At 45.7% G+C, this 144179-nt stretch overlaps 3 protein-coding genes across 6 annotated transcripts; 1 reads left to right on the top strand and 2 right to left on the bottom strand.

Moving 5' to 3' along the window:
* The first annotated feature begins 39210 nt into the window (after positions 1-39210).
* LOC119453676 (probable cytochrome P450 6a13) lies at positions 39211-78341 on the top strand. 4 transcript variants are annotated; one of them, XM_037715723.2, is made up of 15 exons: positions 39211-39307; positions 39984-40079; positions 46427-46526; positions 47103-47155; positions 51351-51447; positions 58558-58683; positions 59545-59782; positions 68122-68252; positions 71465-71561; positions 72516-72579; positions 72653-72761; positions 73792-73883; positions 74558-74698; positions 77608-77770; positions 78229-78341. In XM_037715723.2, exons 1-15 carry the CDS (start codon positions 39303-39305, stop codon positions 78316-78318), a joined length of 1602 nt encoding a protein of 533 aa, XP_037571651.1. In that variant the 5' UTR covers positions 39211-39302; the 3' UTR covers positions 78319-78341. The 4 variants fall into 4 exon arrangements, with proteins under 4 accessions (XP_037571651.1, XP_049524283.1, XP_049524284.1 ...); XM_049668326.1 differs by having other exon boundaries at positions 39288-39307; positions 39993-40079; XM_049668327.1 differs by lacking the exon at positions 39211-39307 and adding an exon at positions 39610-39811.
* A 14286-nt stretch (positions 78342-92627) lies between these two features.
* LOC119452526 (keratin-associated protein 19-2-like) lies at positions 92628-100458 on the bottom strand. Its single transcript, XM_037714619.2, has 4 exons — positions 100374-100458; positions 97166-97351; positions 94169-94496; positions 92628-92803 (listed from the first exon to the last, which is right to left on the bottom strand). Exons 1-3 carry the CDS (start codon positions 100408-100410, stop codon positions 94234-94236), a joined length of 486 nt encoding a protein of 161 aa, XP_037570547.1. The 5' UTR covers positions 100411-100458; the 3' UTR covers positions 92628-92803; positions 94169-94233.
* Positions 100459-125458: 25000 nt separating this feature from the next.
* On the bottom strand, positions 125459-131258 carry LOC119454290 (keratin-associated protein 19-2-like). Its single transcript, XM_037716259.1, has 3 exons — positions 131222-131258; positions 129182-129367; positions 125459-125721 (listed from the first exon to the last, which is right to left on the bottom strand). Exons 1-3 carry the CDS (start codon positions 131256-131258, stop codon positions 125459-125461), a joined length of 486 nt encoding a protein of 161 aa, XP_037572187.1.
* Positions 131259-144179: the final 12921 nt, after the last annotated feature.

Here is a 144179-nt window from a genome sequence, read left to right as displayed (position 1 = left end):
CGTCTTGGCTGTATTTGCAACTTAAACTGGGGACAGCTTCTTATGTTCACTATCGAATGGGCCAGTTACGGAGAACAGAGTGATATATATATATATATATGTTGTAACGATGTTGAGGAACACAGGTTAAGAAAACAACGATATTTAATACGGGCGAACCTGTGCACACGACTTAAAGTCACTGCGGTTGTGAAGAATGCCCGGCAGTCGCGTTCTAAAACTGACGTCCAATCGTCTTCTTCTTTCTTCTCGAGTCCTGCCTCGTGCGCGTGGCGCATGCGAGCCGGGTCCAACCGGTTGCTCGTGCCACGAAGATCGCTGCCTGTTAACTGCTGCTCAACAACACCACGGAACGGCGTGCACATTGTCCAATACGAAGGGCGCGCAACTTGAATGTGGCCAAGTTGTCGCGGCATTATCCCCCTCCTTAACGCATCGGCCCGATGCGTGAGAAAACGTAGTGGTTCCTGTGAGTTCTCGCGTTTTTTTTTTTCATCATCTCTCGTGGTAGGGTTTCATGCGGACGATATGTACAACTTCCGTGGCGTTGCGCCATCTTGAGCGCTCGTGTCCAGCGGATTTCACTTCGTAAGTGACGTCGCTTATACGACGAAGTATTTCGTAAGGGCCGAAGTAACGGCAGAGAAGCTTTTCCGACAGTCCACGGCGTCGCACTGGGGACCATACCCACACCTTGTCACCGGGCTGATAATGCGCTTCACTACGTCGCTGGTTGTACCGGCAGGAGTCTATGCGTTGTTGGCGGCGTATTTGGTACCTTGCCATCTGTCGTGCCTCCTCGGCTCTTTGCAAGAAATCATCTAGGTCAGATGAGTTATTGCTTTCTTCGTCTAACGGCAACATAGCATCCAAAGTTGTGGTTACTGCTCGGCCGACAACAAGTTCAAATGGGGCAACTCGTGTTGTTTCTTGAACTGCCGTATTATATGCGAAGGTGATGTACGGCAAAATTTCGTCCCACAGCCTATGTTCAACATCGACATACATCGAAAGCATGTCAGCCAGTGTTCTGTTGAGGCGTTCAGTTAAACCGTTTGTCTGCGGGTGGTACGCCGTAGTTCTCCTGTGATCAGTATGTGTCATTTGCAACAAGCATTTCATTAGATCCGATGTAAAGGCTGTTACACGATCGGTAATAACAACTGTGGGAGCGCCATGCCTGAGCACGATATTGTTGACAAAGAATTTTTCAACTTCGAGAGCCGTTGCACTGTACAGGGAATCAGTTTCTGCGTAACGGGTCAGATAGTCCGTGGCCACAACTATCCACTTTTTTGCCTAAAGATGATGTTGGGAAGGGTCCAATAAGGTCCATACCGACTTGTTGGAATGGGGCTTTTGGTGGCTCTATTGGCTGGAGAAGGCCTGCCGGTTTTACGGACGGAGTCTTGCGCCTTTGACACTCGCGACAAGTCTTCACATAGTGCTGTACGGATGCTAATAACTTAGGCCAGTAGTACTTGAGACGAATCCTGGCGAATGTACGGCTCACGCCCATGTGTCCAGATGAAGGTTCATCGTGACATGCATGCAAAATTTCTTCTCGCATTGCTGTGGGTACGCCAAGTAAAAACTTTGTCTCGCTGTTCTCGAAGTTTCTCTTGTAGAGGACACTTCCTCGTAGACAGAACGAGGATAGCCCTCTAGAGAAAACACGCGGGAGTTGAACGTCGAGTTCATCCAGGCGCTGTATAAGTCGTAGCAATTCCGGGTCATCTCGTTGTTGTTGAGCGATTTGTGACGCGTCAACAATACCAAGGAACGGGAAATCCTCCTCTTCTGACACAGTTGTCTCGACTGGTGCGCGTGACAAACAGTCGGCATCGCTGTGTTTCCTCCCGGAACGGTATACGACAGTAATATCGTACTCTTGCAGCCCAAGGCTCCATCTTGCTAGTCGTCCGGATGGATCCTTGAGATTCGCCAGCCAGCAAAGCGAATGGTGATCACTGACTGCTCTGAATGGTCTACCATAGAGGTAGGGTCGAAATTTACATATTGCCCAAATGACTGCAAGACACTCTTTCTCGGTTGCCGAGTAGTTTGCCTCTACTTTCGAGAGCTTACGGCTGGCATAAGCAATTACTTTCTCCTGGCCGTTCTTCCACTGCACTAGTATGGCACCGAGGCCGACGTTACTTGCATCGGTATGAACTTCAGTGTCGGCTGTCTCATCAAAATGGGCAAGGATTGGAGAAGCTTGCAGGCGTTTCCTTAACTCGTCAAAGGCGTCTTGTTGTTCGCTTTTCCAAGTGAAAGGTACATCTTCTCTTGTTAGTATTGTAAGGGGCTCAGCAATCTTTGAAAAGGTTTCCACAAATCTTCTGTAGTATGCGCATAAACCCAAAAAACGTCGCACTGACTTTTTGTCTTTGGGTTTCGGGAACCTCGCAACGGCTGCTGTCTTTTCCGGATTTGGCCGAACGCCTTCAGCACTGATGACGTGTCCGAGAAACCGAAGTTCATCGAAGCCGAATTGGCATTTTTCCGGCTTAATTGTCAAGTCTGCTGCGCGAATAGCTTCTAATACTAGTCGCAGTCGCTCTAGATGTTGGTCAAATGTTGCGGAAAATACAACCACATCATCCAAATACACTAAGCACGACTGCCATTTCAATCCAGCGAGCACAGTGTCCATCATTCGCTGGAACGTTGCATGCGCGGAACAGAGGCCGAATTGGAGCGCTTTAAATTCGTAGAGGCCGTCAGGGGTTACGAATGCTGTCTTTTCACGGTCGCGCTCATCCACCTCTATTTGCCAATAACCACTCTTGAGATCCAAGGAGGAGAAAAACTTTGCACATCTGAGCCGATCTAACGTATCGTCGATACGAGGAAGGGGGTATACATCCCGCTTAGTTACGCTGTTCAATTTACGGTAGTCGACGCAGAATCGAAATGTGCTATCTTTTTTCTTAACGAGCACTACGGGAGACGCCCATGGACTGCTGGAAGGCTGAATAACTTCATCTGAAAGCATCTCTTCTACTTGCTTCTTGATGATCTCCCTTTCGTTTGGTGAAACTCGATACGGGTGCTGGCAGACCGGTCTTGTGGCATCCTCTGTTATGATTCGATGCTTTGCAACAGAGGTGCGCCGTACCTTCGATGAAGTAGAGAAGCAGTCAGAAACATCATTTATCAGGGCATGTATCTGTCTCTTTTGGGCTTCCGGGAGTCTTGGGTTGACGGTAATTGATCTGTCGGCACTGCAGGTTCCTGGCAAAGCAGTTGACGTTGTCGTTAGGCTGCATAATTCGGTCGCTACACAGAACTCGTAGAAAAAGGCAATAGCTGTTCCTTGTGCGATGTGTTGGAATTCAGTTCCAAAATTCGTAAGTGCGACATTTGCACGGCCATTGCTTAAGTGCACAAGACCCCGAGCCACGCAAATACTTTTGTTCAAAAAGAGCTCTATGTTTCCATCCGATATGCCTTCACGGTCGCAAAATGTTTCATTCTCCACAAGAACCATTATACTGCAACGTGGCGGCACAGTTACATCATCATCAACGACGCGTAGTGCAGCAAGACGTCGCTCCTCCGATTCTTCCACAGGTATAGCTTGTTTTGTCGAGAAAGACACACTGGGCCGACGTAGGTTAATTATGGCGCCGTTAGCCTGTAGAAAATCCATTCCCAATATAAGTTCCCGTGAACATTCTGGCAGTACAATAAAGTCAGAAACATAGGTGAAGCCTTTTATCGTAAGTCTTGCGGTGCATCGGCCAAGGGGCGTAATAAGATGACCACCTGCCGTGCGTATCTGCGGTCCAGTCCACTGCGTCACAACTTTTTTCAGGTTCTTCGCCATCTTGAAGCTTATTACTGAATAATCAGCGCCGGTGTCGACTAACGCATTCAGCTCGCATCCGTCTATTATCAACCGCAAATCTGATGTAATCGTTTCGTTCCTGCATCTGTTTACTGGAATTATCTCGTCGTCGCAATGGAACCGTGTTGGAGGATCTTCGAAACTCTGGTTATCAGCGGCCTCACCTCCACAGGTCGCTTGCTTCAGTTTTCCTGGTGTGGGCTTGGTGAACGACGCCTAGACAATCTTGGAGACGCGCGTGGGCTAGGCGATCGGTAGCGCATGGGCGACGGTGACTGTGATTGATGTTGGCGAGGAGCAATGGGGCTTTGGCGCGTGGACAAGTATTCTTCTATCTCTGCTGGCTGTTCACCGTTTCGGGGACATGGTGCACTTAAGGGAAAACCTCTTAATCCAGCTTGACGGTATGGGCAGAACCTATACAGGTGACCCGCTTCTCCGCAGTGAAAACACAGAGGTCTGCGCTCGTGGTCACGCCAGACGTCGCTTTTCCGGGGCCTTTGTTCCACAAAACGAGGTGCACTACGTGCTGGAGGTGGATAGGCAGCCGGTGGTTCCAACAGACGAGGTGCACTGCGTACTGTCGACGGGTAGGGAATGGTCGTGGCAACTGCTCCACTACTGTGTACCGCGGGTTGCCTGAGTACGTCGGCGTACGTAGGGCCGCGCCGCATCGGCTGTGGCTCACGCTCTGGATCCCTTATGACCTGCCTCAGTTCGTCCCGGACAACGTCGACGATAGATAGTGCAGTTGGAGTCTGAGGTGTCTGCAACTTGTTGAGCTCTTCCTTGATCACTGACCGGATGAGCTCCCGCAGGGCTTCAAGGTCGTTCGGCATGCCTCCAGAGAAGACATGGGAAGGTGCACAGCTTGCCTCCCGGTTTTATTGCCGAGCCCGCTGTTCCAGCGTCTTTTCGATGGTTGTTGCTTCGGTTCGGAACTCTGCGACCGTGCGCGGTGGGTTGCGGACGAGAACTGCGAAGAGTTCTTCCTTAACCCCCCACATGAGATGGTGCAGCTTCTTATCTTCACTCATGGTGGGATCAGCACGCTTGAACAGGCGGGACATGTCCTCGATGTACATCGCCACGTTCTCGTTTGTGAGCTGGTTCCTAGCTTGAAGGGCAATTTCCGCCTTTTCTTTACGATCCGTGCTGGCGTATGTTGCTAGCAGTTGTCGTCGAAATTCCTCCCAAGAGGACAAAGAGGGTTCGTGGTTCTCATACGACGTTCTTGCGAAGTCCTCCAAAGCGAAATATACGTTACGGAGCTTCTGTCTCTCATTCCATTCATTAAAGCTTGCCACTCTCTCGAACAGTTCCAACCAGTCTTCCACGTATTCGAACGAGTCGCCATGGAATGTTGGCGGCTTGCGAGGTTGGCTTACGACCAGCTGTGCAGGTGTTACCTGGCTAGTCATTGTGGCGGCGTCCGTTGTCCGAGTTTCCCTTGGCGTGAAGAGAAGAGAGCCGAATTCGGGCGAGTCACCTCGAAGACGGCGGCTGGTCCGCTGGTGCACAGGTGTCAGCTCCACGGGATGGACTCGCTGGTGGTCGGGGCTACGCTGACTTTCGTTCGTGGGGCTTCGACTCATACCCCGCACCTCCACCAGAAATGTAACGATGTTGAGGAACACAGGTTAAGAAAACAACGATATTTAATAAGGGCGAACCTGTGCCCACGACTTAAAGTCACTGCGGTTGTGAAGAATGCCCGGCAGTCGCGTTCTAAAACAGGCGTCCAACCGTCTTCTTCTTTCTTCGCGAGTCCTGCCTCGTGCGCGTGGCGCATGCGAGCCGGGTCCAACCGGTTGCTCGTGCCACGAAGATCGCTGCCTGTTGCTGCTGAACAACACCATGGAACGGCGTGCACATTGTCCAATACGAAGGGCGCGCAACTTAAATGTGGCGAAGTTGTCGCGGCAATATATATATATATATATATATATATATATGTAGAATAAAAAATCGGCAGGAGAGGTAGCAGACAAACAAAAGCGACACATAAATACAGTAGTGTTTTTCTGATGTTGTGCTAGTCTTCATTGAACACAATCTTTCTCACTGTATTGGCGGCATTAACAATTATTTCGATTACACGACCTCATATCCATAGAGCATATTGTGCGCGTTTACTACAATGCCCTGATATTCAGCGCCATAGTGAAGTGGGACCCTACCATCTATTGAGTGAGGAGAGTTGAGCTACAGAAATGTCAAGGAAATGTCGGTAACTAAAAATTGAAGTCCGCCGAACAGAAATGAAGAATTTCGAAACACGGTGCGTCGCTGGATGGCTTGAACATTATTCGCGCAAACGTGGACAGCCATCGTGAGATGGATTGTGCAGAAATTTATTTAAATTCCGAAGGAGCCTGTGCGCACGCTTGCAATAGTTATACTTGCGTTATCTACACATTTTTCTCTTAAATAAATGAATATATGTGAGCAACGCCATGTACCTAGTGCTGTGAAAAAGAATGAAATATTCGTAACATTTATTACTTGGAATATTGCCGAGTTTAGTCGTGGCCGTGTACACTGGTGCTGTAACAAAAGCAGCCCATCAATCCGTCACTTGGTGCTCCTCCGATTTTCTTAAAGTTTGCGAACGTCTCCACTGACACCCTCAAGGACAACTTTGTGGCTCGTTGGACTGTCGTTTGCGAAATTAGAGCACGTCAAATTACTTTTCAGGGTTCCCTCTATGACGTATTCGTACTAGAGAGATACAAGAGAAATGAGACGCACTGCAGTGGACAGCTCTGCACAAATTCAGGGCACCTTTGATTATTCAGCGCATAATAAAATCTGGCGAACGTATGAATATATAGCATTGTGCCAACGCTATTAGCACTGCTGCAGTCGACAAACCCATAATATTGTGCTTAGCCGCTGAAGACATCGCATCTTAGTGAGGTGTGTTTAGCAATTGCATGGACACTCCAAGGAGATTTCTGCCTTCAGCGTCGTCGACGCCGTCGACGTCGCCGTGAGGATCCGTATAATGTCCAATGGGCGATAAAATCGTCGCCGCGCACCGTATGCTGTATGTGCGACTGAAAGCGGGCGAGGGACGCGCGCTTTCGCGGAGAGCAAACGCGACGTCTTCCGTCGTGCGAAAGGCCATGGGGAATGGGAGGGAAAGAGGGGGAGGCGACGTTTAGCTGCAGTACCAAATGCGTATCTTGCGACACGGCGCAAGGGGAACTGGCGACTCAACCTCCCGTGTGAAAGGAGGAAAGCGGGAAGGCAGCGCGGGAGGGAGGGGTTACGGTTTCTACGCTGCCAGCAACTGCGTACTTGTCCTTTGCGCGGCTGCGGTCTGTCGCGCGCACCGTATCTTGAAAGCGATGTCCACACGGCTCTTTCCTTTGTATGCGCTGTGATTTCACCGCTCAGTTTCCGTTGAAGCGATAGACCGCACGAACCTTCGCTAGCTTCTTCTGTTGCGCTTGATCACGCCAGCGTTTTGACAGTGGTTGTCTACGGTAATCGAGTGTGATCTATTCATGTTTGCTTGTTCGCGCTGACACCATGCTTCGTAATTCAGTTAGTAAGCAAATGTGTCCAAGTTTATGCAGCCAATAAAACTATCCTTACTCCGTATAGCTCTCTACTAATTTGCTATCGCAATTGATGCTTTTCCTTTCAGGCGAAACTGCGACTTTTTTAAATCACCGATGGTTTATAGTTTTTGCTGAAACGATTCTCGCACAGTTTTCAAGGGCTGTGGTATCCTGGCGCAGTTTTAAACAGCAAAGAGCGAGGCACAGACTTCCCTTAAAAGCAGCCGCCTGCTTCATATCACTGTCATTTCGGCAGTTGGCGTGTTGGATCACCGCCCACGCATTCTAACAGTATAGACACGCAAAGTTTAATCTAATTGTAATGCTTGATAGGAAATATTGATCGCAGCGAACTGATTATAGTATTAATAATGTAGCTGTATGTAGCGGTAGTATTATTCTAGGCGCGCTGCTCTGCATGTCATGTTTCCTGCATTTATGGGTGACCTTATTGCAAGTGGCAGAATAGTAAATTTCACAGACGTGTTTTGTTTAATTTTATCGTGTATGTGTCGTATTTACTCATCCACCGTGTCTAGCATCACACGACATAGGTTGCTGTGAACTTACTTTTGACATGCCTCGTGAGCTGCATTTGTACGGTATCTGCATGTGCCTGACTGTCGTAGATCCCTAAGTACACTGGCAAGCTCGCTGCAAACTACAGCGACGGGCCCTACAAGCATTTGCATCAGCTGTTTTCCCAAGTCATGGAGCGTGTGCATACACTCTGTATTTGCGCACTAATTTCAGAAACGAAAACTAAGTAAATAGATATCACGAACCCAGCTTTCATTGCGAGGCGTCATTAAACATTGCCGGTACACGTTGCGGTCCATGTTTTCTGTTTCGGGAGAGAAGACGTCATTGGTAGAAGCACTTATCTGCCAAATAGTGCACTCCTTACGTCTTAGACCATTCATCTACGTACTCCTATTACGAGAGCTCGCCACTTGGTAAGCACATGTTAGATTCTCTGACGGTAGCGCAAATGCCCCAGTGAGAGGCGGTAAGTTTATTATAACTCCATAAGTGCTTAACCCGTTGGGTCTTGCGCAAAGAATTCTTTCTACTGCTTTACCGGAAGCAGGATTTCATGTGTCATCATCATCATCAGCCTATATTTTATGTCCACTGCAGGACGAAGGCCTCTCCCTGCGATCTCCAATTACCCCTGTCTTGGGCTGGCGTATTCCAACTTGCGCCGGCAAATTTCCTAACTTCATCATCCCATCTGGTTTTCTGCCGACGTCGACTGCGCTTCCCTTCTCTTGGTATCCACTCTGTAACCCTAATGGTCCACCGGTTATTCATCCTACACATTACATGGCCTGCCCAGCTCCATTTCTTCCGCTTAATGTCAACTAGAATACCGGCTATCCCCGTTTGTTCTCTGATCCATACCACTCTCTTCCTGTCTCTTAACGTTAGACCTAAGATTTTTCGTTCCATCGCTCTTTGTGGGGTCTTTAACTTGTTCTCCAGCTTCTTCGTTAACCTCCAAGTTTCTGCCCCAAACGTTAGCACCGGTGGACTGCAATGGTTGTACACTTTTCTTTTCAACGACAGTGGTAAGCTCCCAGTCAGGATTTGGCAATCCCTGCCGTATACACTGCAACGCAATTCTATTCTTCTGTAAATTTCTTTCTCCTGATCAGGGTCCCCTGTGAGTAATTCACCTAGATAAACGTGCTCCTTTACAGACTCTAGAGGCTGACTGGCGATCCTGAATTCTTGTTCCCTTGCCAGGCTATTGAACATTATCTTTGTCTTCTGCACGAGTCATCTTCAACCCAATTATTACACTTTCTCGGTTAAGGTCCTCAATCTTTCGCTGTATTTCGTCCCCATTGTTGCTTAATAGGACGATGTCATCTGCAAACTCAACGTTGTTGAGATATTCGCCGTTGATCCTCACTCCTAATCCTTCGCAGTCTAAGAGTCTGAATACTTCTAAGCATGCAGTGAATAGAAGTGGGGAGATTATGTCACCTTGCCTTAGCGCTTTCTTGATAGGTATCTTTCTACTTTTCTTGTGGAGTACTAAGGTTGCTGTGCAATCCTCGAAGATATTTGCCAAGATATTCACGTATGCCTCCTGCGCTCTTTGATTTCGCAGTGCCTCTATGACTGCTAGTATCTCTACTGAATCAAATGCTTTTTTATATTCTATGAAAGCCATATAGAGAGGTTGATTGTACTCTGCAGATTTATCTATTACCTGATTGATGACATGGATATGATCCATCGTAGGATATGCCTTCCTGAAGCCAGCCTGCTCTCTTCGTTGGCTGAAGTCAAGTGTTGCCGTGAGTCTATTGGAAATTATCTTGGTGAATATTTTATACAATACTGAAAGCAAGGTAATGGGTCTATAATTGTTCAATGCTCTAACGACCCCCTTCTTATGGATGAGTATAATGTTTGCGTTCTTCCAGCTTTCTGGTACACTTGAAGTCGTGAGGCATTGCGTATAAAGCGCCGCACTGATGATATTACCCTACTTATCTTTCAGTGCATACATTTTGCCTTGTCCTATCTGAAGGTTTCTTATGACTGATTTCATGCTGCGTCCATATTTTACTGCTTTCTATATCTTTCCCATGTTATAATTTCGGATATCCCTTAATTTCTTCTTGTTGATCAGTTTCGACAGCTCAGCGCATTCTATCTGATCTCTCCAGTTTGACACTTTCATGTTTTGCCGTTTCTTTATAAGGTCCTTTGTTACTTGGGAGAGAGAGAGAGTTAACCTTATTAAAGTCCTGAAGGGGCCTGGGCAACCATTGCGGGGGGCCGGCCCGGTGGCTCCGCTTGTGTGGGGACTGGGAGTCGGAGCTCGCCAGCCACCTGTTGGGCCTTCAGTACGGCCTGGTGTTGAAGGGCCCTGTAGGGGCTACGGAGGTGGTTGATCCAGTCGTCCTCGGTGGCAGGATACCCGAAGCTAGCGTTTAGCGTGGTACACTGCCGCAATATGTGATATAAATCGCACTTTGGATTTTGGCATTTAATGCATCCTGCCTTAGCGCTTTCTTGATAGGTATCTTTCTACTTTTCTGCATATTTGGGAGGTATTTGCTGCATATATAGTTGGGGTAACTGTGCGTTTGCAGTAGTCTAAGCGTTAATTTTTGTGCTTTATTTAGTGTTGGGTGAGGTGAGGGAATTCCTTTCTAAATAATTTATAGTGCGAGCAAATTTCTTGATAGGAGAGGAGTGGCTCCCGGTGCGTGCTGGGGCTGCCGGCCGGTGAGCCGGTCCGCGTCCCCGCGCAAGATCTCGCACTAGGTTATGGGCCAGCTCATTACCGTTGGGGACCCCTGGTGAGCGTTGAGGTCTTCATGCCCCGGGAACCAGTGGATGTGCATGTCTACGTTTATTTGAGCGGATGCTAGAATGGTTAAGGCCGCCTGGCATAGTGTACCACGGCGGCCACGGCCTGTGCAGCGGGTTTGGAGTCGTAAATATTGTGTCGCGCTGAGAGAGGGCTAGAGCAAGGGCAATGGCGACTTGCTCGGCCTGGCAGGCTTTCTTTGTTTGTATGGTAAGAGCATTGAGGACTTTCCTGTCAGTGGCGACCGCCGCAGCCACAAAGTAGGGTTTGTCTACGTATTTAGGGGCATCTACGAAAGCCATGTCTGTCGCGTGTAGGGTGGCCGCTTTTAGTAAGGCTTGAGCGCGTGCCCTTCTTCGAGTCTGATTATGCACCGGGTGCATATTCCTGGGGAAGGGTAGTGCGTTGAGTTTAGCGCGAAGGTGTTGCGGTAATGGTGTTGGATCGTAGACTTTAGTTGGGATAGGAAAACTAAGGTGTGAGAGGCTTTCCCGGCCCTCAGCTGTCGAGTACAAACGTATGAGCTGGGACATTCTTTGTGCTTCTGTGATTTCTTTGAACGTATTATGCACTCCAAGGCTAGCAGGCGCTGCGTGCTTGCCGTCATGGGTAGACCAAGTATTTGTTTTGTGCATTTTCGGATGAGGTTGTTCACTTTAGTTTCATCGCCTTTGCTCCACGGGTGAGCGCAGGCAACGTAGTGAACGTGGAGCAAGGACCCCTAAACACCTCAGATATTTTTTGAACATTTCAAGGAAACACACGCATCGAGTTCAGAATGCAATCACGATCAAGGATGCCAAACGCTGCAGCGCTACGCGCCGCGGGCGCGCCACAAAACCAAAAAAACAATGCCGTCCTCCTCCCCTCGCCTTTCCGGAACCCCAGCGGTCGTCACGACGTCAGCAGGGGAAATCTGGTGATGTCAACGGTGGAAACGATGTCCATTGGTCGAACAAGAACCTACGACTTCCGGTTTGTCTGCTAGCAGGTACGCGCGCTCCCTGCTCGTCCTCGCCGTGTTGCTCGCTTGTGCGCGCTTGCGCATCGGAAATTACAGCCCGCAACGCAAGTGCGAAGTCGCTCGTGTTCCAACACAGTCATGCTTAGCAGTCTGATTAGCTGCGCGAATAGAGTGCGACAGTGTTGGCCTTTCCAGACGTGCGCGCAACACTTGGGTCTATAGCGGCACGCTTCGCATAACACGCGCCGGCACCGCAGCAACATCGGGTAGCCGAGAAGCGCCGAGTCCACGTCCACGTTACCGGCACGCTAACTCGCCGCACGCCGTTTGCCATTCGCGGGCCGCCGTTCGACAGCGGTTTTGCTCGTGAGCGGCGAGATTTCCTTGCCGTACGTAGAGAGGATGAGACCGCGAATCATTTGTGCGGCAGCCTCACCGCCGCTGATCGCTCGACGGCGCCGATATCGTCACTAGGCCTTTTCCGGTTCCCTTCAAAGCAAAGCGGACGGCGCTTCGAAATGAATTACCGACGCTCACAAGCCGCAATATTTTCTTACCGTTGTTATTGCTCTTCGCAATAATTGTACACAAAGAAGAAAAATACGCTGATATTAGCGGCGCCGTCGGCTGCGATGCGAGCACAGCCGAGCCGGTCGTCTCCCATCGGTAGCCGTGCACTCGGCAGCAGCCGATGTTTTCGTTGCCGGTGGCGGAGGCGCGCAGCTCCGCGGTCGTCGATTGGCCCGTTGATGGTGCAGCGGGCGGGGCGCCGGCGGAACTGCCGTCTACATTGGACACCTCTCGCGCGGCAGACAGGAGGCCGGTTCGTCGTCCGTATATGTGCCGCTAGCATGGCTAGCGTGGACGTGCCTTAACCGAAAGTAGGAGTGTTTTGAGAAGCGCGTTGGCGATGACGTTTGTCACGTGACATTTCGAGAAGCACTCGGCGAGGAGGGGAGACCAGCCGACGAGAGAAGTGAAGGAAAGAGCGAAACGAGCGAGGGCCGTTTTTCGATCATCAAACGCGTGTAACTCCGCTATTACGGCACCATTTCGAAAAATTCTCGCGGCTACGTGTTCGTTGTAGACTCATGCACAACTGCAACACTACAACTAAATTTCGACCTCTGGGTGGTTTAGGGGCCCTTTAAGAACGTGTGAAAGATGCGTAGTAAGCTATCTTCTATGAGTCCCGCGTGTCTGTTTGCGACGCGTCGGATGAGGTGAATGACTGCCTCAGCTTTTTTGGTGGGATGTGTGATTGTTAAGTTGTTTTCGCCATTCTCATACAGGGTAACACCCAGAATTCGAACCGACGACACTATCCGGATATCCTAGCCGTCAGTTGTGGAGTGGTGTATAGTTGGTTCGCCGTTGTTGCGGCCTTGTTGCGGTGGCACAAGCAGCAACTCGGACTTAGCTGCCGAGAGTCTGAGGCCCGTGGGCTTTAAAATGTTTTGTACTGTATTGATTGCTTCCTACAGGCTTGCTTCTATTTGTCCATCGCTGTCTCCATTACGCCGAATAGTAAGATCGCCGGCGTAGAACGCGTGCTCTACGCCTTCGATGTGTTTCAGCTTTTGCGAAAGTTGTCTGAGGACTAAACTGAAAAGAAACGGTGAGAGCGCTGACCCTTGCGGGGTGCCGCGCGGGCCTAGGTTGTATAGACCTTTTCACAAACCGACGTTTGAGCAGCGCCATTTGCCGACGCGGGCGACGTCTAGCGTCAGAATATGCCGCCGGTTTGAACTGTGCGCCTTACGAGAGAGCAGGCCGGCCGCACTTCGGTTGTGTGATCTTCGCCGCGCATTATTTCGATTGTTTTCTTCCGTTTCGCTTGTCTTGTGCGGCTTGACTTGTTACATGTTTCACGTGCTCGCGTGAGCGCTCAGTGTGGTGTGCCATGCAACAGCAAGCCCAGCCAGTGCCAGTGGATGTGGTGTTTCGTCGTCGGTAGCGGCGGTAGCCGCGTCTGCTTCGTCGAGACCTGAAGTGATAATCAGTGGTATATTTCATTGTTATTGCTGGGCACATGTGACTGTATCGTCGATTGAATCTGATCACCATTAGGTTTCGCGGTTGAGGGTTGCCTCATTTAGCGAAAGCAGGCGCGTACGTAGCAGCCGGGCAATGCTTAGAACCAGGCGCCGGCGGCCCGACGACGCGTGTCAGTGGTTGGTAGATATGCGGTGGTTACTCCATACGCTTCCGACGCAACTGAACAGCTCAATCATGCAAAATTTATTGGATCTGGTGCGGTGCAGTGTGCTTATAACCAAATGTCAAAACATAAGCGTGGCGATCGAGCAGCGCGGTACCTGCAGCGAACCGACGCGCGACAGTGATCACAGATGCCAGCGCAACTGATACAGCCCAGGTGCTAGATTTTTATTTTTAGTATTTAGTAGTTATTTATTTATACATACTGTCAATCCCAATAGGGATTATAACAGGTCTTGTTATAAAGAGATATTTGTTTACCTATTTTTTACGTTTGTTTACCTGAAATGGCTTTTCTTTCGAATGTCTAAATTTGGAACAAGCTTCGCTCACGGTGAACCTTAACGTAGATCGTGCGCGAAGTTTGTATTGAAGATACGGCGTACGGAAGGAATTGTTCATGTGCGCTATCTCTGAACCGAAATAAGCCAATAATATTGCAGCGTTAGGGACATCTCTGCTCTTTCTCTAGTTTCTGTGCAATGTTCATAATAAAGTAATGTCGAGTCTCAACAATTGTCGAATAAATACATATGCATATGAGTGTAAACCACTACTGACCGTGAGTGAAAAGCGCTTAGTGGTCAGCGAAGCGGTCACTGCACGCACGTAAGTATTTCACTTGATCGACTGTGCGAATAATTAATTTTTTTCGTTACTGTTATTCTTGCAAGCTTGATGCTATTGTCCGCGCGTACCCATGCGAATACCATTTTTTACGTTCTAACTTGCGCGGGCTCATTTAGCGCATTTCTACGCCATGCACAGTTAGCGCATTACGGTTCCCGAACTCTAGCACTGGTGCTAGGCCGCGCTGATGAGGTTGACACGTTCGTTTTTGCATTCTCTTGCTGCCCAAGCACATAGACAACGCTCAAAGATGGGTGAGCTCGATGCAGCACCACACTGTTGAAGTTATTAACTTTATGGGCAGGGCCGCGCAGGGTGCGTGTGAACGCAGAGACAATGTTTTGGTAGACACAGGGTCTGCATACATCTTCCATAGGACACGATTTTTCCAGATAGTTGCGAAGTGTATTTACCGACTAGTTCTCTCGCAGAGTGCTTCAATTTGTCTTATACCGGTGTCACACTGCCACTTTTGATAGCGATCGAGAACGATCTGGATCGGAATGTTCGACCGCGACTGGCTCCCTTCCGCAGATTGAGCAAAGAAGCCAATCGCGACCAAGAAATTTGACCCAGATCGGCCTCGATCACGATCAAAAGTGCGCCGCGTGGCCCCCGTCTTAGGCACTGGAATGAAGTCGTGTTTGAAAGAATAACAAATGTAGCCTTTGCCACTACATACGAGAAAATATTGCATCGAAGAGCTGACAATTCTCGCAACCTATTGGGAAATGTGCCGAAAAAGGTTTACCAAAATGCGTTATTTTACTGATGTGTGCATTGGTTCACATTAGACTGGAATGCGAAGTCCTCAGGTGATGCAGGAAACCGGCGAAACGTGATGAACATATCACATCGGCAGTGGTCTCGCGGAGTGCTGTGTTGTGGACACACTTAGTCCCCAAAATCGTTATTTTCCGCTGGTTGTTTGTGCACCCATAAACTGCACAGTGCTGGCCTGTAGCCTTTTGATGAGTATATATGTCATTATTTACGAGCGTAAGTCATTCGTGACAAAAATAAACGGAAACATCGAAGGAAAGCTACCACTCCACAATGCAAGCGCAAGGCAAGCTCACAGTCCAGACCAAACAGGCAACACTGACACATACTCTCCACGCCAGACCGTCGGAAGCGCCCTCGTGAAAACGTCTATAGGTGTGTGAGCTAAGATCAACTTTAAGTGTAGCCGTTCTGGCTCTTAGGAAAGAGCGGACGTATTCGTAGAAGTGGCGGCCTAGGCCTGCCTCCTGAATCTCGTGTAGTATATGGGCGTGGCTTATGGTATCGAAAGATTTCTCTAAGTCGAGAGCTAGAATTGATTTGAGGTCTTTGCTCCTTACTCTAAGTAGCGTCTCCTGCAGCACGACGAGTATGTCCTGCGTGGCCATAGCCGGCCTGAACCCGACTTGATTGAATGGGAAGAGGTGCTTTTGCTCTCCATGTTTTGTGACTCGGAGTAGAATGACGGGCTCCATGACGTTGACCACACAGGATCAATACCAGGAATTAGGGACATTTCGTACAGTTTCCTTTTTTTCGCCACCACATGGCGTATCGACCTTAAAGAATTCGAAATTCCCGCTATGACGTATGCTATGACGCTCAACTAAAGAAAGCGCAATTAATAAAAAACACCCTGAAGCTGTCGCTTCACCTCAGTGCTTGGAAACGAGCGCGCTTGTGTATCAGCGTTATCGCGAAAACGGCCAGCTACTTGCTCTACTGACAATGAATCGACGGTTTTCCTAGACACCTGGCCAGAAAGCTCGTCCGCATTCTGGAGAGATGTCTGGCCAAGATAAAGGCTCCCGCGAAGATTCCGTTGAATATATATTTTTTTCCTTGAGCAGACTTTATTTGTGCACCACTGCGGCCACGGTCTTGCATGTACGTCAGGGTTCTGTTTCATGGGTTTCCTATAGAACTGGCGTGATCCATTAAGAGGAAGCTTTAGCTCGGGCCTATCTTTGATGCCGGATACAAATAAAATGCAGGAATGCTTTTATGAGAAAACCGCTGAACCGATTTGAATGAAATGTGTTGCATTAAGAGGGAAAGTTAAATTGCAGAGACTGCAGCAAATAGAATGTTCGTTTATATAGTGTAATGTTTTCAAAGAATCGCAGGATGTTCGTAAATTTGATAAAAAAATAGAAGCATGAAGTTTCCAAATCCGCAACTCAACCATTAAAAACAAATATGGCATTTCTATAAACTGCACCCGTTGGAGCATCAAAAGCGAAGATTTTTTTTGCTATACCTTAAAACTTACGTGAATTTGTTATAATGTTTGGAAGGGTTTTGCAAATGCAACATTCACAACATAGTGGTATATTTCAGGATGGTGTATGATATATGATTGCTATCCGCTTTGGATGTATTATTAGGTGCAGTTTACAGAATTACCGAAGAATTGTACCAGTAATTATATCATGGTGCTGCGATCTGATTCAGCAATAGAGTTAGTTAAGAACAGAACAGCAGAATGCCATAGCAACTTTGGTGATTCTAGCCGAAAACAATGTCTTCTTGCAACGCTTTGTGGGCATAACTCAAAAAAGGTGTGGTCTGTGATTGGAATCGTTCTCTATTTTTACAGGACAAACTACATTAACACGTCCCGGTGTCTTTTCGCATAATTTCCAATACTCCTCAGCGCACGTTGTGGTAAAAGGATATGAAGGCCTTTAGTATTTCTGGAATTTCGTGAAGGTATATGGGAATGGCTCAAATGATAAGACACGTGCGCTGCATATTGAGGATAGAATGTTTATGTTTCAAGGTATCGGTTTGTACTAAACAAAAAAGCTTGTGAAATAATTCGGACAGCCTTCATTTGCACCGAAGATCCGGTACGGAAAAATTCTGCTTTGACATAATGCAAATATACTCAGTCAATTAGCTTCTGTATTCCTTTGTAAGAATACTACGTCTGGGCTGCAGCCAAGTTTTCTACTTCTGTGTCTTTTAATTGCACACACTGGACACAATTTTTTTTGTGTGGTACGTTTGAAGCTGCAAAATAATCGCACAAACACGCCTTTTCCATGACATAACTGAAGACGCCAAAAATATTTCTTAGTAATGTCTTCATAAAAGTTTGCCTTAAGAAAGAAATTAACTTTCAAAACACGTAACCTGGGTTTATTGTCTCAAATACATTACACCTAATGTGCCAAAGAAGTTTGGAAGCACGTTTGCATGTTCACGAAACCAGCCAGCAATTTTTTTAGGTAGACGTTGGTACAGTAGAAAGAAACGAAACAAGAACCGTAACTAAATGACCTGCATTTGGGAATATGCCATCTGGCGGGAAATCGCCAAACTAAGCAGCGACAAAGGCATAAAAAATAGCGGTGCGCTGGCTTCGAACATGCGAACTCACAATTGTGGTCCTAATCTGTGGTCACGCAGAACGCTCGGCTATCGGTTCGACGCGCTGCGGAGGCAAAAACTAGGTTTATATACGTACCACAATATATTCTGCGACCTTGTTATGAAAAATGCGATTTTGGAACGCCTTTTTTGCCATTTCAAGAGCTGCTGCTGAAAATAGCTGAAAGCTGAGTCATTTATAATTAAGTTGATAAATCCCCGGTAATACGTCGATCGATGCAACAGGCTCATCGCAAATTGCTTTTTACTGGCCAAAAAAACCTCCAAAATTTGGCCTTTTCCATAGACTCCCATACTTCGAACTTCGCCCGCAATTTGGAACGGGTTTTCTGTCGTAAGTAATGGTACCGCTTGCATGAGATGTCGGGCTAAGCTTCTAGAGCCTATTTCCACGGTAATATTTTGAAAGATGGCTTCTATAATTAGTTATTTGGGAAAAACGACGCTCTCCCATAGAAAATGCGCATGTTTTCAGAGGTGGCCACTAGAGGCGCTGTTCGACGATGTCCCAGATTCCTGGTATTGGTGAGGGCAATGGGTCGTAGAGAGTAAAGATCCGGGGGTTTGTTTGGTTTGGGAATGAGAATGACGGTCGCGGCCCTCCATTCTGGCGGGACGCTCCCTTGCTCCCAAACCTCATTCATGTGGGTGGCTAGTGATTCAATGTCATTGTCAGCCAGGTTGCGGAATAGCTTGTTGGTGACTCCGTCAGGACCTGGGGCTAGAGCACTGCACGGGCCTGATTTTTCGGCCCGAGCCCGGCCCGGGCCCGCTTTACGAGGCCCGAGCCCAGCCCGGGCCCGTAATACAAAGCCCGAGCCCGGCCCGGGCCCGGGCCCGTGGTTCGAAGCCCGGGCCCGACCCGGGCCCGTGTTACTGAGCCCGGGCCCGGCCCGGGCCCGGGCGTTCATTACTAAGCTTAGCTAGGGCCCGCGTGTGCATGACCAGGCCGGGCCTGTAAGAAAAAAATTCCTATTTTTTACTTACAGATTGTACCGTATCTGTCAGCCTCATCTTCTCGAGGTTTAATCAGCTGCAGTATATAAGCAATAAAAGGCCGAAATCTTTGTTTCTCTCACGGGAACATCAGTAAGCAGGCCCATTGCCTGTGTTACTATTTTTCTGGTGGTGCGCATGTACTTACCTTGATTTGTACGATATGGTTCTATGATGTCATTTAGCATGCAAATATACAGGGCATTTCATTTTAGCTGAACCAAATTTTTAAAGATTGCCTGTGACAGATTGCACAGTTACAATCCTTGATCTAAACTACTCGGTGAGGCGGCCGTTACTTCCCCGAGAAATCAAAACGCCTAATTGAAGAATTAACATAATTACGCTAATTAGCGTTTTAATTAATTATTCCATGGCACATCTTTCAATCCACTAATTATATCCGCCGAGTTCGCAAGGCGTATCCACTTGGAACGAATTCTCAGGACTAAACTAGTTTCGAGATAATAATTTTCAAAGTGTCCGACGAAATCAATCAATCAAATCAATTTATCGTCCAGTTTACATGCTGGACGGTCATTTCGAATGAAAAGCTACATATGTAGCTTGACATGACCCGAAAGACCACACATGCAAAATAATTCACATATATTTCCAGCTATCACTGGAATTCCTCATAGACGAAATAGCTATGAATGGAAAGGCAAAAAATATTTGCGTAACGGCGAGTTAACAGAATTGGAAAAGTTTTAACAGAATGCATTTTAAACTACACTACAATAACAATACTAGCTATACAAAACAACGCAGCACCAGCTATACAACATAGCATGAGACTGAATTTTGCAAGATCAACATTTGCTAAGAAAACGAAACAGGCTTTACATTATATACTCAGAACCATACAGAGAGGCAGAATAATAATCACATCAGATACATTACAAGTGACCAAAGTGTCAGCTGATTTCCTTCTTACTGAAAATACCGCCATTTTTGTATCTGTTGTAAGTGAATGGTAGGTCATGTATTAACGACTGATGCTTATAGAGTGTTCTGAAGTATGGAATTGACTATATCTCAGGATTTCTTGTGTTCGCATTAATGCGACGACGCTCTAAGGAGGCTAATTGTTTTTTGTAGTTACAAGCTAATTCTGACATGGATGGCCTAATGGATGGTAAAAACGCCTACTTGAATATTTAACATAATTACGCGAATTAATTTTTTAATTATTTTACTGCACATCTTTCAATCTACGAATTATAGCCGCTGAGTTCGCAAGGCGTATCCACTTGGAACGAATTCTCACGACTGAACCAGTTTCGAGATATTAATTTTCAATATGTCCGACAAAATTCATGGGCATTCCAATTAACTTTTTGAGGAAAACGCTGTTTTATGCATTGAAGCAAAAAGTAACTGGCCTTAGCGCTAAAATAATGCCACATTATCGACACTGGTAATAGAGAGTAATAGTTGAGCGGCTCAGTGGGCCAGCGGGCCCAGCGAATGAGCGGAGACGCCAACTGCGCATGCGCGGCCCGCTGGGACATCCAGCGTGTTCACGGAGCGCGCCGCTCGCCCGCTCATTTCGTCTCTTCAGCGGAGCGTGCGCAGCGGACGAGCGTGCGAGCGTTTTCAAGAAGCGGCAGCGAACGCGAACGTTCTTTTCGCATAATATTTCTTTTCTTTTTTTAATATTTCAAATAATATTCTTTTCGCAGTAACTTCAATTTTATTCGGCAGGTAACGCAGCAAAGTCTCTGCTTGATCGAGAGTAATTCAACCTTGTTCAACAGATGGCGCAGCAGTACTATCCGCTGAAACGAGCGGGGCGTCGCTCAGCTATTACTCTTCTTTTCATCTTGCGCTCCGCTGTCCCCTCCGCTCCATCGCTGGGCCCGCTGGCCCGCTGAGCCGCTCAACTATTACTCTCTAATAGTGCGATCGCAAAAGCGGTAACATGGAAATGGCTTGAGGAGTGGTTCTTTGTATAATTTATTTTTCCTTACGCGGAAACAATGTTCGTTTTTGCGGAAAAGGAAAAAACAAATTAGCGTAGCTTGCACTGGCTGCGCAATGCTAAAGAGACAGCGGAGATGATGGGCACCTAGCTAGTCCTGGCTTTTGGACTAGACTAAGCACTACCAAGTCATCCCCAGCATTTCCCGGAATTTATTTATTATTGATTATTGATTAGCTATTGATTCGCTATTGATTGTCTATTGCAAGATATTGGTCACGTATTTGGGATAGGCTAAGCACTGCCAAGTTATCGGAATTTATTTATTATTGATCCATTATCGATTAGCTATTGATTGGCTGCCGATTGGCTATCGTAAGGTATTGGCCACGTATTTGGGCTAGGCTAAGCACTACCAAGTCATCCCTAGCATTTTCAGGAATTTATTGATTATTGATCGATTATCAACTAGCTATTGATTGGCTATCAATTGCCTATCGATAGGCAATTAGTCCCCACTATTCTTAGCTAGACTTATCCAGGCTCAGCTTCGCTAGTTCACAGGTGTATGTGCCATTGCGCTTGGACCCTTTCTGCACTGCTGCCAGGATCGGCCCACATTTTTGGATTCAGCGGACACATTTGGCCCGGCTGAAACAGCTCCGCTATTAAAAATGAGAACTTAATCTGTTTTACTATTTTCTTTGATAAGATATAGTCATCTGATAAGATATACAGTCAAAAGAGCGGTGTGGATCTGAGAACAAACGGGGATAACCGATAATTCTAATTGACATTGAGCGGAAAAAATGGAGCTGGGCAGGCCATGTAATGCGTAGGATGGATAACCGATGGACCATTAGAGCTACAGAATGGATACCAAGAAAAGGGAAGCGCAGTCCAGGACGACAGAAAACTAGGTGGGGTGATGAAGTAAGGAAATTCGCAGGCGCAAATTGGAATCAGCTAGCGCAAGACAAGGTTAATTGGAGATCGCATGGAGAGGCCTTCGTCCTGCAGTGGACATAAATATAGACTGATGATGATGATGATAGTCATCTTGCACGTGTCACTTCAGCTTGGCACAGAATGCATTGAACCATGCAATGCATAACGATCGCGTGTGCTCGAAGGCCTACTTAGGCCCTTCAATGAGCGAGCCCGAGCCCGGCCCGGGCCCGTGGCTTTAAGCCCGGGCCCGGCCCGAGCCCGCCGACAAAACGATTCGGACGGCCCGGCCCAGCCCGCGGGCCGGGCCGGGCCCGGGCTTTCGGGCCGGCCCGGGCCCGTGCAGTGCTCTACCTGGGGCTGACTTAGTGTTGAGCGCGCGTGTTTCAGCCCTGCTTATAGCCTCTTGAAATGGGTCGTGAGTGGCCCCCGCGTAAGGTGGGTAGTCTTCATGCGAGCTAGGTTCTCTGCATAGATACCGGGCTGCTGTAGCTTTTAAAATCTGCGCATCTGTAAGTTGCTGCCCTCGCGCTTTGTGTAACAGCCTATCTAGGATTAGTCGTTGCTCTGACTTGGTGGGCTTGTCTCCGAGCAGGTGCTTGAGAAGGTCCCATTTTAGACATTTTCTCATGCGTGCGTCGAGCGAATTGCACACCTCATTCCACTGTTGGCATGCTAGTGTCTGACTGTACTCTTCGATTTGTCGGTTGATCAATGCAATTCTTTTTCGTAGCCAACGATTGTGCTTTTGCGTTCTGCATCTTTCTTGAAGACTTTTGTGAGCTATCAGGAGATGTGCGAGGTGGCTGTCCATGTGGTCGATGTTACGTGGTGTACAGATATTTTTGGTAGCTTGTTTTACGTCCCGCTGTAGTCACCTAAAGTGTTCAGCGAGGGAAGAGTAATGGTTCGTGTCTTTTTTGCGAATTTGTCTATAGAAGTCCCAGTCTACTACTTTAAAGTGTCTGGGCTCGGGGCTGCTTATGTTGAATGTAGTGCTACAGATAAAGTGATTGCTACCGAGGTTAGCTTGTAGGTTAACCCATGTGTCGATACGTAGCGTACTAGGGTCAGGTCAGGGGATGAGTCCCGTGACACTGAGTTACCTATGTGTGTGGGGTAGAGAGGTCGTTAAGTAGCACTAGATTGTGTTGAGTGATGTGCGTTTGTAAGTGGCGTCCTTTCTGTGTTGTGCGATTGTATCCCCAGTCTACGTGGGGGCGTTGAAGTCCCCCGCGATGATGAGGGGATGGTTGCCCGCTATCTGCATCGCTTCAGTTACTAGAGTAGTGAATGTTTTTGTACTGTGTGAAGGTGAACTGTACACGTTAAGGAGAAATATACATTGCTTAATGTGAGCGTTGGGGATGATTTCTATCATCTGATGCTCTATTTTGAGGTATGGGCGTATTGCATGTGTCGTGTAAGCGTAAGGCTTAGCCACACAGGTGGCTATGCCTCGAGCTTTGTTGCCACAGACGACCCCGACTCTGTATGCATGAAGAGCGAATCGGTCGATACGCGTTTCCTGCAGGAGAATGACGGCCGGTCGTTGAGTTAGAGAGCCGATGAATTGTTGTAATGTTTCTCTCCGCTTACGGAGGGTACTAGTGTTCCATTGCCAAATTGTGAATGATTGCGACGACGCCATTTTAAGGCCTAGTATTAGCCCAGCGCTCTTTCCGCGTACCAGGTCCTCCTCCAACACCTTATTCCTCGCGTCCATTTGTGCAAGCCATGTAGCCAGCTCGGTAATTTGTTTCTGCGTGCTCTCAAGTTTAGCGTTGAAAGCGCCATACTCGGCCATGGTCTCCGCGCGGTACTTTTCTAGTATCGCGTATATGTTAGCTGTAAACCGTTCAAACTCGGACGACTCTTCGGCTTGAGGCGTCAGGCCTGCTCGTTTCTTAGCCCCGCGTATCGAGACGGGGCCGCTGCTAACGCTACCCTCGCGCGATGAGGGGGCCTGTTGTTTTCCAAGCTCTTCTTTACGCGATTGCATTTCTTTAGCCTGCTCCGCATACATGCGTTTTAGCTGTGCTAGTTCTGGGTCAGGTTGCTGTAGCAAGTGTCGCTGACGCTACGCTGCGCGGGTATCACCTTTGCCTGTCAGCTTGTCGGCCCAGGTAGGCTTGTCAGTGGGGGTAGGAGTTCGTGGGTCTGGGAGAGGTCCTTGGGGTTCGGTAGTCTTGGAAGGAACCGGACTGGGTCCTGGGGTGGGTGTTTGATACTGGTCTTGCTTTCATCAGCGACGGCGCTGACGACGGCGGCGCACCAGGTAAGGCAGCTGGTAGCGAGTTCGGCATTCGCGAACGCCCGTGCGGTGTGCTTCGCCGTGTAAGGCACACACTGGTTGGTTGCACACGTGTGGGTTGTCCGTTGGTAAGTGTCCGCATTGGTCGCATACCTTGGTTGAAGAAGTGGGGCACACGTCCTGTTGGTGGCCCACTTGGCCGCAGTTGCGGCAGGTGTCGATTTGACACTTGTACAGCGTGCAGCGGTGGATGACCTGGCCGCAGTAGACGTAGTTGGGAACTTTGAGCGCGTCGAAGGTCAGAATCACCGTTGCAGTGTTCTTGATGCGGCGCGCTCCCAGTAGGCTTGGGTTGCGTGGTTGGATTAGCATGCGGTTGAGTGCGGCGTCGTCGAAGTCAGTGTCAACGCCGCGAATCACACCTCGGCTCGTGATACCGGCAGGTGAGAGGTAGGCCGTGACCGGGTGTTTCTGGTCGGTGAGGATGATCTCGGTTACTCGACTGTACGCTGCTGCTTTAGTAGCGCTAGGCGTACTGACGACAAAAATGTTCTGCATCGAGTTGGTACAAATAATGTCCTCCTCCGTTACCGACGGCGCTAGCTGAGCTGCCATGGTTAGTGCGGCGAGAATCCTGTGCGGGCTGCAGGCTTGCACGTTGAGGCCGCCGCCCGGACGTGCGATGACTCGATTGTGACTGCGTGGCATCGTCGGCAGCCGGCTCGCAGCTGCGACGTGTCGTAGAGTAGCGTTAGGCTTCGCTTTCGCGCCTCATTGCGTTCCCGGCTGGCCGGCTGCGTGTGATTTCTCTCGCGATTCTTGTCGTCTTTTGAGAACGGAGAACCATCCGTTTCCTTGTAATTCTCAGGGGTGACGTCATCCCCTTCCATGGCAATCTGCTGCGGCATCTCGCAGCTGTCGTGCGAGCGCCGTAGGCGGGACGACTAGGCATAACCTTGCCTATGCTGAGCTCGCCGGTGCAGCGAAAACGCCTCTAAAGTTATGAAAACTTGCCCACCTTGGTCAACCAGGTGTCGAAATGTTCAGAGGAACTTCGCGGATGAGAATCCGTGCCGCTCAGGAAGATTCGAGGCCGTTGACCGGTCAAAAGTGGCATTCGCAGCGGAGCGCGATGTGAGATGCGTCCGCTCGCTCAGCCGGTAACTTCTTTTCTACTTGGGAGAGCTTACCTCCTGGTTGCCTTGGTGCCTTTCCTCCCACTTCAATTGCTGCTTCTGAGATCAGCCTAGATACGGTTTCATTCATTACCTCTATGTTGTCTTGATCTTCCTGTTATAAAGCTGCATATTTCTTTGCGAGCACCAGCCTGAATTGGTCTGCTTTTACCCTTACTGCGTCTAGGTAGGCTTGTTTCTTCTTGACTAATTTTATTCTTTCTCTGTTCAAATTGAGAGAAACCCTAGACTTCACTAACCTATGGTCACTGCACTTTATCCTAGCTAACACTTCTACATCCTACACTATGCTGGGATCGGCAGACAGTATGAAATATATTTCATTTCTTGTCTCTCCATTAGGGCTTTTCAAGGTCCACTTCGTGTTGCTGCGCTTCCTGAAGAAGGTATTCATTATTCGGAGCCTATTGCCTTCCGCGAATTCTACCAACATCTCTCCCCTAGTGTTCCCAGAATCTATACCGTAGTTGCCAATTGCTTGCTCACCAGCCTGCTTTTTGCCGACTTTTGCATTGAAGTCGCCCATTGCTACAGTATACTGAGTTTGCACCTTCCTCGTTGCTAATTCTACATCTTCATAAAACTGTTCTATTTCTTCATCATCGTGACTGGAGGTTAGGACGCGCGTAGGCTTGTACTACCTTCATTCTATACCTCCTATTAAGCTTTATTACGACGACTGCTACCCTCTCATTAATGCTGTAGAATTCATCAATGTTGCCCTCTATGTGTTTATGAACTAGAAATCCTATCCCGAATTCTCTCTTATCTGGAAGACCTCTGTAGCAGAGGACGTGGCCGTTAGTAAGTACTGTATAAGCCTCACCAGTTCTTCTCACCTCACTAAGGCCAATAATACCCCAGGCAATACCTGATAATTCTTCAAATAGCCTGCTAAGGTAGCCTCACTCGACAGGGTGCGCGTGTTGAACGCTTCCAGTGTTTTCGTTTTCAGTTTCCAGTGGCGGCCTGTCCGAACCCAGAGATTCTTAGCACCCTCTGCCGCGTCGCTGGTCTGACCGCCGCCTTGGTCAGGTGCTCCGCAGCCGCAGGGGACAGGGCCATGGGTAAATTGCAGGAGTCATGAGGGAGGTAGTGGCCGAATACTGCACCAGGGAGGCCAATTCCTGTTCTGGTGAGGGAGTGACTTTGTTGAAGCTTAGTTGGGCTTCCTAATTTGGTTGCACCTTGACTGGTATAGCCCCACTAGCTCTCGGCGATATCTTTTTTTTTGCCGTTTCAGGCGCCACTCCATGTCTGAAAATGTAGTGGACTGGAAAGAAAAATCGAACAGAACACTACACGTCTATTCATACAACACCAAAATCCTCCAACTTAACTGCAGAATGACCCTAAATCATTGAGAATTGAAATGTCATATGTTCGTACTTTACATCCGTTATTAACGCACGTAATAATGTCACTGTGAGCCTCGTTGATTTCACGGATGTACTATCAGACTCGCTCTCATTTTGCGTTAAAAAAACTTGCGTGCGACTCACGCATTAAAAAACACAAAAGCAAAAGTCGCACAAATTACGCGTTCGAGACTACGCACTAAATGAAACTTAAATGCGGCCATCTTCTGGATACACGTGCGAGACACGCACAGCCTTAGACATAGCCTTACATAATACGTCGAAGAGAAAAGAAAATGTAGAGTATGCCATACTAAAGGCGATCCCCGCAGCACATTTCTAAGGCGCGGTACTCTCTACGTGCGTGCGGGAACAACCATCCGGCAATTTCTAAAATCAGCTGAAGTAGTCTGCAGAATAACCAGTATCTAACCTCTTGGTTTAATGGAAGCTCACGCGAACTATCTACATATCTGTGCGAAAAAACCACTGACGCTATCCTTTCTCGAGCGTTCAGCTGTCACGTTTTCCTGAAAGGAAACATCAAATTAATCCGAAAATTTATCAGCCTCTACCACGATCAGAAGAGACCAACACTTCCGTCTGCCTAACGGAACGCTCCTAAAACTCAAAGTAGTTCCAAATTATCCTCAGAGAAATGAATATTAGTAAATTCAGCTTGCCTAACGTGCCTCGAAAGAAAGGCACTACTGTCAAACAAAACACGACTTGTCACGAACTCGCACAGAAGCATCGCTCATCAACTGGCGCCACTTGCGCGTGACCTTCCAAACTATATGCCATTGATCAGCACACAAGCAGCAGCGGCCGCCGGCCATACGGCTCCCGTTAATCGGCGTGTCGCTGTTTCGAAACAATGCCGCACTGTGAGGCCACGACTTTTTTGGCGCCCGTTAATCGGCGTGTCGCTATCTCGAAACGATATGCCACACCGTGAGACCACGACGTTATTGACGCCCGGTTATCGGCGTGCCGCTGTCTCGAAACTATATGCCACACAGTGAGACCACGACGTTTTTGGCACCCGTTAATCAGCGTGTTGCTATCTCGAAACAATATGCCACACCGTTAGACCACGAAGTTTTTGGCACCCGTTAGTCGGCGTGTTGCTATCTCGAAACTATATGCCACACCGTGAGACCACGAGAAGAAAGGGAACCGAGCGGCCCAATTTCTATTATCATATCATAAGAAGCCAACAAACAATGACACCAAGGACATCATTGGGGAAATTACTTGTACCCACTAATTGAATTAAAGAAATGATAAATTAATGTAAATTAAAACGGATGAAAAAACAACTGTCCGCAGGTGGGGAACGAACCCACGTCTTCGCATTACGCTTGCGATGCTCTCACCATTGAGCTACCGCGGAGCCGTTTTCCCATCCACTTTCTGGGGTATGAATGTTTTAGAACTAGAATTAACCCTGGGAGTGTTAGCCAGCGCCACCACTTACAAAGCTAGGAGCGGATGTGGAACATCCTTTCTGCTGCAGGCGTCACGAGCACGTGATCTTTTTGGGTGATGGCAACTGGTCAATAAACCCACATATGCTACCTGAAGGCATCAATGTTGCCGGATTCGAACCCTCGTAAGTAATGAACGAGAAGAAAGAGAACCGAGGGGCCCAATTTTTATTATTATAGCATAAGAAGCCAACAAACAATGACACCAAGGACAACATGACAGTTTATTGACCAGTTGCCAGCACCCAAAAAGATCACGTGCTCGTGACGCCTGCGGCAGAAAGGATGTTCCACATCCGCCCCTAGGTTTGTGAGTGGTGGCGCTGACAAACACTCCCAGGGTTAATTATAGTTGTAAAACATAAATACCCCAGAAAGCGGATGGGAAAACGGGTCCACTGTAGCTCATTGGTGAGAGCATCACACGCGTAATGCGGAGACCTGGGTTCGTTCCCCACCTGCGGACAGTTGTTTTTTCATCCATTTTCATTTCCATTAATTTATCATTCTTTAATTCAATTAGTAAGTACAAGTAATTTCCCCTATGTTGTCTTTGTTGGCAGATCTGCTGTTTGTTTGCTGGCCAACAAGTTATCAGGCTAAAGAATGCAGGTTTTGAAAAACATGTGCTTTGTAGATCAGCCTATAAGTCGACTCGTTATGTGCGCAATGGCTTTCAGAAGGAGCCCAGTAGAAAATTGAATGAAAGTAGAAAAGTTGTGTCAATTCCTTATGCGCACAAGATTGCGCAACACCTAAAAAAATGTCACAGTTTCGCCCTAAGGGCGAAGCAATGAATGCGATAGCAACACAGCAATGTCATACGAAGTAAGGTGAGCGGCTTTGGTAGCAATATGAATTGTAGTAAACATGAGCTGATTAAGTAAGCAGGTGTGCTGCGGCGTAAGTAGACCGACATGAAGAGAGACTCGATGACCACGAGAAGGCGCGTGTGAAACGGTGGTGTTGATGAGAAGCGCTTCCCGTGGGCAGCGCGCGTGCGAAGGGACACACCTGTAGCGCTGCACTGCCGATCCGGGCAGCATTACATGTGTAGCGTGCGTTGGAAATTGTGACCCGACTATTAGACAGTTTTAGTTACACGTACGTGGAGACTTCACGTACGCAACCGTGAACAGTCTACGTACCTTACGTGCACGCCATCTGAAACGCTTTTAGCTACACGTACGCGACGCACCACGTAGCTACATCTATCGGTAAATATGAGCAATTCAATTCAAGATGAGTATTTCAGCGAAGCCAGTGATGTGCATTGATGCGTGCCGGTCATCGTCTCCGCATTGCCCGAAAGTGTGTTGTGCAAGCGTTATCTGCTGTCATCGTTGACATGGAATGAAATAGATGACCAGTCATCCTGTCGCCGTGTTTCCATGCAAGCCATCAGCGCGCGCTCAGCACGCTATCGTTTGTTCGTGATCTCGCGAAACCCCCGCGCGAAGCTGTCTACGTGCGCAAGAAACGCACGTAAAAAATCGAATCTCACGTACGTCCGTGAGACCAGAGCGCGGCCGCTACGTTCTGCGCATGCGCACTGCTTACACGTAGGAGCTCTACGTACGCAATGCCTCTACGTACGTGTAACTAAAACTGTCTATTACTAACTGAATGAACAAGCGTGGTGTCAGCGCGCACAAACAAACATGAATAGATCGCACTGAATGACTGCAGACAACGACTGTGAAAACGCTGGCAGCAAGCGCTTATATACGCCGCAGCAGCGGGCGAAGGTATGTACGTGCGGTCTATCGCTTCAACAGAAACTGAGCGCGAACGCACAGTGCATAAAGGTCAGAGCCGTGTGGAGATAAGAGACGGTGCGGCGAGCGACGAGCGCGGTTGTTGGCAGAGGAAAAGTGCGCCCCCCCCCCCCCCCCCCCCCCCCCCCCCCCCCCCCCGCTCCCTCCGGCGCTGGCTTCCCGCTTCCTTGCTTGCGCGTGGGAGAGATAAGAGACCGTGCGGTCGAGCGACGAGTGCGGTTGTTGGCACAGTAGAAGTGCCCCCCCCCCCCCCCCCCCGCTGCCTCCGGCGCGGGCTTCCCGCTTCGTCGCTTGCGCGTGGGAGATTGAGTGCGGTCGCTCTCCGTGATAGCGCGCGTCCCAGCACGCTTCCGCTCGGGCATACGGCGCGCGGTGAAGATTTTATCTATACGGAACCTCACGGCGACGGCGACGACGACGGCTACGGCGACGGCGACGCCGACGGCAGAAATCCGGTTGAAGTGTCCATATCATTGCTATCGCAATAAAAAGTAGATAGTAGGTGTGCTCTACAAGTAGTTTTCTCAGCTCCTAACAAACTCGGTAAAATTTGTGCCGGACTGGATCGTAAAGTTTCAACAAATGTAAAAAGAAATAGATATAGGTGCACGATTAAGCATACAAAGGAATTTGTCAAGTGCAGATCGTCCGTTGTATATTGTTTACCCATATCTTGTGGAAAAGTGTATATCGGCCAAACGGGACGGTGTGTGAACACAAGACTTATGGAACACAATAGGTCGATGAAGGGCAACATTCATTCCCACATTAAAGGACATTGTGCACAGCATGGGTGCTCACCGTTGTACAATGACACTACAATTCCTTTCGCACCATAAGGATCAGCTGACCAGGGAATTAGTAGAAGCCTTTCACATTTACAAGAGAAAAGACGGCTGTATAAGTCAACCATCTGTATCTCTCAGCCATAGTGAGGTCGCCTTTTCGGAAAGTCACTAGATTAAATTTGTAAAAACAAATCTGTTAGGGGTACAATGATTAGGATAGGAGTGCACAGCGTGTGAGATATGTTGCCTATCTTTGACACCCGAGTGTGCGCGGCGATATGTTTTGTAAAGGTGCTGTTACTCTTGCCTTGCACATCTTTGAAGTTGGAGGGTGCGCGGGTATATAAAGATGAAGTGTTCGTTCTAAAATAAAATAGTTGCGAGTGCAGCGAGTGTCGTGTATTCTTGTGTCTCTCCACTTTGTCCTTGTCAGTGCGCTGCTACACCAATACGGTACGATGACTAGTAACATAGTGTTGGACTGAGTCTTACATGTCACACTTTCAACTTATCTACTTCAACTTCTACTTCAACAGGATCTCCAAGCTTTCACCTGTAAATAAGAAGACTTGCGCGAACTCTATGACCACAAACGATAAACTTTATGTCCCAGAAGAAGAAATGCCTAGAAGGAACTCCTAAAGTACTGCTCAGCACGCACTAAACTAGTGAAAAGTGAAAGTGAAAATGCCAAGCCATGAATAGCAGCAACCTTGACAGGATCACATGCCCACCTGATGGAATTCAGTGCCGAGGCGCAGATCACGAAACCTAAGAAAATTAGAGTAGCTAATAAGTACAAGTTTGGATATTCGTTAAACATTTGAAAGTGGTATGTGCCAGTACTCATCCCAACACTATGGTCTCCATGCGTAAAAAGAAGGAAATGGTGTTGTACATTCATGGTCCTCTCTAATTATTTGAAGATAGTCGTCACAAGGTACCGAAGGGATTTTATGTTCTTAGCAAGAACAAATATTGTTCTTAGCAAGCACGAAACCATTGCCCAACGAGGCAGGCCACCATGTTCTTTACATGCACATGCGACTTTGTCAGTTGGGTTCCTTTCGGCTGCAGGTTTGTTTCCATTGGGCAGACCGGAAGGTATTTTAACAAGTGCCGCAATGAATACCCATGCATTATTAGCGCAACAATGCACTCGCATTTGGCAGTGCACTGATGTAGCTGGAGATGATGCATGCGCTTTAGCCTGCATCGAGACCAAGTAGCAAATGAAATTATGGAAGAATTCATCAGAAAAAAAAAACAAAGCAAGATATATCAGCCAGCCTCCATTGTCGTCACTGATACCAAAATGATGTTGCTAGAATGAAGATAAATGTGTGAAGTGGTGTTCTTTGCTGGTGTTGCTCTTACTTTTTTTGCTTCCTTGTATTGCTCCTTTGTGTTTTACGAACATGTGCCATGAATTAGCATGTCAGCTATAAAAAGGGGCAGCATCACAAATATGTTTGCCTGTTGATAATCGGCACCATGTTCCTCTTACTTCTGTCATTCTCAATCCCTCTTTTTGCGCTGTTATGAAAATAAGCATCAGGCATTTAAAAATACAAGAGAGCTTCTAGTTTAGGTAATATTCAAAAGAACAAGAGAATGTGAAATTAATGCTACTTCATCAGTATATTACATGCCAATGGCAAAATGAAGCAGGGAAACAACTTAAATTGTGGCAAAAGTTCACGGAAGGTAGGTCGAATCATGGTATATGCGAGAAAGTAATGAAACGGAAAAGATTATTGTCTTAGAAGCAATAATCCCCACTTCCCAGATCATATCATTATAATATGTGTCTGTACGAAATGAACAAACTATAATCCGATGTCTTATGAGAAAAAATCTATACAATATACAACAAGAATAATACAACAGCTGTGAAATGCTTCAGCGCGCTGAGGCAATAGCTGTCTACGAAATACAGTGCGTGAGAAAGCGCGATGGCACGATCCCGACAGCACCAGGAAATTAGTTTCATGAGGACGCTAACAGTGAAGTCGAGCTTTCTGTCAAAATACTATCAGCTTTGTATCCAACCGAATAGGAGCTATGATACGCCACTGTACCGCGTTGACACCGAGCGGAGATAGTGCTGGACCACCACGGCAAGATGCGCGTTTAGAAAAAAAAAATGTCGTCGTTTCCCCCGAAAGGCGAAGCATCAATTGCGATAGCGAATTAGTAGAGAGCTATACGGAGTAAGGATAGTAGTTTTATCAGTTGTATAAACTTGGACATGCAGCAGCACCAGCAACGCGCACAGATGCTGTCCGACGCTGTCGGCGTTTTGCCCGCGTTCTCTCCGAACGCGCGCGGCGTTGATGAATGTTGCCGGTGCCTCTGGGGGCGGCTCGGAGGTTTTCGACGAGATCAGAACGGGACACTCGACGAGCAGCGTCGGAAGTCTTTGCCACCTTCTCGCCTAGCAACGTTTTTACATAAATACGCATTTGGTTCCGCAACTAAACGTCGCCTCCCCTCCCTCCCTCCCGTCCCCCCACGGCTTTTGCGCGATGGAAGAAGTAACGTTTGCTCTATATATATGGTGATTGTAAAGGACGAAAAAAAATGTGGTTGATCCCTCTTATATAGGAATCGGTATAGAACACGAAAGTGAAACGTGTCTTCACAGAAGTAGTGTAATGTTTATTGCACATTGATATATAATGTCTATTGGTGTTTTGTGGCTAAAGCGCCCTTAGGCGTTGATGCACCTACGCTGACGCCTGGTGGCACGTCTCCTCCATCACGACTACCAACGTCGATGACCATGAGCAACCGTCGTGCATATGGAAGCTGCACTACGCTGCACACGCTAGCACAACGCGAAAGACGAAGCACGTAACTGACACACTAATACAACGCGCAAGACAAAGCACGTAACTGAATCGTCACCGAGTCAAATCAGCGCGTACAGCGCGTCGTAATTGCAGCCTCCGCGATCAACTTCAGAAACATTTTCAGAGCTAATTGCGGAGGCCACGCTCCGCTGTGCTGAGTACGGTGAACGCCACCTAAGTGGCGTTGGTGGTGCTTCTTGATGCCAGCGTCCCTTCGAATGCTGGCATCGAGGCGTCGTAGTGCTGAGACCACCGAAGCGTTCACTGTCGGTGCGCGTTAGTGTCATAATGCAGTACTTCTCTTTTCTGCTCGTAGGCGGCGGCACCGCCCCGAGCAAGAGCGCGGGTACACGGAGGAGTGTTAGATATATAAGGCGCGTCTGTGTAGCTCTCTGCAAATGCGTTTGTGGCGCAATGGGTTAAACGCTCGGCGATGTATCGTCGCGGACCGAGAGGTCGTGGGTTCGATTTCCAAATTTTGCATGTTTGTGGAACTTTTTCTTCTGGTTTCTTTCTTTGTATTATGTTCTATGACGTATTTCCGTGACGGAAATACGTCAGTGAAGTCTTGGTGGACCCCGGCATAAAACACTTTCGTGTTAAAAATCACAGCATATCCACGGGGTGAATGATGATGAGTGGGCGAATCTCCGGAGGGAATCATCGGATCTCCCGCTTAAGGGGACGCTAGCACAAACGCGTTAGAAACGTGCAGTATTCTCTAGTAAGGGGGAGCGGCCACAGCGTCTTACGCATCCATTTACACATGCCGGAACGTGCACCGCGTTTGCCGACGCCATCACATGACTGCTGAGAGAGTATACCCCCCGTATTCATAAACGCTCCTCGACTTGAACTTGACTTGCCACCGCTTTGGGCAGCGCGTTCGAAACGCGTTGAAGGTAAGGCGGAGAGGCCACAGCGTCTTACACCAGCTTCTTACACGGGCCGTAACGCGCTAGAAACGCGGCCTTTCGTTAATGTTGGGTATTTATTGCCATCGTGGTGCGTGTGTCCATGTCCGCTTCGTGGCGTAGTGGGCTAACGCCGCGCGCTCGGAAGCTAGGGGTCCCTGGTTAGATTCCGCACTACGGACACAACTTCGGAATTTTTTTCTCATTTTTCTCAGACTGGTTACACACTACTGGTTACACACTACTACTACGACGACGGGGACGGAACGGGTGCCGCTATAAGGAGCTTCACCCCTAAAAGACGCCTAATTCTGCAGCCCTTCAGGGAGCACGGCGCAGAACGCGCGTTTGCTGTGCAAATTGCGAATGCGAAGCCTGGCTACCCCTGATGGTCAAGGACTGTGTAATCTATCAACCTTCACCTTCTTTTCTTTCTTCTTTACATCCCTCGCGCCTTCCACAAGGCGCTGAGTCGTGCTCCCTAAAGGACTGCAGAAATTAGCGCCCCTTCCTCTTCACAACCACAATCTCTCTCGCCGTGCGTTCGCTCCCAGTGAAAGCGCGCGTCCCTGGCGCGCTTTGACTCGGACATACAGCATACAGCGCGCTGCGCTGAAATAGCAGCACAATCACGTGTTTGTTTTTATATTTCGCGGGCTTTCTTTAAAGGCAATTACAAGAAGCTCCATCAATGGTATTTATTTGGAAACACTTAAGTCGGTCATTTGTAAATGTGAGCTACACCTTTCGTATTGACACTTTCTTGGTGAAGCCAATATTTAAAAAGTTTTCAATTAGTGTTTACTAAATAAATGACTTCCCAAAACGAAAAAAATACCGCAGACTAGGACACGCGACCCTCAACACCACTAGTTGCTTTGAACCTCCTAGCACACTCCGGTGTTTTAAAAACATTGGCAACTTTTAGCGGACGCCGTATATATATATATATATATATATATATATATATATATATCATAAGAAGCCAACAAACAGTGACACTAAGGACAACATAGGGGAAAATACGTGTACTTACGAATTGAATGAAAGAAATGTTAAATAACTGAAAATGAAAATGGATGAAAAAACAACTGGCTGCAGGGGGGGAACGTTCACACGTCTTCGCATTACGCGTGCAATGCTCTTACCATTGAACTACCGCGGTGCCGTTTCCCTATCCCCTTTCTTAGGTATTTATGTCTTACATATACTACAGCTAGAATTAACTCTGGGAGTGTTAGCCAGTGCGGCCACTCACAAACCTAGCCGGCGGATGTTGAACATGCTTTCTGCCGCCAGCGCCACGAGTACGTGATCTTTTTGGGTGAAAGCAACTGGTCAATAAACCCACATGTGCTACCTGAAGGCATCAATGTTGCCAGATTCGAGCCCTCGTTATGCAATGATTGGGAAGAAAGGGAACCGAGGGGCCCGATTTTTATTAATCATATCATAAGAAGCCAACAAACTGTGAGACCAAGGGCAACATAGGGGAAATTCCGTGTGCTCATTAATTGAATGAAAGCAATGATAAATTAACGAAAATGAAAATGGATGAAAGAACAACTTGCCGCAGGTGGGGAACAAACCCACGTCGTCGCATTACGCGCGCGATGCTCTCACCATTGAGCTACGGCGGCGCCGTTTTCCCATACACTTTCTGGAGACATGTGTATATACATACACACATATATATATATATATATATATATATATATATATATATATATATATATACCTTACAAAGAAGAACCGCACATACGAAAATACATGTTCAGTTATTATCGTTGCGGTAGTGGCTCGGCCTTGGACGAAGGCCGTGTCGCAGCCGACATTTTAATAACAAACATGCTTTTTTAATATGTGTACGCTTACTTGCAGAACTGCGGGCATACAGGACCGACAGCACATTCTGTCTCAAATTATATATATATATATATATATATATATATACATATATATATATTGTACTGAAGGCGAATGACCGCGCTTCGATGTCTGGGAAAAGACGACGACGATGAGTGGTGGTTGTTGTTGACGCTCCAGCTCGCGCTCGCCAGTAACCACACCTGCCTTTCGAATAGCCTTCTACAACGCCACGTCTAGGCCTGCTTGAAGACCAACACCCCCATTTTAAGTGGTGGAGGTGCTGGGTACTGTTTATCCTGGAACTTCGCAGCCGGACGCTACCACCAGTTTTCGCCATGACTGATCCTGGCCCATCGCAAGCTGCTCCCGTGCCAACAACAATCCACTGTGCTGGCGTGCCCCGAGAACGCGACCCACCTATATTTAGCGGCACCGACGACCAGGACGTCGAGGATTGGATCGTCGAGTACGAACGAGTGAGCTCTTGTAACAAATGGGATGACCGCGCCAAACTCACTAACGTTCACTTTTACGTCACTAATGTAGCCGGCCTCTGGTTCAAAAACCATGAAACCGAAATCACGAACTGGTCGACCTTCGCGGCAGCCGTCGCGGAGGTCCTCGGTCGTCCCGCCGTGCGCCGACTTCGCGCGGAACAGCGCTTGCGCAGTCGAGTCCAACGCAGGGAGGAGACGTTTACAAGCTACATCGAAGATGTTCTCTCCCTGTGCAAGCGCATCGACCCATCTCTCGCCGAAGGGGAAAAAATCAAGCACATCATGAAAGGAGTCGACGACGATGCATTTCAGATGCTTGTCGCTAGGAACCCCCAGACGGTAGCCGACGTGATTCAACTCTGCCAGACTTACGACGAGCTGCGAAAGCAGCGTGCGTCGACGTGCCGTGCTGCTCAAGATACAGCAGACATTTCCAGCCTTGCCAACGACGCCACTTCTTATCACACCGTTTTGCTACAGCACATAAAGCAGTTCATCCGCGAGGAAGTTGCACGCCAACTTTCACTTGTCGCCCACACACCTGAGCCTGCGCCGTCATCTTTAGACCCACTTCTTCGTCACGTCATTGAGACGCAAGTCGCTCAGGCACTACCAGCTGCCCCTCCGGCGTTACCTGTCACTACGCCACTAACTTACGCTGCTGTTCTTGCCAGACCACAGGCCCCATCTCTTTCTGGCGCCTACCGGGCCACCGGGTCCTTCTACACGTCGCCGCCACCCTCACGCACGGTGCCGCATCCTTCTTCGCCCACCGGACCATCTACCGTGAACCCGTGGCGTACCTGTGATAACCGGCCCATATGCTTCGCATGTGGTCTTGCGGGCCATATAGCCCGCCACTGTCACCGTCACAGCTTCCGGTCTCAAAACGTGTCGATTCACCTACCTATCAAGGTGCTCAGGATTCACCACGTGTTTCTTCTCCTGTCGCCGACCCGTTTTCTACACGCCACCCGTACGACTCACGCCGGTCATCTTCTCCCCGTCGCCGATTAATCTCCCCGATGCTTCGCCGACCTAGCCCCGCACGGGAGGAAAACTAACAGCCGCAGTTCCCGAGGCAAGAAATGCGCCATCATCGAACTCTCCAAGACCTCCAAGACCAGGGTCCATATCGTGTACTTAACCAAACATCTCCGGTGAACTACCTCATCGAGCCGTTAGAACCGTCTTCTGACCATCGTCGTCGCGGCCAAGAAATTGTCCACGTGTCCCGACTCAAGCAGTGCTACGATTCCCCTGTGTTTTCTTGCCCCTAGGTCGCCAGGATGGCTCCTTATTCCGTGGGGGGTAATTGTACTGAAGGCGAATGACCACGCTTCGATGTCTGGGAAAAGACGACGACGATGAGTGGTGGTTGTTGTTGACGCTCCAGCTCGCGCTCGCCAGTAACCAGACCTGCCTTTCGAATAGCCTTCTACTACAGACACTTGCCTTCACCCAAAAAGATCACGCACTCGTGACGCCTGCGGCAGAAAAGATGTTCCACATCCGCCGCCTAGGTTTGTGAGTGGTGGCGCTTGCTAACACTCCCAGGGCTCGTTCTAGTTGTAAGACATAAATACCCCAGAACGTGGATGGGAAAACGGCGCCGCGGTAGCGCAATAGTGAGAGCATCGCAAGCGTAATGCGAATACGTGGGTTCGTTCCCCACCTGCGGCCAGTTGTGTTTTCATCCATTTTCATTTCCATTATTTTTTCATTGCTTTAAATCAATGAGTAAGTACAAAGCAATGTCCCCTATGTTGTCCTTGGTGTCATTGTTTGTTGGCTTCTTCTGATATGACATATATATATATATATATATATATATATATGTTTGTGCACATAAGGTGAATCTGTAATAGGTTCTTACGCGGCTCGTGCCTCAGTGGCTGCACTGGAACCCCGTGGAATGTCTGGTAATACACACAACAAAGTAATCTCTCTGGTAGCATCCGGGTGATGCATCTCTACTATTTACATGCTTCAACGAAGCCTAATTTATCACGCCGTAAAGTCAAGCAAAATAAACTTACTTCCGCTGCGTGCAGGTTATAAGGGTGCATACAAGCCTACAACTGACGCAAGCACCCCAATAGGATGTGCTGGAAAAACACGAGCTTTCTTCACTTCGCTTTTCGCCGCAGTTTCGGCGGTGCGACGTCCGCTATTATGGCGTCAAGGAAAACGTATCGAGGATAAGCGAGGGTCTCCTCGTACCGCAGGTCGAGGTGGTGTCAACAATAGCAAAGGTTGTCTCTATCGGCTCTGTCGATATACCGCCTCCTTCGCTCAGCTAACTACGGCGATAGCGCGAACAATAACACCAGCGTCATCATCTCTATTCATCGGAATACTGACCCGAATACGAAGTTCACGAAAGGTGCTGGCGATAACGGATACCTGCACTCTTCTTGACGGGTTGCTTACATATTTTCTCCGGTGAGGGCATCTCCCAGAATGAGGTATTGTTTATTACTGCTATTTGCCCTTGGTTATACTCGCACTAGCAATACCCGATATATTTTGACGGATGCGTCTTGTTGTTCTCCGTGCTCGTCGTAGCATCGTAAGAAATGACCATGCGAGAAAGCTGTTGTTCCTTTCTGACATAGCAAGGTATTTAGTAAGGAGAAATGTATTCTTCCCACAATAAATGGATTGAGTCGTCGTAAATTGTGTTATCAATTTTCTTACCTTGAGTAAGCATAAGCGACTGACCGGTGGTGCTGAGCGCGCATTCTAGGCCGCATCATCTCTACATGGGGCAAAGAAAACGACTCAGACCGAGTCAGCTGGCCGAGAAGCAGTGATATATCAGCGATAACAATAGCAGGGACATTCTTTCCAACCAGATATTGTAGTGCGACCGCTAAACGAAAGAAGGCGAGCACTGTTTTGCAGCAAGTACACTCGCCGTAGCAGTCGGACTTGAATACGCCACGTGCCGAAGGTGCTCGCGATAACAGGTATGTCCGATGTGATTGACTCGTTGTTGGAATGTTTTCTCCGGTGAGGGTACCTTGAAGACGGGGGTATTGCTTATCACTGCTATCCTTTTCTAATTCTACGCACCCGTGTCTTGTCATCGCCCCGATGTTTCAACAGAGCTTTCTTTCTTTCTCGTCTGGGCTCGTTGAGGCAACTCAGTACAGAGGCTATGTGGAGCATTGGCTGCACCCTGCTTGTCGCACTGGTCGTCTTTGTTTGTCACCGCCTAAGCCGCTGGTTTATCAGGTGAGGAATATGTCCTCGTTTTGTTGTGTCGTTACAAAAGTTTATGCATGCGAGCTTTTGTAAACCTCACTGTTATTTACACTGTACCCATCAGTGCACGCGGCTTGTTCTTCCCGTTAACGTCAAGTGCTGTTAGGAAAAAAAAAGCGCGCATGCATATATTGGGGTATATGGAACCCCTTGTGGAGTCAATGCGACTTCACCGGAAATATTCTCAGTACGGTGACGCGGACCAGTCTCCTAAATGCGGCAGCACGTCTGGCGGGATGTTCAATGCAGTGAACCTAGAGAATATGTTTATTTTTCTTTCTCGCGATGCTTCCAGCCACCACTTGTGCATACCTTCGGAGCCACTGATTCATTTCTTTTTGTGAAACTATACTAGCCGATTGACTGTTTAATGATTTAGCGTTTATTACGAGCATTCTTCATAAAATGCACTAAGCATCGCCCGGCCAGTTTCGCTGTTGCATTACCACGGAAGAAACCTCTGCAACATTTATCTGCAATAAAATAACACCAAACTTCTGCAACAGACAAACGTAATTCGCCCCTGAAGGGTATATGAATGGCAGGTGTTGTTGCGACGATCAGAAGACCGAGTGCGGTGAACGCGAATAGCAGTTGCGGCCGGGAAAGCAGTTTCTGTACTTTGACCGGCAATGGCGCATGGTGAAGCGTGCTTGGAAGAGCGATAAAACAGAATGATTTCACGAAAGCGAAAGAAAAGATATACTCTGTTTTCCTCTTGCGCCTATTTGTCTCAGAATAACTCTGACGGCACATTTTCATTTTTATTCACAGCCGTTCACGGTAAGTCAACACATTCTAGATGTACGCAAGGAGCACGCCTTAATGAATCGGATCACCTTTACTGTGAAGCTGCAAATACTATTGTAATTGCGTTTCGCGTAGAGAAAGTGTGAGCGATAAGTGCCCCGCCAGTTGTAAGAGAGAACTTAACTAAAACACGGATCTTATACGGAAACACTATAACAGTAAGGCTATTATCATCATCAGCCTATTCTTGTGTCCACTGCAGGACGAAGGCCTCTCCATGCGATCTCAAATTACCCCTTTCTTGCGCTAGCAGATCATAACTTGTGCCTGCAAATTTCCTAACTTCATCACTCCACCTAGTTTATTGGCGTCCTCGACTGCGCTTCCCTCCTTTTGGTGTACATTCTGTAACTCTAATGGTCCACCGGTTATACATTCTACGCATTAGATGGCCTTGCCAGAGTCATTTAAAAAATTTAATGTCGATTAGAATATCGGCTATCCCGGTTTGCTCTCTGATCTACACCGCTCCCTTCCTGTCTCTTAACGTTAGGCCTAACATTTTTCGTTCCATCGCTCTTTGTACGGTCCTCAACTTGTTCTCGGGCTTCTCTGTTAACCTCCAAGTTTCCCCCATCTGTTAGCACCGGTAGCACATAAGGCAGCACCGTATGTTCGACCGGTAAGGCTACAGTACTGCCCAACCATGGCAAATTGCCGCAGAACACGAGTTCTCACCCGAATGCTGACAATGGCAAGGGACTTTTATTAAGTGCGTAATCGCTAATTTTTATTAGCTTCATGCGTTTTGTCAAAGCTCTACGTACCACCTACTGCGTTTAATAAAAAATCAGGCGCTCGTCTATTAGCTAACCTGTCTGAGCCATGCCTGTGTGGTGACTGCATATTTGTGTGTATCAGGTCGTGATTTAGTGTTCCATTGGCAAGAACGAGGGTTCCCTTGTAAGCGTTCGGCTTATGCATGCCGAACGCTCACAAAAGCCGAGAGTAATTACACCGTGACCGAAAAATAATGTCTCACTATAATCTGGGCTCCTACTAAGTTCCGGCCATATTTGTATGGCCGCCTATTTGATGTCGTCATGTACCGCCACGCACTATGTTGGCTGTCACCATTGAAAGATCCGTCTGGCTGTCTTGCACGTTGGGCGCTTCGCCTGCGAGACTACAATATCCGCGGGCTCTGCCACAGCGGACGGCAGCACTCGGACGCCGACGCCCTCTCGCGCTCTTCCTTGGCTGATAACAATGCTCGTTGCCCTGTTTCTCGTTTTACTGTGTTTTCTAACGACCTTCGCACCATCGCTTAGCGAGCGGCGCAAGGACCTCTGGATTGCCTCGATAACACGCTTGCTCTCTGATCCATCGACCAGATCAACCCCTCGCGCGTTGCGCCATCAAGCTCACCATTTCGCCATTCGCGACAACCAGCTTCACAGACGCAATTACAACTCCGACGGCCGCCAGTAGTGGTTGTAGTGCCTCGCAGCCTGCCTTCCAAAATATGCACAGGTTTCCATGCCGATACACAGTGCGCACACTGTGGTGTTTTCGAGACTTACCAGCGCCCTCAACAGCGGTACTACTGGCGAGGAATGTACAGCTACGTTCAGTTCGTACGTTCCGGTCCCGATTGACAGCGTCGGAAATTGTCACCATGGCTCTCGCCAGCCGGTCTGCAACTTTTACCTTGCCCTACCCAGCCCTTTGGGCGCATCGGCATCGATGTGTGCGGGCCCCTTCCGATGACATCTGCTGGAAACCGCTGGGCCATTGTGGCTGTTGACCACCTCACGCGATGCAAACTTTTTTTATTCTTTCCTCCACTCCTGCGTTTGGTTGTGGGAATTTCATCGCCGGCACAATGGCGCCGAAGCAAAAAGCGCTTGCCCTCGCACAACAGAGTTCCGGGGCGTGTTCTTAGCCGGACTCCTACTAGCTCAGAACATTCTGGTTGTCTTTTAGGTGCTGTCGTAGAGCGATCGGGGAGGACATTCCTCCTCGACACTCGCCACCATCTCGCCCCTGCGGTGTCGGCAGGAGAGGGATTTTCAGCGGAAAAGAGGATGGTAGTCAACTATTACACCGGCGCTTGTAGTTTAGTGCTGTCCACGCTGACGTATTTCATGGTACTAGTTATATTTGTGGTGGATTATTCTGTGCGTCAATGGTATCAAGCCTGGTAGGTTCTTCTGCAGCAAATAACACGTCCTCGCCAAGCAATACTGTTCCAACTCGGGCACTTAACATTGAAACTTATATCCACAATAGGAAAGCCTATGTTTCTGTCAATTTTATAATGTGAGGTGAAACATATTGGTGGATACACGCATATGTGGGAATATCGTTCACTATGTTTATCAGTGCTTTTTGCTCAATGCTCGCAAGGGTACCATTTTTAAAGGGAACTGCTTTATTTGGCTCTTCGCCTGTTTGTTGGTTGTTGATTGGCTATCAGTCGTTGGTAGTCGGGGGTTATGATTGAACTTTGACTGCTGATTCAAAGCGTGCGTGCTCTCGCAGCTCAGAGCTGCCGGGTGTGGGCCAAACGCAAACACTAAATATATTAGTCTAGAAAACCAGTGAACGGGAAGGTGTTCTCGCAAACTTAATAACTCTAAGTATGACATTTGCAACGACAAAATAAAGAGTTCGTCATATTTAATTAAACATGGTTCTTAAGAGAGGCAACGCGTGACAATGCGAACGTAGAACTTGGCCCCGTTAAACACATTCGTTTGTACCATCATCTAGAGATGAGCGTGTTAGCGAAAAGACGGGCCTGTCAGCACATGCCATCGTGTGAGGGCTTTTGTGGCGTTTGAGGAGACAGAGAGCGAAAAAAAATATTGCAGCAGAACCTATTCCACGATTAATGTCAAAGGAAATTCCTTAGCATATGCAACCAATAGAGCGACACAACATATTGCCACCGTCGAAAATAGTTATGTATGAGGCGGCTACTGCAGCGGGACGCATCTTTCGCACTTCCCAAAGAAGTCAGCACCAACTAACGCCACCGCCACGAAGCCTGCGCATGGCATCCAACATGCATGGCGTGCCTGTGCGTGCGAACGCTGACAAAAACGTCATGCGTCAACCGGACTCCGCTCGCGCGCGTCCTTCCGGACGTGGTGCGACATCTAGTGACACTTCCGAGAAGTCCACGCGTGGTCTCTGAGACGAGAACCGTGGAGCCCCGGTGCATGCCTGCGAACGCTGAGAATCGTTCCCTCCCTTGCACACACGCAGTGGCACATACTCAGTGATCCAAGTTGGGGAGAGGTTCACTGAAGACCAGCTTAGACCGAGTGGCACATACCCAGCGTTCCAAGTCGGTGTCGAAGAGTTTCTTGGAACAGTGGTGCCAACCAACGACACATTTGTAGAGTAACCGATGTCGACGTGAAAGCGGCTCGTTGAAGAGCGGCACGTATGTACGCCCCTGGAATACATTCAGTGACCCAAGTTGTTCCAATGGTGGGATTGAAGCCTGTTCCCTCCGCACATCAGCATGATGCGCTAACCATTTGGGCACGGACTACCCATGACACAGGTAGGCGGCAAAATGGTTAGAGACAAACATACATAGATACGCAGACCTAAGGCGTAAGAACGTAGATAGATAGATAGATAGATAGATAGATATTGTTTGGGCGCAATCAAGACTGGCGCAAGAGTCAGAACATATATACCGGGTGTCCCAGTTAACTGAGGAGTATTCCAGTCACTCAACGTGATGGAACGCGCGACATTGCGAAGCTCTCTTACAGCGTCTACTCTCGACAAAGGTAATCCTTTGTCGAGATCTGTCTTCGTTGTCATAAATTTCTAAGTGATCTATACTCTTCCAAGTGCAGACACTCTGCGAACAGGAACAATCGCTGCTAATTGCAGCGGCTCAACCTGTCGAGGTGGTGAAATTGAAAGGCGCCAAGCGTCTTAACACGCGGACTTGCCCGCAAGAAATTCATAAGGGCGTTCTATACCGCTTGTTGATTCATGCTTCCGTGGCGTAATGGTTTCAATATCCGGCTTCTGTGCTAGATGTCCTGGGCTCGAATCTTCCTGTTGAACAGTTTTAATAATGTTTTTTTTAATTGTCCAATACACAGTGCTTTGCTGAAAATGAAAATTTTACGAAGTCGCGGAGCCGTTTGGAGCCAGATGGACGAAGTTTACGCAAATCCAGGTACTTAACATAATTATCACGCTGGATGAACCGCCCCAATTGCAGCTCTCGTAGACACAGGCACCCGAGTTCCCTCGAGTAATTGTTGGACGAAAAAAAAAATATGGGGTTTTACGTGCCAAAACCACGATCTGATAATGAGGCACGCCGTAGTGGGGGACTCCGGAAATTTGGACCACCTGGGGTTCTTTAACGTGCACCTAAATCTAAGTACACGGGTGTTTTCGCATTTCGCCCCCATCGAAGCCATTTGGTATAAGGAGTGTCGGTGCTCCAGCCGGACCACGTCGGTCAGTGTCATTGGCGAGGCGATTACGAACGATGCCACAGTGTCCCGGCAGCAACTGGTATCATGCCCTAGTTCAGAAACACAATGGCAAATTTTGTTGATTGCGGACAGCAGTTGCTCGTAATTACCACGTCGTAACTTCGCGTCCTTTGGAGAGGTGCTTTCGGGTCACAAAACACTGTCCAACTGAGGTAGGAAACAGCTGTCATTCCCTTGTCAAGTTCTTGTCATTACCCTGCGTCAAAGTAGCATGTGACAGTGTCCGGTGGGGAAAGGATCTTGGAAAAGAGCGCGGGCTTGTCGCCATCCGTCATGAAGATGTGGGGTCATGTGCGAGGGAAAACGCTCCCAGCGGAGATTGCTCCTTGGTCGTTGAGTGCTGCGCAGATGAAAGTAAATGGCGCAGGGCACCGCGCCTCGGCCGAGCTGAATAGACGCCCCATTTGTCACTCAAATGTGAATCGTCCTGGCGCTGCCTGCTTTAAGCGGGTAGGAACCTCGTCAAGCGCTTTTGTTTTTTCCCCACTTCCTCCATCTTCATGTACTGATGTAAATAAATTGTATTGTATTGTATTGCATTGCATGACATGAAATAACTTATTTTGATCTAAAGCCTAGTTGACTACTACAGCGTTCGTCGAGGTCCCCGCGGCTCTTGACAACTCGTCTGACCGAGTTATTTGGTGGCATGTGGTGATCATAGACTGCGTGACTCTGGTAAAAGAGTGGTGTTTTTTTGCAGGAGAAAGAAAGGTTGTCTTTTGTCTTTTGTCCCCGTTCATGCAGGGTGTCTAAGAAATTTGAGTGTCACTTGTGTGCATATGTATATATATTTATGTATTGGCGTCCTATTTACAAATGAATAATGTGTTGAATTTGGCGCATAGTTGTACCCTGCATCTGTCCTTGGGCTTCGCGCTTCCCTTGCATTATGTAGTACCAACAACGCCGAATTTCTAACCTACACAGTTTACTTTTGTTTCATATAGGCACTACCCCCATTCTGATTTACTTGGGAATGCAGCGAGCAGGCCGTGATTGCCGCACCCCGCTAACTTTTTACAGGCAGCGTCGTAAATGCTTCGACGCTTTCGATGGCACGGGAGTACCAACTGTGCCGCTCCGGAGCCTAATCAGCGGCAATTCGCATGATTTCTGGAAACCCGTAAGTACAAGATTCATTCATAGCTTGGAGAACAGAAGTACCGGTGCAGGTATAATTTTTACACAAACAATAAAATATGACAGATGTCTTAGACGGGTCTGAATAAGTTTTAGTCGGCTATTGCTCTATTCACACCGATGTGTTTATTTCTCCATATTTCAATGCCCGCTGGGCGCAAAATGTGTTGCAGACTGTATGACCATCAGTGAATTCTTATAGAAATACACAAGTAAAGAATAGCAATATTACAATGTATATGAAACAGTTTTACGGAGAACTCAAGATGCATTAACAAACATTTTTCTTGAAAGTTATGCACTTGAAAAATGCCTGTATTTAATTCGTCTTACAGAAAATCCAACTATTATCATGCACATAGCAACTCATTCGGTAGATATATAACTACCACGACATCGACATTTACTTAATGATAACATAAATTCATATGGCTAACAATCTTGGCGATTACGAAACGCAGACAAGGCTAAACAGCCTGCATAGCTCATTTGTTGAGTGAATCAAGTCGCGTTTAGTTAGACCAGCGGTGAGCAGTCTGTTGAACGCTGCCTATTCCAGACTACAATCAAGAGGCTCGACGAATGGATAAAAGAATACGGCAACGTCTTTGGGTGAGTAAACGGTACACGCCGTTCTCGCCGTTTCGCTGTGGCCGGTGGCAGCACCGCGAGCTGAGCCGTTGCCTAGCAACCGCCGCAGCTGGCAGCGTTTCTTTCTTTATGGTCTGACCACCCCGCAGCGTCTTACCGGCGTCTGACTACGCCGCAAGCGGCATCTGACACGCGTCTTTCCCCGTTGGACTGCTTCACTGGAGAGGGTCGGGAATGCCAAGCACGCTAAGCTAGCGTCGGAGACTGAGGAAGAGCTAGCCGTTCGGCTCGCAAAACGCTTGGACTTGGCTTATAATTTATACCTGGCTTATATCGATGAGTGTATACCTAAGTATAACAATTACAACTGAATGAAAGGCTAACCAAATGAAACCAAGACTTAATCATTCTAAACCAAGCTTTCGCTTTGCATATCCTGGGTTAGCTGAGCTAAGCCGAAGCCACGTTTTTTAGAGTAAGATACGGTTCCTGTAAGTGTTCTTGGCAGTAATCTAAAGTCATGCTTAATTATTGCTACTTATGTGTTATTCAAAGGGCAGGGAAATGGTCAGAGCAGTACTGCAAATGCCCGATATCACAATGTCTCAGCAGCAGAGGTGGGCAAGCTCACTCATGAGTCAACTCACTCTGACCAGCACGTGAGTCAGTCTGAGTCCATCTGAGTAGAATTCTGGGGAATGTGAGCCCGACTGAGCCCGTCTCAGTACAATTCTGGTGATTCTAATCTGAATGAGCCCGGCTGAGTAAAATTATAGTTAGTCTGAGCCCGAGCGAGCCCGGCTGAGTAGAATGCTGGTGATTCTGAGCACAAGTGAGCTCTGCTCCGTCTAGTTTGATGAGTTAGAATATGGGTGAGCCCGGCTGAGTATGGTGAGTTCAACTTAGCCAGGCGGAGCCTGGCTTATCAGAATTTTGGTAAGCCTTAGTCCAAGTGAGCATGGTTGAGTAGAAGACTCGTGAGTCTGAATCCGAGCAAGTCCAGCTGAGTAGAGCACCTGTGAGTCTGAGCACGTGTGAGCCTGGGTCAGTTCTAGTCTGGCGAGTCAGAGTACAGGTGAGCCTGACGGATTTGGGGCTTGGCGAGTCTCAGTGCCAGTCAGCCTGGTTAAGTAGAATTTTCGCGGGCCTTAGTCCACATGAGCAATATGAATAGAATTCTGCTGAATCAGAGACCGAGTGAGCCCGGCTGATTTGAATGCTGACGAGTCTAAACAAGAGTGAGCCCAGCTGAGCCGAATGCTAGTGAGTCTGAGTCCATGTGAGCTATAGGCAAAAAAATTGCAGAAGAACTCATCTCACGATGACAATCGGCAGTAGTGGGATTCAAGTTAGGTTAAAGTGTAAAGTGAGCTAGGTAGCGACACATCGTATTTCTGAAGTCAGGCTTATTTAACATCACTGGTGTTCATTGTGAGGCTTCCGGAAGTTTCTGTATATGTGAGATACTCCGGTATCGTCCCACTTTACTATGGTATTCGCTTGCGAAGAAAGCGCAAGAGTATGGCGGGATGACGACAACTGTATGACGCCGATGCATTGACGACGAACCGCGAGCACATAGCTGGGGGCCCAAGCTACTAGGCAACTTGGGCCAGCGGGCCTGGCGTAGAATGCCTGTCCACAACGACATGCGGATAGTCTGATCATGACTAGGAACGATGATGATGGAACGACCATGGCGGACGGCAGCCCGACGGCGATGAAATACGTATTGGTCCGAGCTGGTAGACAACTTCGGCCACTGTGTCGGCGCAAGAAGATAGATAAAAAACATTGATGCATAGATTAGTAGATAGAAAATTACGGCAGAATTTGTCTCACGTCAATCGAGGATGCAATTAAAATTCTAGCAATGTATTAACATACCGTATTTCTGAAGTGACATATAGCACGTGTAGTTGTAATACTCAGATATCGTCCATACTGTGGCATCATCCCGCTTTACTATGACACTCGCTTGCCACGGTAAACCGTGGCAAGCGAGCGAGTGAAAGGCAGGGAGGTAAACTGCCCTTGTCACACTTGTGACACTGTTGTGATGCGGGCTTTATGGTGCATTCGTTGTCATACCATCGTCGAGATCCCATCGCACTTTCTACCTTCGTCATTTGGCTCTGGGCAAGCCATTGCCGCCAAGCCGTAATTGTCACAGAATCGTCGTCATATCATTGCCGTCTTGCGTCTCGTCATCACGCGGTTGATTTGTCATCATGGTCACTTCAGTAGCGTCATCCAATTGTCGCCATGCGTTTGTCGACATAACACCCTCGTAGATGCATCGAGGTCATTCCTTCACCATTCTATCGTAATCATGCTGCCGTTCAATCGCGATTGTGCGGGGTTGTCATACCGTCGTTGTTTTCCAGGTGTCTCATGCGCATGCCGTCGTACCGTCTTCGTCAAGGCGTCCTCGTCATGCACTCGTCTTTAACCCGTTGTCCTTTCATGTAGTCGACACGCTGCCGTAGCAATACCATCATCAATTAGGAATCGTCATCTAATTGCCATCATATCGTCCCAATCACAGCACTTTTGTCGTTCCATCAACGCCATTCCTTCTTCGCCATTTTGTCGTAGCCCTTGCGTCTACGTAATACATTCGTCGTCATGCCTAGTGGCCAAAGCCACTATACAACATGGGCCACTGGTTCTGCGTAAAAGGATAGATAGATAGATAGATAGATAGATAGATAGATAGATAGATAGATAGATAGATAGATAGATAGATAGATAGGCTAAACACACCTGATGTAAGGCAAAAATGCCAATTGCAATAAAACAAGTAACCTGGGACAGTCGCTGAATTTCGCGTGGAGACTCACGGCATTGGTTCAGTGGCTATAGCGTTCATCCACCGAGTGCGAATCCGTGGTGGTGAATCCCAGCTGCAGCGGCCGGGTGCCAATGAGGCGGAATGTAAAAAAAAAAAAACACGAAAAAATCCGTGCGGCCAAGCCGTCATTAGCATTATTTTAGATGATGTCTTTTACCATGAAGTATTAGCAAAACCACGATTGTTTTCTTTACCTCCGTCAGCAATTCGGCCATTGTGGACGCCTTTCTTACTGTTTTAATTTTATTAGTTATTACAGTTAGCACGAGTTAAGTCGTAGGCTCGGTTTGAGCGGTGAATTCAATTTTACGCATAAGTGCCAAATGACCCATTGAGTGAAATGCAGCTCCACTAAAGTAAAACCTGGGGAGGTGCGACGCATGCAGTGATGCACCGCGAATGGGCTCATACTGCCTTAAGCAATGGCTTATAACCCCGTAAACGTGGCCTCCCCATTACGACAACCAAAGAGAAGTGAAATTCTACACTGGAATGATGAGCGGCAACGCAGCCAGCTGTGGTGGACGACGACGACGACGAACGCGGGAGCACTGGCACGAGTGGGTGCCCAGCGCGAGCACGAGCCGCTTGCTTACCGTGACTACGACAGGAGACGCCGACCGCCCGGGCGCATAAGGTGCTTCGCAAATAAAAGGTTCATGTACCGGGCTCTGTGTAGAAATTCAACGAGCTCCGTTGCTCAAACGTAGTTGGCAGCTCTGCACTCTGACGCCCCTAAATAGTCGCTGTGCAGATTCCTCCCATTGCAGTCACAAAAACTACATAACACATAAATTCTGAGGCTTAATGGTACACTACTGTTTCATTTAAAGCGTAAAACGAGAAATTCATTTATGTAAAGTGATTCGTATTGTTCAACGTTCAAAGACATTGTATAGGGTACGATGAGCGCCTAATTAAGGTGCTCCAGAATAAATTTGATCGTTTGGGTCCTGCAAAGTGCAACTTAAAAACGGTACGCAAGAGAGAATGGTAGAATTTGCCCAGCAACGGTGGGAAACGAGCACAACGGACATCATACCAAATTTTTTTACATATCTAAGAACACTCGAAGCTACAGATAACACTTGTTTTTGCTAATAAAAGGGACGTTTCTATAATTTATATTCATATTTCGAATAAGACTAAGGTGAAGGAAAATTATTATTGACGTATATTGCTAATGATAAATATACAGAGAATTGTTGTCCTTCGCTTGCTTTCAAGACCATGTTACGCGTCTTGTGGCTTCAAGCGTGCGCACCGTCTTGAATACCATTCGAAAATTTGCACTCCGTACTTAATAAACGGCTTACGTGCCTTCCACATTTACTCACCATTTTTCCTGAATGTTTTCCCTAGCTTCTTTATAGGCGATACGCCGTTCATGGTGGTCAAGGATCTGGACATGATAAATGAAATATTCATCAAGGAGTCAAACAAGTTTTCAGGGCGTGGCGTAAGTACAAAGTCAACTAACGTCGCGACACTTCGTCTTACGAGGTGTCATCATTTTTATATCACACGGTGCAGCGCTAGAGAAGCTTACCCACCTGTCCTGCTGGCTTTTTCAATGCACTCACTAAGCAGCCCCCACCCTTTTTTACTTCTGCTACCGCGAAGCGCAGAATGTACGAAATGCAATAGTCTGGAAACAGGAAGTGCGATTCTGGCACGTAGGAAAAATATATCTCTTAATCGTTCCCTATGAAACATTCCTTACGCCTTGCACCGAATAATTCAACATAAAACCAATATATGTTCCATCTAAGTACTCCTACGTCCCTAGATCTCTGTCATATGGAGCAGGTTTCATATGGTTATATTAACGTATGGGATCACGTGTAAAAACCTGTATGTTACCATAACTCATAAGGTGCATGTCCCACGTGAGGCATGTGCTATACGATCATAAAAAAAGTTTGCACCCTTTGGGGCTGATCTTGTCCCCATCGCTATATTCGTAATCGATCTTGGCCGCATTTTCCTTCTTTAACGCTGCGCGCGAAGGACTTCAAGGTCATGAGCGACGTGGTCGTTGTTAATCTTGAAATCCAAAACTTTTGGAGTTCAAGAATGGTGACATTTCTCAAAATTTCTCGGCTCTGTCTTTATATATTCTTCAATTAGCTAAAAGAAACAAAGTGTTTTCATAAGTGAAGCTGTGCCGATACTCTTGGGATAAATAACAAATGGTTCTGCGTGTTGCCGAAAACACCAGTAGATGCTCAATTAAGAAAAACATTCACAAACTCCACTTACGATTGTTATGATAACAATCGCGTAACATTTTTGTTGATGGGTTTTTCAATAAAAATAACTGAAAATAAGCCTTCAACTAGAAAATCGGGCAAGTTTTCACTCCGTCGCGCAAAGCTTAGACACAGCGAAGCTTACTGGCTGCTACTGCTAGGTATGAACTTGGCTGCCTGCTAGGTCTTAACTTGGTTTAACTTAACTACGTGTGTAGGAAAGTATTCTCAAGCGATCATTTTCGGAGGTACCTTCCCTTTCGCGACATTCCCCGTGACTAGCGCTGGACGCGTCGGCGCCTACGAGCGACAGCGTTCCTGGCATGCCACAAACTCAGGCAGGCTAACCAAGGTTGGCACAGTGCCAAGAACGCTGCTGCTTGCCGACGCCGAATGCGTTGGAGGCTAGCCGCTCGATATCAATCGGCCACCTTCGCTGTGTCTTGAGCTTTGCGCGGCCTAGTGCAAGTTTTCGCCTTTTTTTTTTCTCCTGGCTCAGCGCGCCGCGGAGAGAAGAGAGAAAGGGGTCGGGGAGGCAGGGAGCTTGCGAGGAGGAGACCGCGCGCGCATGCACGTGGTCTCCTCCTCCTTCTCTGGGTTGCCATGGCTACCACGGCTACGCACCACAAATTACGGCTGGCTTAAGCAGCTTCGCTGTTAAAAATTTCTCTATGCACTTCTCTCTGAGAAGTAAAAACTAAACTGGCTAAATGCGGAACATGAGCAAATTATTTTACTCCCTCAAGCATGCTTTTGGTTTGTCCAACTGCTAGCACCCTTAGGAGTGCAATATAATAAATGGTTCATCCACGCGTCGCACTAGCTACATTTTAGTGCGCATTACTACCTATAGTATTTAAGAATAACTTATAATAAGCGTAATTAATGGTAATCTATAAAATTAAGAATAACGAAAAAATAAATTACTGGCGCAGTCAACTGCAGTACTTACGTGCAGTGACAGCTTCTCTCACCGCTACGAGCTTATCAGTCACGGTCGCCAGTGGTTTACAGCCATATCCACATGTCTTCGTTCGATAATTTGTTAGCCTCGACTAGTACTTTGTTATGCAAACAATTCAGAAAGACGGAGTAAGGGAAATGAGAGAAAGTGTAGAGACGGCCGAAGCACCGTAATGATGTTAGCTTATTTCGCTTCAGCAACCACGTTCGCCATGCTTAGATGAAGCTTACGTTCAATGCAGACATTAGTGAGAAGAGCGGTGCCAGGTAAACAAACTTTATTCCACAAGTTTTACACAAAAGGTATCCCTCGGACAGAGGCTTTACAGAGGTCCAGATAAAATTAAAGGCAGAAATACCAGCATTGTTGCTGTATAAAGTAACTGCCGAATAAAAAATACGGTACGCATTTTACAAACGTAAAGGTGTTATTTCAATCACTTAAAAAAATTGTTCAGGAATAAAATCATGATCCATGTAAATAATAAATATAATCAACAAATACAGAGATCAGAGATCTCTTATGTACCGTGCCTGGCAAAAATATAACATGAGACAACAAATATGCATTATAAACAAGTACAGATTTGCTCTTCTTCATGGATGGGGAACAGCCGCAGCCGAGCACCAATAAAACCTTTGAAGATTACATGCGGTTCGAGCAAGCAGGAGTGCAACTTCGAACAAAAACAAACTGAAAAGCTAGCGGCACAGCGAGCCTTAAAGTCGCTGTTTCGCCCGAAAGATGATGCATCGATTGCGATAGGAAATTAGTTGAGAGCTATACGAGCCAAAGCTAGTAGTTTAATGGGCCGTATAAAGTTTTGAGCATTCGCTTACTAACTAAATAGACAAGCATGGTATCACGCACGCAAAGGTAAACAACACATCTCGCTCAGTGACCGGGGAAACTCGCTGTGAAAACGCCGAAGTGAGAAAGCGCGCCAGCAGCAGCGAGCAAAGTGACCTTCCCGCTGTCTCTCGTCTCGCTTCAACGCGAACGTCGAAAGCACAGCGCATACGAAGCTACCGGCACTCGGTGTATCCACCTTGCTCCCATCGCAGATCGCTTTGAAAATGAGGCCCGCGCGTGCGCGCACTTCGGCCACATCGCAGATGGCTTTCAAGATACGGCGCCTGCGCGGCCGCTCTGTGAGCAACAGCCGACGGAGCTGTACGCACTCACTCCTTGTCTGTCGCCCCCGTGCCTTGCGCGCGAAAGAACGCTTCCTTCCGGCCGGCCTTCCGCCGTCGCTTGCGCTACATTGAGCTGCGATTGCCGGCCCACCCTCTTATGCTTTCACTCGCTCACACAGTGTACGGCGCGCAGCGACGATTTTATCGCCGTTGGACTTTATACGGAACCTCACGGCGACTACGACGGCAACGGCAGAAATGCGCTTGGAGTGTCCACATAATTGTTATCGCAATAGAATAAGTTCAGTTCGTGAGATAGGGAACGGAGAGCAAGATGGTTGGCGATGACGCAAAGCCTAGCATTGCGGCGGAGGCGCGTAACCACGGAATGAGCGAAGAGAGAAAGTAAAGGAACATTGGGAGCGGTGCTTCGATGTGGGAACGACATTACTAGGATTACGCCGTATGCTTAAAAAGGTGTAGGGGCTTTACATTCCGTATAATAGGTCAATGAGAAGAGAGAAAGGAGCGGGGTTTGGAGGTGATATGATGCGGAGAGATCCAGTCATAGCGCCAGAAGCACTGAATCTTACATCGGCATTTGCCCGGCCCTTCCTCCTTTTCGGAAATTTTCCATTTATACACAAATTAATTTTTTTCTAGATGGAAATGAATAGATAGCTATTACGGGCCCAGCCGTTTACTCATTTGTTATGTGAAAGTTTAACAGTTACAATAGCCTTGTTGTGTAATCCGTGAATCCTCTCTTATATAATCATGTTACTTCTCTCATGCTATCATATCCAAATGGCCCGCCGGTAGGATAGTTGTAGGCGTAATTTATTGCCTAACGTATGATTGTTACGCAAACTAGGAAGCATTTGCGGCACATGGCGATGTTATGTGTGTTAGCATTATATTGACATAGTTGTATAAATTACCACCTTTGATGCACTACAAATATTTCTATAAACTTTAAATATCAGTACTGCTAATAAAGACAATAACAGTAAAACATGAAAAGTATACGCCCTTTTAATAAGTCGTATCTTTTCATTATGTAATTACAACTACGTATTAATTGATCAGCAAGTATATTTGCTATGTATGAACTGGCCAACATACGGAATAAATTGTTAAATTTACTTACATGTTAAGAAGGAAACAGCAGAGCACGGGAGGCAGTCTTGTAAAGCAAATCGAACGCATGATAATAAAAGAAAGTAAATTAAGCGCGCAAAGCGTTAGTATGGGCACGCCGTTTATATCTGCTTCGTGCTCCTGACTACGCGCGCCATCTCGTGCTTATTCTATTTGGCAGCACGTTTACGTTCGTCATGCCACGCTTAACTAAATTAAAATACCTCTGCTCAGGCTGAAGAGCAAACAGAATGTGTGCCTGAACAGCCGCGTAAGTGCGCACCATTGCGGGGACAAATCTGCCAGCATAGAAGGAAATATGTAAAATGCGACCCTACATCTGAGCTGACGTCTGTGCGGGCCGCTGTATCTTCAAAGCCATCTGTGTCGGAGACACAGTCCGCCGTGCGCTGTGTTTTCGCGGCTGCCAGGATTAGAACGCCCCCCTCTCCTCCGTAACTTCCCCCCGGAGCGTAGGGCGTGAAAGAAGACGGCGCGCTTTCTTCCCGTTTGCCTTCCTTGCGTGCACGTGATAGAGCCGCCGGTTCACCCTCGCACGCTTTCAGTCGCACACACAGCATACGGCACGGCGACGATTTTACCGATGTTGAACTTTATACGGAACCTCACGGCGACGGCGACGAGACAACGGCGGCAGAAATGCGCCTGGAGTGTCCATATAATTGCTCTCGCAATAAAATAAGTCTACAACGAAAAAAATTAAAGTCAAAAAGGACTTACACTTTGATGGTCTGCAGGGGAGCTAGGTGATGAAATAGAGCTGCTGACGAAGGCGGCGCTCGCAGTGTAGTAGCGGTGGCGACGCTAGAAACCATCGAAGAAAAATCCTGGTCCCCTCCAGAAGAACACGAGGCATTCAATCCAGCACGAAGAAGTATGGTTGTAACGTTGAGAACATAGGCAAGTATTCTTGGCACGGTAGAGGTCTCGACGACCAAGCTCAATGGCTTTACCTCTGCTCCATTGCACGGGCTTCATTTCTCCCACGTCGATCGGCACCTACCTGCGTGGGATCAGGAGAACAAAGTCACCATTCCTCTGAAATCTTGCCCTGGACCAGTAGGAGGCTGGAAGCATGGGCCTGACACCTGACGGCTTGCCCCTGCACCCGGAGCACTGGCGAACTCCTTGGTTCGTGCCAAGGAGGTTTTAAAAAAAATGTCTGGAGTGGCAGAGCTCGCTACTGTTTACCTGCAGGGGTGAAGCCAGCGCTTGCCCTTACTTCACCTCTGAAAGAGTTCCGCGCAGGCTGCAGTCTGCGCACACCTTAAGTGCTTTTGTTTTGCGAATGTAAACGCTAGGGTAACCAGAAAATAAAAAGTTGTTTCTAGCTAAAATATTATATTTGGCTAGGTGCTAAAGAACTCTAAAAAAATGTACCACGGCATTCAGGTTTCCTCCTAAAACCACTGAAGCAAAGATATATATCCAAAAAATCTTTACAGCGAAATTTACATGAAGGAGGCAGAAAGAAGACGTTTGCTATATTCCACTATTCTTTTATGCCTCTACGCGCCCTGAGTAAGATGGCGGCGGTCTGACTTCACTTACTAAGCAGCATTGTCACTCCGGAATTTTCTTAAACCTCCTTGGTTTTCGCTTTCATGCTCTTCTCCGTCTCCGCCTGATTCCTTTTTCTCTGTTTCTCCTTTGGCACTGGCGTGTAGGTCACTCATTGGCGGAAGCCTTCATGAAGCCAACGACACTCGCCTCGTGCGAACGTCGTTGACGTCGTCTTCAAATTATATATTTGACGTGCTCGTGCAGCCCCTGCAGCGCCTCGTCGTCGTCTTCACGGGCTGACTCATTCCGGTCGCCGCATTCGCTACTTTACATATCACAGCCTCGTTTTAGCTGCAAATATAGATATAAATATATATGTGAACATTCTACTCGGTGTAGGAACGTCGTTTCTATATCATGCACATACGTGTATATATGTGAACTATATACAGACTGTCCTGGATATAGTGCAGGCAAGCAACCTACATGTGGATTTCATCACAGGTGTGGATTTGATAAACACCCATTCAGCACACTTATCGATGTTTTCATTGTTTCGTTTCTCTGTTCTCCCGCACGTTTCTCTGTTCTCCCACATTGGGAATACAATACATTGGCGTTAAATAAGTGCAGTTGACGAGGAAAGCATAAAAGACGTCCTCTTCAGCACATGTAAAGGTCGAAGAATTTTTACCACATATGTTTGTTGATGTTGCATCGTCCAAACTAAGTATGTGAACGTTTACTGTGAATTTGAAGAGTGACAGCACCATTTGCCTATTTATATAGGACTGTTGAGAGGCCATTGAAATCAGGTGTTTGGCTCGCACCAGCCTCGCAGAAATAGCCCCATAAGTGCTTATTTTTTAGATGCACAGCACCGTATTACCTCTTTTTTGTCAGAAAGTATTTTTCAGTATTTAATTGTAAAAATAAAAATGTAACTGCCAGGGTAACTCAAATGAAAACAATTATCATAGAAGGTATATGTAGTGTCATCTTCGTCGTCAAATATAAGAGAAAAACCGCTTAATATAGCCTACACGCACGAGACAACTGAGAAAGTGACAAAATATCGATGGCAATGTGGGGTTGTCAAATGCAAAGTTTACCATCTCTCATGACAAGCTGAAACCGGGAAGATAAGGTGAATAATGTTACCCATTGCTGCTTAGGAGAGCAGCGTGACTTGCCGAGCCCCACCTGAAGCTTTTGAGGTTTTCGGCAATGTAGACGGCGCTACTCAAAACGTCTTGCGTTGCGAAAAGTTAGGAGGTTACAGCTGTTCTTTGAGTTAAACAGCCATTGGTCTTGCATATTGGTCGTGTAGCTATTGTTCGTGTAACAGACGTCGTGTGAACTAGCGCAACGTGGTACAGTTAATTAGCGCGCCACTCGTCATAGATATTATACGCGTCAGTATGACGTCTACCATCGCATAAGTGCTTGCGAAACTGCATTCTACCCTCATTTTTCTTTTAACGTTTCTTCGAGTTGCACCCCGCATGAAGGTGCCTCACGCTGCTTTTTCAACTGTTTATTTTTTTTCTCAGCACATGTTTAACATCTTCGAGAAGGATCCACTCTTCGCTAAGTACATCATACTTTCGAAGGGTCCCACGTGGAAGAGTTCTCGAAACTGCATGTCGCAGTTCTTCACGTCCTCCAAGCTAAGAGCGGTAAGTGAAAGCAGCGTACAAATGCTGCTGAGAGTTTGTGTGATGACGTCACGTTGACAGCTTAGTGCGAAAAAGGCTAATAGAAAAATTACACAGAGTCCTGCATGAACGGGCAACAATGGGACGCCGCTGACGGTTTATTATCAAGCTACCAATACGTCGTCATATTGTCTACAACTTCACACGTTTCACATTGTTAAACTATCCTCATTATACATAAATTATTTCCTGATCATGTATGGTATCGTGTAGTAGTATTTTGTGTTGTAGTATTTCGTCAGCAGGAAACGCGAGTCCGTCACATCTTTTATTGTACGTAATTACACCTATTTAATTACATATGCATCATCGTGTGCGCTTGAGTTTAATGGAACAAGTGAATAAGTGAAATAAGGATTTAGGTAGCGATAGGTTGTGCGGGCATGTGCTTGAATGCAGAGGCGAATGCAGGTTCGGGATATGCGTTCACGTAATGTGCTCGTACAGTTTTGCGTAAAGCAGTGCACATGGGAACATGCTAGCGAAGGTTACGTTGGCGGTATTACGTCATACGTAACTGTAAAATGTCAATTGCATGGACACTAGCTGAGCCTCTGCAGTTAGCGGTATTTTCTGTGGACATCACATGTAATAAATTTAGGAAGGATAAATACGACGTCACGTTTGCCTACTAATTGGCACTAGCGATAAACTCATATCTGCATCTGTGTAGAAGTACGCACGTATATGCACAGGTAGGCACATAGGGGCTCCCATATTTGAAAAAGAATGAAATCTGTTACAGTTATTAAAGAATGAATTGCAACAAACTCCTGCTGAGTTGCCTAAACAACTGCAAGTACCCGCTTATTCACGCCACAGGTGATGCCGTCTCTGCTGCACGCCCAACAGCAGTTCATCGATGTCTTGGGCGAGCATGCTGACCGCGGCGTGGAGGTGGACATCAACAGCCTCTGCGAACGCTTCACTTTCGACGTGATTGGCAAGGCGGCGTACGGCATCGACACGAACGTGCAACGGAACCCTGAGTACCCGTTGTTCAAGGATGCACTCGCCGTCCTTCCGAACGTCAATTCGGGCCTTCTTTACCATCTTGCCCGTGAGTGATAACAAAGCAGGCCACCAAGGGGCTTAACTTGCGTCAAGTATCCAGAACAAAGTGATGCCAAGCGACAAGGGGTGTGCGAATAGCGACTTTTGAGACTGAATCGAATACGAATCAAATAGTGCCTGAAGCAAATGAAATCGAATTGAAAATCGAATGCTTCTCCAATTGTTTTCGAATCACAATTATTGTAAAACGATGCTCACATACCAGTATTCTCACAGTTGGCAAGTTTCTGTCACAACATACTACGTTGTAGATTGTGGTTTATTGAAACCACAACTGGAGGATTAGAAGCGAACAAGTATAGTTTGTTGACATGCACAGTGCTCTTCAGAGAGTGCGATTGATCGCACTACAGCCTGGAAAGTATGGCTACCTAAGCCGTGTAGCCGTCTTCATTACGCAAGTTCTGAAGTCTGATGTCTATACTATGCCCACGGGGGTGCCAATTTGCGGTAGCTTTGCTCCAATTTTGTGGTTATTAGGGCGCAGATGACATTTGGAACTATTTGAAAAGCATTCGCATTTACGAATAGTGACAATTTGATACGAAGAGCGCATCCAATAGGACGCTATTCGATTCGTTATTCGAAAGTTTCCAATATTCGCACATCCACAGAAGCAACATTTGGCGAAATTAACACTTTTAATTTTCGAAGCGACAGCTTTTCTTAGCTACTCTCCTAGGTGTCTGCGGTAGACGGACAGTGATCTACCACCGTTGGCTGTGCGAGCATGAGGGAGCACGAGGAGGAGGAGGAGTGTTAAGAATGGGAAAGGAAGCATGCGCAGAGAAGCAATGAAGAGTAAGGCGCTTAATTTGTTGAAGCAGGCGATCACGTAACAGACTTGAGACAATATTAACCAGCGTAAAAATGACATCGGACGACAGCGAGAAGCACACAGGACAACAGGACAGAACAAATGATGATGTAACGCACAGAGGATGGGGGAGAGGTGAGGAGGGCGAGCACTAGGCCGCATCCTCTCCACATGAACGCAGCTCGGGAAACTGAACAAGATACACGGAAAGCTATCGGTCACTTTGTCTATCACCTTATTTCTGGTGAATTTCTTTTTCGCTTGATGTTATATTCTAGGAAAAAAACTAAATGCTATGAAGGGAAGCTGTAATGAAGTCAAGCAGTCAACGGCGATAATTGTATCCACTAGTAATGTTGCGACGGGGGCTAGTTGGTGAAGCGCACTTCACCTAGTCTGTCTTCTTTAAACGGCGCGTCAAGCCATGATGTATCTACGCCGTAGATGTCGCGCGTGTAGTTCCCTATTTGGGTTGCAGCTGGCAGCCCTTTGAAGTCACCTTTCTTTAAAATCTAATTTGTAGTACAATGCGCAGTGATCTGTAAGGCCAAGAGTTGCAGGAAGGTGGAACACTGTATGGATAAACACTTGGCGAGATCGTGAAGCCTGAGCGGAGAGCGAAAGCTGCTTTCTTTCTTTTTCTTTTTTGTTGTTGTGGTGTACATTGTGACGGAAGCGAGATGGAGGCGAAGGATGTATTTACAAAATATATACAGAGGAGGCTAGGGCAAGGGACATCCGATCCGGGCCAAGAGCTAGCGTCTTCATCGTCGTCCTTGGCGCGCTGCCAAGCATCGCGTTGATCCATGTATGGATTGCTCCGTAACATCACTCTCCGGCGGCTGAAGCGCCGTCCTGGCGCTTGCTATGAAGGCGAGGAGCTGGAAGAGCAGTATGGCTTCAACCGGGAAACATGAACGACTTCAGTTGGCAGCGATGAGGTCGAAGAAGCAGGATCCAGGAGTACAATTTCGTAATTTACGTCACCGAGTTGACGAAGGACCTTGTAGGGCCCGGTGTAACGTGAGAGGAGCTTCTCTGATAGGCCAATGCGGCGGCATGGCGACCATAGGAGCACCAGAGAGCCAGGCGTGAAGTGCACGCTTCTGTGTCGGCTATCGTAACGGGACTTCTGGGCTGCTTGCGAAGCAGAAAGTCGATCGTGGGCAAGTTGACGAGCTGCACGGGCTCTAGCTGCGACGTCAATGGCGTATTCAGTAGGCGAGTGAGGAGCCGAAGGAAGGAGAGTCTCGAAGGGCAACGCAGGATGTCGGCCAAACAGCAGATAAAACGGTGAATATCCGGCGGTGTCATGCCGCGAGGAATTGTACGCAAAGGTAACAAAGGGTAACGTGCAGTCCCAGTCACGGTGATCTGGTGAAACATACATGGCCAGCATCTCGGTTAGCGTTCGGTTCAGGCGCTCGGTCAATCCATTCGTCTGCGGATGATAAGCGGTGGTGAGCTTATGTTCAGTGGAGCAAGCACGAAGGATGTCATCTACCACTCTTGATAGGAAGTACCTCCCGCGATCGGTGAGGAGCTGCCGAGGGGCGCCATGATGTAGAATTACCTCGTGTAGGAGAAAGTCAGCGACGTGTGTAGAACAGCTTGTCGGTAAAGCCCTGGTGATTGCGAAGCGCGTGGCGTAGTCTTTGGCGACCGCAACCCATTTGTTTCTCGAGATGGACGTAGGGAAAGGGCCTAGAAGGTCAAGGCCGACGCGGAAGAATGGCTCTGCAGGGATGTCAATAGGTTGTAGCTGGCCTGCAGGCAGCGCTGAAGGGCGCTTGCGGCGTTGGCAGCGTTCACAAGCAGCGACGTAGCGGAGCACAGAACGGTACATGCTAGGCCAGAAAAACCGGCGTCGGATGCGGGCGTAAGTACGCGAGACACCTAGGTGAGCGGCAGTTGGTACGTCATGAAGCTGATGAAGAACACTGGAGCGAAGATGGCGAGGTAGGACAAGCAGAGGCTCTGGGCCATCTGAGCTGAGATTACGACGATACAGAACGTTGTCGTGTAGCTCAAACAGGCGAACAGAATGGTCTGGTGATGGAGAGGTAAGACGGTCGATGATAAGCCTTAAGGGCGCCTCTCGTCGCTGTTCGGTGGGGATATCATCCAAAGCAAGGATGGACAGTACGCAGGCGTCGGAGTCAGGTTCAATAAGGTCGGTATCATCGACAGGGTGACGGGACAAGCAATCAGCGTCCTGGTGCAATCGTCCAGATTTGTAGTGCACATCAAACGAGTATTCTTGAAACCGTAATGCCCAGCGGCCGAGACGTCCAGCCGGATCCTTCAGCGACGAAAGCCAGCATAGAGCACGATGGTCCGTAATTACAGAAAAAGTTTGGCCAAACAAGTAAGTTCTGAAGTTGGTGACAGCCCACACTAAAGCCAGGCACTCGCGTTCAGTGATGGAAAAGTATCGTTCAGACGAGGACAGAAGGCGACTGGCGTAGGCGATGACACGTTCCTTGCCGTGCTGTGTTTGGCCAAGGACAGCCCCAATTCCATGACCACTGGCATCAGTGCCAAGTTCCGTAGGCGACGAGGGGTCGAAATGGGCCAGTATTGGTGGTGTAGTGAGTAGGCGGACGAGGGCAGAAAACAAAGCTGCTTGTTCGTTTCCCCACACGAAAGGAACGTCCTTCTTCAAGAGTTCCGTAAGAGCGCGGGCGATGTCCGCGAAGTTCCGGACAAAGCGACGAAAGTATGAACATAATCCTACAAAACTGCGGACGTCTTTGGCTGAACGCGGCACGGGAAATTGTTGCACTGCTCGCACCTTGTCGGGGTCTGGTTGAACACCGGCAGCACTGGCAAGGTGACCGAGCATAGTTATCTCGCGCCGCCCGAAACGGCACTTGGCGGAGTTCAGCTTAAGGGTGGCTCTTCGGAAGACGGCAAGAGCGGCCGATAAATGGGTGAGGTGGCTCTCAAATGTAGGCGAGTAGACAATCACATCGTCTAAATAGCATAGACAGATGGACCACTTATATCCCCGTAGCGGCGAGTCCATCATACGTTGGAAAGTTGCTGGGGCATTACACTGTCCGAACGGCATGACCTTGAATTGGTATAGGCCATCGGGCGTAATAAAGGCAGTTTTTTCGCGGTCCATAGGGTCGACTGAAATCTGCCAATAGCCAGACCGAAGGTCGATGGAAGAAAAATATTGGGCTCCATGAAGGCAGTCGAGGGCGTCATCGATACTAGGCAAAGGGTAGACGTCTTTATGAGTGACTTTGTTCAAATTCCGATAATCAACGCAGAAACGCCAGCTGCCGTCCTTCTTTTTCACGAGAACGACAGGGGAGGCCCACGGGCTAGATGAAGGTTGTATGATGTCTTTTGTAATCATTTTGTCGACCTCGTTCTGGATGACTGGACGTTCGTGATGCGATACGCGATATGGATGTCGGCGTATAGGCGTGGCGTCACCAGTGTTGATTAGATGTGATTAGATGAGCCACGACAGATGTTTGGCCTAGAGGACGGCCGTCAAAATCAAAGATGTCACGATAGGACGCCAGGACATGGTAGAGATCTTGGGCTTGCGCCTGGGTCAGGTCGGGAGCAATCATCTTGTTAATGTCGTCGAGAGACGAAGGCGCGAAGTAAGCCGAGCAAGAAGGCGGCAAAACATCGGCATCCAAAGTGGCAATCTTGCAGGGGTCAAGCGCGGAAATGGTGGCCAGCGACATGCCTTGCGGGATAACCTGAGTCAACAGGCTCACGTTGAGAAGCGGCATGACCACCGTATTGTCAGCAACGGAAACAATGGTGTGAGCCAGGGCGACATCGCGGGCTAACAGGACGTCGATAATCGGAGACAAGACGTAGTCACCATCGGGAATGTCATGTGAAGACGTCAAAGTAACCTATGTAGCAGCTTGCGGCGGCAAACGAACGTGGTGGCGAGAGCATAAGCGTGGCGTTATGTCAGCTGGACTGTCGGGAGGATGGGGCAGCTCAAGCTGAAGAGCACCGGTCGCACAATCAATGAGGGCAGAATGAACGGACAAAAAATCTAAGCCGAGAATAAGGTCATGGGGGCACTTCTCGATGACGGAAAATTCGACGGAAGTGGGATGACCAGCAATGCAGACGCGGGCGGTGCACATCCCAAGAACGGGAGGAGTCCCTCCATCAGCGACGCGGAGGATACGGGAGGCGGCTGGCGTGAGCACTTTATGAAGGCGTCGACGAAAATCTGCACTCATTACAGAGATGTGCGCGTCAGTATCTATGAGTGCAGAAATAGTTACGCCATCAACATCAACGTCTAACAAGCTTCGTCTTGTCGGCAGCGTCAGAAGAGGATTTGTGGTGGTAGTCGTCAATGCAGCGTCACCTCCGGGCGCTGCATTGTTTAGTCTTCCTGATAGGCACGAGCAGGGTTGAAGGGGGACGACGGTCGGCGAGTCTGTGGTGAGCGCGACGACGGGTGACGGCTTGGAGGCGAGCCTGACTGGTGGCCACGCGGCGACGGGGAGCGGCTACTTATCCTGGGGGAAACACCGTCGTTGGGGAAATAGGTCTGGGTTGAAGGCGGAATGCGGGTTCTCTCGGGACGGCGGTAAGGGGTAGACAGCGTTCGAGGCGCCGAGGACCAGCGGGTGGCGCAATAACGGGCGACGTGGCCGATACGGTGACAAGTAAAACACATCGGTCGATCGTCAGGGGTTCGCCACGCAGCAGGGTCGCGATATCGAGTAGCGTATCGCTGCTCTTGATAAGAAGAGGGCGGACGCCACGAAGTTTGTCTTGCGCTGGCAACGGTGCACACAGAGTGAATGCCCATGTTGGCGAGCTCCTGCCGGACAATGGCTTGAACGAATGAAGCCGTAATGAGGTCGAGTCACAGGCGTGAACTGGAGCAGGGGTCATGGCCTCAAGTTCGCGGCGTACAATACGTGTCAGCAGATCTGGTGGAACCGACGGTTGTGCAGCCGTGCAGTCTTCGCAAGAGGACGTTGCCGCCGTGTTGGGAAGCCGGGCAAACGAGTGGCCAATGCGCCGGCTTTTAGCCTGCTCAAAGCACCGGCACTCCTTTATAATGGTGTCGACTGTAGAACAATTTCTACACATTAAGAGGTTGAAGGCGTCGTCGCCAATCCCTTTCAAGATATGCCCAACCTAGTCGTCCTCCGGCATCTCGGCGTCGGTCTTTCGGCATAGCGCTAATACGTCTTCTATGTACGCGACGTAAGATTCAGTAGCCGTCTTTGCACGTGACGCGAGCGTCTTCGTCGCGGCGATCTTCCGGCCAAGGGACTTCCCAAACAATTCTCGGAGTTTTTCTTTGCAGGTGTCCCAGCTCCCAATCTCAGCTTCGTGATTATCAAACCATACCTTCGCAGTGCCTGTCAGGTAGAAGATTATATTTGCCAACATCATGGTAGGGTCCCATCGGTTGTTTTTACTGACGCATTCGTACTGCGCCAGCCAGTCTTCAACGTACGCGTCACCGGAACCGGAGAACGTGCAGGATCCCGGGGTTGCACAAGCACGACCATTGAAGTGGCGGGCGCTGATGTAGACGCTGTGTCTTCCGCTATTGCAGACAGATGTCCGAAACGACGGCCGCTGAGAAGTTCCGTTGTGAGGCGAGACGTACCCCGCACCTCCACCAAAGTGTCACGGAAGCGAGATGGAGGCGAAGGATGTATTTACAAAATATATACAGAGGAGGCTAGGGCAAGGGACGTCCAATCCGGGCCAAGAGCTAGCTTCTTCATCGTCGTGTTTGGCGCGCTGCCAAGCATCGCGATGATCCATGGATGGATTGTTCCGTAACAATATATATTTATTATATACAGAGAGAGAATCGGGGTCGGCCTTCAGGGCCGGTCCCTTACAAGATGCAGGAGGGGTCCCTAGTTGGGGACCCCTGTGGCTTCCGCAGCAGCTTGGGCCCTAGCCACGAGGGCTCTTTCGCCATCTGAGGTAGAGCAGCCGAGCAGCGCAGCCTCCCAGCTCTCTCGGGTAGGTGGGTATGTGTCCTTTTCCGCAATGGCGAGGAGGCTGAGCAGCTAGGGACCACGGATGTACAGGTCGAACATGTTCCTCGCAGAAATTTTGAACAATACTTAATTGCTACAGAAAGCGCTAGCGCGTCATTTCTTCTGCCTGATGTTCTTCATAAGACCGCACGCAAAAACGACTTAAAAGACTACTATAATATGTGCCCTTTTTAGCTATTCCTTTTTAGCTATTCCAACATGCGTCAAGTAGCAGGGAGGTCTTTGAGATGCGTGGTCATACCTTGGGTTCGAAGTTTTTATCGCTGTCGACGTAGACTGTTTCTGATACAGACCAGAATTGGAACATAGGCAGTATAAATTTTAAAAAAAGTTATACAGCAAACAGCTACGGCTGATTGCTACAAGGAGGCAGAATGTTCGGTTGGGGCGTTCTACTTCGATACATTCATTTATGCTTTCATATTCTAGTTCTGAACTGTATAACATGTTAGTTATGAACACACAATAAGAAGGCGTTAAATTGGGGAAATAGATCAGTTTTCGTCACCCTAGCCCCGTAGTGAAAAAAGCATCGCTTCCACGAGACCATCTGCACATTTGCCGGCCGTCAGGCGTCCATGAATCGGTACCACGATCGGTAGTATAACACGATGATCGCCTCAACAATCACCAATGGTAACCGCACTCTTGCGTATATAAATTTTGTGGATACTGGTTCAGTGACCATGCTCACAAGACTTGTCTTACGTGAGTCCGCTTCCTGAATGGGTAGAATTCTGGGCCCGGCCAGTGGTGCTAACGTTCGACGTCATAACGAACCAGTGGCAGCGGAAACGGTCATTCGAACAAGGTACTTGCGAAATCGAGTTTTTGTCAATGCGGGGGGCTTTGATGCTTGTGATTCTATGAGTTGATAAATGACACGAGAGTACCATGATGAGTCGAACATTGCAGTAATTTGATCCTATGAATTTGTTAGTTGATGGCTTCTGTTTGTGTTTTTACCTTCCCAAAAGGAAAATGCCGTCTAACTGACTGTTTTTTGAAGCCGCACTAGCTTTTGGTCTCGAACTAAATGAAGCGTCCCTTTAAAAAATACAGACATTTCGCTCCATGTTCGAAGGGTAATAAGCTCCAGCCAAATTTTGTTCCAGAAAAATTGGAAAGGAAAATGCTCACAGCAATGCCTTACTCAGTAATTTTACACTTGTAGAAACGCAGCTATTCTTTTGGTAAGCACGAGCACACACATTCAAAGCGCAACGATATTTTACTTTTAATGATTCTGCTTTAATAAAAACAGTCCACTTAAGTATTCCCAAAGCAAAGAGCTCAGGAAACACAAATATACGCACCTAAACGCCATAGTCATCTACTGTTCTCAGCATTGTCGTGTTCGGGTACGCCTGTGTGTTTTTCAGGTGAAGGAACGCCTCAGTGTGGTGTAATAACCCCTAATATGCTGCAGTGGATAATAAAACCGAAAACATTTTGAAATATATTCCGTTTCAGAGAGCCTCTACCACTGGCCATGGCTCCTTAACTTACCTGCCAAGGTTCTAGGTGTGTTCTACGCCAATCCTCTGGCTGACATGACTAGGAAGTCCACAGAAATTATTCAATATCGGAGAAAAAATCCTCAGGTTTGTGTATGTTACCTTACCACCACGCACTGGAGCCTCGCTCGGGTTAATAATTCAGTATAATTTCTAAAGCGACGCCTCTGGCGAGCAAAAAATTATTGCCGGTCCTCTTGTTCGACGATTTTGCCCCCATTTGCAGGACCCAGCTGTAGTGTGCACTGCACTACACCACAGAGTATGCAGACAAAGAAAAGACTGTGATATGCATGTCCCCCAGCAGCCTGTTTCCTCTTACTCTCATTTATTTGTGCCGTGAATTTATATAGACTCCTCCCGTCGAATAACTTGGCAATGTGAAACACACAGGTTGTTTGCAACTCCAGTGGTGCAAAGTAGCATTGAAATATTATAAACGCCACGGCACGCATGTTATTGCTGCCGTTATACCTTCCCAACGTCTACTTATTTTCGTCTAGTGCTTAAAGAATACAGTACTAACATAACAACTGGGAACAACTGACTTCTGGACGCTCGCCCCCATCATGTACTCTTCCGGAAATCAGACAACGTTATTTAAAGAGAGGGCTGCTATTAAGCCGTTGAAAGGCAGCACTAATGGTGGTTTTACTTCTTTCATTGCAGAGAAGGCAGGAAACGGATGTGACAGGAGTCATTAGACGCCTAGGTAACATATCAAGAAAAGTAGAGATAGGAAAATTGCTTGACTGAGATAAATGAAACTTGTTAGCTAACGCTGGGCTTATTTGATGCCATTGGAAACCTGCATAATCATGAAATTGAGCTCAGAGAGTTGGAATGCAAACCAATTCGCACAGCCAGAACCAAATGATGCGTGGTTCAAAGCTGATGGGAGTGTTCACTTCTCAGCGATCGAGATAAGCAAGCTACAGTTAGACTGGTGTTGGAAGAAAGAATAGAGATAAGAACATGATATTCAGAAGCATATATAACATTATGACATAAGGAAGAGGCAGGTTGAATTCAAGATTACGATACGCTAACGCGCAAGTAACTCATAGAGGCTCGGTGAATTTTAATTCCCGGAATAATAATTCCCGAACTTTGCGGAGAAATGCATTGGCGTTCCAGTTACTTGCTTAACAAAACGTCGCTTTATGCTTTGAAGTACAAAATTAACTGGAACGCCAATGCATTTCTCCGCAAAGTTTGGGAATTAATATATCTCAAAACTGGTGCCATCCTGAGAATTCATTCTAAGTGGATCCGCCTTGCGAACTCCACGGCTACAATTTGTAAATTGCAATATGGGCCATCAGCTAATTCGTTGAAAGTTAATTAGTGCATTTTTGTTAATTATACGATTATGCATTTCAATTTTTTGTGCAAGTAATGCCTGCCTCTTCGGTTAGACCAACTCATTAACTAGAATTGTGCTATCTGCCACAGGCAACCTTAAATAAATTTTGAAAGTGTTCGCTGAAACACCCTGTATATCTACCACTTATCAAAGCGAAAAACCCACAAGCTAAACGCAACAAGTAACAAGTAAACGCACAAAGTATATGTGTAACAACGCGTCCACCTACACATACCACAACACGTTTTCCACTTGTCGAGAATCTATACACTGTTATCCATTGAAGCGGTTGACGGATGGCTGATGCATAATGTTTTTTTTTTCTGGATTTGGTACGCTTCAATGACCTAGGAAAGTACACTATCTTTATGCAGCGCCGTAATAATACTATTCGCTGAGTCCGGCTCACACGCACTGGTGCAGCAGAGCTGGAGTATGCTTTTGTTGATTCGTCCGTGTGAAATGGGGCGTTTTACCCCTCGTGCATCTATACCAAATAACCCAGTGCCAGCTCTCCTGAATGCAATTCTCGTACAAGATTCGTATAAGGCCTCTCGGCCCGTGTAGTTAGAAACTACAACATAACTATTACCGGTCATCTTGTGGACTGAATAAAATTCGTCCATTATCTAACGTCCATCACTCTTTAACATCGTTCGATCGTACTGACTCATGCAGCGCCGTTTCCGGATGCCAGGGAATTCGCCAGCTTCAAGGGACGTTTACTTCTTGATCATGAAAATACACAACAGCCACATATGGAAAGTGGTATTGTAGCTCGCATCAATGCATACTGGCTTATAGGTATAATAATTCTCACTAACTGCTCAAGCGCCCGCCACTTATGTAGCAATCAGAGTGACGAGGAGACGATCGCGACTGTGACTTCCACTCCGTTATATATATTCTTGCAAGGTTAGTTTTCATAATACGGTTCTTAGTGTATTATCAAGAGAACACGAACAAAATTACAAGTATACCAGCTACCTGAAGCGGCATTTACTGCATTGGTAGCCTTTGTCCGCGTTCTCTAGAACGTGATGGCTCTGTCATTGTAAATCATCTTTAGCTTTAAAGCATTTAGCTTTAACAAGTTTGCTACTATAAGCGAGTACGCTTGCAGTATGAGAATGTGACGTAGTCTGCTGTGTCGCATTGACAGTTGTAGTAATGTTTAGGTTGAACTGTCGCCTAACGCTGCTGCCTCACTTGAAAGCGAGACGTTTCTCTCAACGTTATGGGTACAGTACCACGCTATTAACATGCTACATTGTTTTCTTTTTAAAATGTGCATTTTACCCACTCAATTGTGGACAATAACTTAGCTGGGTATCTTTATGAGAGGTTCCTGGTGGTCCGCTAGGCAGGCCCATTGACATGCGTTGAACGCCACCATTATAAAAACAGCACACCACCAGAGGCTAGTCCAAGGCATCACTCTAGCTTCATATCAACGACGATATGAGGAAAATTATGGAGCGTGTCACAAGCACCGGTCGCCCATTGGCTATGACAATGCGTTATTGAGCTCGAGGGGGTGGATTCGATTCAGGCTGTATTTTGATGGGATATAAATGAAAAAAAACATACGTCTACTTGGATTTAGGTGGACGTTTATGAATCTCTAGTTGTGAAAATTATTCACGAGTCCCCAATTGCGGCGTGGGACATAATAATAGGGTGCTTTGGCACGTAAAACCTGAGAAATTATTTTCTGTAGCGTGTCAGAAGAAATGATGTTCCAGGAACTTTTTTCCCGGAAACGCAATATAGTTAGGAAATCAACATGACGTTTTGTTTTCAGTCAGACGGAACGCTTAGCCCACTCACCTGACGATTGGTATTGAATTCAAAGATTAAACCTTATTTTTTAAAGAAAGATTTACTAGATGTATGTTTACTGCATTAAAAGCATTGTTATTATTTTCGGCAGGTGAGAGTACCAGATATGGCTCAAATTCTCCTCGACGGTCTGCTCAATACGGAAGAATCTGAAGTCGGGAAACGTGATGTCACCGCAGAAAGGAAAGGTACTGCGTAAATTCTCAACTTCAAATACCAACCTAAACCCATGTAACAAGTCAGGCAAAAAACAACCAAATCTGGTAGAAAAAGAGTCGAACGTCGTCATGTGTGGAGACGAATTATATTGCGATAACCCAAGGCTTGTTGATATACCTGATAAATTTGGGTCGGTGAGCCGAGTTTCAAATAAGCCCATTACCGTGCTACTTTTGCAAAGCTGCAGTACATTTGACGTAGCCGCAAGAAGTCCTTAGGTTTGTATGTGACGTTTTAAGGATATCGAATAGGTCGGCAAGAAGATTTTTACCTCAGAAACACCTACTGCTGACGCATTGTGTCTCCTAAAGTTGAAAGCATGCGGCGCTTATCACTGGCGAATATTCTACATCACGTGACGAATTTTCCGGCCTTATACAAGCATCGCCAGTAGATAGCGTAGCTTGTTCAGGGAAAAGTACCAAAGTGTAACCCGGATGCAGTACGCGCCTCAAACGTGACGTCACTCCATGTACCTCGTTGAGTTCGTCAACTTTCGCTTGTGTGGCAAGTGTCGACGATCCCTGTGCACTGCTAGGGTGCCGCCTGATGGCTACTTGCAACTTAATTCTTCAATATACAACAAACATGCAACAGCTTCTGTGGAGACACGTTTCACTTCCGTGTTCTACCGATTCCTATATAACAGAGGGATCAACCATGCATATACACACACATCATATATATATATATATATATATATATATATATATATATATATGTGTGTGTGTGTGTGTGTGTGTGTGTGTGTGCGTGTGTGTGTGTGTGTGTGTGAACGGATGCCATTGCTTTCATGAAAGCAAAGCAAGCCAACAGCGAGTAGGACCCAGTGATCATGCAGTTGACATCGCGCCGTATTACTGCTGTGATTGCCAGAAATATAATGATGCATTTCAGTAATCTTGTTCGTGTTTTATTCAAAGCCCCACTACCAAATGAGATACTGAACCAGCTTTCATCCAACTGCATGACGGTATTCCTTGGAGGGTGAGTGTAATTTACAGCCAACGATGGATCCTGATACATGAAATAATATATTTGTCGTGTCTGGCAATCGCAGATACGACACCACGAGGCTGGTTTTGACTTGCTGGTTTTACCTGATGGGAAGACATCCGGAGGTGCAGGAGAAAATGCGTCAAGAGGTGCTCGAAGCATTTGAAAAAGAGGTAGGCGTCCATTTAAGTAACTTAATTTTCGAAATATAAGTACTACGTACTTTCTTTGTCGCAACGGCATACACTAGCCGTGTTTAATTAAGAAACAAGAAGAGTGTGCTTGCTTCTTTTTAGGATTAGGTCACACTACTGCCATTGTTTTGTCGACTTCTCAAACATTCCGCGTTAGCGCTAGTCTCGAGTGAACCTATAAACATCTTGTAACTTAGGAAGCATAATACACAGTTGATATTTATCTGTTTATGAGTCGGATTTTTTTCCAGAGGAACGCGCCATCAGTGTGGATTTTTCTCTGAGATATTGTAAAACGAGCACAACGGCTAATTTTCGGGTGTTCAGAAGGAAAAAATGACACAGATTATGACCAATGCACTATTAGTTTCGTCCGCACTAAACAGTGAAAAAGTAAGGGCACGTCAGTGGCACGGTGGGACACAAATGCACAAACGTACAGGCACGCCAGTGACGCTGAAAGGGTATATCAGCCCCCAACATCACCTAACGGATCTATTGCTTCAATGAAAGGACATCCCTTCAGCATGTTCACAAATATATTGCTTTGATTTATTGCGCTATGAATTACCGTGCTACTGTCAGTACCCGCTCAAATTGTACCTTTGCTCTCGCTGCAAGAAAAATAGTAGAAATAGAAAAACAACGCGCAGTGCAAATCGGCAATTATTTACGCGAATACTAATTATTCAGAGGGTTACTGTGAACTATGAACCGGTAGACTTGATATAGCCGCGCTGTGTCATTTCTTTGCAAACAATTTGCCAGTAAGCTGCTTTAACGATACAAGCACGATGACACAACATCTGCCTTCGCTTAAATTTGACTAATTACCTTGTATGGTATTGAGTTCAGGGGCACATGTAACAAAGCCTTTAGGTTTTAAAATGTTGTTTTAAGAATGGCAACCGTTGTTCCTTGAAGTTACCGCAGAGACCAGCAAGTTACTGTTTGTAGTGACTTAATCGTTGCTGTTCTATTAACGCGTCTCTTTGACTTGGTGCCTTAGGGAGACCAGCTGTCTTTGCTGACTCTGACGACCCTTCCTTACTCAAACCAAGTCATTTCTGAGACGATGCGGCTATACCCTCCTCTCATCACGTGAGAATTTTGCATTTACTATCTGCGAGCCACTGTCCGTTATACATTGTCGCAATGCTGGGCTAAACTGTGATTTTTGGAAATTGTGGAAGTTAAAAAGCCAGGAGTTCAGCTTGAAGCTATGAAAAAGAAGAAGGCAATTGTTAAAATGTGCTGTAGACATGCGAGTAGGCTTTTTTCAGTGAGTAATGTTTAAAAATATACCTAAAGAAATAAGTATATTGCTTAATATAGAAATATATAGCTAGTTGCTGGTAGCTCTCAAGCGATGTTGCAATATGGTGCCAACCATGAAAAGTATGTTACAAGATCAACAAGCTCGAACATTTTCAAGACTATATCGTCAACAAGTTTGGTTTCACAGAGTAATGAAAATCCGTGTTGGTTACCACAATCCAGCGACAAGATCTATAACTTCTTGACGGCTCATAATGCCAAAACGAATCCTGAAACAGGGGGAGGACTAGGCAAGCAGAGGTTCCAGTAAAACGGGCGATACTTTTTTTTTGCAAGAAATCACAACTCATAGATAATTCAGGCGCAAGGAAGGTTTTGCTTTCAAACGGCGATTCTGTGGTACAAAAACAGTGACCTAGTGAATGACTGAAACGCTTATTCAATCTGGATTTTGACTGCATATTCATGTCTATGACTTCGAAATCTATCGTCGCCAGATTTACCACACGGTGTGCGGATGAAGATTATCGTTACGGAAAGTATGTCATCAAACAAGGAACCTCGGTTATGGTGCCTACGTACCAGCTGCACCATGATCCAGAATACTGGAACGAGCCGGAAAAATTTGACCCAGAAAGGTGAGTGCACGGTGATTACCGTGAAGGACGATCTATTAGGATCGATTACCATTTGTCAGTTTGCAGTGAGCCTTAATAAAAGAACCAGTCAAACAGCACATGAGATGCGTAAATCAGGGCCCAAATTTGGCCGTCTCTACAGAGATTAACGTGTTCGTGCCGTACACCGTAGTGTTCATAGCAGTCTTGATAAATTTTGTACTCAGAGAAGGTGAATTTTCAGGACACTATGCTTTTTTTGTACAAGTTATATACAGATAACGGGAAGTAAACTTTCTTCTTTTATGCTCTGAAGATGTATCGGGCGTTTCTCTTTCCTTGGCTTTAAATGTAGATAATCTATTTTCTCAGCTGGCTGTTCTATAGCTGGAAGCACACCATCACATCTTCTTGTGTCGAATGCCACGATGACAGCGGTGCGATCTTCTACAGAGCCGAATACCGTGAAAGGAACGTAGTGACTATTTGGAGAAGTATAATAAATGTCATGGAATGGCGGCAGTAAAACATGCCCACCACCGCCCACAAACTGTTCTAAAACAGCAATTTTCAAGCAACAACCCTATTTTTTGTCTCACTGGCTGTAATTGTCTTAATAATGCAAACGAAGCGCCACTCCGGCCGGGCCAAGCTGGTAGGCGAACATCTAGATCGATATTGAATGGAACTGGGCGACAGTATTAGAGAACATGGCAAATTCTTCACCTTGTGTATTTCCGAAAAGCTCATCTGCCACATCTCTGCGCATTTAGTTGTCGAATAACTCGGCCTAGTCTTGGCAATATGCTAGCTTCCTGGCTAACGGAGATGTGAGGGCGAAGGCGTTGTTCCCGCATTCGATCTCCGGACCAAAACAAATGTTTCAATTAGGAAGCTTCTTTTCTGAAAAACCCATATTATTTTTTTATTTAGCTTCGTGCGGCTACCCAGTGAATGACATTTTTTTTTCTTTTTGCGAATGCGCTGCTCTTATGTTCATCTTAACGATTCCGGCTGGTGAATGTGGGTTCCTTGTGACGGCTTTCCCTCCAATAAACTGCTTCAGAAGAACAAGGACTGAGTAAGGGACGCAGTGATTCTTGTCGAGGTATTTCGACGGCGTATCATGTTTTTTTTTTTTTTTTTTGGGGGGGGCGGGGGGTTCTTTAGCGACCGATGCACCGTCTGAAACTGAAGTACACTGTATAAGCTACCACTACTGTGATATTTGTGGCGTTCTTGGCGCAGTATTCTTGCAAACTACAACATATCTATTGCACATGCGCCTCTGTCAGGAGCACATCAGGAGCACATCGCACAGTCAGCAAATCCTGTATAAATGAAGCGCTGTAAGCGACCGCATGTCTAATTGTATGATGGCAAATACAATCAAATCGAGACCGCAGCACCGGAACGCTCGTCAACACGTACGGTGACAGTAATGCACTTTGGTGTCACGTTTTATCCTAAACTGCACTTTGGCTACGCCGTCCCTGAGCCGAGTAGCGTGTATCAAAGAAGCGAAATACAAGATATTTGATGTTCGTGCGCAGTACCACCGTCTGAAGCTCAAAATAACATATTGATGGCATCACAAATTGTTTCCTGGAAAAGCCCTAAGCAGTAGGGGCCTGGGTTGCTGCGCTACTTAACGAGAGCAATTTTCTACGCGAGCAATGCATCCCATGAAATACGAGGCATGAGGCTCGATAGATCCCTTGAGCCCTGCCTCAGTGGTTGTTCGTTCGGCACTTCTAAACTCATTGGGCATCGGACATAAAAAACATGTAATCTGCCCAAGTAGGAAAGCTATCAATTACAATTTTGTTGTTATTTCGTAATGACCTATTCGGGAATGACTTCGTCAAATTCTGGCGTTGGATTAATAGATGCATAGGTTATCAGGAGGACTAAATGAATAACCTGTTGAAATATTAGAACTACCCAGCATTCGAGAGATTCATTACCACATTGCTGACACGCGCCCCAGATATTCCAGAATGACTCACTACTAGTTGGCATTAAAAGTGGTAATTTATAAGTGTATTTCTTGGATAGATTTTTTTTATCTCAGATGCCTATTCAGATGCGTGGCGTCAAGCGGATAACCACCGTTACAGGCCGCAAGAGCTCTCGCGCATCTCGTGTCTCGTTTTCGTGGCCATGTTTTAGACTATGCAGCCACTGTCACCGCTCTAAATAGGACTACCATGTTTAAGGTTGTCCACCACAAAACACAAGTTCCTCAAACGCAACTTACTTCGACAATATTTTCGCTCCCTAAAATAGTTCAGTGGCAGTTAAATTCAGGCGGTTGAATCAGAGCTCAACTGTTCAATAGCAGCAGTCGGATCAATAGCTGAGTCTTTAGTTAATCAATGGCCGTCACACATTTACGTATCTGCCACGTCTAGTAGTGTGGTGCCAGACGAAGGAGATTGTAGTTTGCATAAGAAGGGGTCATCACGCATTTACACTGCTGCCGCATCTACATTGCGGTGCCAATCAAAGGATATTAGAACCTCCACTGCATTGTCGCCAAAATGTTCGTGCTTTCTATTTGGCACAGTTAGTATATATCGTTAAGTTCTCTTATTCGCAAATAATAATTCCAAATATACTAAGAGTAGTGATACGGCTCTGGCGCCATTAAAAGGTAAATAATATTTTTAAATGACTGCAATGCTAGCTGATTCATACAAGCTAGTGTTTCCCGCTAAAAACTGTTGAACACTAGAGATCTAGAAGAAAATCCGCGAAAATGGGACAGTTGTGCGCCCATCTTCCCTGCGGCGGTGGTAATGAAGCAGAACTAGTAGAATCGCATCTTATTTTCTGCCGCTTTAAATTCTCGTATACATTCTCTGCGCTGAGATTGAAGCAGCGCAAGTCCTTAAGTTAGTCACTGTTTGAATCGCTCTTAATTGCAGGTTCAGTCCGGAAAACAACAGACTCATTAACCCAACTGCCTACCAGCCTTTCGGCCTGGGGCCGCGTATATGCATCGGTCAACGTCTCGCGCGTGCCGAGTTGGTCTCAGCTGCCGCGCAAACGCTGCGTCACTATCGGATCACCCTGGGCAGGAGTCAGAAGGTATTGGAGCATTGTCCACTGGACCCAGATCACGAAGATCATTTTCTTTTACACAGATAAAAGTAGCTTTTATGAATAATGCTTTCTTTAGAATTGCAAATTATAATGTATTTTCCTTCCCTCGTCAAAAGTATTTAATTTGACGGAGCTACCATGCGTTCATGCCAGCATGTTTCAGAATTAACGATTGTTAACCGTAGTCGTTTCCGATCATTTGAGTTACCCGAATTGATTTTTATTTACCCTTAAAAATGATCTCGCATAAAGAATCTTTTCTTGTTCTTGTTAAACGCTTCACTTGTGCAGTTCAATCGTACTACTATACAAACGGCAGAAAGCTTCTTTCTCTGATGTATGTAATTCTGCAGGAATACTCCAATATAGACTGCTTGTAAACCTTCTTTAACAGCGCATTTCTCTTTCTTTCGTTTATTTTTACTTTCAATTTTTTTTTGCAGCGAGACCTGGATATATGCACCTACTCTATTATGGCGGCACCTAAAGAGAAAGTGTTCATCCGACTGCGTAAGCTGCATGGTGTGACGTGAGCTCACCACTAACCCAACTAAGGAGGATTCCTGTACTTCAGAACAGCAGAAAACCGCAGAAAAAAATTGTTACACAACGTCATTAAATATAAAAGTGAAATGCCACTGGTATTTTTGTGTTAGACAAATGCCTTGAAGGGGTCAATATTATATTTAGAATGAACATCTGGATGAACGTTGGTTGCCTATAAAGAACTACTACCGGCCTTGATCCCGTATATTGTGAGTAAACGGGTCTAATAAAGAAGAGATAACAACTTTGGTCGCAAAGTGGATCCTTCACGTCTCTCTTCCACTACTAAGGTAGTCACTTTAGAATGAATGTTGCGAAGGAATTCCTTTACGTAACAAAAGATTGCGGTTGAAAAATCAGTGCAGAAAAATTTACCTTAGAAATTAGCTATTTTGTGAGCAACATTTATGCGGCAATTAAAATGTGAAATATCAAGTGTGGATGTACAGTATTTTGTTAGGAGCGTATCTTAGTGCAAGCTTCGAGTTATTTAATTGTAAATACAGAGGAAAATACGACACAAATGGAGGGGAGGAGGGCTAAGAGATCAGCGCATTAGTCATCATCCTCTCCATCTTGTCTGTTTCTTTTTTTTTTCTCGCAAACATTCTTCCACGTCGTAAGACCAACTTATGGCTCAGCGAGCTCTTTTCCCAGGAAATCTATGTGAAAACATTGCTAGGAAAGGTTAAATTGTAAAAATTGCTCGCTCTCCCGTAATTAAGAGTCGATGTAGGCATGAAGTGGCTACCGGCAAAGCAGATTGGTGCCGCGACCAAGGCGAAGAAGCTTGCTGAGCCGAAATGAACCTGTTTTGAACTGAATCTCGTTGCAAGTCTCGTCTTGAGCCAAACAACCGTCCGTGGCGCGCCGGCGCGCCCACGCACACAGCGTGGCGCCATATCTCTCGAAGGAGGCGGCTAATCGTTTTGAATTTCCATCTCCAGCCTTCCCCGTGTTTTCTCTACTCAGCTTGTTGTTAGACTGGTGGTGACATTTGCTGTATAGCACAACTTGCGGCAGACCTAAAGAAATATCGATTCTAGAAATTGCATTCAGGCGAATGTCGCAATCGTTGTTTAGTTTCCGTGCCGTCTACTGACTGTGGCAGCTGATAGCTGTTCCGGGAATCGTGTAGGCAACGTCAAAAGTACCTACAATTTGCTGGCCTTTAGCTACTACAGATGGCGCCAACTACAACCTGGTTCAATATCTGCAAATATCCGCAAAAGGATGAGGTATGTGTCAACGGCAGCAAAAGCCTGGAAACGACTCGGCGCGTCGTGATGCGCCAGGAAATTCACTCAGAAATACACGCAGGGCATGTCCAGTTTTCGGAAGTGTAGGGATTCAAAATGGATGGAAGCATTAACTGGACAGCAGGAGATGCGCAAGAGACGTTTCGATTACTGCTGCAAAGAAAGCAGGGAAGAGATTAATTGAATCGGCTTTGTTACCGTCATAGATAACCGTACAATACAGGATAGAGGTTTTAATGAAGTGAGAAGAAGAGGAGAGATAAACAAATGCTAGACGGCTATATATGTATATAATACTAATTATCTCAAATAAGCTAGGTGAGTATTTGTCGCCGCGGAGTATTTGTCAAAGGGCATGACAGTAAAAATCACCAGTCATTCTGTGGTGGGATGCGCGTTTCAAACAAGTGCATAGTAAGGCTAAAGGCCCTGGTCTTAAAAGCTTCTTGGGCTAGTTTCAATTGCAACTAGCCCAAGAAGCACCACCAATCACCGTCATTTAAGCAGGCTAGGTGGTTATTAGTCTAAGTGGCATTAAAAGCCATCAGAATTATCTTCTTCACGATAACGTGGCGCTCACAAGTACCACCCTTTCGTGAATATTTACTTCTGCTGCAAGTCATCCAGTACTCTGCATGAGAATTAGGAACGAAGTGCGTAAGTGTACGATCGATGAATTTCGTGAGGCAGAACGAAGTTTTCCTACGCGAGAGGGTCCCTATGAAGACAGCAGAGTGAGTCACGGGGAGATAAGCAGCACTGCTCTGAAGACCCATTGTTAACGCCGACTCAACGCACGTTCTTGTGAGCTGTGACTACGCCATGGACAGGTACAACTCGCTTCTGCACCATGAGATGCTTTGAAAAATAATGTCAGGCAGTCCAGGGCCACTCAGGAACAATTATTCTGGCATGAAGATTACAACGCGCCTATGTAAAATTCATGCAACAGATGTACTTTGTTTAAAAAAAACATTATCACGATAAATTCAGACGTCATCCTGCCGACGTCATTGGTAATGTCAACGTTATTACCGTCGGCCCATCCCACGATGAATCTCACCATGGGCTACGCTGTGACCCAAATTTACCTGAAAGAAATTAGGCACGGAGAAATGCACAGACATGCGTTCCAAAACCTGGATGAAGTTTCCAAATAATGGTAATCGCATTTTACCGTGTGATCTGCAGCATTGACACACGTCATGTTTTTAATGAATATATGACCATACTTCAGTAAAAAACAAACACTGCACATTCTGGGGTTCATTGCTTTGAAGCTGTCACTGACACCTAGGTTCTATACCGACGTAGCACGACAGCGCCTGCTACTTCAGACATCGTCATTAGTGAAGCACGCAGACACCTAGGTAGTGTTGTTATCATTTTTAAAATTTTATTTCGCATCATATTCTACTTTGTGTGGCCTGAAGCAGGTACACCCCGTCCAATTGGCAATTAACATTTTCTCTCTGGTTACTTCAAACTTAACATCTAGCGAGACCGTGACATTCGTTCTGTGCAAGCTTCATTGACATGGGCCAGATGTACCATACAGTGCAGATCACGTGAAGAATAAATGTGAGTGTTGTAGATGCGACTGTGCAATAATTCGTCTATTTGTGGATCCATGTGTTGCTGTGAAATTCCGAAGTTCCAACATAGCTGTAAATAAAGGGATTGATGGGCCAATTTAGTGTTTCAACTTCTCAAATTGAATAGACATTGAAATATTTAAAGCGTGGCTTCAAAACAAATATTGGCGCAGCACTCATTTTAACAAGAAACAGCAGTGTAAACGAGCTACCAAAACTAGATACTGAACTATGTTCCAGATCAATAATCGATGGCACCTACTAAACATTTATTTCATGACAGAAATTCATCATACAAAATAAAATTGTTGGCTTTTGTACACAGAATGGCATTGCTGTGGCTCCCTAGGTCTTAGGGGTCTTCGTGGAAGTAGTGTCATTAGAATATTACAGCCAAAGTTAGTTAAAAAGAAATACTAACATTTACCAATCAGGACTATAGTAGCACGCGAGAACTCATTTGCTCTATGATTATATTCACGTCTTCAACGTCGTTGATATGAATGCAAAACATTTTGCATGATGAAGCTATGAATTTTCATATTCACACAATTCCGATACCAGTTCGTTCAAAGAATTTCTCAAGATGGATTCTGGTGGTTGTTACGCATTTTCTATTAATTTTTGAGGGCCAGAACGCAATAAAGCTTTAAATTATTGAGAGCCAGATTTATTTTAGGCGATCAACAGCTTTCAGCCGGAATAGGTGACTGTGCTGCGAAACTTCACCACGGAGTGATGGAACACCTGTAAAATGTCATATAGCTACTACGACGTTTGCGCATAAAACATACGCAGAGCCAGCAACTGCCCAGCATGTCTGCCGGAGTATTCATAACAGTAACGATCTGCGCCTTACTGAGGAATAAGCTTCTAGATTTTATCATGTTTTTTTTTTCACACCTCACTTTCTTCGATCTAAGGAGAGACAGAAAGGGAAGGAAAGGCTAGAAGCTTAGCTATTCGATGTAAGGACTTCAACAAACCTAGATGTGAACAAGCTGTTTATGAATGGTTCTAAGGTAATCACATTTGGTATTTACGATAGTTATTTCCGAGAAAAGATAAAGGCGACAACTATAATTGGCGCTATTCGTGCATGTGATATGACTTCTGACTTTATTCTTTTATACGCTTGAAATTTATGTATGTAACACTGTATATAAAAATTATTCTCCTTGATTATACGTTGAAATCGTATTTCTTACCACTCAGAATGGCAGGAGGTGGTAAAGCAGTTACTCTTCTGGTGACTAAGCTCTTTTAAACGGTCTGTAAGCCAGATAACTGTTTTGGGCTGTTAGCGAGTGAAAATAAACATAAAAACAAATCTCTCACCTAGTTCAGTAAAACAAACAGGTACGGTGGCAGAACGAAGAGTAGCTGCGTCAGAAGCATCACTCAGTAACCTTGAGGCAGTCCACCAAATGGGTAGTAGTGATTTTCTCCGTGGAAAAAACTGTAATCGTTGTCACCGTACCCACCGTATGGACTAGGAGGTGCGTAATAGTCGTGGTATCCGCCATAGTACGGAGCTTCATAACCGTCATAGTCGCCTTGTGCAGCAAATGGGTAACCTCCGTAGTTGCTAACCCCGGGCGCTTGATGGTCAACTTCTCGATAAAATCCAGGGCCATGCGGAAGGTAGGCATCGCTCGGTGGGCCGTGCTCACTCATGTCACTTCCTGCACGTGAGAAGAGAGCTTTAGCTTGTCAGGAATTGCCCTAAACGCTTGCCGATCGCCAGGAATCCCGTGTGAGCGGGGGCGCAAACATAAGTGGCATGCACGGTGCAGCCACCAGGTGGTGCAGAGCTCAACCTGACAATCACAGAGCTATTACGGCATTTACCAGGTGTATCCTGCTTCGCTGCTGGTGTAACTTTTCTGATAGTGAACACTACTACGCCACAGCTGAAAGTTTACACCACCAGTGAAGTAGAAAGCACCTGTCTGCTTTTTTGGGTATGGGTTTATGTGAAGGAGACCTACCCCTGGGAGTGGCAGCCAGAGCCACGACTCACAGCAATGGCGCCCGACGTAGCACATCATTTAAATCGCAGGTGCCGCTTAGTGAGGAAACCTTGGAGAAAGCAAGCTGCCCGTAAACCCCCGCAGGCTATCTAAACCGCGCAAGCAACAAAGCTGCCAAAATCGAGACTTGCGTTATGCATTGAGCCAGAACAAGGAGAATCGAGGGTTGTGTGTTCAGCTTCCAAATTCGGCAAGTATTTTTTTCATTCACTTTCTTTTCCTTTAAGCTCATAATTTCTACACTTTAATTCCAAACAAAAAACAATCCCATAGGTATTCCTTGGCATCATTGTATGTGGGCTTTATATGGTTGTATAGCAGAAAAAGCTAGCCCTACGATTCTCTTTATTCTTCCCTTCTAGGGGACATGATGCTCGAATACCACTACGCGTGGTATAATGCAGCTCACATAAATGATTTCCCTCGATTGATAGGGTTCAACTTCCGAAAGGAACACATGAGCTGTTAGACACGGGGTAGAAGTGATGGGGGAGACCGGTGTTTTAGAGTAATAGAGCAACTTTTATATTTTTACCGTGCACTCAAAGGGTCCGACGTGAGCGTTTTTCTAGCCTGCTTCCCTTGAAATACAGCTTCACCAGTCCGAAATAAAGCTCTGAGATCCATGCTAACCAGCCGTAGCATAATGCGATAGCCTGTGAGCTGCTACGGCATCTAATTTCAGCGCTGCTCCATTTGCGCTCCATCTTTGACTGTGCTCCTTTCTGAAGTATGAGATGTGCAGCCCAATTATTCTAGATATTTTGCATATATGTATACACGTTTGTTTTCTTTATTCTCATGCAACGAGAATTTTTGCTAAAGCAGGGGAAAAATTATGAAATAATTAAAGGGCACTGAGGCCGATATTCACGCCGAAGGCGGACCTCAGCAAAACAGTGGCACTTGCAACATTTGGAGCCCTAAGTGAGTCAGGGAATTTCATAAGAGGGAAATAAAACTGTGCAGGCTGGACGCTGCCTTCGCGCTAACCTATAAAAAATACGACCGTATACTTCAACATTTGGGTGCTACGCTTGTGTGACACATGTACATGTCTTCACACGTGCGCCGTGAATTGAGCCCTTTCCTCTGTTGCCAGCTCAATTTCTTAGCAGCGAAATCAGTTGAGGCCAGCCATCTTCATTACCTGTCGTCTTTTCTTCACCTAAAGCGGTTCAATTGTGGGACGCTTGATATAGGAAAGGTGGGCGCCTGCTTCTCACCCACGTAGTCGGGAAGCGTTACTACAGCGCTTTCATGAAATAATTTCATGAATCGCTTTATGGCCGCGTATAATAAAACAAGCAAGGGAACCCGAAATTAGATTCCAGAGTGCCATGAAAGCGGATAATTGGTGGCCCTTCATGTTTGTTTATGCGCTAGCACGTTAACGCCAATACCATTACCCTACACGCAAATCATACAACCCTACCGCCTTTCACAAAGAGCACTACCGCCGCCTCATAATGCTCTGACGTGAGAGGAAGGCCTAATAAGGCGAAAACTCCATGCAAACACTTATGCAGACTTCTGTCTCTTCCACGCAATACAGCCTGCGCTGAATTTATATGAATGCCCACATTGGGATCAATGTGCAACGCTTTACCACATGGTAAGTGTGAAACTGCGCATCAACAGTATGTTAGTGTTTCGTGTCTGTGCTTTTGGTAACGTGCTAGCGCATATGCGGACATGAATGTGAACCCGGTTAGCAATTTTCTCAGGGAAGGGACACCACGCCGACCTGCTTATAGAGAAAACAAAAAAGGGGAATATAGACGAGGATCGCACAGCATAGCAGATATCTACTGTGTACGTCAACATAATAAATAGAGTATAGCATTTTGTAAAATGACCTATGCAGTGCAAACGCAGAAGATTCCAGAGCTAATACATTTTTGTGTTATCAATAAAATGTGCAAGAGAATGTTTAGCAAGAAATGTCGCATTCATGTTCAGAGAAATCACTGCGAATAAGCACATATTTTTGGTTATTTGCTCCTTATGGCATTTTTACGAACGTTTACGTTCTTTCACTCTTATAAGCCCATGACGTGCTGCACTGTATGGAATTTTACAGACTGCTAAGAGCAATGTACTTTTATTTGGATAAGAAGGAGCAAGTCAAGCTTGTGCTTCTGTTCTTGTGCCTTCCCCGTCATAATAGGATGAAAATACAGGTAATAATATCACTAGTATTATTTCAGGTGTTGCCAAAAACATGGGCTACTGAAGTTCCGACATCATCTAATGTTCACAGTTTGGGCTGTCAACATTATTCGACAAGAAAATGTTCAATTTTTAATACTCCGAATGAAAGTAAGTACCATTACTACGCAAGTGCGTTAGTGACATACGAGACAGAACAATTGGCGCCTTCTCGACATTTCTGGCGTGTTGTTCTGTGTTAATAGCCATAATCACTTTCACTAAGCGCATTTCATTATGAAGGCATATAAACTAGCCGAATTTCTCTTTTTACTGAAGAAAACGTTTATTAAAAAGTCCAAAGAGTGTGCACCAACCGGTGCACCAAGTTTGTGCACCGGTTGCCTCATTTAAGCGAGATTAATACGTCTGAATAGGAGAAGCACATGTATAACCATTTTTACATGTCATCTAGCAGTGCAGCAACGCACGGACATTACACTGAACTACGGTTGATGTGAACAGCGCGAGGCAAAATCAAACCCATTTCGAAACTATGTAAGAGCAGCTCAGAACAAGTGTTTTGCTTTAAGGATTACCGTAACCAAATGCTTCTTGATCATCGTCATCATCATCGCTCTCAATGTCGACAGTGACGCCTGGGCCTCCCCTTGGACCAAACGGGAAGACTCCACCTCGCACCTTGTGCGCGACTAATCCAATGGAAACCTTGCTTTCTCCAAACCCTTGCACATGGGACAGGGTGACTGGAACAAAAACATTTACGACACAAAGGCTCGGGTAAACTCAGTGACCTAACACTTCGTCCTGAGAAGCTGCGTACATACTGTTTCATTTTATGTGCACCAAAAAGGCCCTTCATTCGGGCCGGGCGGAAACTTTCGCTCTGCACTGGAAACACTAAATCGACATCTATGTAGTGTTGTACTGCAAGAATTTTTCAAGATGGTTCAACATTACAGGAGGTAGGAAATATTGAAATCCCGCTTCCCCAAGTTGTCAGAAAGCAATCTTCACTTCCAACCTAGACAATCACTCTGTCAGCGTAGACTAGCGTACCTTAAGACCCTTATTCCCTGCTTTCTCCATATCAGAGCCAAGGGTCTAAGCCACGTTTGCGTCAGGAGGCACATCTTTTTTCTCTATCTATCTTCCCTGTCGGCTTCGTGTCGCACTTGTTTCGTGTTTCTTTTATGTTTCGCTTCGTGTAGCACGTGTCGCATTGGATTATTTACCGAGTTCGCGTGCCATAATTGGTTACAATGTGGGTAGTGCGTCAATCGCGGATGCGTTTATGCGCATGACTTGTATTATCCCGCTAAAACGCGGCTGAACGCGAGGAAGGGCGCACGGACTTAAGTTTGAAACTTCAAGTGTTTTGGCGCTGGTAACGCGCTTTGATACATTGAAGGCTTGATGATCACCATGTGATCTACGCAACCGCTTATCGGCTTGCAGTGTCACGTCGTAGTGAGGCAACTGTAGTGAGGAGCGTTTCATTCGAAACCTGTCGAAATAGTAAGCACTCCCCTGATCAAAAATACAGACAAGTCATTCTGTGATAACGCTGATTTTCTTCTCCGCCTATGAATGGGTACTGACAATGAGAACTGCTGTAGTACAACTGTATCACTGAAAACTGTCAGCGCACTTGTCAATTTCAATTTCTGTGTCTGGATTACGAACTATTTCAGTTTATTCAGTGAGTCTGTACCGCGTATACTTTTGCTCAAGGATGTACATACTGAGATTACTGTTCAAAATGGGGGTGAGGCTTTGCTACAAAATATACATATTTGAACTCATCTCGAGGAAAATGTTTACTCGCAGACTGGCCATTGCAAATAAAATTCGAAATTTCCTGTCCGAGGAAAGCAGAATGTGTGCCAGCACCCAACACAACTTAATTTATGTAGAACACAACTTCATTTATATAGTGGCTCGGGACTTCTTACTTCTATACAAAACAACCCTATGCAAATTTTTTGTCGGCTTATAAACTATTCAAACCTTACACTAGGCTTGAGCAAATTGCTATCCGCCTTTAAGTAGCGGAAGCTGCAGACGAAATCCGCGCTAGCTGTGATGTTTTATGAAACTCGTAAAGACGGAAACATCGAACCCTTTTGCGTGTTATATTGCTACTGACGTGACACTGATGGGAATGTTTGGTACTACGGGAGATACTGCAGGTGTTCTTGCAAAGATCACGAAATGTGTTCAGTTTGGAAGGCTGTGCACTGAACGCGAAAACTATTGCTGGTATAGAAGCTCATACAGAAGTGCGGCTATGGTAATACATGCAAGAAGATTTAAATTAAAGTGGTAATAACTACCAACGTCACATGAGTATATATTTTCCCATAGAGACAGTGCCCCATGGATGGGCACATGGAATAATAATAAAAGGGCTCTACAAAACGGGGTCAGTGCAAAGGCGTCTTACCTGTGGAGAGAAAGATAATGGCAAGGAAAGATTTCATTGTCGCGTCTGTGTTCGCACTACTGCCCTTAGGAAACTGTCAGGTGAATAGCAAGACCAGGTTGTCCACAAGTGCTTTTGTTTGCCTTATACATGAAAAAAAAAAAAAACAGTTGCGAAGTTATCGTTTCTATTCGGCGTTCTCGCGGAGCATTGGCAGGTGTGGGATAACTTGGAGCCACGTACGAATAATGGTGACATCAATTTTCTGTAGCCAGTGGAAAGATACAGCATTGAATAGCCCGTATTATCTTTATTACTTGTACATTTATAGAAAAGCAAATAAAGAGATATCGCGCGCGTACTTCATTTACGCTGACGCAATGTATTCGGCAGGGTCCAACCAGGCTCCTTTTGAACAGCTGTTATTGCTTTTATATTTTTCTTCTACCGAATCATCCTTCTCAGTAAGAGGTACATCTTTTATGGAACAGACAAGCATTGTTTGGTACGAATGTAATATTTCGCATTCAGTAGCTGGTCATTCCCTGACCCTTTTCAGAATAAATTTTTCTGAGAAGAGATAACATGAAGCCCAACTAGAGTTTTAGTTCTTCACGACGCAACGTTTGTTGGTCCATGGTTGTGAAATTGCCGCCAGACTTGTTTTTCTTGGCGTATTAATGGTGGATCAAGACTCATGGATGTGACGCATGCCTGGAAATTCAACACTGCTGAAGGGAAATATTTGCATGGCAACTTACGCGGTATCGTCCCACCTTTACCTGCAGCACTAGAACACACTCCGGACAGGGGTGTAAATTCGGGAGGCACGAGATAAGCAAACGACGTGACACCAGTCATCCCTAGGGGTGTCCGGGATGCAAACTTTCATTGCATGAAGTCTAACTGCACTTGGACTTGTACATGCACTTCGAGGTGCAAAATTGGCGAAGTGCACATGCTGAGTACATGATGTGGCGCGTTTCGGATCGAGATGAGGAGCCCTACTATTTGTGACCTTGAACTCAGCAAAGCTCGGGGCAAAACTATATGATGAACAAACAAGCATGGTTTCTTGTCCTTTGGATTAGCATATCATTGCCCAGTATCCTTATACATCGTTAGTGGCCGGGGTCGGCGACGCTGGGGTGGCAAATAAGTACGTTGTAGCGCTCTGTGGCCGTTGCATGGTGACTATAGGGAAACAAGCTACGACTGGAGATCAGGTCAGATAACAGAAACAAACATGAAAGTGCTTGTATGGGGAATTCAACAATAGGACAAACAATACCCAAGTAAGTTCGAAAGTTCTCTTTGGTCAGCATCAGTGAAAGCAGGCTCCGTGTCCTGTTGCTTCGGCTGGCTTTTCGTTCGGGGAGGTGATAAGAAAGTTTACCTTACCTACACTTATTGCTCGGCTCCACAAAATTGTTACTTGAAGCCCAGGCAGGCAGCTACTTAGAGGGTATATTTGTAGTTCTGTTTCAAGCCTGATCAAAATACTTGCCATCCTCGTTGTTTTCAATGCAGCCCCTATAGACAGCCGTGATCTATGGCCGTTCCGTGTCAGTAACTGGCTGTGGAAGCACCGTCCCGGTGTAATCTATACACTCGGCTGTCGAAGATGTGTATTAGAGCTTGGGCCTGGCTACGTGAACAACCTTCCCTTGATGCTCATGGTCGCGTTGAAAGACTTGTCGAACCACGCATTATGAACCGGCGTAACGCTAAAGCAGTTTTCTCGGAGTCCAATGCGACGGCAGGGGGTTTTGTCGAGAAAATGCTGTCACGGTACACCTCTCCAACCCGCTGCTCCGATGAGTGATTGGCGTCACGTACCGTCCCTCAACGACGTCGTCAGGATCAAGTGACGTTGTTCATGTAGCTAAACTCAAGCCCTAACACACGACGAGAAAAATGCGCGCGCAGTCCAGCAAACAAAGACGACTCTGGTGCTCCTGCGACGTGCACAGTGGAGTGCGGCTTAGCAGTCGAGCGCCGTCGGAGTAGGAGATAACGTCATGCGCAGTTTCGCTTGTAGATGGTGCAGTAGAGCGAAGCAAGGTGTCCACCTGTAAGGCAGGTTCTCGGCCCTACACGAGACAGAATGGTCAAGTACCGGCAGTGTCTTGTGGCGATGAATTTTACGCAAACATTACGTATGGTAATTCAAGATCTCATTCACGGTGGTCCACTGCAACCTAATTTGAGAGAATGTCGGTTGGGATCAGGTTGAGGCGCTCAGTGAGGCTGTCGGTCTCTAGAAATGGTACGAAGTGGTGAAGTCGTGCTATGAAATCGAGTAATAAAACCACATAAAACAAAGCCATGAAAATTGATTTAACGTCAAGTCAAGTTCTTGCATGTCTGTATAACAGCTTTGTTTCTTTCATTTGATTGCGAGTAGCATTCTTAATGTACTTCACACGCTTTCCGGGGACTATCTCTCTCTCCCTTTGTACATATCTATCTATCTACCTATCTATCTATTTATTTATCTATCCATCCCTCCCTCCCGTTGAAGTCACACTATAGCCTTGCTCTTTTAAATACCACCAGAGTATTTTATACAAATACCATGTTATTAGCAAGGTTCAATTTTGCCGTTGTAACGTGGCGTCCCCCCCCCCCTCCCCGGTTTACAATAGCTTTTTATTTATTTTCGTGTTGTAGAATTTACTAATTTTCTTTATTCTACAACGCAGCATGTACATACGCACCTCCTAATCTTACCATCATCATTCATCGCTCTTTTTATCCCCTCCCCCCTTCCCCAGTGTAGAGTAGCAGGCCAGAGCAAACTGACGCTCAAGCCGACCTCTCCGCCTTTCTTCAAATAAACCTCTTTCTCTCTCCGTCCACCCCTCCGTCCGTCCGTCCGTCCGTCCGTCCGTCCGTCCGTCCGTCCGTCCGTCCATCTATCTATCTATCTATCTATCTATCTATCTATCTATCTATCTATCTATCTATCTATGTCTATAACCGTTTTCCCGACAACATGTATCAATGTGGAGTCCATGGTCGAATGATTAGAGGGAGCATCAGGCTGCTGTGCTGAGGATACGGGGCTCGAAACCAACTGCCTGAACAACCTGCATCGCTGGGTAAGTGACACGGGGTATGTGCCGTTCATCAGTTAACTCCTTTCATGCCAACTTTGTTTACGGTGTAGGTGCCAATGTTAATGTGCCGCTCTGCAGTGAACATACTTCACACCAACTTGGGTCACAGGGAATGTACCAGTGGGCATGTACCTCTCTTCAATGAGCCTTTTATGACGCCAAGTTGTGGCACTAGGTGTGTGTCAGTGGATATGCGCCACTCTTCTATGGCCCTCTGCGATGCCAACTTGCGTCACTGGGCATTTGCAGCTCCTGAATGGTGTTTGAGTTCAATCAAACCCGCGTCATATATACTCAGACAAACTTCTCTGAATGCATGTCAACACAAGCGCCACGCGTGGACTTCGTGGCGGCGCCGCTGGATGACCCAGCATGCCCCGAAAAAGCGCGATAGACGTCTTCGCCCAGCTGCAAACACGTCTAATATATGACGCTTCTTTGTGGTTGCAAGCCGTTTTGTCTCTACATCACAGCATTCATAATCACATTAACGGCGACATCCATCGTGAGATGGGTTCTCTCGTAATTTTTTCCTTCTTTTTTATTTTGATTGCTTGTGACACAGCGGTGGGCTTGACTATGAAGGCCATGGCGTTCTTTTTTCTCTCTTATTGAAAGCGTCTTGCTCTTTTAAATACCATCAGAGTAAGTTATGCAAATACCATGTTATTAGCAAGGTTCAATTTTGCCGTTGTAACGTGGCGCCCCCCCCCCCGGTTTACAATATCTTTTTATTTATTTTAGTGTTATAGAATTTACTAATTTTCTTTATTCTACAGCGCAGCATGGTCACAACGCACAGTTTTATCAAACCTCTGTGCGAGATGCATTTGCGCCATTATTGTTCTTGCTCGCAATTACATATTGAAATGCAGAGTTGTTGGCGGCACTGATGAGGCATAATAATTTTTTGTCAACCGAGATGTACATATTTGAACTCATCTTTTCTACAGGAGGAGGTCTCACAGTCAATGACTGAACGGGGACTTCCTTTGAAGTTAGACGTAGCTAAGAGAATAAACTGCAACTGCAGAGCGTATAGAACAAGATGGCAAGCAAAGCGGATTTATCTTGCTTCTGTGATCGCGACGGTGGGAAGACGACGTTACGGTGGCATGTACTGCTCCTCGTTTACAAATGTAATGCGATAAAGTTGATGAAATTGTTGATCAACGGAAAGGTGGGGAAGGTAGGGATAATTCTTTAAAAGAGACGTGTTTTAATTCTGTTACGCTGTAGTTGCAAAAGTGTTTTGACAAAATAAAGCAGGCGGCAATACTCTGCAAATATATATGAGCTCCCTAATAATTAATGCTTGCATAGTGCTCCATATTGTCGATGCCTATTCAATTTTAGGCTGAAATAGTGTAGGGTAGGTTGTTCAGTTGGCTTAGGATAAAGTTCAAAGTTGATTCATATTACAATTGTTTCTGAGACTCATTATTTCTCATCAGAGGTTTCTTATCTGTTTAGGATATTGGTGACTAAACATTTTGAATAGGACGGCTAACAAATGATAATAATCACCTTCTGAGATGCAACAAGTTCATCTAAATGTTTGTAGCTCGACAAGTTGGAGACTATCATGCTTGTCTTCTATGGAGTGTGAGCTGCGCCCTTTTGGACCCGGTGTGAAGCTCCTGCAGATATTAAAGAGGCATCGCAGGAAAACCGGAAAATACCATTTTATCAAAATCCTTTTATTTACTTTTTCATGACGCTTAGATTTTCAGAGGCTATGAATATCCTGCGAGCATATATAAAAATAATGACAGCTTTCGAGAAAAATCCGACGTTTGATTCCCATCTTTGGTGTCTGTTACCAAGATGTAATACGGATCTTTTGTGAGTAGTCTTGCAGGTTACCTGTAAGAAACAGAGAGAGAGTGATGAGAATGAGCGCTTATCACCACTACGCACTGTACGGCGACATATATGCTGAAAAAGTAGACGCTGAAAATAACTGTGTTCTTCGAAAATGCCGTTTCTGTCGGCAAATGATTATTTCGACACGGTTTGCTGAAGATGCCCAAAAGACGGTTATATTCTCACCCTGCATGATAATTAGTCGCCCTTTTTAAAACACTTGTCTTCCAATTGGACATTATCGTAGAATATTTGAACATGCGAAATCTCCAGGCCACGTTAAAGAATACTGAATTGTTTTTCAGAACGCTCTACCACGCACAGTTATAAACTCAGTTTTTCTATCACACATGCCGATGTAACGGAGTTACAAGTGGAGGCATTCTGTGAGCTAATTATTTTTGCAATCTAAGCAGCCAAAAAGGGAAACGTTTTCTTGATGTCATCATAACCTCGAGAACACGGTGCCACTTGGAAAATACCGCATACCTTGTGATTTCTAAGGCAGCAGCAGCCAACTGCCGACCGACATTCAATCACGCGTTCTCAAGCTTCGTATCTTTTGACAACCAGTGTCGAGATGTTTTGAAGCTACGCATTCGTGCAGACAGGGAAGACGCATTTTGCAGCGCAGCGCAGTCACTACTTCGGCAGAAGTCGTTTGTGGTAATTGCAATTCGCAGCTTTATTATGTCTGTTACAGACGCAGTTGCACCTAAAATTTCTTTTTTTGGACACGATTACAAATTACTAAGCAAACTCATGGTGACTGCTTTGAAGATTTGCAGTATCCGTGTGCTCTATTCCCGGGGCTGTCTCATGTTATCTGCCGTCATAGTGCATAGGCATAGTTATGTTGACGGTGAGCAAGTAGATGCTTATAGCACCCTGGTGCCCCGAACTAGCCCTTTTTTTCTTATTGCAGTATTGGGTCCCAGCTAGAATCGCTTGTTTATAATTGCCGTGGGAATACTTATATTGCCCGGGAAGGACTAATTGTGAGCGTGTAGAAAGGAATCAACAGCTGCCTAGATCGGTACGTATTTCGCATAAAAGCCTTTTTTCATATGGCCTGGGGTCCGCATAATTTTGCTTTCAGTCTAAACTCGAGTCCTACGCTATGCGTACCTTGTTAACAAAAGTTGATTTAGTGGCTCCGTTCATTGGCTAAACCTGTTATGACATAAAAATAGGGGCTAAATTAGCGCACAAAGTTCTGTCAATTTCCCCAAGCGGCAAGAACAAAAAAGACACAAAAATTAGGAACAATTCTCTTTACTGTTTTCTACTACCCCATTATGAACTGCAAATAAAATTTGCAGCACAATTTTCCAAATCTTCGAGAGGTAGAAATGAGGTACTCACCCACAAACACGGGCAGAAGTGGCAGGAGGCGGAGCAGCTGCGGCTGCGGCGCCATCGGGTCGGACTTAGACGTGGCGGTTGTAGCCGTGGCTTCCATAACCATGTCCGTTGCCGTAACCGTTGCCGTAACCGTAACCGTTGCCGTAACCGTAGCCGTTGCCGTAACCGTAGCTGCCATAGGGATTGTAGTAGGCGTTGTAAGGATTGTAGCCGTAACCGTAACCGTAACCTGGCTGGTAGTATCCGTTCACGGAAGGCCATCCATAACCTTGACCGTGGCCATAAGTTGGCTGGTAGTTTGAACTGTACACTGAAGGATATCCCGCTCCTGCGCCAGCAAAAAACAAATGCGTTAAATATAAATGTTACAATGTCAAATAAAGGAGTTTTCGATGAACAGCAGTGCTCGCCAATAAATGAACTACAATATTGCGCTTTGCAGTGTCAGTTCGAGCTGAAGTCCCTATAGATTGCCGGACTCGTCACAGAGCCGGCTATACACATATATGCACAGTCATGTAACGTTGTATTGATGTTTTTGTCCTTCCATTTCAGTTCGGCAATTTCATCTGAAAGGAATAATTCAGTGGCGCGCACCGCCTCTTTGGCAGGGCGTTAACATTTAAACTCCAGAATAAATGTCCTCGGCAGAAACTTCCCGAATTCATTAAGGCAAGCACATTCGCTTGGCGTTTTACCGAAATCAAGCGTGACATAGGAAATGCAAAACAATTGGCAAATCGTATTCAGGTACATTTTCATGGTTATGATTTCCTATTTTGCAGACATACAGCAGCATAGTGAAATCGATCAGAAGCAGCTTACCACAAATATTTATTTCTTACAATGTATGAATCTGAATAATTCTGAGTGAATATTCAGAGCCTTTTCTTTCTCTAGATCTACGATATGACGCAGCAAAAGTAGCACAAAGGGTGCACCAAGAGAATGATGACTTGGGTTGGTGAACGTTAATTGTTCGAAATCATACTGGTATTGAGGTTTCAGTAGCTTGTGTAGAATATGATTTGGGGGGGGGGGGGGGAGGTTTAAATATAGCGTATATTGAGACGAAGGTATAAAACTTATGAAAGCAAAATATAAAAATAATGAAACGCCTGCTCTATTCACTATACGCAGATATATTCACACCTCCTTGAACGGCGATTGCGTGTTATCATGTCGGACGAATTGTCACATCTTCGCGTGAATTTTTAACCAGGATCTGCAAACTATAGCATAAAGAGCTGAGCATGTTCTTCATGATTCGGAGAAGCGCGACTCTTTCCCGATTGCAGAATTACTAGCGCGGATCTGCAATATACGTGTTTCGTTACATCACCATTGTTTCATGCTCATAATAGGCGTCTAAGTATTCCAATTTGTTTCAAACAAAGCACCCCTGAGCTACATGCACTGTACAGTTAACCTCGCAGAGTTGACACGAAAAGGTCTTACACAATATTAAGCAGCACGAGGTAATGATGAAAGCACTAGTCATAATTGCGCCTTATTAGATATAGTTGGAAGGTGTCTTAAGTATGGATATAACTACAGTGATATAAGCGTGGTGTGACATGGGAACGGCCGCTTCTTCTTAGGTGATGACCATGGTGTGCTATTTGTATGCCCACTGCATGACTAAGGTCTCTCCCAGCGATTTCCAATTACCCCACTCTTGATCTAGCTAATTCCACATTGCGCCTGAAAATTTTCCTGATGTCACCGCCCCATATAATTATCTACCATCCTCGACTGCGCTTCCATTCACCGGTTATCTGCGCTACGCATTACATAGCGTACCCTGCCCCGTTAATTCTTCTCTTAATGTCAACTAGAATATCAACTATCCCCGTTTGCCTTCACATCCACACCGCTCTCATCCTGTCTCTTAATGTCACCCCTAACATTTTTCGCTCCGTCGCTCTTTGTGCGGTCCTTAACTTGTTCTCGAGCTTCTTTGTTAACCTCCAAGTTTCTGCCCCATATGTTAGCACCCGTAGAATGCAATGATTGTACACGTTTCTTTTCAACGACAGTGGTAAGCTACCAGTCAGGATTCTTATCTTTATTCTTCTGTAACTTTCCCTCTCATTTTCAGGGTCTCCTGTGACAAATTCAGCGAAAGAAACATACTCCTGCACATATTACAGAAGCTGACTGGTAATCACAAATTCTTGTTCCCGTTCGATGCTATTCTGCATATTAAACCCTACTCTAACATTTCTTCAGTTAAGTTCCTCTATCATTTGTTGCAATTCACTCCCAGTGTTGCTTACTTGTCTACAATACTTGTCTACAGAACTAATGAACGTCAAGCAACCGAATTCCTCATGGAAATTCCATTTCTAGGAGCCCAGTGAAACTCCGGACATTATCACACCACCCTCACTCTCTAAGACCACGTTTATAGCTAGCGTTAGGGAGATCCAGTACGAAGCTTGAAAGAGACACCGAAGGAGAGACACCGAAGATCAAGACGTAACTCTTATGTCTATGCTGGCATTTAAATAAAGGAACATTTTTTATTGTTCAGAGTAAACGCGAAATACTCAGTTCCCTCCGCGCTTTGGTGTATAAGAGCTCCAAGCTGAAGGCTCTAAGCTGTGCTTTGATTTATAATCTCTCTAGAAAAGCTATCAAGCGCAGTCATTCATTTAAATTTTTACTCAAATGTAACAGGGAGGTTACTTTGAACATGACGTCATCAGGTCTCCCAAGTGTAACACGTTCCATCTGTTGACAAAACACATAAACATGTTTCTTGCGACCTTATTTTACCCGTATTTCCAGCCTCCGCGCCTCAATCTAGCTATATTAGATATAGCTAGATATAGCTATATAGCTATATCTAGCTCGATATAGCTATATCTAGCTATATCGAGCTATATCTGACTCTTGAAAGCCATTTCGCATGTGTCTCGTTCGGGCGGCTCTCGCCACAAAGTCCACACCACAACCAGTCGTTATTTTAAACAGCAACATTTGGGCACTTACCCTGGCCTCCAAGACCACCACCGACATTGCCTCCAAGAGTGACGGTGACACCCGGAGCTCCGTTGGGACCAAGGGATTCAACTCCACCCCGCAGACCTCCGCTCAGTCCACCTCTTGTCGCTGCCCCACTTGCAGCAGCACTGTTGGCTGCGTTGGGGGCCCGATTTTGGGCGTTTCCAAGGGCAACTGGAACATAGGCATTAACGATGTGTGGAGTAGCGTCAAACGGCATACGTCGCGTTACGGCGACGCAGACAAAATGTTTAAAGCTCTGTTCGCATTATCCATTTCTACATCTCATAAAGAACACCTTAGCTAAAAGACTGAGGAATCGCATCAATATTTTCCTTTTCCCTTACACCATGGAACTGTGGAATAACTGGGATGCACAGGCAGGGAACTGCCAATTGGGGAGTTTGCTATGCAAATGTCGCGCCATGTGTTTCACATTTATTTTGCTTTAGGCCTAACTATGTTTCATATATCGTGCTATATGTAAATACTTGTCCAAGTAATTGCGATGTACCCGTGCACCCTGCAATGTCTTGTGATATGAAGACAGCAGTGTGCTTAAATTCATGAATAATAATAATAATAATAATAATAATAAATAAACAAACAAGCATGTTGGGATAACTGTGACTCATGTAATAAAGAATTCAATGACGCGAAACAGTTCACGTAGAATATTTATAGGAAATCGTACGCAGCAATTACGCGCTGTACCTTTCTCGTAGCATATAAGCAGATAATTTGGCACTATATGCCCGCAACCGGTTTGGGAACTACGCTCTCTGTGTATCACGTAGGCTAGCCTGTAATACCTTGCATATATTCTTACATCTACGTGCAAAGTGTTTCACTGCGATAACCCGCCGTGGTTACTTAGTAGTTATGGTGTCGAGCTGCTAAGCACGAGGTCGCGGGATGGAATCCCGGCCACAGCGCCAAATTTCGATGGGGGCGAAATCCAGAAAACGTAGTGTACTTCAATTTAGGTGCACATTAAAGAACCTCAGATGGTCCAAATTATTTCAGAGTCACCCACTACGTAGTGCCTCATAATCAAATGGTGGTTTTGGCACGTAAATCCCCACATTTTTTTCACATGGATGCAAGCCCGATGTTCCATAAAATGAGTTAGTTGGTTCCGTTAGCCGATGATTTCGAAGCAGCATGAACACAACAAATCATTAGTTCGGAGGCATGCGAGACCGATTACTTGCAATAAATCGGCCTATGTTCTGGCCGTCACAAGAACAAAAAAGAACTACCTTTATTTAGTAGATTTCTCGCTTGCAAATAAGCTTAATGGTTTTTCGTTTACCACCACTTTTTGGCTTCACATACCCTCTCAATTGATAATGCCCAACGTAGCCGTTGCTGCAACCTTGAATGCGTGTGCGATTGTGTCATTCCATATCTTTTATAAGACAAATGAGTTCAGCACTACCACTTCGTTTAAAGTCTTGAAAATAATGGGACGACACCTAGGGACGGTGCACGAATAAATGAGACGCTCCACTCCTTTTAGGAGTTTGTGCGTTCTCCTGGAGCGGACCGAAGGAACGTTAATGTGATGTGTGTGTCGATAATGTCTATGTCTATATGTTTTCTTTTCCCTTGGCCCCTTGTCAAAGCAGTGCCATACTTCCTACATTCTGTCTGATAAAGAGAACCAAGGAATATTACGTCATAATCACCACTGCTGATCATTTTGGAAAAGAATCGCGCTGAAATCTACCAATTCGTGAAAAAGAAAAAAAAAGTGCCGTCGCCTTGTAAGAATTACGCTAGAATAAATCATGGAACATTGAAAATCTACACAAACGTTTTTACTTCTGTTTGTGAGTGTGTGAAGGGAGCCGACACTGTAACTGAAGAATCGTAGCAATTTGGTCGACTCGGTATAATTCAAATTATTGAAACTCTGGGGTTTTACGTGCCAACACCACGATATAAATATGAGGCAGGCCGGCGTGGCGGACGCCGGGTTAAACTGGAACACCTGGCGTTTTTTAACGTGCACCTAATACACGGTACACGGGTGCTTTTGCATTGCGCTCCCATCGAAATGCGGCCGCCGCGGCGACTCTCTGCAATCGCATGTTTACGTACAGCGCGTACAAATGAGGCTTAACACAGAGGCCGACACCAAGCAAGCACTGCCTTGAAAACGCTGTGAATAGGGCCGGTGATCGATCGAACGACACAGCAAAAAAAAAAAATGCTGGCTCTCTTGTATCGAGAGCAAATGTAATCAGGAAATGGCAGCCAGCAAAGCAGATTGGTTGTAGATGATACTAGCCACAATCTTAAAATGGTTATAGTGTAAGTTTGCAAGGGCACTTCCTACTAGACCCCACCACACCACACAACCATCCGCGGCGCGCCGGCCGCTGCCTGTTCACGCAGCGTGGCGCCATCTCTCGAAGGAGGCGGTGAATACCCGCGCCGCGGAACTCGCGTACCGCTGGCGGTAAAAAGAGCACAGGCGCCTTGTCTCAGTGCCAAAAGATGAGGATCAAGTACTTGGTGCCCTGTATCTACCTTTTGAACGTCGCTATATTGGGAATGACTAATAAAATTACAGCGTACTAGAGGTTACAGCTAGAGTGACATTGTGAGACGAACATTAAGAATAACTCGGATGCAATATTTTTGTAACTTGTTTGGGCAGTGAATAGAGTATGTAATGTGGTCTTGTACAAAGGGTTGGGGGCCAGAGACAGAATTTTCTCAAGTTTTGACTGGTTGCACGGATGATCTCGTTTTGTTCTCGCAACGATGTCGGATTTTCTCAGTTTGAGTGCCCTGAAAACGGCACTAGCTTTTGGCTCAAGATCACTTGAAGGCTGCCGACAACGGGAGTTAAAAGCATTTCAGGTTTAAAATACACTTTATCGATGCATTTAGGGTTCGACCCTGTAATCTTGCCTCCTGAGGTACTTCATTATGTAGGGAGTGTTTTTTTTTTTCTGCGGGTGGCGTTATGACTTTTGCTGGTTTGCGCTGGCCTGCGAATTTTCTACTCATATGTGATACACTAGCAATAAATTTTCAGTCACGAGCAGCGCTGGCGTAGCGTCGTACTTACTTTGTGCTCAGTCTGATTCGTTCGCGCTGTCGCTAATGAAAGTGCAACTGCTAGCTAAGCTCTAATTAAACTAGTTGCATACATCTTCCAAAATAGGGTAAGTAATCTTACCTGCGGAGAGAAGGCAAGCGATGACGAAGGCTCTCATGGTCGTGGTGGTGTTCGGGAGGCTGTGTTCAGAAACTGTTGGCTGATCGGCCTGATGAGTGTGAGGAAACCCGAAGGGCCGGTTTCCTTATATAACAAAAACCAGCCCTTGTCTAAATCATATTCAGTTCTTTCTTTCTGTTCTTTGTGCCATACCTAATGATTGAGCGCTTTTTCTCTTTTCGCAGAAGCAATTTTACTTCCATCTTGCGTAACCCGACGGCGTGAGCGCCAATACTTTGAGCACTAGCACAGGCAGCCTTTGTCTTGTCTCATTGTGCGTTTATCATAAAGCGAAAGTTACCGGGTATCGCGCGACGAATGCCGCCTTCATGTGGACTTGGCTTACGCTATACGATCTTAATAATGTTTATTTTCTGACGAAAGCCGTCGACGTTAGCGCACACAGCGCTGATGACGTTATTCTAGGTGAGTGGGCATTGTCCAGAACTTCTATCATGCTGAAATAATTTTACATTTTTTTTTTACTTTATGGCAGACTTTCTTTCGTAGGGCCTTGTACATGTTACATGCTTTTGCTTTCGTTTTTCAGTTATTAGCTGTAGCTTGACAATGGTCACAGCAACGCTACACGTGTTTCTTTTTATAACAAAGGAAAGATCCCGTGGTTCTCGCCCCTTAAGCAATAGACTGTACCGGATCGCGTGGTAGCTATGGAGCCATAGTGCTGCTTATTCAGAGAGATTTACTTTACTTCGTTACCTTGGTCCCCGTGGTGCGCCTGATACATCTCCCACTAACGCACTAATGACATTACAACGAAGTTTATCTACATTTATTAAACACTGTCACCTGCAATTTTGCCACACCATATTTCTTCTGTTCAGCGACAGGCTAAAGCAAATGTACATTCTTCTCATAGCCTACAATCACAGCGAGTGATTAACTGAGTGATTATTGACTAATTGGTTTTCATGGCTCAAGGTTAGTTCTAGGCAAAGATGGGGCAACCTATACAGCCATGAGTGCAACATGGCTATAAAGGCACCTAAAGTAAGTCTTAGTATAAACGTGTAAAACTATATATGTACTAAAATTTGACAATTACAAGTGAGGTGTGCTGTGGACATAAAATATAAGTTACGAGGTGATCAAACGCTAAAAAACTATGCTGATAAAACAGCACATGTTAGAATCTATGTGAAACGAAGCTTCCGTGAAGCGGTTCATAAACTACTATAATTCTGCCCATTTGATTCCTGCATCTTTGGCGCACTGGCAATTGGCGCGGGCATGTTGTGCCGACTATCCTTGCTACGCAAATGCGATATATCGTAGGCTAGTGTTTCTTCATTTCTTATTTATTTTAAATTTACCATTTACTTCTTTCCCACGTTGTAGGTATTGTCATATTATGCAAATCACAATCATCGTCAATAATCAGCAATAGTCTCAAAGCGAGTTGGCATTGGCCCGATATGTACCTTCTGTTTTTTTTTTGTTTTTTTTTAGCGCAGCTGTTTACCTCCAGCCCCGGTATGCATTCCCCGCATGCGTTCCCGGGGGGGGGGGGGGGGGGGGTACTCTGGTCGGTTTACGTGCATATCCCGGCGCGTGGGCACGGTGAAAGAGTGCGGCGACAGCGCCTGTGCACGTGGCCTGCGTTTACGTGGTTATTAGCTCTGAGAACGACCAAGAGGGGCGCTGCGAGCACCGCTCGCATGACGTCACGGCAAGGATTCGCGCCTGTCCTCTGCTACAGTTCGGGCTGCGTCCGAGCGCCTTCTGCAGTGTTTCCATTTGTTCGCTCTCGTTCCCTATGCTAGTACACTTATGACAGTCCTCTCAAATACATTTTTACGATGTCTTCGTTCGTCAAACTGTACTCAAAGAGCTTATGTCCTTACAGTGCCGGCCAACGGAGTTCAGTCCAGAGTGGTGTGGGTTTTTCATGAGCAGTTCTACACTCTGCAGTGGCAGCTTAAGTGGATAATAAAAGCATGAACGCGAAAACATACATACGACAGAACAATCCACTTAAGCGGCTATACTTGCCGTGTCGCAACAAGCATGTATCAAATGCTGGCTATATATGACTACTACAAGTTTACCTTGGCTTTAACCCGATGAAGCTTGCTTGCTCACGACGAGCTGTTCATACCAAAATATCGAATTTTCGCATTTATTCACAGAAACTTCCAGAAGTAGCACGAGGAGTATACAACACTGTAGTATAGATTGTGTCAGAGCCGTTTGCTTTTTGAACTGCTTCTCAAAATTAAGCTGTTCTTCACTGGTTAATCTTAAGCGGCGGTAATTTTAAGTAAAGCTAATTGAGGCTTTAAGCTATTTGCCACACACAAAAATGCACGGACCAATATTTATTCTTTTTTCAGTGATACACGCTCTACTAAATTCAACAATTTACCGTTGCTAGTTCCTTGGCAAAGCATTGTGACCGAAATGCTTCGCCAAACTGACACCGCTGCTCGCCGAAAATTTTCGCGCGAAATTTGCCTTTTAGACCATATGGCTGCAGCGAGCAAGAAGCCGAAGCTTCATTCTTTAGTGGGATACAACACATTGAAAATATCACCATTCACCGGAGGAGGTCAAAATCAAGTGAGTTCATATGAGGCCTGCACATAGTGTCTTCTTTATGAGGCGGGTATATACGAGATGTTCTTTTATGGACTGACGCTGCGAATAGTTCTCAGTTGGTATAGTTAAACGCCCTTGTGGTTCGACACATGGTCATGCAAACGGTAGTTGGATTGCGGGAGGTGTCTGCCATATTGTCGATAAAGACCGCTTCAAGCCACTATGAAACATTACATCGCTTGAAACGGCTTGGCTCTTGATCTTAACCACGAACCCCCTTTTATTTTCGGTTGATTGCTATACATACATGAAGTGCAGTCGGTTTAAGAACAATGTAAAATGCTTTTTCTGGGCCGCTGTTTCGGAGATCGTTGAAAGTAGTATCAAATTGTTTTCGCAAGAAATGGGCGCCTAACTCTACCTTTTACGCATTACTACAGTGCCCATATTTGAGTAGAACAACTAACTCACCGGAGCAATGAGAAGCTTGATGAAAGCTGTGCAGGTCGTATCCTATTCCAACGTACTGATTTATATATAAAGTTGACACCAAATACTAATATTGCTGTTCCGTGTAAAACTAAATGTCTGCCATACCTAAGTACTAAAATAATGTTAAATTTGAAGTGAGGCATCGTACAATTAAAGTTTTCCGTGCTGAATTTGCACACATTCTTTTTACGCAAAATTTATGGACAGACACGGCGCAAACCTCTGCTTGCAAAAGCAATAACGCCTGTAACTCTAATAGCTTCGATATCCAAGCAGTAAATTTTCACGATTCACGCAGTTTCGAAACAGACACTGCACTTTATGCGTGACAGCCGAAAGCAGCCAAAACATCCTACAGCTGGCGCTCCCCATACACCGAGCATGCACGAAGCGAACCAGGGCACGCGGTAGCAGTGCGAGCCGGAGTCTAGGTGGTGTTGGCCGGAGCAAGCGGCGTCCTGGCTGTGACGTCATTCGCGAGAGGGCGCCACTCCAACTTCTCGCCGCTAATAGCGCCCCGCGCGTCTGAGGTGCCGGCGCAGGCTGCAGCAGCGGTTGTGGGGACGGCGCCTGTGCACGTGGCCTGCGCTTCTGTGGTTATAACGTCAAGTACGTTGGAGGTGCCGGCGCGGCGGCAGCAGCGGTTGCTGCAGATGTATGGGAGGTGCGGTGACCGCGGCGGCGCTTGTGTCGGCGTAGTGTGGTGCCGTATGAAAAAAAAATGTATGATTTCACAGTGTATGTAGCCCATGTAGCAGCCTAAACTGTATCGCTGGTAATCCGTCCACATATGAATGTTGCGGCCTCACGAATTTCTTAGCCAACTACCGTAGTGGTTATGTGCAATTTCTGTGCAATGGCACATTGCACAGAAATAATCATCAGCGCCAACACGCTGACACGTTTCTTGGTTGACGCCTCGTTGGTATGTGCCATAATATGGAAATCATAGCCATCGTCAACCACGGCGATCATCTCAAAGAGCTTTGTCATGGCACGATATGTACCGCCCGCTTCTTCTCCAATACCGCATTGTCGGAATGTTCCCGCAGTAAAATAATTATTACTCTAATCAACACGTGACGACCATCCGAAAGTGTTATTTGCTGTTGCTGCGACAGGAGTGTACAGGCAGATACGAAATAATACCGGATATGCGAACGCGTTCCGGACTCCATCCTTGCGCCCTCTGACGAAGCAGGCACCAGGTGTCCAGACATCACATTGCAGATGCGTATTCTTTCATTCTTGTGTGCCTGCCAATGCTTGTGTGCCTTCCATTCTTGTGTGCATGTGGTACACCATCGCCATGATTGCAGAAGGATTACCCTAGGAGGGCGTCGTCTGTTTCGGTCGGCAGTGAGTGCAGTGCATTGTCGCGTGCCTAACGGCAGAAACAAAGTCCGCTATCCTAGAGTTATCTACTACAATCATCGCGATTCCCACAACAGGCTGTCAAGATGTGGGCGTATTGCCAGGCACACAAGTCTGAACGGACACGCATCAGCAATGCAATGTCTCGGCACCAGGCCCCTGCTTCGTCAGAGGGCACAAGACGGGAGTTGGCCGAGTGTTCGAAAATCCCTTATTTTGACCCCGCCTGTACTTGTGGTTCTGGCCTAATGGCTAGAGTATCGGGCGGCTGTGCTGGGGGGCCGAGAATCAAATCCCGCCGCTTGACGTGCTTGATTTTCATTTTAAAGTGAATGCGAAGCTACTCGACGAAAACTCGACAAGCGACCGACCGACAGACCGACCTAGGAGAAGGCATGGAATAGTAGCCTGAAAAAAGCTTCGCTTTAAAATGTAAGAATATGCAAGTAGCAATAATGCCTCACGTGGGAGGTACAGCGCAAGGGCCGGGAAGCACGTGCTCTAAATACTGCTATCGTAGCAGCAATCCCTGATACGAAGCTGTGCTACGGATTGCATGGGTGTATACCATGCAGTACACGAACGTTACCAATTTTACTTATTTATTTATTCAAGGTCCTCACAGGCTTCGAAGTGGAGTATTGCGTGAAGGGGGTTACAAAAGGTTAAACAATGAAAAAGGGCAAAAATCTTGTTATACATGAATTCACCAAAATGGAACTTATACAATAGTTAGCGATAAAGATCATTTTCAATTTTATTTTATGTTTTATAATTTCCTGGCGGCGTAGTAAAGAAGTGTTTTTTTTTTCTATGAGCTTCTAATTCGCGACATTCCAGCAACCTCGCGCTACATTTAAAATGAGAGGGCGTTCATTTGATCGCCGACTACAGGAATAAGTGGGTGCCACACGTGTGGCCGATTCTAAGAACGACCGATGATGACCCCATTTCTTCGTATTTTACTGCCTGTAGCCAATGCCCCAATTTTGGTTCAATGTGATGAAGCTCGTTAGATATTTATGTGTCCCATAAGCGCTGCAAATCGCTTCCAACTTTTTCGTCCGTAGGAAAGGCTTCAAGTCTATCGCAGAGGCGGCTATGAAGAAGTTCCTGGGTGTTGTTCCTGTTGATGTGGTGGTTTCGTCTCCAATTACATTGCCCTCAATGCCTCTATGCCCAAGCGTACCGTGATATGTTAATTAGAGATATACATTCTACACAGCAGTGAACACAAGTAATAAGTAAACATTTTTTATGTTTAATGAATTACATTATATATCCTAAGACGCTTACATTATATATCCTACGACACTTATAATAGAAATTTGAGTCTTTCTATTATGTATGTGCTTCACAGCCGGCAATACTGCATTGGCCTCAGCTGTGAACATGCTCATTTCGGGATGCAGAACAATTGATTCAGAGAAGGATGGACCGGTTACTGCATAATATATACCAGCATGTGGCCTTGATGCATTAGTGTAATATTTTGGCACGAGTACTTTGCGTGCAATTCGAGAAAGTGCATTCTAATGTGCGTCACATTCTGTGAGCTTCCAGTGCAATGACGGCAACGGTTTTTCTGGGGCCATCAGGGAGCGTACATAAAGTGGGACATTTATTTCTTTTCAAGGATTCCTCACACGCAGAGGAGAACGGCTCTCTCGCTGCAGGCCAGTTACGAAACACTATGGCAGAGGTCATATTGTTTGTGGTTGAATAAGAAGAATGTGCAATATGTGTGTGTTCTATGAGAAGATATGTAACACTGCTACATTACCGCGGTAGATGAAGAGACCACTCATTGAAGTTTACGTAATCGCTGTGGATCAGTCTTGATCTGAAGGCACCAGTTGCGAGGACGGATACCCAGGTGGTGAACAGGTTATAGATTTATGTGTTTGGCGCAGAAGAACGATAAATTACAGCACCGTAGTGAAGGCGTGAGCAGAGAAGACTCTTATACAACTTTAGTAGAGATTTCCGATCACTACTCCAGGTTGTGTAGGACACAAGTTTGAAAAGGCTTATTGTTTTCAGGAATTTTGTACTGAAATACTTAAGATGAGATATAATCGTAAGCTTAGAGTGAAAAACGATTCTTAAAGATTCACGCTGCTCACGGAGAGCTAACTTCTATTGGTTGAAATACTTGGGACTGCTGCTACTTCTCTGTTGTTTCAAAGAATACGCAAGTAATTTTTGGATGTTTATTTAAAACCCATTCTCATGTCCCGATTTAGACGCGTTCTTTAATTCAAACGGTACCTGTCTTTCGCAGATAGCAACATTGCATAATTTAAAACTGATCTTTTATTGTTCCATGATCTGACGCAGTTGGTAAAAATGCCAACTCGTATTCAAAACGACTCTAGCACAATTTTAGATCTTTTTCTTGTTAGCAGAGGCATATGCCGCCGTAGTCCAGATGTGCAAATATATGATGGCATTTCGGACCATAAAATAGTGTCTCTAACTATCCAGCTATGCTTTGTTAAGAAGTTCGATAAAGTGACGAGCATTGTACCTGTGTTTTCGCGTGCTAGTGACGTGGACATTCTAGACACTTTAGACGATTCTTTTTCTTATTTTTCAACACTTTTCGAACAAAATGAGTGCACTGTCGACGATTTGTGGCGCTTCTTCAAGGACATGGTGATAAAATGTATTAACTAGTTTCGTTCCACACAAGCGCAAGGCACTAAACCAATCAAAGCCCTGGATGACGAAGGAAATCGTACGCCTGGGACGTAATGTAAAAAAGACAAGAAAACAACAAAAAACTATACCGTCAGTGTCTGGCCTAAACAAGATAACTGAGATGCGTATAAAGCTAAAAGACAGTTTGAAGGAAGCGAAAGAAAACTATCAAAGCGAAGATTTGAAGAATTTCCTTCTAACGTCACCAGATAAGTTTTGGCGGTACCTTTCGCCCAAAAAAAGTCCAGTTTCAAGCATAACGATAAACAACGAAGTAGTAAATGATAAGAATGAAATAGCAGAAGGATTGAATGATGATTTCTGCTCAGTTTCCACGTCTGATGATTACCTTACCTCCGATTTTGCCACTTATGACGAAATCACAGCTATTGAGGATGTTTCTATCTCCGGAGAAGGCCTACTGTCACTTCTTCTCAACTTAGATCCTAAGAAATCCCCAGGGATTGATGCTATACCGAACGCCTTCCTTATCAGGTATGCTGAGTGGTGTGCCAAGTATCTGAGTTTGATTTTTAAAGCCTCACTTTCACGCGCTGAACTTCCAAACGATTGGAAGCATGCTAAGATTACACCAGTACCTAAAACCGATGATCACTCACTCGTGTCGTCTTTCAGGCCTATTTCTCTGCTATGTTCTAGTGCGAAAATTCTTGAGCATATAATTTTTAAACATCTTACCTTATTTGTTGAAAGGAATAACATAATTACCCCTCATCAACATGGTTTTCGGAAAGGATTCTCAACGGTAACCCAGCTCGTTGGGACAATCCATGACCTTGCGGCAGTGATTGATATGCATAGTCAGGTTGATATTATATTATTAGATTTTGAGAAAGCCTTCGATCGTGTGAGTCACCAGAAATTACTACTTAAACTCAAACCAATTTTGAAAAACGATTCTTTACTTGCGTGGATAGCAGCTGATCTTTCCATGAGAAGTCAATATGTAACAGTGGATGGTGTGAACTCAAACTCTGCGCGCCTGAAATCAGGTGTTCCACAGGGTTCTATTATAGGGCCACTGTTTTTCCTGTTATTCATCAATGACATCGTTCAAAACGTATCTGTAAAAATGAAACTTTTTGCGGACGACTGCATACTATATCAAAAATTCGCAGTCCGAGTGATCATGAATCTTTAAACACAACATTAGCCACACTGAACACATGGTGTATAAATTGGCAAATGACAATTAATTACAAAAAACAGTCGCAATGAGAGTGATGCGAAAAAAAAACCGTTTTTGTTTACTTACCACATTGATGGTCATGCTCTATCGGAGGTCTCTGCACATAAATACTTGGGAATAATACTCACATCTGACCTAAAATGGAATGACCATGTCGAGTACATCGAAAAAAGGGCCATGAAAAAGCTTGGTTATCTAAGGAGGAGGCTTGGAAATGCCACGCCGGACATAAAACTTCTAGCATACAAGACATTTATTAGACCACCGTTAGAATACGCAGCAGTAGTATGGGATCCCTTTACTGCGTTCAACATACAAAAACTAGAAAGGGTTCAAAGAAAATCTATCCGATATGTATTTAATAGTTACAGCTGGGAGACGTCACCCTCACTCCTCTTGCAAAGGGCGGATTGAACTACAAAGAAGAAGAAATACGGAAATGTTGAAATTCTTTTATTTGGTTTTTCATGGAAAGATTCGACTTGACAAGATATTATATATAAAACCCGCATCTGAAAGTGCAGTCCGCTTTTGTCGCTCTAAGAAAGTCATAGATTTTATAAATCACACTGATACGTTGAAAAATAATTTTTTTCCCTGAGCAACCCGTGAATGGAATTGTTTACCAGCTGATGTTGTAGGATGTTAAACAGTTGACTTATATATAAATGCACTGAGGAACCGATCCTGATTTTTGTTCCTGTAGTAAAAGTTGTATAATGATGCATTTCATTCTGGAAAATGCAAGGTTTTTCTCTGTGTGCAGTTACTTTTCAATTTTAGTTCGCTATGTCTTTGTGATGTTTTATGTTGCAACTTTTTGTCATCAAAAATTCCGTATGCCCACTCCTGCTTAAGGCCTGGTACCCAGGCTAGCAGTATGGAATAAATAATGATAAAAAAACTATCTGTACATCTTCAACGTATACGGAATAAAGTATGCAGCGTGGAATGACTGTACGAAGTTAATTCACTTTTGAGACATTGAAAGTTGCACAAGAAAGAACACGGCCTAGAGAGAGAGAGAGAATTAACTTTATTAAAGGTCCTGAAGGGGCCTGGGCACCCCTTACGAGGGCTGGCCCTGTGGCTCCGCCCATGTGGGGACTGGGAGTCGGAGCTCGCCAGCCACCTGTTGGGCCTTCTGGACGGCCTGGTGTTGAAGGGCCCTGTCGGGGCACCTGAGGTGGTTGATCCAGTCGTCCTCGGCTGGCAGGAGACCCGAAGCAAGCGTTTAGCGCGGGACACTGCCACAGCATGTGATTTAAGTCGCACTTTGGATTTTGGCACTTAGGGCATTCTGGCCTTATATCTGGGAGGTATTTGGTGCATATATAGGGGTTGGGGCAACTGTGCGTTTGCACCAATCTAAGCGTTAATTGTTGTGCTTTATTTAGTGTTGGGTGAGGTGAGGGGAATGCCCTCCCCGATAACGTATAGTGCGAGCAAATCTCGTGATAGGAGAGGAGTGGCTCCCGGTGCGTGTTTGGTCTGCCGACTGGTGAGCCGGCCCGCGGGCGCGTAAGATCTCGCCTAGAGGTGCACCAGTCGCTCTAGCTGAATGGCTTAGATAAAACATTACCAACTCTTACGTGGAATGTGCAGTCAGAGATATAGCTTTCAATGAAATTTAACATGTTGCCGCAGACACCCAGTGTAGAGAGGTGTCATCGTTTTATGAAACGCCGTAGGATTTCTCGTTTTTAAGAAAGTCATATAAGTAGAACTGTTCATGAACAAAACCCTGCCTAATATTTGCCCCACTACGGAGTGGATGATCGGCTGTTGATCGGACTTCCCTCAAACCGCATTGGTGTGCAACTAGGCGCCAATTTACCATCGTCTTGGACAATTTGCAAATGCAGCGCGTTAATGCCATAGGCCTATAACTGGTGGCTAAACACGGGAGCTTGGCCTCTTTTAGAGCGATAGCAATGATATTGACACTCCAAGCGCATTTCTGCAGTCATGGTCACCGTGATGTTCTGTATTAAGTCCAAGAAACGCTACTCGTAACATGATCACCGCGCACAGTACGCTGTATGTGCGAGTGAAAGCGTGCGAGAGTGAGCCAACGATCGCGGCTCAATAACGCGCGCGCGAGGGAGCAAAGCGAGACGGAAGCGCGCCGTCTTCTGTCGCGCGTGAGCCATGGGCGGGGGGGGGGGGGTGGGGGGGGGGGTAGAGGCGTTCTACTAAAGGCTGTTTCACATGGTGCGATTTTGCACTGCGATTATCGCAGCTGCGATTTTCGCAGATGCGAAATTCGCAACGGCCATTTCACATGGTGCGATGTCAACAATGCGATTATGCGACGCCCAGGGTTGCTTGCTGCCAGATTTTGTCACACACGCCGCATAAATTCGTTTAATGTAATGAAAAAGACGTGCGCGTTATAATATAATTGACCTCTCTTTATTAGGATCAAATAATACGTGCGTTTTGTAATTTAAAAACGCTTCAAAGTTTTGTTTGTTTTGGAGTGCGCAACAGCGGTTTGTGAAGTTCAATACGAGGAGAAATGGCGGACGTAAACAGCTGTTCGCAGGTCGTCGTTCAGCGTTGTGTGCTGTCTCGTGTGTGTTTTATGCCTGTGTCGTTCTACCTGCGGTTAAACAAATTACAAGAGGACCTATCAACAAGCCCCTATAGCTGTTGTCATCGCATATGCAGTATTCGGGATTCGGCGGAGTCGTCTTGTCAACGCAGAGACCCTCGCGCTACCCGTGATTAACGTCAGCTTCTGAAAAACGGATGTGTGTGTGTATTGCTCGTGATTGCGCATTAGTGGTTCCTGCTCCTAGCAATATTCTTGCACAAAACTTAGCAGCAAGCACCAACCCAAAAGCTCACGTCTGCCCCTGAACAAAGCCGCAAATGATCTGTGTGTAATTACTGAACGTGCAATAGAGTTTGTGTTGTGAACGTTTATCTTAGTGCCAGCCTGGCTCGTCCGTCTCGGCGCCTGTGCTGTAATTATTCATACAAGTGCTCTCTGAATATTTCGAAAGGAGTAAAAGCCGACACCACATTTTTTTAGGAGCTGCAGTCACTTGTGTACGTAGAATCGTATCATGCTGGCATACATGGGCGTCGTCTATTTTCTCGTCCTGTTTCTTGCGCTGTTAGTGTGCTGTGAATCTGTATCAAGGTAATATGGTAAGGTAATATGCTGCATACGTAGCGCAGCCGCGTAGCCACACGGCTAACATTAAAATACCTTGTTAGGAGTACGTTTGTTTGTTTAATAACAAAATCGAACGCTAAAATTTTGTATTCATGGTGGCAAGTGTAAGGCAAGAAGCTATCGAAACTATCCGCTAATGGCATGCGTGTGCTTCTAGCTGCTTCAGCACGTTATCCCTGATAACATCTGATATCCCTGATAATAAAAACCCTGATACCCTGATATCCCTGAATACCCCTGATAACCAAAAACATATGCAACTGGAGCAGGTGCTATGATTCCTTTCCTGGAAATGAAAGCCAGCATCCCAGTCTGTTAAGCTAGTCATGTTCTTAACCTATATTAGACCAATGTTAGAGCATGCTAACTGGAGCCATTTCAAACTGGGTTATTTGACCAAAATAAGAAAGTGCAAGGAAAGTATCAAGGTACAGTCTAATCTGGTATTCCCGAACCTATTGTTATATCAAAACTTTATGCCTCCCTGAAGTGCCTGCATTAACCCAATGCTGAAAACAGGGGAAGCTGATTCCCTTTCTTGCTATTGAAAAGCTGCTAGTATCTCAATAACAGACCACTTATGTTCTGAGAGAAAGTGAGGGGCACTGACAATATCTCTAATCTTTTGTATGAGCCTTCACCTTGAACGAAAATGGAATAAAAATATTTACCTTTGCAAGCCTCAGAATCCAAACATTCTCAAATTTTGAGGAGCCACATTAAATTTTTGAGATACAGACAATAAAAAGTGTGCCTAAGTACAAGTGCACACTGAACACACTTGAGTGGTTGAGTGGCCAGCTGCGAATGCAAAAGCGTCCATAGCTACTACCTCGAGGTAACTGCTAGGTTGCACGTGTGTTTCTCCTATAGCCCATGTACCTGGCAAGGGGAATGGTTATACGTAGTCCTGTCCTTTTTTTTTTCAATAAGTGGTGGCTAGCTGATTTCATCTGTTTATGTATTTATCGTTTGTGTGCATCTTATGTGCATGTGTTTGTGTCATGTTCTGATTGTTATACGTGCAGTGATGCAAGAATCTTTCTTTTTAATATATTGCACTACAGTCATTTATTAAACTTTGTGTTGAAATGTACAAAATGTGGCCACCCAGTAATGGTTAGGACAGACAGCAGGATTGTCAAAAAATATGATGCAGATCCAATGCACTTGCTTGAATCGACATGAGGCGAAGCTTTCACGCAACGGTCAGTTGAACTCTAGAAAACTAACTGCAGTGTTTACAGTTGTCCTTATTTCACCCGATGCAACACATACTCATAGACAATGTTTGCTTATTCACCGCACAGGTCACATAATGTAATGTATACATAGCACGGTGAACTCACTCAAATGTCGGCTCACTAAGACTTCGAACTAACCGTGAGTCTGAGTTCGTTTCAGCCTGACTGAGTCGAATTTTGGTGAATACGAGTAATAGCAAGCTCAGTTGAGTAAACTTTGAGTGAATATTGTCATGTGGTAGTCGGGGAAAGCTGATCCAAGTATAATTTTAGTGAATATGAGTCAAAGCAAGCTCGGCAAGTAGATTTTTGGTGAATATGACTCAGTGCAAGCTCACCTGAGTAGAATTTTGATGAATATAAGTCGGAGCAAGCTTGGCTAAGTAGATATTTGGTGAATATGACTCGGTGCAAGCTTGCCTGAGTAGCATTTTTGTGAATATTAGTCAGATCAAGCTCGGCCAAGTACAATTTTGGTGAATATGAGTCGGAGCAAGCTCGGATAAGTAGAATTTTGGTGAATATGACTGAGCAAGCTCGATTGAGTAATGATGGGATATGGTTATACGAGTTTATGCAGTAATACATGTAAGTGCAGACTCATTAGCAACATTGCCTCCATCTTGATGGGCTATACCTACGCCTCACTTTATGAGCTGTGGACATGCAAGACCCACCCACACTTGAAAAGATACTATCATTCATATGAAGGAATGCAACCGGCTGACTTCACTGCACAATTTTGATCTGCTTTTGTTTAATGAGTTATCTACTGCTTATAAAAACAAGGTGTTCGCCTGCTTTTCGCATTATTGCATGTGTTTTACAGGAAGTAGAGACAGAGAAGCAAGAAAAGGCAAGGATGTTTATGGCTAAGTAGTTTCTTAGAGTACTGCGATATGTTACAACCAGCATAAACAAAAGTAATTCGATGCATTGAAGTAAGCGAAATGTGCAATTACCTTTTAATGTGAGGGTTAATACAGATGCAGTAAGGATACAGAGTCTGCAACACACTGAATGTTTATCGGTTTTTTTATTCAGGAGAAAAGTAATGCATCAGAAAAATTAGAAAAAAACTGTTTAAATATTGCTTCGAAAATAAATTGGCAATACTGCTTATTCCCAGTCAAAGCGTGAAATATGCTATTGTAGAACATTCATTACGATATCCAGTTTGCACGTTCGCTTTGCGTCTCGCAGCGGAAGTAACAGAACCTTGAAATGAGATAATTCATTGGGGAAAATGCGCATGAAAGCCCTAACCAACCAACTGCAACTAAATGGTCGCGCGTATAGCGTGACCAAGCATTTGGTCACGCTATACGCGCGACCACAGCATTTGTCCGTAGTTGCATATTCTTTAAATTGTTCCGTCCGTAAAAGCATACGGCGATAAAACTGTGGCGTTTTCGTATATCGCGAGTTGTCTCCAGAACCAGAAAATTGGGACGACATCCGAAGGCCAAGCCTTCCCGTGAGGGACACCTCGTAGTATTTACCAACTCGCAGCGCGTGTGAATAACGGAAAATCACGCAAAAGTACGTACTATCAGCACCCGAAGCTAACCTAAAAAAAATGTGGTTGATCCCTCTTATATAGGAATCGGTATAGAACACGAAAGTGAAACGTGTCTTCACAGAAGTAGTGTAATGTTTATTGCACATTGATATATAATGTCTATTGGTGTTTTGTGGCTAAAGCGCCCTTAGGCGTTGATGCACCCACGCTGACGCCTGGTGGCACGTCTCCTCCATCACGACTACCAACGTCGATGACCATGAGCAACCGTCGTGCATATGGAAGCTGCACTACGCTGCACACGCTAGCACAACGCGAAAGACGAAGCACGTAACTGACACACTAATACAACGCGCAAGACAAAGCACGTAACTGAATCGTCACCGAGTCAAATCAGCGCGTACAGCGCGTCGTAATTGCAGCCTCCGCGATCAACTTCAGAAACATTTTCAGAGCTAATTGCGGAGGCCACGCTCCGCTGTGCTGAGTACGGTGAACGCCACCTAGGTGGCGTTGGTAGTGCTTCTTGATGCCAGCGTCCCTTCGAATGCTGGCATCGAGGCGTCGTAGTGCTGAGACCACCGAAGCGTTCACTGTCGGTGCGCTTTAAGGCCGGAATACATAGAGCGAATAACCGGCGTCCGAGCGAAGAACTTCGTCGGGCGGCGAACGTCCGACGGCCGGCGTCAAGAAATTTGCCGTCCGCAGCCGATCTGCCTGTCCAAACATTTTCGTCGGGCGAACGCCGCCGCCGGAAGCGTCTAGCGCGCAGCGGTGGACGTCAGCCAATCAGGAGGCACTAGTTCCGGTCGCAATGCATGCTGGTGTTTCGCGCGCGCGCGCCTTTTCGCGTCGTCTGCAATCGCGTTGGTGTTGCCGTGTCTGCATGTCTCTGCACCGATTGAGTAGTTCCTAGTATGATCTCTCAGGAATCGCGTTGTATTTGTACATCCCATATCCGCTGATCTGCGAGGAAACAGACAAGCAGTGCAAGCTCTCTACAACAACCTTCAACAGAAATCTTCTGATCTCAGAGGCCACATGCTGTCGTCATGCCTATCTCCCGACTTCCCCGATAGATGGCGCTGGCATCGGATATTTCTTTCGCTAGGCTTAGACGCGTTCGAAACGAGAAGCGATCTCGAAAACTACTCAAGGTTATCCATAATACTCTGTCGTCGAAGCGGCCTGAGACTAAGCGAAAGCCGTTTACGCAGTCATTTGCTTCCAACTAAGTGAATTCTACAAGGACAACGCCAAATTCAGTTCGAAGCGGGCGGCCGGGACCGCCGCCAACACGGCGGCCAACGCGCGGCGGCGTTCGCCGCATGTATTGCAACACAGCAAACATCCTGCGTCGTGTCGCCGCGTCGTTACTTGACGCGTGAAGTTCGTCGAGAAAGTTCGCTCCATGTATCCCGGGCTTTAGTGTCATAATGCAGTACTTCTCTTTTCTGCTCGTAGGCGGCGGCACCGCCCCGAGCAAGAGCGCGGGTACACGGAGGAGTGTTAGATATATAAGGCGCGTCTGTGTAGCACTCTGCAAATGCGTTTGTGGCGCAATGGGTTAAACGCTCGGCGATCTATCGTCGCGGACCGAGAGGTCGTGGGTTCGATTTCCAAATTTTGCATGTTTGTGGAACTTTTTCTTCTGGTTTCTTTCTTTGTATTATGTTCTATGACGTATTTCCGTGACGGAAATACGTCAGTGAAGTCTTGGTGGACCCCGGCATAAAACACTTTCGTGTTAAAAACAGCGTCGCCAGATTAGCAACGTAGCCTGTCAACAAACTCGTAGAAATCACAGAACCGAATCTGACCTACGAGTTTTTATCTGCACTATTCGCGTGTCGGTGCTGATGTTACGTACCGATTGCGTAATCCAAGGCTCCACTCAATTAGTTGCACTGTTCGAGGCTCGTTGATCCAATATTTATAGACAAAAAAGTATCTATAATCGTTGCGTTGAGCGACCGCCGCCATTTTCCAAAACAGACCGCGAAATACCTCTCGGCGCAATTTCGACGGAAAAATCGCAGCGATTGCTGCGACGTTGCGACGCTGCGACCAACAGCCGAAAATCGCAGAAACGGCCCTGCGACTTCGATTTTCGTCGCATGCGACGGAAATCGCACTTCCGGTGCGATAATCGCAGTGCAAAATCGCACCATGTGAAACGGCCTTAAGACGGCTGCTGCGTACGGCGCGGATGCGCGGGCGCCGTATTTTGAAAGCGATCTGCGACGTGGACAAAGTGCGCGCCCACGCGGGCCTCATCTTAAAGCGATCTGCGATGTGGGCAAGGTACGCTTAGTGCCGGTAGCTTCGTATGCCCTGTGGTTTTCGAAGTTTAGTTCCCGTTGAAGCGAGAGACAGCAAGAAGGTCAATTCGCTCGCTGCTGCTGCCGTGCTTCCTCGCTCCAGCGTTTAGCGAGTTTCTGCAGTCATCGAGCGAGATGTGTTCATGTCCACTTGTGCGCGCGTGACACCGTGCTTGTTAATTTTGTTAGTAAGCGAATGTTTGCAAGTATATAGGGCGAATAAAACTACTACCCTTAGTTCGTATAGCTGTCTGCTAATTTGCTGTCGCAATCGAAGCTTCGCTTTTCGGGAGAAACTGCGACTTGTTTAAAGTGTGGATTATAATAGCTTCTTCCCAAGGAGACAGAATTGTGCCCGGAGGACCTGATGACGTTGAGAAAAGATGGGAGAGCTTTGTGGGTGCCAACGTGTAAGAAGTTAATCATTTATTTAAAGATGCGGGCAGATCCTGGAGCATATTTATTACAGCAGTTTCGGATTACCTGGAGCTCGCCTAGGTAAGAGTGTTGCCAGGTTTGGCTATATATAGCCAAATTGGGCTACGGGAAAATTTTTTTCGCGTCGACTTCGATGAGTTGGCTATGTGGCTATATTTGGGCTACTGAAAATCTGCGACTTGGCTGTGTTTGGGCTTTAAGTGCCGCACTAATCCACGCTCCAAAGGTGGCTCTGATAGGGTAGAAGCAAATCTCGAAGGCTGTGTTTTAGCTGGCTGAGCCGGCCGCGTGGCTGTGCGTGTGTGTGTGCGTGAAATGACCCCCTCCCCCCACTTTTCCTTCCCTCTCTGCGCCGTTGCCTGAGCCGGTGGCTTTGCTCTTTGATGCACTTAAACTTACACCCTGCTTGACCGTTAGGCACCCGATCCCCGGACATCGGGATGAATCTGGGAGTAGTAGGTTTTTCACAGTACACTGTACTAACATGGCTATGCTCAGGAAAAGAGAGCAATAACATAGGGTCGGGGCCGTCGGGCGATCGTGGCGCCGCCATGAAAGAAGAGAAGCACGGGTGAATGACACACTCCAGTGTGTTCATGGCCATGTCTTTCGGATGAAGTATCGCGCCGGGCACAGTTTTTGACCTACTCCACGTTTCTGGCGCGAAGCCTTACTGCCATTTTCCTTTTCCTGCTAGATGAATTTTTCTTCGTGCTTAGATTCGAGATTCATTTCGATAGGTTGGACGTAACATTAGATCCTCCTCAGAGAGGAGAATCCAAACATGGGGAAGTGGGCCAAGTATGCGAGAACGTATAAAAAAGAATGGGAGCAAGACCCCGAGCCAAAGGTGGGTTCCGGTGCTTTTACCTCTAGATGGTTTGCCTGTAACGTCGCGGATGCAGATACTCACTCTGCCAATATCGAAACATGTTTGCCACGATCACATCAGCGCACCACGTCACATGAACTTCACCCACCGTGTTAGCTTATCTTGTGAGGCGTCGTGCTGCTGGCTCGATGACGCGGGTTTGATTTCCGGCCACGGCGGCCGCATTACGATCAAGGCGAAATGCAGGAACACCCGTGTACTTAGATTTAGGTGTACGTTAAAGAACCCGAGGGGGCCAAATTTAATCTGGAGTCCCCCACTGCGTCATGCTCCGAATCATATCGTGGTTTTGGCACGTAAAACCCCAGCAGTTATTAGAATTTTAGAACAGGGGCCTCAACGTATTGGAGCCCCAAAGAAATAGCGTTGAAGCCACTGCGCATGCACACGACGGAAACTGTGTTTTGGTTTTGCGTCGGGCACGCTATTTCATCGATTTAGCGGGAGCCCCAAAAGCTACCACAAAAGCTTTCGTCAACAAGCACGGCGGCGCCCATCGAAGCGACGGCTCCAATCTAGCACAAAACTGCGCTCGATTCGTGGTAACGCGTGTTCGTAAGCTAGATGAAGTGATTGTGGTCATCGCTTTCTCTCAACTAACATGTGTAATGAAGCTTGATTCATTATATGCCGATGATGCCGAATTCAATTGTCGATTTCATGGCTCATAGGCCTATCACGGATTCACTTGGCTGGGTGAAGGTGCGTAAAATTGGTTATTCAAAACTGAGTGCAACAAGTTGCATGCGGCTAATAGAACAAGTTCTAAATTGTAATTAAAGGCGAGAACACGAAAGTCTAAATTACTTTTCTTATCATAAATGGTATATTTTATTTTAATATTTATAACAGCTTTTCATTGACACCGTAGTGACGCTGCAAACGCAACACGCTATCCGCAAACGCAAAACGCCTATTCCAAACTCTTCATTCCTGTATGCCCCAACGCTAACACCTGCAAAACTCCTTGGGGCCCCAAACTTTAGAGACCCCTATTCTAAAACGTTATTAGCCATCAACATGGTTTGCTTTATGACAGTAACCGGTTTTCACAGCATTACCACTGTTATCAATTAAAAGCCATCGTGGCTTTTACCATTTCGAGCGAGTTAGTTCGGGACTTGCTCGTCGCCGAAAACGACTGCGCGCTTCTTAAGCTAGTGTGCCGGTTTGCGCAGTAATCTTTTAAAGCTTAGCTTACACTAATTCAGACAGTGAGTGGCATCTGTTGCCTGTCCCTTTTCTTAACGCATGTTCTTGGCGTGCTAGCGACCTAAGATGTGTCCCAGCAAATCCGGACCAAGCTAATTGAAAAACAAAAACAAACAAAAAGAGCAGAAAACAAGTTAGGACGATGAGACAAATAACGCGAGATATCATAGCGCGAAAGACTTCTTATAGCTCATCAAAAAAGAAGCCGTGAACACGTCGCCGTCGCAGATCGCTGGACAGCTGAACTTCTACGCCGTAGGCAGAGATAACGTGAGAGATCGATGACGCTGAACATAATTTTGTGTTCACGACAGCTAAAAAGCAGAGTTCTTAGTTAATGTTACTGTAAGCAACTAAAAATAATAACTTAGTACTATCTGTCATAAAATAAAAGCACTCATGCGCTCTCTGCAGCGATTCGCTGGAACTTAAGAGTTTCCGGGGCCAACCAAAAAGTGTTCTGTGCAAGCATGATGTCGCTGTTGTTGACATAAAGGGCCGACCGTCACGGCGGCACGGAAATTTTGTTACAACTGGTTGTGTAAAAAAGGATTGGCGTAGTGGAATGTGAAAATGTATACCCAAATAAAATTGCTAATAAAAATGGCTATATTTGGCTACGAAATATTTTGCACTGTTTTTCTGTTTGGCTACATTTGGGCTGCAACTTCTCTAGCTTTTGGCTACGCCGCCTCGTCGGACCTGGCAACACTGCTAGGTTAAAATGATTTTCATACCGCCGTCGCCATGCCCTCCTAGTCGTACCATCGTTGGCACTCCAGCTTCGTCGTCGGGGTGTCGTCATAGCATCCTCGTCACGCGATCGTTGTCATACGCTCGCTGTCCTCCCATTCTGCTCTTGTAGTCGCCGTCACGCTATCGTTGTTATACCATCGTGGTAATTACGAACCGATGACCTCCCCGTCATACCGTCGTGGATTTACCGCCTTTGTCTTTCCGTCAGCGTCACTACTTCATCATTCCGTCGTTGTCACTGCACCGGCGTCATACCGTCATGCTCATAGGGCGACTTTGGCAAGCGAGTGTGATAGCAAAGCGGAATGATATTGGAGTATGTCACATATATCTAAAGGAACGGAATTCTATGATAATGACGACTAAGGAGGTCAAATAAACATAACCTCAGGAATACGGTCTGCGAGTACACTGCTGGAATGCTAATCGCGTTACCTTCGACAGTCATAGTGAGATGAGTGCCGCCATAATTTTGTTAATATAGAAACTTCTCAGTTTCTGGATGACAAAATTGTTTTCAATACAATGTGTATTTATCATCGACCTTATCTAAAAAAACTGTATGATTCATGAGCCATTTTATTTGAATTAGCTGTAATGTCTGTTCTTCATGGAAGAGATATTCATACCGTATCTTCAGGTAGTATCTCATATATATGTATCTGCAATACTTGCCCGCGCTCATTGGTGGCAGGGGATGAGGCACCTTTGCCGAACTATATCGTGTGTTTCACGGTTATTACGATGAACACAAAGGCGGAAGCGTCAGCAATTCACAGAGCACGGCCTTTCCTGTATCGCTCTACAATTTTCAAGTTAATTATCATCACGTAAGATAGAAATTTGTCTGCATATACGTGCTAGTGCTGAATGAACCCCGGGGTTGCCAGTAGGAAATTGCTATGAGTGTATCAAACTAGAGACAAGTGCAGGCACGTAAAGAACACACAGTCAGACAGAGAGAAAACAGCTACTACGTCACTAGCAGGCATGAAGTTACGCATGCACCATAGTATTAAAATACGTACTCATGATCTCTGACACTGTGGGAAACCAGCGCATAGTACTAAACGACGCTTTGTCGCCTTACTTTCCATTATGCCCAAATTCTCACGCTTTGATCAAACGGCAGGTAGAGCTGGCTACATATAGATAGTTGTGTCTTCTCTGAACGAAAGAGAAGCTTATGTACTATCGACCAAAAAAGTTTAAGGAACACGGGATCTCAGAAAACGCTAAATATCCGAGCAGCCTTTAAACGTAGACAGTAAAACCGTGCATCACAACGTTGTTCGCATATACCAGTAGAGGCTGGAAATGGGAATATCAGGCTACGTTTTGAGGCTGCGGAGATATTAAGCTTTTTGTCAGATCCCTTGGTCCGTAAACTTTCTTGGTCGGTAGTACATTGTTTAACTAGCAGGCAGCAAAAACATGCGTGGTCTAAAGACGAAAACCTCTTTTTGAAGAACGTTCTTAACTATGGTTAGCATTATTTCAATTGTAGGGGGCCAGATGCATGAACTCACGTACGCTGCGAATTTTGTTAGACACAGCATGCGGTCTAAATATATCAGGCGCGTTACTTTTTTGGACATATTATTGGGTTTCTAAGTGGAATCAATGTGCCCTTGTTGCTGAAACAATTTATATGATCATACGTCACTATGATGTATAAGGCCATCATCACCAGCACCAGCAGCCTATTCTAATGTCCACTGGAGGACGAAGGCCTCTCCCAGCGATCTCCAAGTATCCCTGTCTTGCGCTAGTTGATTCCAACTTGCGCCTGCAAATTTCCTAATTTCATCACCCCACCTAATTTTCTGCCGTCCTCGATTGCGCTTCCCTTCCCTTGGAACTCATTCTGTAACACTAATGGTCCACTGGTTATCTGCCCTACCTAATACATCATCGGTCCAGTTCCATATTTTCCCCTAGTGTCAACTAGAATATCGGCTGTCCACGTTTCTTATCAGAACCACTGCTCTTTTGAGCTCTCTTAACGGTACGCCTAACATTTTTCGTTCCATCGCTCTTTGTGCCGTCCTTAGTTTGTTCTCCAACTTTTTGTTAACCTATAAAATTCTGCTGCATGTGTTAGCACCGGTAAAATGCAATGGTTTTACCTTTTTTCTTTTAAAAGAGTGTAGTAAGCTCCCAGTCAGGACTTAGTAGTGCCTGCCGTATGTACTCCAACTTGCTTTTGTTCTTCTACAAGTTTCCTTCTCATGATCGGGGTAACCTGTAACTGACCTAGATAAACGTACTCCTGCATAGACTCTAGATTCCAACTGCAATCATGAATTCTTGTTCAACTGCTAGGCTATTGAATATTACATGTTTTTTCTGCATAATAATCTCCAACCAAGCTCTTACACTTCCTCGGGAAGGCCCTTAGTAATTTGCTGCAATTCATCTACCGTTAGTTTTTCTTCCTCTGATGCCGTGTGCCTAATTCACAGCAATTAACACGAGCCAACTAATCCACGAATAAGTCATACTAAATCGAATGTTGTTGAGATATGCGCCGTTTATCCTCACACTCAAGCCTTCCCGGTCTACTAGTTTCAATACTTCTACGCTTGGAGTGAATAGCCCTGGAGAGATTGGCTCGTTGCCTGCCCCTTTCTTGATAGGTACTTTTCTACTTTTCTTGTGGAGAAGCAAGGTAGCTGTGGAACCTTTGTAGATATTTTCCAAGATGTTCACTTACACGTACTGTACTCCTTGACTACGCAATGCCTCCATGACTGCTGGTAACTCTACTGAATCAAATGCCTTTTCATGATCTATGAAAGTCATATAGACGTGTAGATTGTACACCGCAGATATCTCAATTAACTTATCGATGACGTGGTGTGTATAAGGTAATGCGAAATAAATATTTATAATAGAACTTTTCACAAATACAACGATCCACAGTGTGAAGTAAATGCACAAGTTGAAGGTGGAGACGTTTGTGCAGGAACTTCTTGCATTTACATGAGGAGTGGTCAGCGCGTTTTCAAATAGGCTGTGATAATTCTTTGCAGAGATCCAAAGGCACAATGTGAAAGCATAAAGCATTCAGAAACACAAAGGAAGACAAATGTGAAACCTTAAGCACTGAAGGACTTTATTGATTGTATCTTGAAGCTCCGTTTGTGAGAGGTTCTTAAATATGTTATCATTTGCGTAAATATTAAAGTAGGTGGTGCAAAATACGTTATTTCGCTCGTATATTTGAATTCTGTTATCTTGTGATACAGCGCTTTTGCTGGTAAAGTTGGAGGTTAACTGAAAGAAACGGTGAGAAAGTAATCAGAGCAGGCACTCAACATTATGGCTGCTACGCAAGTGCATAGCAATGTAGCAGGTAAAGCACTAAATGCTGAAAATTATTTTAACATTTCTGGGGCATGAACCTTGTTTGAAACATTTCTTTTTTTCGAGAACCTTCATGGAAGACGTTGAGAAATGGTTATATTTTAAGCCGAGGCACTGTTTATAAGAGTACTCCATCATAATTTGTGGCATCGGTCACCATATTGAACTTGGAAAACTCCAGATGTGTCACACTATTCAAACGTTAATCGAGCGAAGACGCAGGGCCTCCTCCAGCTTGTGCCTTTCTGGAAAATATTTTTGTTATGCTTACCGTCGTACACTATTCGACTCGTTTTTTTTTCTGCGAAATATTCAGAGGTATTTGAGGTTCAAATTAATATATTTTACTGGCAAATGACCTTGTAAATCTGCACACTGAAATAGACGTTTTAATGACGTAGTTGTACTGAAATTCTTTTTAGAAGCCCAACCCAATTATTCTAGTTGCAAAGAAGATTTCGCGACTAGTCCGTACCTGTGATACACACTTGCTTCAATACAGTATTAGAACCCAAAACGTTCCGTAAAACAAGCTGTAGCATATTGCCCTGCGAGCACTCACGTCAGTACTCCTTAGGCTTTGTGCCTTTTGGTGTAAGATGCTAAACCTAGGCTGCTAGCGACAGAAGGGAGTTATGTTGATTTCGACATGTAATTTGCAGAGCAGCAGAGCGTCTTGGTCGGCAACACCCTATCCGTTGATCGCAATACGTAGTTTTATATAGGCGCAAATCAGGACTCATACGCATCCTAACAGTCTTTTGTTTATGGCCCCATACTGCGATATAACATAATTACTTGGAGTAAATGAGGCGGACAAATTTTGAATAGTGTACATTGTTATCACATTGTTGCATATGTATCAATATATAGAAATGTACGGCTTGTCTTCAATCTTGTTCCTGATTCTCCCAGGAGTACCCTAGGGCAGCATCCTGGGACCATTTTTATTTAATGTATACCTTAATGATACCGTTAATCTAGATGAAGCGGTCAAATTGATAATACACGCAGACGGCACGAGTACTATCTTTGCTTCTGAAACTACCATGGAAGTTTTTGATCGCGCTAACGCAGCCATTACACAAATTATTACTTGGTCAACTAAATATTGGTTGGTGAATTACACCAGCCAAACGAAATCTATGCTGTTCCATACAGAGGGAAAAGTAATTCCATCTCGAAAGTTGACGCTGTGTGACTGCGATGTAGACACAGTAAATGAATGTAGGAGTTTTTTGTGCAGAGCAAACATGTCTTTGAACGCGCAAACTTGTCTTTAAAGTAACGCGACTACTTTTTAAACGTAAATACTATCTGCAAAAAGTGGCTCATTTCTCCTCTATAACGTGATGTGTCTGTCACACAAATTATTGCATACTGGTTTGTGTATAACAACTATAGGCAATGTAGGGAATGTAAGTAGACTTCAAAGAAAGGTTGTTCCAATTATTACCCACTCTCCAGAGGATTTTAAAATACACCAATTACTTGACAAGCTAGGGTTATTACGGATCCAGGATACGTACAACTACAACGTTTGTGTTAAGTTACCTCTGCCGCGAGGAGAAAACGCTATATCATCTCAGTCACACTTTCTTCCACTGATTAGCGACCTGATTATAAAGAGGAGAGGTGAAATTAAAGATGCACCGCAAGTTGGTAAACGTACTACAGGTAAAACATAAAACACATAATCTCACCAGAAGCACGGAAAGAACTGGTAGGAGACGCAGCAGCTGAAGCTGCCGCACCGATGGGCCTAACTCACAGGTGGCGGTTGTTGTGGTTGTAATGGTGGCCACCATAACCGTAACCGCCGCCGTAACCGCTTCCGTAACCGTTGTTTCCATAGTTGTAGCCATAAGGATTGTAGCCGTTGTAGCCGTAGGAATCGTAGCCGTAAGGGTTGTAGCCGTATGAACCATAGTTTTGTGGGTAGTATCCATAGCCGCTAGCTGGTCCAAAACCTTGATTCCAGCCATGAGTTGGTGCGTAATGTCCAGTCCAGGCTGAAGGAAAACCTGCTCCTGCACCGCGAATAAAGTTAAGTTTAATATACAAACTATGCTACAAAGTAAAATATAGGAGCTTTTTACGGATCCATCAATACTACTATTGTATCACGAATTCCACAGGCGTTTCCAGCTGAAATCCTTGAAAGGACACCAAACAGAAACAATTATTAAGTTAGACTGTTACGGTTTTCTTTGAAAAGTCCATTTTCGTTAACTTTTTCATGGCGGCAAATGTAGATATCCGAAATCAAATGTGTATTTTTAATCAAATATGTAAAACACATCGAGAAAAAGCGTAATCAACGAAAAGAAACAATGTGTTGCGGAAACTTTTGAGCAATAGCGGGGAACCAGTAGGCAGAAAACTGGAAGTGGGCTTAACCCCAAGGCGCTTATACCTTCGTTTGAAACTTGTACAGAGAGCTCTCGTCATATGTACATCAGGAGCATGCATTTATTTCATCACGTGTGTGACACCAATGTTGCCGGAGGACTTGCATTCATCAGGCTCCTCTAACCGTGCTTTCAAAAGGAAGTGAGTCGCGTCCCGAACTTCTTCCTGGTTCTGTGTTCCCACTCCTAACCAAGAAATGACGCTTTATGCCTGTTATTAAATACTTGCTGAATGAAGTTCGCAGGAACTTCGCACTCAATACCTAAATGCAGCAAAGAAAAAAATTTTTATCTGGGATGTTACGCGTCAGCAGCACTCATTAATAAAGCATTAATTTAGAGACAATTGGTTTGGTTGTTAGAATAGAAAATAGAAGTCCAAATTCAAAGTTTAGAGTTTCGCGCCGTAACCTCAGCCTGGGTACGTCAGTTTTACGTCCCGGAGTTCAAAGCATGTTTTTTTTTTTTTTTTTAGTTGGGCCTTGTAGGGCTGAGTAGACGTTCGAGAAGCTTGCCAAGTACAATATTTATCTCCTTGAGAAAAGAACATGGATCATGTTGACCAATGAGCGATTACCTAGGCTCTTGTATACGCCATCAAGTTCTCTGACGACATGGTGAGCTGGTGGAGGAATTTTAAGGCGGCGTCGCTGCCCGTTTTTTTTTTTTTTTTTTGCTTTTTGTGGCTTTTTCTGACTTAGCAAACTTCTTCTAATAGTAACGGTGATGTGCACATAACAACAGCAGACAAAGCGCGTACACGAACGACGGAGACAAGCGCTGACTTCCTATTGAACTTTATAATCTAAACACACATATATAGCCCTAAGGCACGTGATCACAACCGAAACTGCCGGTGCATGGTGTAAACCCTAAAATAGATCTCATACCTTTGAGACACAAAAACGTAAACTAAGACAGCCCACCACATATTACGCATGGTAGGTAAGAACATTTTTGGAAAACGTGATCGATGGCTAACGGACACCATCACCTTTAGCAACAGTCACGGCTTCAATAATCGTCCTGGTATCACAACCTGCACGCCTACCTATTACTACAGTCTGATTAAAGAAAGCAGCGCAGCCACATTGACTAAAGGCAATGCAAGGAGCCCATCTTTGTCTTTCTGCATTTTGAGGCTATGTTCTTGTAATCTCACGCTCGACTATCTGCCAGTCTGCCCCACGCACCTTCCTCCACAGTAAAGGGGAATGTCATACACTTCACCCAAAGAGCAATCGACGAACCTCTTTCTGTCTTTTGCTTTCTACATGCAAGATTCTTATCTATGGAACACGTTCTGGCGCACAACTTACAAAGTTTACGCGCAGCGGAAAGGAATAGCAAAATACAGAAACCTGTGTAGTTCATACCGTATCTACAGGGTATCTCGCCTAGACTTAAGAAGATTGAGCGGAAAGCGGGGGTTTGTGTTATTCTTTTAATTGCGCCAGGAAACCTTCGGACACCTTGTCCGAAAAGAAAATTTCTTGCCTAGAATGCGCAATAGGAAGTTCGACGTCTTAGTTTACGTTGTTTGTTGTCAAAGGTTTTAGACGCCATTAAGATTTTAAACGATGCATTGGAGCTTAGGTCATAATAAGCTGTGCTAGGTTTATATATGTGTGCTTACGATAACAAAGTTCTATTGGAAGTCAGCCTCGTCTGCGTCGCTATTCGTCCTTGCGCTGTGCGCATCATCATCAATTACTAATTAGCCCGGTCTCGCACCTTGCTTCTAAAGATAAAGTGGTGGTTCTGGCATTATGGAAGGCTACTTTACTGATGCATCTGAAATTATTTTTCTGTTAAGTGTTCCTGCAAGGCTTGTCACAGATTCGGTTTTCTGCGAGATGTCTGCATATACTGGCATTAGATGTCTGTCTGCTATATTACTTTGTACCTCAATCTAATTTGGCAATTTTATCTTGAAATAAATAACATTCGCTCACCACCTGTTTTACCACAGCGTCAACCTACGTCATCTTGAGCAATTCATGTGGCCAAAGAAGCCCTTAACGATTTTCTCAGGGAGAAACAGTCGCTTAATGCTTTGTAGAGATGAACAGTACGACGAGAACTGCACTGTAACCCACTTTGTTTAAGCGCTGATTAAAATTGTTGACCTTATACGCCAGAAAAAGTGAATAACCCCACAAAAATATATTAAAGGCACACGACGCTTCTTAATAAATGTACAATGCTGAAGAAAATAGGTTGCATATTGAGGACCTTTTTTTCCTCCACCTTAATCATTTGGCCTGTACCAGGAAAATAAGACCGGAGGTTTTGCACGCGTGTCAGGTATCCGTCCATACTTCTATGCGTGGAGGCTTCAGGTACTTATAACGTAAGTTATATGTTATAAGAGTTTTCTGATGGGTGTATAGTTGTTGGATACCTAAACAAATAATGTCACCACCTGGTTAAATTCATATACACCCATGTATTCTCCCCTGCTTGAACGGCTTATGCGTGTAAGCCGGTAACACGAATTGTCATTCCTTCGCGGGGGCCCTTGATCATGATCTGAAAACTACAACGTCCAGAGCTGAGCAGTTTTGTTAATTCAGAGAAAACACAGTTGTCCTCTACATTTCAGAATAACGATCGGCAATGTACAGAAGCGTACTACTTAATAAACGCTGACATTTCACCCCACCATTTCGACAAGGACCGACACGAACTTTTGTCAGGCCTACAGGTTATTTCGACGCAGTGTTCATACCTAAGAACCATTCGTGTCAAAAAGGCGCAGGTAAATGTTGCCGCACGGTATAATCTCAGACAGCAATGGACACTGAAGGCAATTTTTTTGTAGTTACACGATACGTTTAGACGTTTCTTGCAGCAAGGCAATTAAGCCGCAACAATTGTTACTTATTCTATCATTAGCGCTGTGTGAGCGCATTATTAAAAAATTGTTTTCAACACGCATTTTCGAGTAATCAAACAAAAATTCTAATTTTTAAGACTCAATATTTTAGCTCCACCGCAATACTTGAGCTACAGGTATGTGCCTCACTCCCGAAACAAAATATGCAATGGTCTTGTGCAAATATGCAATGGCGCTTACCTTGGCCTCCAAGACCGCCGCCGACGCTGCCTCCAAGCGTTATGGTGGTGCCCGGAGCTCCACTAGGACCAACAGATTCGACTCCGCCGCGCAGGCCCCCTGTCAACGCACCCCTTGTGTTTGCAGCGCTCGCGGCACGTGCATTGGCTGCGCGGAGGTCCCGATTTTGGGCACTTCCAAGGGCAACTGAAAAACAAAAAATACAGTAGCATTACGCGGAGTTGTGAATAATGAAAAAAAAAAACAACTTGCATCACATGGAGGCCACACAGACGTAATGTCCAGAACTGTCCGGCTTCTTATGAAAAATTACCAAGGTTTAGACGATGCATCAAATACACTTGCGTTCAAGAAAATAAAAAAAAAATCTAGAAAACGAGCTTGGGTCCACTTCAAAAATATTTAAATGAAAGTGTTATGCGGAAATTCGTCGTTCTACTGAAGAAAATATTCCGTTGAACAAACAAATAAACAATAAAGTCGGATCGGCCCGCAACTGGTTTAGCAGCTACATTCTCTATATATCCTTTTGGTTAATCTGTAATTAGCTGTGAAAGGATCGTCGAGCACCTCATCTGCTCCTGTACTGTATTAGACATCCAAAGCGATCAATTCGGAGCGCGCTCAGCCCAGTTAACGCTTTAAGAACCAAAGACAGTGACTGCATCATCTCACTCGTGAGTGGACTGGAAGAGCTGCGCGAGCTTTCGTGACTTTGCTATAGTCTTCAGACCTGCGAATAGATTTATAGGCACATTGTGGCTCCTACTGTCTATATGAACTGTCTGTACTCTTCCTGTTTCCCTTTTTTTTGTTCGTACAATCCTTGACCCCTTTTTGCGGTGCAAGGTAGGCAACCGGACATCCGTTTGTTTCACCTCCCTACCTTTCCATATTTTATCTCTATCTTCTTTAAGCAAGTATATAGGTTATATTTTCGTTTCGTGTTTGAGTAAATCCGCTAGATAACGGTATATAACCACCTGGATGGAACTTGCTCTGAAAGAAATTGTAAAACAGATCATCCAAGCCCAGCGGGTGCGAGAATCAGCCGCTCCCGGAAAAACTCCGTAAAACACAGCTAATCTGAGAACTTTGCTAAAAATGGAGTGGAGCTTACTTTATTAGCCGACATTGAAAGCCTAGCAATTATAGGATTCCTATACTCCCGTGCTAGTTTTATGATATATTTTCTTGGTCATACCGCTATAATACTGTGCAATTATTTTCTGCCTAATCAGCATGCCTGCCAATATTAAGAATCTTGGTGGCCTCATTACGTATATTTTCGACGCATACAGCTTACGCATACGCATATATGTGCGTATACTTTGTCCGGGAATGCGTAACTGCTACAAGCTAAACATTTTAACATACTCGTATGATTATAAAAAGGCTACTTCGTTTGTATTGACTGAATGGTTGATGGAAAAAATTTTATTGACCCGCCGTGGTTGCTCAGTGGCTACGGTGTAGGGTGCTGAGCACGAGGTCGCGGGATCGAATCCCGGCCACGGCGGCCGCATTTCGACGGGGGCGAAATGCGAAAACACCCGTGTACTTAGATTTAGGTGCACGTTAAAGAACCGCAGGTGGTCGAAATCTCCGGAGTCCCCCACTACGGCGTGCCTCATAATCAGATTGTAGTTTTGGCACGTAAAACCACATAATTTAATTTTAATTTTTTAAATTTTACTGTACGGTGAATCTGCCGAAAGTGAACCGATGATGACCGATAACGATGACGCAAAAATCCATGGAATAAACTTAAATGCCAATTGCGCGCCAAGCTCTCGAGTCAAATATTTCGGCTAGAAGCAGGTGGTCAGACTTATTAAGAAGTTTGAATCTACGAAGTCTCTTATCGCAGGTGTAGTTTGAGCTCGCTGTAGCGTAGAATAAAATTATTTATATCCTTAAGTGTAAGGGCGTTAGCAATTGGACATACCGGCAACCTTAAGAGTGTATGCATTTTGAATGTTAGGAGAGTACAGTGAAACCACCGATATTTTCCCGGCAAAAATGGGCAGGTCATCTTACCTGCGGAGAGAAGGCAAACGACGACGAACGCTCTCATGGTCGTGGTGGTGCGTCGGGAGGCTGGGAGTCACAAACCGTTGACTGGCCCGTACGACGAGGGTGAGCAAACCTGTAGCGCCGGTTCGCTTTTATGGGGAAAACGCCCGCGCCGAAGTCGGATTCGATTTTGGTTTCTTCGCGCTGGGCCTATTAATTGAGCTCTTTTGTTGCATTGTGCAAAAACAATTTCGCTTTGCTTTTTCGTGGCTCCACAGTGCGAGTGCAAACATGTTCAGCACTGGTACGAGCCACTTTTGTCCTGTCACATCGTGCGCTCACCACAAAACAGAAGAGCGGGGTACCACATAACAAGCCCGCTTTCATGCCGACATCCCGTGTGCTATACGCCGGACACAATGTTTATTTTCTGTTGATAGCTGTTCCTTTCGCCACAGCAGATGCAATACCGACTTATCGATAGCTTTTCCTTTTTTTTCTAGGTACACCGCATATCAGAAAAATAGTCTATTGAAGAAATGATTCTGCGCAAGAAGTTTTCTCCTTTTTTGCGTCTCAATATCGTGGTATCGTGCTTTCATTTTGTTTCTAAGGAAGTGTTCTTAGCTTATGGACATTGGTGGTACGAAGTTCACTAGTGTGTCCTTCACTGGAAATTACACTTTCCGCTGCAATAAATTGTATCGGTAGCCAAGTAGCTGTGGCACCCTGCTCCTCACACCGAAAAGGCAACCTTAGTGCGCTCCCTTGACTTTCGTGCTTCATTCGAGACGTACTGCACTAACGCAATAAAGCGCTTCTAATGTAGCTTCGGTGAATGTACAGCCGAACACATGTAACCCCAATTTTTGGTGCGACATGGTTGCCTGAATGGCGCTTGCTTGCAAATAATGCTCGTTCTACTGACGACCTGTGAAAAACAGAAACTGCAGGTTTCAGTTACCATGTGCTTGCACTTTCAAACGTGTTTGTTGCACTTTGTGGCACTGCGTGTTTAATGTACGCACTCTCATTCTTTTACGGCATTTCATGTGTTTCCCTGGGGTGTCACTATGTGTCGTCACTTGTTGGGGGAAGCTGTGAGTAGCACCAAGAGAGTCATGTCATTATTCCTGATGGCAACTAGCACTCGCTAGTTTGAATGGCCTCCACAACGCTTTGGTGCATTAGCGGTTGCTCAGCGGCCACTCCCTGACGTACAACTACAAAGTGGTCAATTAAAGCTGCTCGTTCCTCGTCTAACTACACGGTGTTAAGTCATAACTGCCATTTACTAAACATCCGGTTATTTTCGTTTCGCTTTCGTACATCAGGGAAAGCCGTGTCATGGTCTTTTATCCTCCCCCCCCCCCCTCCTAAAAAAAAAGAATAAGTCTAATGTTGAAAATCCTGGACAGTAACATCATGACCGAACCACTGGCTTCGTAAACTTAGCAGCGTGAACGAGAGTCAAGCCAACGAGGAGGAAGCAAAAACTAGTTCTCAATAGCTACTGAAAACGTACTTCTAGGAGCCCTATAGCGTAAAACTATTCCAATCTGTTTTTCTTCAATTATTACTGGACGTCAAATTTACGTAACCGCACACGGAAGCATCTGGTGGTGCAGCAGTATTGTTTGAATGGATTAATGTAACGATTTCTGGTCACTTACGTTTGCTTTTAAAACAAATAGCACCGCTTACATTGGCGAGTTTTTCTTATTTATTTGACTCACAAGAGGTGAGGAGCACGCGGCAGAGGAGAGGGTGTCGGTTGGCCGAGCAAGCACAGTGAAAGAAGATAATAGGATAAAGAAGATGGTGCCGGCGTCTGCGATGGGCCCGCTTCTCCTTGCTAAGCTTCTGGTGGCTAGCTGGAAGCTCCGAGTAGCCAGTGTCCCAGTGATTGGTAGGCCGACAGGCACTATGCCTTTCATAATGGGGCAGTATCTAGCTATACCGAAAGAAAAATTGTGTTGCTCATCATATTATGCCATCTTTATTGCGTACACGTCATTTTGACATGCTGAGGTTACGCAATTTTTTGAAGCCGTGTGACGGACAGACGAAGTGAGCGCAGCCCGAAAGGCTTTGATCAGTAGTGGAAGCCTAAAGGCAAAAAAAAAAACACGTGCACAATCGCAAATATATGCATTTTGTTTCGGTTTATTATCGCATAACCTGAGTATCCATGTCATTTATTAAGTGAAGTTCGTGTGGTTTTCGTGACGTCTCGTCACAGTCATCTGAAAGAAGGGGGTGACAAATGTTTGACTAATAGAGGAAGGCTGATTGCCCAAATGAAATAGGAACAACGAAACAGTTAGAAATAGATTTAGGTTATAGCTCCCCAGGTCTGGGTCTAGGATAGGTCAAGAAGTTCTTGAATTGTAACATATTTCCGTGGAAGCCCTCGACCACACGTATCAAAGACTACTCAATGCACACCGGTATAGATGTCACAACTTTCCTGACAACAATGTAAAGGATCTAAAAGTTGAAATTTTAAACCCGCTGAGCTGTTTATTGATAACGTTCGCGCACACCGCGTTTGTTAATTAACTGCCAGCAAGTCTATCAGGCGCGAGGACAACGCAGATTTCTTGAATACCTGATTGACAACATCGATATGATCCTTTGTAGAATATCCCTTCCTGAAGCCAGCCTGTTCTCTTGGTTGACTGATGTCAAGTGTTGCCCTGATTCTATTGGAAATTATCTTTGTGAATATTTTATAAAATACTGTAAGCATGCTAATGGGTCTATATTTCTTCAATTCTTTAACGTCTCCCTTATGCATTAGTATAATGATGGCGTTCTTCCAGCTCTCTGGTACACTTGAAGTCGTGCGGCTTGTAGCATTTGTAGCAATTGTAGCAACTGCTACGATTTTGTGGATGTCTCATTTTCCCTTTAATTCTCACCACCTAGCGGGTTTACGCTGAACTATTACATCAAACACTTGCCTTTGCTTCGAGTTCTTGATAAGTTCGACTTCGCTCAGCCATCTGCTATAGCCGCTTGGTTAGATCAGACGGTAGAGCGGCTGCCCCGGAAAGGCGGTAGCCATGGGTTCGAGTCCCGGACCAGGACGAATCGGCAGTTGCAAGATCGAAGACCAGCGGCGGTTGGTCCCGCTACCTGCCTGTTTCAGCGGACACTGCAAAATATAATTTGTGGACACCAGACACCAACGTCTGTCTGGGTTCGTCATTGTGTTCTCGTTATGCCGTCGTTGTCTCTCCATAGAAGCCATAGAGTTCCTCTCCAGAAACCACTCGAGCCTCGCCAGGACCATTCGTTCCATATATATATAGAAACTTTATTTGGCTGGTAAATATTTTAAGGAGCGGTGGTAGGAGCCCCTCAGTCCCGGGCCCCACTGGCCTTTGCCGCCTGCCTGACCTGGCTAATTCAGGACTTTTGTCCTGCCAAGTCGGAACGGGCGAGCTGTGCCTCCAACTGCTTCATTGTGATATTATTAGATGTCCTATTAGGGTGCTTAGTACACTCCCAGGTTACATGTATTAGCGTAGGTATGCCACCGCACCAAGGGCATGTGGTCCTATTGACCCTTTTCCCGGCGCTCCCGTGGGCGCTGCCATGTTTGATCACGTGGTGACGCGTCCATTCCTTGCCTCAGCTGCCGCCGTTGCCTCCGCGTTTACAATGCCAGCGCGCGATGCCGGTGCAGCGCAGCAAACCTCTGTTTCGACGCATATCTTAGACGGTGGCTTTGCGCATGACATGAAGCTTTGACCACAGCTTTATTGGACATGTAAGTGCTTTCAAACCTCATTACGACTTGTCCAAACGGCGCGAGCAGCATATACAGTGCTTGTATTAAAAGCGGGGCCAGAAATGTATTCCAAGCTGCCCAAAATTTCCGCTTATGAATTAAATCGGGATCTGTGTGCTCTTCGTTCTTTATTTCGCAAACATTTTGAAGCAGTGGCTTGCCATGTTTCTGACTCAGTAAAGTTCCTCGGTGCGGCCATCTGATTGTTTATTTTCAGCCCAATCGCTCGCGGGTGTGCTCTGCTGCGATAGATGTGTTCTTGCTGCGCACAAATCTTGGAATGTAAATGTTCTGTACTTTGTGGTAGCTTGTAGCACAGACGTATTATCGCTAGTCCATCGCTTACTCTGTGGACTGTCACGAAACGTTCAGCTTCCAACATTCATGTCTTGGTGTAGTCGCCGTCACTCACGCTTCAGCACATTGATTCAAGTGTGCGCACATTCACTTATTATTGATACGTTGGCGATAGGGTGCGTGTACGTTTGCGTGCGAGTAGGGGTAGATGTGTGTAAATAACGTGCGAGAAACTTACTATGCCAGTAAGTGGCGTTGCTTCCTTTTGTAACGAGCGGTACTAACTCTTAAGTGCTGACGTTGCGGAGTTGAAGTCCTTTCTTTGGAGGTTAGCTATGCAGCGCTGGCGGATGAATTATCCTTTTTTATCCTCAAGGAAAGCCGTGCATCGCGAAGGGCCGACAACACAGGCAGTCCTTATGTAGCAGCGGCGACACTGGTTGATTCCATTCCTTAATATGCGAATCACTATTTTTGCAGCTAACTACCGCACACGTCTTCCCTTTATCGTTGCACATTTTGCAGCATGAATTGGGCACAGTGCATGAGCGAACACCCACTTTCATTTCCGACAGCTGATCGCATAGTAGCAGGGCAGAAGCAGTAGTGGTTTCGTATTCGGGTGCATTCGCTGAGGCAACGTATGGCGCGCCGCCGATAGCGCCATCTCGTTCCTCTAGAGCAAACTGCTCCGCGAAAAGGGTCAATAGCGGGTGGGATACATGGCGTTTAGCAGTTTTAGATGGGGGAATACCCCGGTCTGTCTCGGCTGCCTCTTCCCCGCTAAGTTGCGGGTGAGGCGGCGGGTATTTTCTGCGGATGCCACGCTGATGAGCAAGGATGTCTTTGACATTTAAATTGATGGGATTTTGTGAGGGATTGTGTGAGGGGTTGTGGTTCGAAGAGGACGTCATCGCTCGGTTAGTAGACGCTCGAGCTAACGCGTTAGCCTGTTCGTTCCCCTGTATACCCCCGCATTTCCCGGGCACCACAGTAGGCGATGGCGTTGGTTGAACGATTTGGGGATTATCGCGAGGCTAGCCGTAGTCAAGTGCCCCTTGAGAAACATGCAACATGTCTCCCGGGATTCAGTGACCACGACCGAGTCCCTTTCCGAACGTTCCGAGTGAGCGAGCGCGATCGCCACTGCTAACATTTCGGCCGAGGTGGGGGAGCCCGCCGTGGTCGACGCGGTAATTTGGTGCTGGCTGATCGTGTTCACGACTGCCAGGGCGGACCTCCTTTGGTAGCGCTGCCCGGTAGCCTCTGCATACGCAGCTGCGTCTGTGTAGTACGTATTGTACCTAGTGTTATTGGAGTACATCGATTGAATATGTTGTACGCGTGCTTTGCGCCTTTCCTTGTTGTACTCGGGATGCATATTCTTGGGAATTGGAGCTACTGTAATTTTGGATCTCACCGAAGTAGGGAGAGGTACGGCCTGTTCGGTGAGATAATTCGGGTATGCTGGGATATTAAGTGCCAATATTGCCCTACCAGTTTTTGTGAAGCTGAGGCGCTCCCTCTGTCGCATCAGAGTGGCTTGCCTCAGTTCGTCGAAAGTGTTGTGTACTCCCAAAGCTAGCATGCGCTCCGTGGAGGTAGATTCAGGCAGGCCCAGAGTCGCCTTGAAAGCTGTTCGAATTATCGTGTTGGCCTGCCTCTCCTCTTCCCTGTTCAGGATTTGGTAGGGCAAGCCATATGTGATTCGACTAATCACTAAGGAATGTACGAGCCTTAGGGTATCGATTTCTCGGATTCCCGCCTTTCTATACGTCACTCGACGTATCATTTGGGCTATGTTGTGGGCTGCATAACTTTTCCAACATAGCTGGCTAATGCAACTGGCCGGTATGAGGTAAGCTCATAAGGAGTCTTTCTAGGCTTCAACCACGCCATCGTCATCATGTTTTCTTCATTCTGTCACCGTCACGCTGTCATCGTTATACCGTCGTCATCATTTCAGAATCCTCATCCCATTGCCGTCATAGCACATTCGTCGTTCCACCGACGTCATTTCTACTTCGTCATTGCGTAATCATCACTTCGTCATCGTCATGCAGTCGTAGTCGTGCCGTCATGGTCATGGTCGACTCTCGTGAGCAAGTGTCGTAGCAAAGTGGGCCGATGCCGGAGAGAGAGTATGTCACCCAGGCAATGGAAATTTCAGCATGACGACTGCAGGTTCTACATACAGATGTATTCAGCAATGTGGTGTGATGCTACATTGCTTGAATGATAGTCGCAATAATGTCGACAGTCATCGTGAGATGGGTTTTGCTGTGTTTTTATAATAATTGTGTGTGGTGCGTGCGAACTTTTTATAATGCTTTTTTCAACCTAGCTAGGCTGGAGAAGTGCTTGGAGAAAAGTGAGGACCTTCACTTGAAAGCCCTGTTTTATGTGAAAACTCACAAACCGGAATGGCCGTTTAGAGTGGTAGTGTCAGAGAGAGGTACTTGGCAGAAAGCGCTCGCCAGTTTTCTTCAGGATTCATTGCGCATGTTGCACATCGATGATCCGTTTATTGCAAGAAGATCGAGTGATGTGCTGCAGTTCTTTAGAAAGAATTGTGACAAGGGCATTTCAGCCTGCTCTATCGACGTGAAGAACTTGTAGTACTCCATGCCCCAAAGCCCCCTTTTGGCATGTGTTGAAGAATGTATTGATCATTTTGGAGTAATTGGGTTTCAGACTAAGACAGGCATATCAGCTAGTGGGTTCTTAGAACTTCTTACGTTTTATTTGCAATCAACCAACGTTGAATGCGATGGACACATCTGCCTTCAAAAGACAGGGGTTTGCATTGGGTCGTGTCTGGCAACCATACTCAGTAATATATTCCTGGCTCATTATGACAAAGTTATAGAAACTTCTATGTCATCGGCGAAGATCACCAAAATTTTTAGATATGTGAACGATTACCTAGTCCTGTTTGATTCCCCTCAATCTGTAAATGATGTACTTAACATTTTTTCTCGACATCTTGACAGTCTTTAGATAACACATGAAATACCGGTCAATAATTCCATCCAGTTTTTCGACTTAAGAATTTTGCTGTTCAATAATCATATTTGTTGGGAATATCATCCTCGTGACAATAAGATGCTGCTTCCGCATCATTCATATCATTCTAAGCTGGTGAAACGAGCAATCGCTAACCTGTGTTTTGACAACGCGTTCCGCAAATCATGCCCCCATAATATGTCTAGAAGCTTTGACATACAAAAAGAACGTCGATCGGACGCAGGATACCCTGACCATGTACTTGTATCAGTAGCAGAAAGTGCGTTAAAGAAGTTAAAGAAACAGAATGGCACGCACATGAGCAGTGGTGACAACATGAAAAAGGTTGTTGTGCCGTATATGCATAACGTATCACACGCTCTAAAGAAGCTTGGACGAAAGGTTAAAGTAGATGTAATATTTTCCGCTCCGCAGAAATTGCTTAGCTTATGCAGTGTCGCAGATACGTTTGCCAAGAAACGCACCAGTTCTAAAAAGAAACATCAGCCCCCTCTTGTGTCGTGCGTAAAGAAAGTTGTGTATCGCCTTCTGTTATCCTGCGGGAAAGTTGGGCAATCTGGGAGGTGCCTGAATGATAGGTTAAGAGAACACAGACAAAAATTGAACCGATACCGAGATGGTCCTGTTTCTGTGCATTGCAGTGATTGTGGGTGCAAACCCTTGTTTAATAAGTGTTCTGTTTTGTATAGAAATGTAGAAAAAGTTACGCGAGAGGTTGTTGAAGCTACTCTGATAGCGAGTGCCAGTGACAGCGGCATTAGCTCCCCTTCAGTTGCTCTGACTACAAATGAACTTGCGTTCCTGGATGCGGCCGGTTTTCATGTGCGATGATTGGGCCTATTCTGTATCTGGGACTACACATACGGTTGTTTGTCGAAAAAAAAACTCAGTTGAAAGTTAGCGCTCGCCCTGCTCTCGTTCTTGTCCGTGTCTTCTAGCGCTATGACTACCTCCGATTTTTATAATGCGGTGCCGAAGAGAGGACAGTTGTTGTCCGGGACGCTTGCTCGTCTTTCTGCCACATCCTTTTTTTTAAACGAGGGGAAGAAATAATAAATTTTAGATGACGTAATAGTTCAGCGGTAACCCGCTAGGTGGAGAGAAGTAATTAAAGGGAAAATGAGACATCCACCGAAATGTAGCAATTGCTACATTTGGGTGGATGTCTCATTTTTCCTTTCATAAATTTTAGATATATATAGAGCAACAGCGCACGCCAACAATAAAAAATACAAAAAAAATAACATAGCGTTTCTATTAGAGCGCTGGTGAAGCCTGATGGTGAAATAAGTACAAAAACACATACTTTTTTACCGTTTCAGGAAATGATATTCTGAGTGACTAGGTAACTCTTTGGCACCCAAGCGAAAGCACTTCTTACAATCGTATAGTGATATTGTAGCTGTATACAGCGAATTTTATTGCGTATATTTCAGCATATTGTTCGCAGTTGTTTATATGTCGCAGTGCTGAAAAAGCGTTGTGAAACGAACTGTGCAATGCACCCACCAAGGCCAGGTATTCCGATGCCCTTACAAAGCTTACGATCTGCATAACACATGTTCTCGTACGCAAAACTCCGACAGCTGTAACGGAAGCATTTTGTATTTGCTGAAACAGATCTGCTCAAGTGGAAACTCACACGAATCTATATGCGATGGTTATCCCACTCTTTACGCTCGCGAGCTATCGGCGTTGTTTTTACCTTTGCAGGTAACGGTGCAAGGTTCAGATGAACAATGTGTTCATATGGTGCTGTGCTAACGTTAGCAGAGTATTTCGTAATTGATACATTGACGATACATGCGTTTTCCTTTGCTAACAAATGTATTGATAAGGCACTTCGCTATGAGCTTTCCTTCATGCTGGGCGCAAGAACAGTGTGCTTGCATTCGTTTCCGCGCAGTTACGTCTGTGAGTCTCTTCATCGCTGTAGTTCAAAGCGTAGTAGTATGTTACCATGCAGCGACTAACTCGATTGCTGTAGCATATAAAAGAAAAGTTGACTCCATCGTAATCAGAAAAATCGCGATACAGTGCTGAGTGTGTCAGTAGACTTACTTGTTGAATCGGAAATTTCTAAACGGTATAAAATTCGCTTAATGCACTCACATGTTCCGTAAAACAGTGTATTTTCGTGTTTTTTTTCCCGTATTCGCACGTATCCCGTATTCGCACGTATATTCTTACAATCATGTAAGACATTTCTTTGCACAGACGTGTGAGAAACGTTATGAGAAGTCAGACGGTGTACTTTTCGTACTGATGTGTAAGCGAGAGCTGGCCTATATTGCTCGACATGATATGCTGGGTGACTTGTTTTTGTGTACGCTAACGATGTGCTTCTGATTCATTGAATTTTATAACTTGTTACCCGTGTTATCGACTGTTCAATTCTTTATGTCCCTCTAACAAGGGACTTCGTATACACACGTCCGGTGATTGTTCCATTTTGAGAGATTTGGGACTGATCTGTTCGGTTTTCCTTCCATCCGTCATGTGAACAGCAGAAGCATAACAAAAACAGCAATGAAATTTGGGATTTTCCTTAGATACTGTGCCATAACATCTAAGGTGAAATGTTCCCGAAAACTTATATTTACGAGAATGTAGCCCCTCGTCTCCCTGGGTACCATTGCGAGCTCTTGCGCCGCAGCTCTAAGAAGCGTGGGGGCCTTGCTACATATTTTACGGACAAACCTACAAATGAGAAATTAGCACACCTTTCAGTCATGAATGAAGAAGTAGAATGCTTAGTTCTACATGTTGACCAGATGCTCACAGCAGTTGTCTACAGGCGTCCTCTAGGGAGAAACGAAAACTTCCTTAATTTCTTGGTGACGGTGTTATGTCATCCTGCGTTTAATTTAGGCATATTTTTATTATGGATGACATAAATATTGACCTGAAATCATCAGATCACTACGGTAGAACTTTTATGACTATGTAGTGTACCTCCGCCTGTGAAACTTACATAGGTCTGCCAACTAGGATTACTAAACACAGTGCTACTTCATTGGAGATCTGCATAACAAACCTAAGCCCAGACGACGTAACGTCGGGTGTTTTCTGTTACAATATCAGTGATCAATTAGGAGTGTTTTTTACTGAATCCATGATATGAATACAGGCTTGATGCAGGGACAGAACCTAAATGACAGTTTATGCTAAATATTTTTTTATTCAAGGCACTCGTCCGGAGCGTTATAATGAACCAAAAAATGTTGACTGTCTGGGGTATGATGTTGCGCATGCTTCAAAACTCTTTTGACAGAGCGTTTCTCCTCCAGGAGGTTGTGGTGCGTAGATATGAGAAATCCAGAAAGCCGTGGAATAAGAAAGGTGTCCAACGCATGAAGGTCAGAACCAAAATATATAAAGAGTGTCTCAGTTCCCGGAATGCTGAAGTGCTTGGCAAATTAAAAAAATACCGAAGTCCTTTAAACAATGTTTTAAGTAGATCTAAAAAGAATTACTACAAATAAAAAATTTACAGCACTACGACAACCCCATAAAAGTATGGCAAATGATAAATGTCCTTACCAATAGAAGACAAACACTGTTGTGACATAACGGAAATGACCATGAGTGGTAAAACCATTTATTGTGAATATCTAGTTACCAGCATGAATATACATTTATTAAGCGCAGGGTCTTATCAAGTACAAGGATTTGGACTGGTCAAGTTGCTATAACAACTACGCCTATGTGAGAACACACACCACAACCAACGTCTCCTGATGAGGTAAAAGGCTCCTTAAAACTAACGTCGCAAATGACGAATTTGGCGAAAGGAGAATAAGTAAACTTTCTCACCGTACTTTAAGGGCAACCACTCATATTATAAATTTTATGCGAAGGACCGGTGTACTTCCCCAACAGCTAGACGTACCACAAGTTGCAGCTATGTGCAAAAGAGGGGATAAGAATAATTTGTCAAATTACCGACTCATATCGGTGCTCCCTATCTTACCGAAAATCTTTGAAGCTGCGGTTAACAAAAGGCTCGCTTCTTTTCATGAAAAGTAGAGAACCTTCTCAAGTAGCCAGCATGATTTTACGAAAAACCAATCAACTGAGAAATCATTATGGTAGATTGAAGACAGGATGTTATGAAATATGGTAATAAGGAATTCGTGCTTGGTTTATTTCTGGGTGAAAATAAAGCTTTTGACTCGACAACACGCAATATCTTCCTGAAAAAAAAAAAACTGCCTAGGTAAGGTGTGTGTTCCTTTGCTTGTTTGCTGCTTGCACTGGAGCTCATTATTAACTATTTATGGCACTGGTATCAAGTCGTTCAAATAAACAGCATGGTGCTTAAAACCTAAGTTAACACAAGGATTTCCACAGCAGTCACTATTGGGAACGGTATTATTTCCAGTTTCAATTATTGCTGATAAGCTTATACCAAATTTTCCTGAAATAATTATGTATGCATATGATACTAACATTTATTTTACATCCACGTAATTCATGAATATATAAATAAAAGCTAATACCCACCTTGCGTCATTTTATACGTGGCTTAGGCACAAAAGGCTACAGCCTAATCTAGCAAAAAACAACCTATGTCACATTTCTGGCTCTGAACAAAGCCGTAAGTAGTGAAATAGCTTTCAACGTTTGAAAAGCAACAGGGTCAAATAGCACAAGTTTCTTGGTCTTTTTATTCCATGAGCACCTCTCGTGGAGGGTACGTGTTCATAAGCTAGCCATGGAGGTTTCCCGAACTGTTGAACGTCTTTGTAAAATGGCAAATTTGATGCCTATAGCTATCTGGCTTAAGGAAAACGGCTATCATTCACTGTTCTCGAGGTTATCGAACAAGATATTGGTATGAAGCTCTAAAACACAAACTGAGCCATGCTAATTATCCAACAAAAGGAAATATTCCGTATTTATGAAAACTACCAGACAATAATTCCTAGTCTACAAACGTCACCACGCTTTTTCTTCCTTCTTGAATAGCATGTTACAAACCGTAATGATTATTATTTCAAGCTACTATATCCCAGACACAACGACGCACTCTATTTACACAATTATTGCGCTGATGTGTCTTATATTGATGTATCTGGGTTACAACCGCAAAATTAGTATCCTCCATGTAGGAAAGCTACTAGTGTTACGCGGACGAGAACCACTTATGGCCGACAACATTTAACTTATCAAATCTCGGCATTGCTGAATCGTCTGTGAACTACGGAGCGCAACATGCTTACTAAGAAATCTTTCAAGTTTCTTTTAACTGAAAATAAAATCGAATATAACTGGCTGTTCTCACTTCCCATTATATATTCAAAGTGTGCTGTAATTACTACATCGTAAAATTTTGTTGCTTGGTACTTATTTCTTATATAACTTCTACACGCAGTTTAAATACCTGAAATCTGTACAATCTTACTTAGTGTTGATTTCGCGAGAGCCTTTCATTGTAGTCATTGTAATATGTTAATGTGACAATGTTGTTTTCTTTGTTATATCTTAAAACGACGTCGCATTTACTATTGTGCTACGTGTAAGCTATTCCCTGTTGCCAAGAAAAATTTAACGGAGCAGGAGCCTCTGTCAGGCCTCGATGCCTTTTGCTCTTGTCGCCATTTCTGTAAAGGTATATAAAATAAATCTTTCTTTCTTTCCCTTCAAATGACAGAAAAAGCAATTTACACCGTAGACGAGAACTAATTATGGCAAACAACCAACTGGATTCAAAACAATAACAGTTCTAAATAAATTATAAAATAATATTAGTTTGAATTACTTGAAATGCAATAAAAATTAGTTGAATAATTTATTTCGGAAACAATGTGGAGACTGTTTTGGAAAAACAGGGGTGATACGATTTCCCCTTTATGT

The sequence above is a fragment of the Dermacentor silvarum genome, chromosome 5 (genome assembly GCF_013339745.2).
Source record: "Dermacentor silvarum isolate Dsil-2018 chromosome 5, BIME_Dsil_1.4, whole genome shotgun sequence".
Classification (NCBI taxonomy): domain Eukaryota; kingdom Metazoa; phylum Arthropoda; class Arachnida; order Ixodida; family Ixodidae; genus Dermacentor; species Dermacentor silvarum.
The sequence above is the reverse complement of the archived record's forward strand: the minus strand, read 5'-3'. Positions and strand labels throughout refer to the sequence as shown.

What these genes read in the sequence shown, in the direction of transcription:
- LOC119453676 (XM_037715723.2), top strand. An exon ending in CGCATGATTTCTGGAAACCC is followed by an intron (nt 46,527 to 47,102) that starts GTAAGTACAAGA and finishes TGCCTATTCCAG; the next exon opens with ACTACAATCAAGAGGCTCGA. An exon ending in CCTTCTTTACCATCTTGCCC is followed by an intron (nt 59,783 to 68,121) that starts GTGAGTGATAAC and finishes ATTCCGTTTCAG; the next exon opens with AGAGCCTCTACCACTGGCCA.
- LOC119454290 (XM_037716259.1), bottom strand. Translation starts at nt 131,258, where the DNA reads ATGAGAGCGTTCGTCGTCGTTTGCCTTCTCTCCGCAG. An exon ending in CGTTTGCCTTCTCTCCGCAG is followed by an intron (nt 129,368 to 131,221) that starts GTAAGATGACCT and finishes TTTGTTTTTCAG; the next exon opens with TTGCCCTTGGAAGTGCCCAA. An exon ending in CGGCGGTCTTGGAGGCCAAG is followed by an intron (nt 125,722 to 129,181) that starts GTAAGCGCCATT and finishes TTCGCGGTGCAG; the next exon opens with GAGCAGGTTTTCCTTCAGCC.
- LOC119452526 (XM_037714619.2), bottom strand. Translation starts at nt 100,410, where the DNA reads ATGAGAGCCTTCGTCATCGCTTGCCTTCTCTCCGCAG. An exon ending in CGCTTGCCTTCTCTCCGCAG is followed by an intron (nt 97,352 to 100,373) that starts GTAAGATTACTT and finishes CCTATGTTCCAG; the next exon opens with TTGCCCTTGGAAACGCCCAA. An exon ending in TGGTGGTCTTGGAGGCCAGG is followed by an intron (nt 94,497 to 97,165) that starts GTAAGTGCCCAA and finishes TTGCTGGCGCAG; the next exon opens with GAGCGGGATATCCTTCAGTG.